The sequence below is a fragment of the Vipera ursinii genome (assembly GCF_947247035.1).
Source record: "Vipera ursinii genome assembly, chromosome: 2".
NCBI classification, from domain to species: Eukaryota; Metazoa; Chordata; class Lepidosauria; order Squamata; family Viperidae; genus Vipera; species Vipera ursinii.
The window spans coordinates 292,851,187-292,995,365 of NC_139513.1; the positions used below are offsets into that span (position 1 = coordinate 292,851,187).

Here is a 144,179-nt window from a genome sequence, read left to right on the forward strand (position 1 = left end):
GGTAAAGCTTTATGGATCATGGGGAAGGTGGTGCTTATGCCATTGACGGCTACACAAAGATTCCAAGCTAGCGTTCTGTTCCAGCCTACGACCGGCCCTGTTTGTGTGTCAGGGACAACCCCTTTTTTCTTTTTACAGTCAATAAGCTGGAAAAAACCCAACCCAAATTTATTTATAGTTCAAACAAAAAAGCAACAGATATTTCCTTCAATAAATGAATCAAAATATCAAACAAGAGTCAACAAACAAGAGTTAAACAGAAGTATCAAGAACAGACCAGGATTCCCTTAGAATGTCTCCAAACGGTTGCCTTCAGCAACCAGCCCTGCCCACACCTTCCCCTCTTATTATCTGTCCCAAGGTGTGGCTTCTCACTGCCTTCTCCTCCTCTCACTGAGTTGCCTCATTGATTTTCTCTGCTCTGCTCTGCTGGATTGCCTTCTGCTTCTAGTGTCTCTGAACAGATTCAGCTGTGACTCTTCTGAGTCCGACACCTCCTCCTCACACAGCTGAACCTCATGAGGAGCATGACTGGAGGGGCCAGGCTGAGAGTCCTGCAGTGCATCAGAGCCTCCCTCCGACACCAAAGGCTCTCCAAACCCCTCCTCCTCCTCCTCAGATTCATCGGTCTCAGCTGTTGGGAGCACAGGCTGACACTGAATCACAACAACTAGGCCCTTGCTTGACGCCTCCATCCAGCCTAGCTGGCAATTCCGTAATATGGTAAAAGCCTAAGTATCTATTGGCAGGCCACTTCAGTTATGTGTCCCATAGCAATTAAATCTATGGCCCTGCGTTCTTTCTCTTTCTCTTTAGTAGGAGACGCTTTCATATGGGAGTCTTAAGAACCCCCTTCCAACTCCAAAAACAAGCTAGCAGTAAACAACAGTCTAATCAAGGAATCAGCAAGAAAAATCCCACCGACGTTGACAGGGGAAGCCATTAGCATATAAGAAGAGGGCAAATCCCACTCCCTCCCAGACCTGATGATGTTACCTAGTTGGGTCGTGAAATGTCAGCAGAAAAACAACCAAGCACAGGTCTTGATTAAATATTCCACACTATCCATAAATGTTCCACGGATAACCAACCTGGGTTTGATGACTGGGATCAGTGGCTGGGTTTGTAATGACCCCCTTCCCCAGAGTTTATTCTAACCATGATTTATATAAATTCACCAATTCCCTGGATTCACCTAACACAAGCCATAAATCATGTCTATCCTCCTCCTTCCGTTATGTATTCAGGATGGGCAGCGATTAATATTTATATGTTACTTATATGTAATGGGTGTAGATCTACACATATGTTGCATACACTATGTTTAAATGTGTGTTATGCATTTGTACACTTTGAAAGCAAGCAACAATATTTCATTTTTAATGTGTGCCATTGTGCCCACAGTAAGAAATGACAATAAAAGTTTTCTATCTATCTATCTAGCTAGCTAGCTAGCTATAATCTGGCTATCATCTAGCTAGCTAGCTATCATCTATCTATCATCTATCTATCTACGGTATCTGAAGTGAGGAAGGCAAATGTAAGTGGTCAGACCAAATATCTTTCCAAGACAGTGAAATTCTTGATCTGTGAGGAATATTAAGGCCAATAAGTCTAGAGAGTCTAAAATGTCCTAACTGCAACACTATTAGACTTTGCAAAGTTTAATCAGTCTAATCTAAAAGTCTGATTAGAAGACATTTTTACTTCAAAAACTTCTATAACTTTTGAACAGGCGATTTTGAGAAATGAACTTAATTTGTACGAATTTTTAGGGCACAGGAGATTCTTAGCAGCAATTTCCTGGCATTGCCAAATATATAATACATAATTCTGGGAGTTCAAGTCCACAAATGTTAAAATTGCCAAGGTTGGATATCCCTGCTGTACCAAAAAAAAAGTTACATGTTTTTCCAATTTGGGGGTAAATAGATGAGTAGGTGGAGAAAACATAACCTTAGAACCTCATAAGGAAGGAAAGTGCCACAGTTAGTAGAGAATAATTCAGTCATTTTGCAGGAAGTTGTTTTGTAGGCCATTAAATTAGCAACTGCAATTTCTATGGCTCGAATGCTATATTTTCCCCATGCCCTGGAGGTACAGTCAAAGAGGCCGGGATACCATTGTGTTCCTATAATTATTAAAAGAAAAAGCTAATTGCTTTTCTCAGGAAGGGAAAAACAACACAATTAGCGGGATGTGCTCTGTAACACAACTGTTGTTGGCTTTCCATGATTCTTCCATTTCTGTGGTAGATTCCAAGTCACTTCCAATCCTCTGCTGCCACCGTGTGGCGACGTGATGTAAAACAGCTAATAGTAAGCCAACATGAATCCAACATTACTGTTCGTCTCCGCCCCACTTTTAGGAGAATTCATTCCATTCGGGTTCACAAAACGACAAACAGATTGCAGGGTGCCTTAATGTGATGGTCTGATTCGCACAACTAACGACCTTAATCTAGCATGCTGTACATCTCCAGCAAAGAGGCCAGAGTTGAATAGGGCAGGGAAGACAATACGCCTTCAAGCCTGGTTTGTGCTTTTCGCTGTAAAATCATAGAATACGGAACGGCAGAGTTGGAAGGGACCTCGCAGGTCTTCTAGTCCATCCCCCTGTTTCAGCAGGGGATCCTATACCATCTCAGACAAGTGACTGTCCCGTCTCTTCTTAAAAACCTCCAGTGATGGAGCACCCACGATTTCTGGTGTCAAACTGTTCCACTGGTTAATTGTCTTCACTATCAGGAAGTTTCTCCTTAATTCCAGGTATAGAATAGAATAGAATAGAATAGAATAGAATAGAATAGAATAGAATAGAATAGAATAGAATAGAATAGAATAGAATAGAATAGAATGGAATGGAATGGAATGGAATGGAATGGAATGGAATGGAATGGAATGGAATAGAATAGAATAGAATAGAATAGAATAGAATAGAATAGAATAGAATAGAATAGAATAGAATAGAATAGAATAGAAGCTGGAAGGGACCTTAGAGGTCTTCTAGTCCAGCCCCCAGCTTGAGCAGGAGAACCTACAGCATCAGAGACAGGTGATTGTCCAGTCTCTTCTTAAAAACCTCCAGGGATGGAGCGCCCACGATTTCTGGTGACAAGCTGTTCTACTGGTTGATTGTCCTCACTGTTAGGAAGTTTCTCCTTAATTCCAGGTTTAGAATAGAATAGAATAGAATAGAATAGAATAGAATAGAATGGAATGGAATGGAATGGAATGGAATGGAATGGAATGGAATGGAATGGAATGGAATAGAATAGAATAGAATAGAATAGAATAGAATAGAATAGAATAGAATAGAATAGAATAGAATAGAATAGAATAGAATAGAATAGAATAGAATAGAATAGAATCTGGAAGGGACCTTGGAGGTCTTCTAGTCCAGCCCCCTGCTCAAGCAGGAGAACCTATACCATCTCAGACAAGTGGCTGTCCAGTCATGGAGCCCCCATGATTTCTGGTGTCAAGCTGTTTCACTGGTTAATTGTCCTCACTGTCAGGCAGTTTCTCCTTAATTCCAGGTTGACCCCCCTCTTCTCTGTGGTAGCCCCTCAAATATTGGAACACTGCAATCATGTCACCCCTGATCCTTCTCTTCATTAGACACACCATTCATCGTAGGGTTTCACCGCCAACCCCCTAAGCGTCTTGGTTGCACCTTTTCTGGGGTCTCAACATCTTTCTTGAGTCGCAGTGACCAAAACTGGATGCAGCGTTTCAAGAGTGGACTCAGCAGCACCCTACAAAGTGGTGCTTTCACTTCACAAGATGTTGAAATTATCCTCTAGTATGCAACCTAGGAATGTATTGGGTTTTTTGGCAGTTGCAGCACACGGCTGGCTCGTGCTGAAGTGGTGGTCCATTACATTAGGACTCCAAGCATATTTTTCAAAAGGAAATTCTCCAAAGCGCCTGAAGGCAGAACAAGAAGCAACGGATGGAAACTGACCAAGGAGAGAAGCAACCTGGAACTAAGGAGGAATTTCGTGACAGTTAAAACAATTGACCAGTGGAACTACCTGCCTCCAGAAGCTGTGAATGCTCCAACACTGGAAGTTTTTAAGAAGAGACTGGACAGCCATTTGTCTGAAATGGTATAGGGTTTCCTGCCTGACCAAGGGGTTGGACTAGATGACCTCCAAGGTCCCTTCCAACTCTGTTATTCTGTTATCCTTCCTTCCTTCCTTCCTTCCTTCCTTCCTTCCTTCCTTCCTTCCTTCCTTCCTTCCTTCCTTCCTCCCTCCCTCCCTCCCTCCCTCCTCCAACACTGGAAGTTTTTAAGAAGAGACTGGACAGCCATTTGTCTGAAATGGTATAGGGTTTTTGCCCGAGCAGGGGATTGGACTAAATGACCTCCCAGGTCCCTTCCAACTCTATTATTACTATTATTATTATTATCATCATCATCATCATCACTATTAATATTACTATTAATATTACTATTATTATTATGCATTTCATTCTGAAGTTTCAAAGCCCAGCCCCACCACCACCACAGTCACACGGCTGCACTCACATTTTAGGACTGTTTTCAGCCTCCCACAATCAGCTGACAGCATTTTACATTTTTGCCCAAAAAACCCAGCATTTACTTCTGGGGTTCAGACAAGCTGGCTCACAGCAAACATGAGTTTGGATAAAAGAGGACATTTGTGGAGTTGAAATGAGCTACATCAGTGAGGGCTGGCACGGATGATGTTACCTAGTTGGGTCATGAAACGTCTGCAACAAAACAACCAAGCTTCGGAGAGCACCGAGGACCCCTCAAACATTCCTCTGTTTAATGACTGTTACCTTCAGTTAACCACCGCCGATAGATAGATAGATAGATAGATAGATAGATAGATAGATAGATAGATAAATCTGGTCGGACGTTGGGTGATAAGTTACTGTTTTTGAGCCAGGTCTCACCCAATCTGTACTGGTGCCTTTGATTTTTCCTGCCTAAATGTAAAACTTTGCTTTTCTCCACATTAAAACTCATTTTGTTGGATAGGGCCCATTGTTCAAGTCTATCAAGATCTTTTTGGATCCTGAGTTTGTCTTCTGGGGTGTTGGCTACTCCTGCTAGTTTGATGTCATCTGCAAATTTGATGAATTCCCCTTCAGTTGCCTCGACTAAGTCATTGATGAAGATGTTGAAGAGTTTACTGGGCCTAAGACGGAGCCTTGTGGTACCCCACTGCTTACTTCTCTCCGTGTGGATGTGGTGCCGTTGAGGGCTACTCGTTGAGTACGGTTTGCCAGCCAGCTACAGATCCATCTGGTGGTGATGTTGTCTAGTCCGCCTCTTTCTAGCTTACCAAGGAGTAAGTAGCTTACCTTGCTACCATGTTGCCATTCTCTCCTTGGGCCCACCCTTGAGCTGTATTGTGAGCAGGTGGGGGGTGGGTCTTCATCTTCGAATTAAATGGGCTTTGACTGGGCCAGGAAAGTCAATTTGGATGGGATGGGATTGGACAAAGAGCTGGGCCTGGGTTGACTCTGCTCTCCTGCAAAAGACAGCGGAGAAGAGAATTTCTCCTCCGTTTTGTCTATTTTTCTCCCCCCACAAGCAAAACTTCTCCAGGGCACATCTTGAGGTTCTCCTTGCTGTCCAATGACCTGAATTTCAGGATAAAGACAAGGAGCAGAGCACCAAGGTTCCCCAAGCAACAACTCTGTCCTTTCCCAAACTCTACTCTATCATGTCCCCGGACAGACAATGCAAAACAAGATTCTTGCGGCATCGTTGCCTAGAAGGCTCCACGCCCAAATCTTCCTCGGCGTAGATACGTAGATAAACCTTTATTGCCATTTTTTCTTTTTTTACTGTGGGCGCAACGGCCCACGTTAAAAAATGAAATTTTGTGGCTTGCTCTCTAAAGCCCTGTGATCTCGTCTCCTTTCTGCCACACCGCCCCCCCCTCCAAGTGACGTTTGTTTTGGTAACCTGTTCCAGCAGCCTCCCTCTTTCAGCCCGGCCTTTCTCCAAAAAGTCTTATCACTCAGCCTTTTATCTTGGGTCTTCTACGATGCAATTTCAAAACAAAAGAATTCTGCCTCTCCTTCCTTGCGCTGGCTCCATCCAAGTCACGCTTGACGCTTAGCGCCAAGGGCCTTGGACAGCCCAGACACAACTCTGCCTTTGTGGACCAGTTGCTACCCGGAGGAGGTTTTCAAGCCTACACTTGGAGACCCTCTTATCTTCAGGTCTTCCGAGGCTAGCCATGATTACCTTGCATGGCCATCTTATCAGCGGTGTAAATCCGTGGGACGGTCCTTGAGAGTATCTGCCTTTTGCATCGCACTAGTAGTAGTTATTATTATTGTTGTTGTTGTTGAAGAAATATGCTTTGGGGAGTTTGGCACAGAAAGGCTAGAATAGTTTACATTTTCAGAATAGAGAATAATAAGAACGTTGGAAGGGACCTCGGAGGTCTTCGAGTCCAAGCAGAAAAGCCGAAGCTATTCTGGGCAAATGGCTGTCCAGTCTCTTCTTAAAGACTTCCAGTGTTGGAGGGACGATGATAATGATGATGATGATGATGAAGATGATGATGAAGAAGAAGAAGAAGAAGAAGAAGAAGAAGAAGAAGAAGAGGGACCTGGGAGGTCATCTAGTCCAACCCCCTGCTCAGACAAGAAACCTTATACCGTTCAGACAAATGGCTGTCCAGTCTCTTCTTAAAGACTTCCAGTGTTGCAGGGATGATAATAATAATAAAGAAATTGGAAGGGAGCTTGGAGGTCATCTAGTCCAACCCCCTGCTCAGGCAGGAAACCCTACACCATTTCAGACAAATGCTTATCCAATCTCTTCTTGAAGACCTCCAGTGTTGGAGCATTCACAGCTTCTGGAGGCAAGGAGTTCCAGTGTTTAATTGTCCTCACTGTCAGGAAGTTTCTCCTTAGTTCCAGGTTGCTTCTCTCCTTGATGAGTTTCCATCCGTTGCTTCTTGTTCTGCCTTCAGGCGCTTTGGAGAATAGCTTGACTCCCTCTTCTTTGGGGCAGCCCCTGAGAGATTGGAAGAGTTGCTATCATGTCCCCCCTCGTCTTTCTCTTCATTAAACAGGACATCCCCAATTCCAGCAACCGTTCCTTGTATGTTTTATCCTCCAGTCCCCTGATCCTCTTTGTTGCTCTTCTCTGCACTCTTTCCAGAGTCTCAACATCTTTTCTGTATTGTCAGGACCAGAATTGGAGGCAGTATATCAAGTGTGGGCTCACTAGTGTGATATAAGACAGTACTACCACTTTTAGTGATCTTGGCTACCCAAGAGCTAAGGTTGCCCACCCCTGACCTATATTAATGATGACTCCTTCTTAGAAACCTGAGTTGATCTATATTAGGACAGCCAGCCAACCAGGGCTGCATGCTTTTTAAGTCATTTGAGCAATGTAAACACACTACAAAATCTAAGGAATTTCGGCCTTAGCTTAGAAAAAATGGCCTTTAGGAAAAGTGCTTTTAGGAAAATCAAATAAGATGCATGAAATACAACAGGAACGCAAGGCTTCTTTTGCACCATATTTTTCACCCCCCAAATGTGGAAAATTGCATTAGAGGTAAATCTTGACTTACAGCCATTGATTGAGCGACCCTTGAAATTTTTGGCAATGCTGAAAAAAGTGACTTATGACTGTTTTTTCACACTTAGGACCATTGCAAGAACATCCTGGTCAAATGATCCAAATTTGGATGCTTGGCAACTGGCATATACTTGTGACGGTCACAGTGTCCCAGGGTCATGGGGTCCTCTTTTGTGACTTTCTGACAAACAAAGTCAAAATGGGGAAGACAGATTCACTTAACAAATGTCTTACTAACTTAATATGAAAAAGATGTTGAGACTCTAGAAAGAGTGCTGAGAAGAGCAACAAGGATGATCAGGGGACTGGAGGCTAAAACGTAAAAGGAACGGCTGCTGGAACTGGGGATGTGCAGTTTAATGAAGAGAAGGGTGAGGGGTGACATGATAGCAACTCTTCCAGTATCTCAGGGACTGCCCCAAAGAAGAGGGAGTCAAGCTATTCTCCAAAGCGCCTGAAGGCAGGACAAGAAGCAACGGATGGAAACTCATCAAGGAGAGAAGCAACCTGGAACTAAGGAGAAACTTCCTGACAGTGAGAACAATTAACCAGTGGAACCACCTGCCTCCAGAAGCTGTGAATGCTCCAACACTGGAGGTTTTTAAGAAGAGACTGGACAGCCATTTGTCTGAAATGGTATAGGGTTTCCTGCCTGAGCAGGGGGTTGGACTAGATGACCTCCAAGGTCCCTTCCAACTCTGTTATTCTGTTAACTGCAGTGATTCACTTGACAACGGCGGCAAGGACGGCGGGCAAAACTCACTTAACAACTTTCTCGCTTACAACAGAAACGCTGGGCTCCATTGCGGTTGTAACGTCGAGGGCTACCTGCGGCCTGATTGAATTTGCACCCCTTTCCCCCCCCCCCCATGGTCTGTTTGAGGTCTCTGGGTGTTCCACAGAAGGATCCTTCCAGTGGTGATTTAAAGGGGTGGGGGGGAGGAAAAAAAAAACAGCACACGCTCACACACGCAGCAGGAGGTACACAAAGTGTTTGTCAAGGAGCAAAAGAATTGCCTCCACTCTGAAGGACTCCGAGCTCTCTTTCCAACTATCTGCTTTTGCAATTCCAACGTGCGTGTTTATGAAAATGTGGATTTCATTTGCTTCCCCCCATCCCCGCCTGCCGCCCCCGCCCCCCCCCCTAAGGCTGCTTGGCTCTGGGTTTAAACGATTCCCAATTTAAATTTCCATGATTAGAGACTCGAGCCCTTTTTATTTTTATTTTTTTTTAATGTTCCAAATTCAATTTTAAAAAAGGCACTGGGAAAAGTTTCCCAGGGCACGAAGGAAAACCAGCAGCAGCAGCTTCGGCTTGAAAGAGACCCATTGAATGTATGGAAGCTGTCGGTTCAGTCCAGAAATCGTATCGTTTTCCAATCTGGATTTTTAAAAAAAAAAATAATAATAATAATAAAAATAAGCGTGCGTCAGTGTGTGTGCAGACTTTTGAATTAATGCTGTCTCTTGACAACTTCCTGGATTAAGCTTTGCCATTTTCTTTAAAAGATTTCAGAAGTAGCTGGCCTTTTTTTTTTTCTTCCTAGCGCTGAGAGAGCAGGAAGAAGTCACCCAGATGTCTGTCTGTCTGTCTTTCTTTCTTTCTTTCTTTCTTTCTTTCTTTCTTTCTTTCTTTTTCTCTTTCTTTCTCACTCTTTCCCTTCCTTCCTTCACTTCCTTCCTTCCTTCCTTTCTTTCTTTCTTTCCCTTGCTTCCTTCCTTCACTTTCTTCCTTCCTTTCTTTTTCTCTTTCTTTCTCACTCTTTCCCTTCCTTTCTTCACTTCATTCCTTCCTTCCTTTCTCTCTTTCTTTCTCTGTCTTTCCCTTCCTTCCTTCCCTTCCTTCCTTTCTTTCATTCTTCCTTCCTTCCTTCCTTCCTTTCTTTCTTTCTTTCTTTCTTTCTTTCTTTCTTTCTTTCTTTCTTTCTTTCTTTCTTTCCCTTCCTTCCTTCCTTCCTTCCTTCCTTCACTTTCTTCCTTTCTTTTTCTCTTTCTTTCTCACTCTTTCCCTTCCTTCCTTCCTTCCCTTCCTTTCTTCCTTTCTTTCTTTCTTTCTTCCTTCCTTCTTTCTTTCTTCCTTCCTTTCTTTCTTTCTTCCTTTCTTTCTCTCTCTCTCTTTTCCTTCCTTCCTTCCTTCACTTTCTTTCTTTCTTTCTTCCTTCCTTTCTTTTTCTCTTTCTTTCTCTCTCTTTCCCTTCTTTCTTTCTTTTTCTTTTTCTCTCTTTCTTTCTCTTTCTCTATCTTTCTCTCTTTCCTCCCTCCTTCTTCCTTCCTTCCTTCCTTCCTTCCTTCCTTCCTTCCTTCCTTCCTTCCTTCCTTCCTTCCTTCCTTCCTTCCTTCTCTTCCTGCCTTTGATATTTTCATAAACAACTCAAGGTTGCTAACATACCTAATACTCTTTCCTATTTTCCCCACAACAACAGTCCTGCGAGGTGGGTTGGCCTGCAAAAGAGTGATTAACCTGAAGTCACCCAGCTGACTTTCACACCTAAAAAAGTGGAACTAGAATTCTTGGCAACTGGCAGCTGTTTAAAATGGTCGCAGCCTCCGTGGATTGTCATTTCCCACCTTCCTAGGGACCCCCTGGCAAGGAGTCCATGGGGGATGCCCGATTCACTCAAGGACCACATGATTCACTTAACAGCAGCAGGGGTTCACGTAGCAACCATAACAAAAAAATGGGGCACGCCTCACTGACCAACAGACTTGCTTAGCAACAGAAATAGGACTTCCCCACATGCTTGTTTGTCCCTGGGTTTCCAGAGGCCATTCAAGACACCGGGTGTCACGCACAAAACTCTGCCTGGTCCAAGGCCCAATTCTCTGTGGGCTTCCCTTCATCTCTGCTCAACCCACCAGATCTGGCAGGTAAGGCATGCGAAAGAGAGACGCAACCTGGAATTAAGGAGAAACTTCTTGACAGTTAACCAGTGGAACCACCTGCCTCCAGAGGTGGTGAATGCTCCAACACTGGAAGTTTTTAAGAAGAGACTGGACAGCCATTTGTCTGAAATGGTATAGGCTTTCCTGCCTGAGCAGGGGGCTGGACTAGATGACCTATAAGGTCCCTTCCAACTCTATTATTATTACTATTGATCATCGCACAGTCAGCCAGATGTTCAGCCTGGATTTGGCATTTTTGTCTACCTATCGAGGCCTTACCAAGGACCTGGGATAGGCAGATGTGGATGTTTGATGGTATTAAGCTTGTAAGCCGCCCTGAGTCTTCGGAGAAGGGTGGGATATAAATGGAATTAAAATAAAAATAAATATTACAGATCTCGTCGCAGGATGGAAACAGTTCCTAGTAAGGCAGCCTTTTGCAATTGACTGAGGGCGAATTTGTCAATGCCGATGATGGTGTCCAAGTGGTGCTCCAGTTGTTTTGGGATTGCACCCGAGGCGCCTATGACTATTGGTACTACCCTTGCTTGCCTTTGCCCCAGTCTTTCTATTTCTATTTGTAGGTCTTTGTATTTTGTTATCTCCTCCAGTTCTTTCTCCTCTATTCTGCTGTCTCCAGGCAGTGCCATGCCCATTATTATTATTATTATTATTATTATTATTATTATTATTATTATTATTATTATTATTATTATTGTTGTTGTTGTTATTGTTATTAATAATAATAATAATAATAATAATAATAATAATAATAATAATAATAATATAAAACCTTTATTCATAAAACATGAAACTCAAATTGACTGTCACTAATGGTTGACATGGGTTGCTGCCAGCATCCTAGGTATCAACCAGGTATTATTATTATTATTATTATTATTATTATTATTATTATTATTATTATTATTATTATTATTATTATTATACAATCCTTCAGATAACCTGGTCCCACACCATGTAGGGCTTTAAAGGTGTCCACCAGCATCTCGAATTGTACCCGGTCATTAAAGATTCATCTTGTTGGGTCCAAGAACTCGGCCATCCACCCAGCCCACACAGCATCTTCAGAGCTATGGATGGCTCCTATCTTCCTAGCTTTGCATTAGAGTTGGCTGCTTCTCCAAGCGTTGGGGTTGAATGGTTAGCCAAGCTCTGCCGGTTAAAGCCGGTTAAGACTTTTTGTCTTCTAATTGGGTTTGCGCTTGTGCCTTCAGGCCTAATGTTTGTGGTTCAATGGGTTGTTTCCAATCCTTCTAGGCCACCCAGAGTCATTTTTCCTGAGCTGGGTGTTGGCCAACTAAACTGCAGAAAGTAGTTTAGTAAATATTTTATTTGTTTGAGGTTTCTCTGCATCAGGTGCCATCAAACTGCATCCAGGTTTGGTCACCACGATGTAAAAAAGATGTGGAGACTCTAGAAAGAGTGCAGAGAAGAGCAACGAAGATGATCAGGGGAATTGGAGGCTAAAACATATAGGGAACGGTTGCTGGAATTGGGTATGTGTAGTTTAATGAAGAGAAGGGCGAGGGGGGACATGATAGCAGCCTTCCAATATCTCAGGGGCGGCCCCAAAGAAGAGGCAGTCAAGCTATTCTCCAAAGCGCCTGAAGGCAGGACAAGAAGCAACGGATGGAAACTCATCAAGGAGAGAGGCAACCTGGAAATAAGGAGAAACTTCCTGACAGTGAGAACAATTAACCAGTGGAACAACCTGACTCCGGAAGATGTGAATGCTCCAACACTGGAGGTTTTTAAGAAGAGACCGGACAGTCACATGTCTGAGATGGTATAGGTTCTCCTGCTTGAGCGGGGGGCTGGACTAGAAGACCTCCAGGGTCCCTTCCAGCTCTATTCTATTCTAGAATTTATCTAGGGTTTGTTTTTTTGGGGTTTTTTTCTATTTCGAAACCGCTTCTGGACATTTTGCTTGAAATTGGGGGAAAAAACAAAATTGGTGATTAGAATGATTTTGTTGCTGTAGACATGGCTTGAAATGTTTAGACATGCTTAAATGTGTCGTTGCATCACAGCCACCATTCCTACAGTCAATATTACCTGCAAATAGTAGAAATGATTACTGTTGAAATCCCACTAGATGGTTCTTGAAATCCTTCTGTGTGGGTATGTGCTATATGTGTGGGTGTGTGTACATATATGTGTGTCCATTTCTTGTCTGAAATGGTACAGTTTCCTGCTTGAACAGGGGCTGGACTAGAAGACCTCCAAGGTCCCTTCCAGCTTATTCTATTCTATTCTATTCTATTCTATTCTATTCTATTCTATTCTATTCTATTCTATTCTATTCTATTCCTATTCCAATTCCAATTCCATTCCATTCCATATTTTCTTTATTCTATTCTATTCTATTCTATTCTATTCTATTCTATTCTATTCCTATTCCAATTCCATTCCATTCCATATTTTCTTTATTCTATTCTATTCTATTCTATTCTATTCTATTCTATTCTATTCTATTCTATTCTATTCTATTCTATTCTATTCCTATTCCTATTCCAATTCCATTCCATTCCATATTTTCTTTATTCTATTCTATTCTATTCTATTCTATTCTATTCTATTCTATTCTATTCTATTCCTATTCCAATTCCAATTCCATTCCATATTTTCTTTATTCTATTCTATTCTATTCTATTCTATTCTATTCTATTCTATTCTATTCTATTCTATTCTATTCTATTCTATTCCAATTCCAATTCCATTCCATTCCATATTTTCTTTATTCTATTCTATTCTATTCTATTCTATTCTATTCTATTCTATTCTATTCTATTCTATTCTATTCTATTCTATTCTATTCTATTCTATTCTATTCTATTCTATTCTATTCCTATTCCAATTCCAATTCCATTCCATTCCATATTTTCTTTATTCTATTCTATTCTATTCTATTCTAATTCTAATTAGCCCCCTGCTCAAGCAGGAGACCCAATAGTATTCTGGGCAATGTGATAGAGCTTTGAGAATTTCCCATCAACCCGTTTGAGAGCCCTGAGGATGTAGGGCTAAAATGGTCCTTCCCCCCTTGGGTTGTGTACCAAATACAGAAAAGTTCCTTCCTGATTTCACATTTGCCGGAGGAGGCCTTGCGCTGAACCCAAGTTCCACAGATAAAGTCTGTTCGGGATTAAACCTGCTCAGGCCAAAGCCAACTTTTTATAGATCCAAGGAGGCTTGCAGATCCACATTTCCTAATAAGCTGCAGTGGGCTAAAAACATGCACAAAAGACATCAGCGTTAGGGGGGCAGAGGAATTTGTATAGGATGCATCAGTTCAAGCTTAACTGGCAATGGAAAACCTGGGTTAAAAATAAATCAGCTTGAAAGCCAACACACACACACATACACAAACACACACAGAGAAATCCCAAAACAGACCCTAGCCTGGAGATAATTAAAACCTCCCAACGCCAGTGCACTCAAACGGAAAAGTCCTATTTTCAGCATGCGATGCACGGATTGAAAAATGGAGAAAGTATTTGCTGAGCCCAATTAAAGCTAAATAAAATTATTCTTTGATTTTCCTCTTCCCTCCCACCCCCCTTTCTGTACTTCTGTTACAATAAGCTCCACTCATCTGGATGCAGAGTATAATTGCCATCACTAGATGCTCTCGGATGGTTCTGGACAATTGTCCTAATAGATCAGGAAGTTACGGAAAGCTATCTGAGTTTTATGTTGTAAACACAGAACAAGGGGTGGGTGGCGGGGTGGGTGGGAAGGCAATGGGAAATCGTATGCAAAAAATTTTTTTAAAAGTGGGTGGGGGATTTCCATTGCAGTCACAGAGCAATTATTTGCAGGCTTTTTAGACCAACTATGAGCAGGGAGACATGGAATAGAAGCTGGAAGGGTCCTTGGAGGTCTTCTAGTCCAGCCCCCTGCTTGAGCAGGAGAACCTATACCATTTCAGACAAGTGACTGTCCAATCTCTTCTTTAAAATCTCCAGTGATGCAGCGCCCACGATTTCTGGTGGCAGGCTGTTCCATTGGTTAATTGTCCTCCCTGTTAGGAAGTTTCTCCTTAATTCCAGGTTGCTTCTCTCCTTGATCCGTTTGATCAGATGCTTCTCTCTTTGATCATTATAGAAACGAGAAGAATCAGGATTTCTTCTTGAAGAAACACAGGCAAGATTTTTGGTCTGGTGTTCTGTTTTCCTTTACTGTCTCCGATGTTTAATTGGGGCATTACTAGGAGAGAGAGAAAAAAAAAACTTTTGAAGCAGATACTTGAATGGCCACCCATTGCAAAAACTCAAAAAAGAGCCATATGAACATCCAGCTATCATCTACAAAGAAACGAAGGTTTCATAGGAGTTAAGAAGAGGCTAGAGACAGTCACTTGTCTGAGACGGTATAGGTTCTCCTGCTTAAGCAGGGGGCTGGACTAGAAGACCTCCAAGGCCCCTTCCAGCCTCTATTCTATTCTAGTCAAAAACAGAGACCAAAACCCAATGGGCTTTCAAGGAATGTACTATACTTGAAGCAAATTCCCAGGAGCTCATGAAAACGTAAATTTCCAGGCAATTGTTCAGTTGGCTTCAGGTGGAGAGATGCAAGGATTGGGTATTTTTGTGTACGCATGTCAGATTGGGTGTACTGTGAGTTACGTATAGTCCCATCCTGGGCATGATAAACTGGCTGGATGACGTTGGGCCAAACACTGCCAGGAGACGGCTAATAATAATAATAATAATAATAATAATAATAATAATAATAATAATAATAATAATAATAATAATAATAATTATTATTATTATTATTTTTGGAAGGGACTTTGGAGGAAACCCTATAGCATTTCAGACAAATGGCTGTCCAGTCTCTTCTTAAAAATTTCCAGTGTTGGAGCATTCACCGCTTCTGGAGGCAGGTTGTTCCACTGGTTAATTGTTCTGTCAGGAAATTTCTCCTTAGTTCTAGGTTGCTTCTCTCCTTAATTTGTTTCCATCCGTTGCTTCTTCTCCTGCCTTCGGGCGCTTTGGAGAATAGCTTGACTGCCTCTTCTTTGGGGCAGCCCCTGAGATACTGGAAGGCTGCTATCATATCACCCCTCACCCTTCTCTTCATTAAACTACACATACCCAATTCCAGCAACCGTTCCCTATATGTTTTGGCCTCCAGTCCCCTAATCATCTTTGTTGCTCTTTTCTGGACTCTTTCTAGAGTCTCGACATCTTTTTTACATCGTGGTTTGTTATGTGATTCGCGGGCCGTTCAGCGCGCAGGCCGCTACTGTGCTCCTCCACCCACCTTCTCCTTAACTCACGGTATTGTAGCTTTTCCCAGCAGCCTCTGGCAGTTTTAAAAGTTCTAGTCCCGCCTTAGGCACGAAAGTGGCTAGGTGACTTTGGGCCAATCACCGCCAGGAGACGGCAAGTTCGAGTCCCGCCATAGGCACAAAAGTGGCTAGGTGACTTTGGGCTGATCACCGCCAGGAGACGGCGAGTTCAGAGTTCTGCCTTAGGCACGAAAGTGGCTAGGTGACTTTGGGCCGATCACCGCCAGGAGACGGCGAGTTCGAGTCCCACCATAGGCACAAAAGTGGCTAGGTGACTTTGGGCCAATCACCACCAGGAGACAGCGAGTTCTAGTCCCCCTTTAGGCATGGAAAACCGGCTAGATCACTTTGGGCCAGTCCCTCTTTTTAAGCCCAATCCAAGACTGCAGCTGTGGGCGGGGGGGAAATAGAAGGAAAGGGGTCTTAGGGACATTCGCACGTTTGCCCGATTTTTAAAAGTAACAACGGTAGCTTTAAAAAAAAATCCAATAAAAATTTGCCTGTGCCAAGACAGTTAAGGCAGACCACGGCATTCCCCTCCGCCATTTTGTCTGACGGTAAATAATCCTGTGATGTACCATTGACTGGAAGGATTGGCTGAAGTCCCCAAGGACGTTTACCTGGCTCAAGGTGGATTCCACGTTGGTTCTCACTCACACGCATGAACATTCAAAGTCACAACAACAACCCACCTTGCTCACACATATGGAGGCCAAGAGCCCTCCCCTGCTCCAGCTCTTCTGAGGTCCCTTCCCCAGCGCTCCCAGAGGACCACCATCCCTCCATCCTGGGCCACCAGAATCCAGACCAAGGGTTTTCAAACGTGGCCGCTTTAAGACTTGTGGACTTCAACTCCCAGAATTCCTCAGCCAGCCCTGAGGGGCTGGCTGAGGAATTCTGGGAGTTGAAGTCCACAAGTCTTAAAGCGGCCATGTTTGAAGGCCCCCGATCCAGAACTTCAGAGAAACCTTCTGGGCTCACACACAAGAAAAACCTTGATCGTTGCCTGCCTTGGCTCAAGTTAAAGATGTGGCATCACATCCAGATGAGCTACTACAGCGTCCTCCTCTGATCTGGCACCCAGACCTTCGCCCCGGAGAACCGTTGGGGCTTGCGTTCGACAAAATATTTTTAAGACACCACCCCCCCTCTTGTAGGCCCAGCTGGCCGGCAGAGCGTTCCCGCCAAAAGCACCACACGAGGAAAAAAAAGGGTGGGGAGGGGGAGAATTAAAACTTTTATTAGTGTATTCACATATTAGGCAAATGCAACACAGATGAAAGCTTCCCTCTCGCTTTTGATTCATTCACTGATTTATTTATTTTTATTACAAGTTCTACCAATACATATGAGGCGCTACTGGTAAAACTACACAAATTTGGCAACTCTTGGCCCGTTCTTCTGAATCGCCCGGCCCCGCTTGGTTTCCACCCTCCCTCCCATCGGCGTTATTATTTATTTAATTTTTTTTAAAAAAATTAATTAATTTTTAATTTTTTATTATTATTTTTTTTGGTATTGCTCTCATGCCCCTATTTTTGTGACGGCATTTAAAAAATAGAAAATAATAATAATAACATTAATAATAATAAAAAGAATCCCTCGCTGCCTTCGGTTCGGGCAGCCGATTTACAAAGCTTAACACTGGCCAAAACGTTAGTTGTCAAAAGCTAGGGATTGCCACTAGGTGTACTTACGAAGTACAAGACTAGCGCAGCAAAGTAACCTTTTTGTAGGTGGGTGGGTGGAAGGAGGGAAGAAACGAGACGAATAAGGCAATCCTGCCACTGCCACGACGACCAGGACCGACAGATAGATCACAAGGCGGTTAGTTCGAAGATGTATATAACTCAAAAGCCGGAAGAGGCCTTTCTGTACAGTATTCCCAACCCAGACGCTATCGGTAGAATATAATTCAAAATATTTTTTACTTTAATAAAAAAAAAAGAAATAGCCAAGGGTCCGGATGTAGGAGTGTCTTTTAAGATTCACCCTAACGTGAGCTGCTGCGGAGGGCCATCCTTTGGTCAAGCCGTAAGCAGCCCCACGGAAGCCACGGCTTCTTCGGCCAGATTGTCTCCTGGATGCTCGTGGCCCGGTTCCACCAGCCGAAGCCTTTTGGGCTTCCCGGAGAGCCTCTTTTGCCATCTGCAAGAAACAGCCAAACTTCTTGTGGAGTAGGAACTTGGGAAGTAGGGATTCCCCCCCGCTGCGGTCCAACGGGAGACGTGGTGGTCTCACTCCTCCTCCTCCAGACGTAGCGGAAAAGGGAAGTTAACGGGAGAAGCGGTCCCCCACCCCGTCTGGCCTTCCCCTTTGTCAACTTGATTTAGAAGCCTAGCAAGCAAACGTGTCATTTAAAAAAAAAAACACAACATACTATTTTCAGGGTTGTGTGCAGGCTTTGCAGGTCTCCTCTGCAACCTCCCAGGGATCCCTCCTCCTTTGATCCTGGTAAGAGCAACGATCAATCGAGCTGTGCCTACTCTTAAAAGAGCAATCCACTGCCCCTCTTCGGTTGAGGTTTGACAGTCTACCCACCGGGGATAGTAAGAGGCGTCCGTGTCTCGGAAGGAGCAGCGGGTGAGAAAAGCTAAGCGATTCCCGCCGCTTAGGGAGAAAAATCTGATCGGCTCATCGGTTACGAGAACCAAGCCGGCTTACGGCCAACACTACTCCATGAGCGCGCAAGCGACGCACCGCGAGTCGGAAGGAGCCCAGCGGAGATGGCCAGCCGCAGGTGCCCTTGCTGATCGGACAGGACGTGTCCCAATGAGCGGAACCGGATCATTGGTAAATTCCAGGAGCGAGGAAGGAACTCCGCTTATTTGGTACGCGTTCAGTCCCAGCAAAACTTCGGGCGAGTAAAACCCCCAACGTTTCATCTCTCTACAGTCCGCAGTTCCAAGATGACTGGGAACTGGCAGCTTTTGTGTCGCAAAGACTGCTCGTGGGGCAGTGAAAAGCCTGCACACACACACACACACACACACACACACACACACACACACACACCCGATATGTATACAAAAATATATATAAAAAAAAAATATGGCGAACCAAGTATTTAGGCTCTTTTAGGAGATGCCTGCTTAAGCTGGATCTCTGTAACTGCTGCCTTGCTTTGGAGAGGCTTCCTGACCTATTGCTAACTGTACTGTCCGTGTCACCGGTAAACCTGTAGGATACTCGATTTATATGTACCCAATTTTTTTAAAAAACAACACCATTGAAGTCTTTTAAATGTCCCCTCCCTCCTTCGGGAGAAGATGTTTCTATACACTAACATTTCACCTAGTATCAGAGTATAGGAAACGAAATCCACAAGGTGCTTGAAAATTCATGACATTCTCAAGTGCTCTCTCTCTCTCTCTCTCTTTTTCTTTCTCTCTCTCTCTCTCAGAACCTTTTTGGGATAGGAAAACAGTTCATGGAGACCACGCGCGAGTTGACTGCCGGGACGTCCGTCTTCTGAGCCCGCCGAGATTACGACATGCTGGAGCAACGCACGGAGGGGGACCCCATCTGAGTCAATACTTTATCCAGCCACTGGAGAGGCCCGTTCAGGTGCAGCTCGATCCAACAGGGGGTGCTGGTGACCGTCTGGCGCCTGGAAGGGCAAAAAGGGGACGGATGGGGGGGGAGAAAGAGAGGGGGCAAAGAAGGAAGGAAGGAAGGAGTTAAAAAAAAAGCCTTTGTGGCATTGTGAAAACAGCACACCGGCCAGAACAATGTGCCTTTCTTAATACAGGCAAGCAAGCAAGCAAGCAAATAAACAAACAAACAAACAAACAAACAACAAACAACAATAACAGAGTTGGAAGGGACCATGGAGGTCATCTAGTCCAACCCTCTGCCCAGGCAGGAAACCCTACACCATTTCAGACAAAAATGGCTGTCCAGTCTCTTCTTAAAAACTTCCAGTGTTGGAGCATTCACAACTTGTAGAGTAGAGTAGAGTAGAGTAGAGTAGAGTAGAGTAGAGTAGAGTAGAGTAGAGTAGAGTAGAGAAGAGAAGAGAAGAGAAGAGAAGAGAAGAGAAGAGAAGAGAAGAGAAGAGAAGAGAAGAGAAGAAAAAATGGAATGGAATGGAACAGAACAGAATAGAGTCCCTGAGTCTTCTGAGAAGGGCGGGATATAAATGGAATTAAAATAAAATAAATAAATAAATAGGTTGGAAGGGACCTTGGAGGTCATCTAGTCTAACCCCCTGCTCAGGCAGGAAACCTTCTACCACTTCAGACAAATGGCTGTCCAGTCTCTTCTTAAAAACTTCCAGTGTTGGAGCATTTACAACTTCTAGAGTAGAGTAGAGTAGAGTAGAGTAGAGTAGAGTAGAGTAGAGTAGAGTAGAGGAGAGGAGAGGAGAGTAGAGGAGAGGAGAGGAGAGGAGAGGAGGAGAGGAGAGGAGAGGAGAGGAGAGGAGAGGAGAGGAGAGGAGAGGAGAGGAGAGGAGAGGAGAGGAGAGGTGAGGAGAGGAGAGGAGAAAAAATGGAATGGAACAGAATAGAGAATAGAGAATAGAGAATAGAGAATAGAGAATAGAGAATAGAGAATAGAATAGAATAGAATAGAATAGAATAGAATAGAATAGAATAGAATAGAATAGAATAGAATAGAATAGAATAGAATAGAATAGAATAGAATAGAATAGAATAGAATAGAATAGAATAGAATAGAATAGGTTGGAAGGGACCTTGGAGGTCATCTAGTCCAACCCCCTGCTCAGGAAGGAAACCTTCTACCACTTCAGACAAATGGCTGTCCAGTCTCTTCTTAAAAACTTCCAGTGTTGGAGCATTTACAACTTGTAGAGTAGAGTACAGTAGAGTAGAGTAGAGGAGGAGAGGAGAGGAGAGGAGAGGAGAGGAGAGGAGAGGAGAGGAGAGGAGAGGAGAGGAGAGGAGAGGAGAGGAGAGGAGGAGAGGAGAGGAGAGGAGAGGAGAGGAGAGGAGAAAAAATGGAATGGAATGGAACAGAACAGAGAACAGAATAGAACAGAATAGAATAGAATAGAATAGAATAGAATAGAATAGAATAGAATAGAATAGAATAGAATAGAATAGAATAGAATAGAGAATAGAATAGAGAATAGAATAGAATAGAATAGAATAGAATAGAATAGAATAGAATAGAATAGAATAGAATAGAATAGAATAGAATAGAATAGAATAGAATAGGTTGGAAGGGACCTTGGAGGTCATCTAGTCCAACCCCCTGCTCAGGCAGGAAACCTTCTACCATTTCAGACAAATGGCTGTCCAGTCTCTTCTTAAAAAACTTCCAGTGTTGGCACATTCACCTTGACTGACAACTGATCGTTCGGAGTTACAACCGTTTGTCACACTTGCTGCATCTGCTGCAAGTCACCCTAATCGAACTTGGATACTCGGCAACTGGCTCGTCTTTGTGATGGTTGCAGTGTTCTCAGGTGTTTGTGTGCGCGTGTGATGTGATCCCCCCCCCCTTCCCACAAGCAAACTAAAATGGGAGAGCCAGATGCACTTCACAGCCGTCTTACTAGCTTAGCAAATGCAACGAACGATTCGCCGAAGAACTGAGGCTCTTCAGAAGGATCGTAAAACGGGGCAAAAAACTCAATTGACAATTCCTCTCAAGCAGGATTTCAAATCAGAGCCCGTTCTGTTGCTAATTTGCTTAGCAACAGAAATCTTGGGATTCCCTTGTGGCTGTAAGTCCAGGGTTACCTTACACAGTCACTTGTCTGAGATGGCCTGGGTTCTCCTGCTCGAGCGGGGGGCTGGACTAGAAGACCTCCGAGGTCCCTTCCCGCTCTATTCTTTTCTAATAGTCTAATTATGGGCCAGCCCTTGAAGAATAACCCCACCCCACCCCCAGCCACCCCCATATCAGCAGTGTTGGTACCCTGTTTCCACCTCTTGCAACCCCTAACCGTCAGAGGGCGCCTGAGAAGGCAACAGTGCTAAAGCTGTCTGCGTGACCGATTTCCAAAAGTTAGACTATCTGGTTATTATTTGGGTGGGAAACTACCAGGAACACGAAGCTGATGAGTAGAGCAGAAGTTAAAAACACATCTTGGAAGAGGAAATAGCCAGCTCTTTCCCTATATCTGGCAAGGAAGCCATAGGGAGGTATAAAAAATACAAAGAACGGTTGCTGGAATTGGCTGTGTCCAGTTTAACGAAGAGAAGGGCGAGGGGGGACAGGATAGCAACTCTTCCAGTATCTCAGGGGCTGCCCCAAAGAAGAGGCAGTCAAGCTGTTCCCCAAAGTGCCTGAAGGCAGGACAAGAAGCAATGGGTGGAAACTCATCGAGGAGAGAAGCAACCTGGAACTAAGGAGAAATTTCCTGACAAGTCAGAACAATTAACCAGTGGAACAGCCTGCCTCCAGAAGCTGTGAATGCTCCAACACTGGAGGTTTTTAAGAAGAGACTGGACAGCCATTTGTCTGAAATGGTATAGGGTTTCCTGCCTAAGCAGGGGGTTGGACTAGATGACCTCCAAGGTCCCTTCCAACTTTATTATTTTTTATTATTATTATTATTATTATTATTATTATTATTATTATTATTATTATTATTATTATTATTATTATTCACCAGGAGTCAAGCATGAGACTCAAGGACGCTTCCACTTTCTCCTTAAAGATCAATTTTATAAGGGGGAATAATTACTTTGTGATTGTGTAATTTATAACATCGAATGGTTCCCCCACACACACACACCTCTTAATGACCCACAATGACTTAGGGAATTACGAATCCGATCCTCCCTGAGAAGGCCAAAGGGTCCCTTGTGGGCAAACTTAATTCTTCTCATGCCATCTAAGTGGGCTTTTTCTGGCTCATTAACTTCTCAGCTTCCTTCTTTCTCACAGCCACGAAACCCTCTCCCTACTTCACCTACCTCCACGCACACACAACCCTGCGACTCCCTCACCTGCGGTTTTTCACTGGCCTATCAGCCCGGCCTTGAAAGTTGCTGTCCTACTGCGTAAGTCGGAACTGGTAAGCAATTTTATTATCTAGGTTCAAAAAAGCAACCCTTCTCTTTCTTTGCCAAAACAAATGTCAAGTCCCAGTTGTTTGGGGCAGTTTATCTTTAAAAGTTTGTGAAATCGTTCGCATTAAATTTTAAGGGTCCATTTTTTTTTCTTTCTTCGGAATAACATAATAATAATCAAGTTGGAAGGGATCTTGGAGGTCATCTAGTCCAACCCCCTGCTCAGGCAGGAAACCCTATACCATTTCAGACAAGTGGATGTCCAGTCTCTTCTTAAAAACTTCCAGCGTTGGAGGCATTCACCACTTCTGGAGGCAGGTGGTTCCACTGGTTAATTGTTCTAACTGTCAGAAAGTTTCTCCTTAGTTCCAGGTTGCTTCTCTCCTTGATTGATTTCCATCCATTGCTTCTTTTACTGCCTTCAGGTGCTTTGGAGAATAGCTTGACTGCCTCTTCTTTGGGGCAGCCCCTGAGAGATTGCATGGCTGCTGTCATGTCCCCCCTCATCCTTCTCTTTATTAAACTGGACACACCCAATTCCAGCAATTGTTCTTGGTTATGTTTTACCCTCCACTCCCCTGATCCTCTTTGTTGCTCTTCTCTGTACTCTTTCTAGAGTCTCAACACCTTTTTTACATCCTGGTGACCAAAACTGGATGCTGTATTCCAGGTGTGGCCTTACCAAGGCCTTGTAAAGTGGTATTAGCCCTTCACCTGATCTTGACTTTATCCCTCTCTTGATGTATTATGAGAGACCGGAAAAGCCTTGATGTGTACTTTAAGTGCTTAATAAAATGGGCTAGGATGGAGTTTGGGAAGTTATCAAGTACTTCATAAGAATGGTGGGGTGGTGATTTTTTTAAAATGAATTTTTATTATAGGATGGATTTGTAAAAATGTCTACTGTATCTGTCTCCCTTTATTCTTTGTTAGCAAGCCAAAAAATTTACACAAATATGAGCTGCCACTGCTGTGGCTACTGCCTGTAGATGGCCTTGGGTTAGGCTGAAACAGGAAATAAGATTTCTCCCGTGTCTGGGACCTAAGCAAGTGCATTCTAAATACTTAACAAATATATCTCCCTTGCTTCTCAGCTAACAAAGAGAGAGAGAGCCTGTGGCCAACTGCTTAAGATGCAGTCGGCCCAGGTTCGAATCTCAGAAGGGTATGGCTGAGTGATGAGAACAAATAAGTTTGAAATGATCATATCGGTCTCCCTTTATTTTTTGTTAGCAAGCCAAAAAATTCACACACACACACACACACACACAGACGAAGAATGCTGAGACTGGATTCTGTTTAGGGAGGTGGGGAGCGTTGGGGAATTCAACCCTGCCCCAAGGGAATTTTTCGAGGAGGCTCTGCACCCACCTGTATTCAGCTCCCCATCCTTTAACGAAGCTCATCCTGATGGTGCACATCCGGGTGAGCTGATACACGGCTTCGAAGCCCTGATTCACAGATTGAGCCAGGAGAGCAGCAAATTCCTGGTTATTAAAGATCTTCAGGTTGCAACCTATATAAAGGGGAGAAGACAGCTGTGGGTTACCGATGGCCAAGTTACCAGCATCCTCTCCGGGTGTGTATTATATAACCCAGTGGTCTCCAAACTTGGGCCACTTTAAGACTTGTGGACTTCAGTTCCCAGAATTGGCTGGCTGAGGAATTCTGGGAGCTGAAGTCCACAAGTCTTAAAGTGGCCCAAGTTTGGAGACCACTGATATAACCCTAACCCTTTAAAGATTCTGCCGCATTCAAAAAAAAACCAAACACAAAACCTAACAGCTTTTTGGAGACGCTGGAATTCATCTCCCGATATTCCCAGCCGGAGTTTCTGCTGGTTAGAAAATAAGGATTTGAATGTCGAGGTTCCGACAGACACGACCGAGTCGGTCAGGACGCCGAGGCCTGAGACTTGCCTCGAAGAACAGCCGGGTTCGTTGCAGAGTCGACGCTGACGTTCAGAGGATCAAAAGAAGGCATCGGCCGGAAGACACCCTGCCTTGCAACGCCGGAAATGGATTCTAACATATGAAATATATATATATGTATATATATATATTTTTACTTACCTGGCGGGATTTTGCACACGGTTGCCGGATGCCAGCCGTATCTCTGGTTGCAGTTGGGACTCTGCACGAAGATGGCGCTATCACTCAAGCACTCGGCAAAAACCTCTCCACCGATATAATACAGACGCACTCCCCTTCCTGGGGGTGGGGGTGAGGTGGGGGGGGAACGATAAGGGACAGAGAAAAGAGAAAGGCTGAAGGTTAACATCTGAAGAGCTTAGGTCCCGGACTGCTATTCTTTTATAGCTAGCATGCCACAAAGAACTCAACTTTGCTTCTTCTTGTATTGCTTGTTTAAATGCTTTTATGTAAGTGAAAGAAGACAGAAAAAGAGAAAGACAGAGGGAAAGAGAGAAAGAAAGAAAGAGGAAGGAAGGAAGGAAGGAAGGAAGGAAGGAAGGAAGGAAGAAAAAAGAAAGAAAGAAAGAAAGAAAGAAAGAAAGAAAGAAAGAAAGAAAGAAAGAAAGAAAGAAAGAAAGAAAGAAAGAAAGAAAGAAAGAGTGTTGTGATTCAGGGTCAGCCTGTGGGTTCGGCAGTTGGGTCGGATGACTCAGAGGAGGAGGAGGAGGGGGGTGTTGAAGAGCTTGATGAGAGTCCTCAGCCAGGCCCCTCCCATCTGGTTACTATGCAGACCCAGCTGTGTGAGCCTGACAGCGTGGATGAAGATGACCCACAGCTGGCCCTGTTCAAGGACGCCTGACGCAGGAGGCAGTCAATTAGGAGTAAACAGAGGAAGGCAATGGGGATTCTCGGAAGGAGGCAGAGAGAAGCCACGCCCTGAACTCTATATAAGGGGAATGTGTGGGAGGGCTGGTTTGCTGAAGGCAACCACTTGGACAGTTCCTGTTTCTTAAAGCTCCCGTTTCTTGGTTTGTCTTGTTCCATTTGTTTTTGTAGCAATAAATTTGGCAGGCGTAATTCCAGCCTCTTGCCTTCTTGTAAAAGGGGTTGTCCCTGCCTTTTCTGCAGGGCTGGTACAGAACAGAGAGAGAGGGAGGGAGGGAGGGAGGGAGGAAGGAAGGGGGAGGGAGAGAGGGAGGGAGGGAGAGAAGAAGAAAAGGAGAGGGAGGGAAGGAAGGAAGGGGGAAGGAGGGAGGAAGAACGGAAGGGAGAGGGAGGGAGGGAGGGAGGAAGGAAGGAAATAGGGAGGGACGGAGGAAGGAAGGAAGGAAGGAAGGGAGGGAGGAAGGGAGGGAGGGAACTGAACTGTGAAGGGCAGAAGACCGTGGAGGACAAAAAAAGGCCGCTCAGCTCTACTACCTATGTGCCGTCTTGTCATCTCCACCGTGGCGTTCCGGTTGACGTTGGAGAGCAACCCTAGGCAGAATCGCTCCGAGTTGGAGGGGTCCGTGAAGCCATCTACGGTCAGCGAAGGCTGCGACGCGTGGAACGTTTCGCCCACTCTCTGATTGAGTTCATAATATGCTATCGAGCACCAAAAGGCCGGCTCCGAATAGGTAACTGGCTGCAAGTCTGGCACGGGGGAAAGAAATCATTCTTAAAAAGAATTCTCAATAGCCACGATTGCGCAACAGTCTGGCAGTCCTGGTTTCTTTGCAACGAAACCGCCATCAAAGCTCTGTCGCTTATTCTCAAAATTAACCGGTTCCCCTTTCAACGGGCAAAATGAAAAATATCACACATTTTATCTGAGAAAGCGTGCTTACTCTAACTCAGGGGTCTTCCAACTTGGCCCTTTGATGACTCGTGGACTTCAACTCCCAGAATTCCTCAGTTTCATTTTCCCCAGCCTGCCTGGGAATTGAAGTGCACAAAGGTCTTAAAAGTGGGCCAGGCTGGAGACCCCTGCTCTAAATTTTATTTTTATCTTATTTTTGATTTTAATTCCATTTATATCCCGCCCTTCTCCGAAGACTCAGGGTGGCTTACAAGCTTAGCAGGGTTGTTTTTTTTTGTTGTTGTTTTTGTTTTAAAATATGAAACGTGTACCAGGCAGAAGTGCCAACTCATGCAATTTCTGCATTTCTTAAAAAAAAAGTTTTATTAATTTTCTAGTTTTACATTTAAATATTTAAAAAGCAACGTGGCGGCTGAGTTAATCGGAAATTCGATAATGTGCAAATATCTTTAGTACGAGTCTCAAAACTGTTACGTTAAATACTTCCTCTCTTTTGCCCTTAGCGTTTAGTGTCTCGTGTTTAAACTAGGACAATTCTTATTACATCAATCAAATAAAAAATAACTTTCTCACAATTTCTGCTCTTCTTGCTACAGGGTGCCCTTCCTCCTTATCTCTTAATGCAAAGGCGTTGATCTAATGCAGCTCCTTACCTAGGCTGTGATTGACAGGTGACAGTGTGCTAGGAGACAGCTCTGCCGGCGATCCTGGAAAAACAATCGAGAACGTGGTTTCATTTTTTTTCCCCTCCTGCACACATGCACACACACACAAACTCAAACACCGTAACGCTTCGCACAAATCATTTAGAAAGAAATCCAGAGGCCGTATTTTTTTCCCCATAAGCTGGACACAGTAATCAAGAGAGAATCTGGAATCACTTTTGTTCCTTCCACTTGGTGAAAAGTTGGAAAGATTGGAAAATGTTGGGGGAGACCTTTGATTGCCATGACAGAATCTTAGTTCTAGTAAGTAGCTTAAAATTTATCTTCCTCCTATGAGCAATAATGTAACAGAAATCAAGGTTAGGAGATGAGGATAGGTGACAGATATTAACCTACTGAAAAGGGCGTTTAACCAACCCTTTGCCATTTTATTTATCTCATAACCCAAGAAACATTAAATGTTCAGGTGGTCCTAGGCCACAGGTAGGCAACCTGGGCTCTTTTATGACTGGTGGACTTCAACTCCCAGAATTCCTGAGCCAGCCATGCTGAGGGAAAAGGCAGAGGTTTCCAAGCTGAGCCAGGCTGGCTGAGGAATTCTGGGAGTTGAAGTCCACCAGCCATGAAGGGGCCATAATTCCCCCACGCTGTCTCAGGAATTCTGGGAGTTGAAGTCCATGAGTCATAAAAAGAGCCAAGGTGGCCTACCCCTGGCCTAGTGCAGAGGTGTTCAAACATGGCCCTTTTCTGACTCTGTGGACTTCAACTCCCAGAATTCCTGAGCCAGCATGGGGGAACTATGGCCCCTTCATGACTCGTGGACTTCAACTCCCAGAATTCCTGAGCCAGCATGGGGGAACTATGGCTCCTTCATGACTGGTGGACTTCAACTCCCAGAATTCCTGAGCCAGCATGACTCAGCTTGGAAACCTCTCCCTTCCCCTCAGCGTGGCTGACTCAGGAATTCTGGGAGTTGAAGTCCACCAGTCATAAAAGAGCCCAGGTTGCCTACCCCTGGCCTAGGGCCACAATTGAGCCCAATATTTCCACAGTTAAGTGAATTGTGCCTCATTTTACAACCTTTCTGGCCACGGCTGTTGGGTCAATCCCTGCAGTCATTAAGTTAGTAACACGGTTGTTAAGTGAGTCTGGATTCCCCCACTGACTCTGCTCGCCAGAAAGTTGCAAAAGGGCATCAGTCACACGACCCTGGGATGCTGCGACCGTCATAAATATGAATCGGTTGTCAAACGACTGAATTTTTAAACACAGGACCAAGGGGACGATGCAATGGTCATAAGTATGACAAATGGTTGTTAAGTCACTTTTTTTTCAGTGATGCTGTAACTTAGAATGAGGAGAGGAGAGGAGAGGAGAGGAGAGGAGAGGAGAGGAGAGGAGAGGAGAGGAGAGGAGAGGAGAGGAGAGAAGAGAAGAGAAGAGAAGAGAAGAGAAGAGAAGAGAAGAGAAGAGAAGAGAAGAGAAGAGAAGAGAAGAGAAGAGAAGAGAAGAGAAGAGAAGAGAAGAGAAGAGAAGAGAAGAGAAGATGGAAGGGATCTTGGAGGTCTTCTAGTCCAGCCCGCTGCTCAAGCAGGAGAACTTATACCATCTCAGACAAATGGCTGTCCAGTCTCTTCTTAAAAACCTCCAGTGATGGAGCACCCACGATTTCTGGTGGCAAGGTGTTCCACCGGTTAATTGTCCTCACTGCCAGGAAGTTTTTTCTTAATTCCAGGTTGCTGCTGTCCTTGGTCAGTTTCCAACCCTTGTTTCTCGTCCTTCCCTCTGGTACTTTGGTGAATAGTTTGACCCACTCCTCTTCTTTGTGGCAGCCCCTCAGATACCGGAACCCTGCTATCATGTCTCCCCTATTTCTTCTCTGACCGGTGCCACTGGTCAGAGAATGTAGATTGGTGGCCCCCAGGGGGAGGTCTTTCTCTGTGGGCACCCCGGAGCTATGGAACCAGTTACCGGTTGAGCTCCGGACGGCGCCCGATCTTCGCTCCTTTCGCCGCGATCTGAAAACATACCTGTTCGAACAAGCCGGCCTGGCCTGAGGGGGGATTGGTAGGGTTTTTACTATCATTTTATTGGGGTTTTTATTATGTATCAACTGTTTTTATGGTCATGTATTTAATTACCTTTTAACTTTTGTAACTCTGTGTTTTATTCTTGCCCTGTACACCGCCCTGAGTCCCTCGGGAGAAGGGCGGTATAGAAATATTAATAAATTAAATTAAATTAAAATTCTTTTCTCTAGACTAGCCAAACCCAAGTCCCGCAGCCGTCCTTTGTATGTTTCATCCTCCAGGCCTTGGATCATCTTAGTTACTCTTCTCTGAATTTTTTCCCCCAGACTCTCAATATCTTTTTTGTGATACGGTGACCAAAATTGGCTGCAGTATTCCAAGTGTGGCCTCAGTAGGCTTCTTAAACCAAGGACTACCCGAAATCCATCAGAATAACTGCCGTTTGATCGCAAGATTTGGACATTTAGGAAATTAAAAAGCGGAATTTAAATCACGATGGTTTTATCGGTGCATTTCCTCTCCCTCTAATCCACTGTGATACTTTATGCCAATTCTGCTATTAAGCTGCAACGGAGGGTTGAACGGGCTTTTCCCCTATCTTCAGCATCGCGTCTTTTCTACAGGTTGCAGATCGCCAGAGTCCACTGGAGGTGGGTGGCCAATAAGTTTCAACCAACTAATAAACCATGTTGCCTTTAAAGCTTAACCTTGATGCAACCCAAGAACATTTTTTTTTGTCACAGAGATATATGCAAACCTAACCCCCCCCCAAAAAAAAATGGGCACAAGACTTTTGAGCACCCCATGAAAACGAAGGCATTTTTACCTGTATCCATGCTTTGGTTCAACTGCTGGTCACTTGTCTCCCCATCTTCACTGATGTAGCCAGGAGGAGGTGTTTCTTCCAAGAGGGAAAAAAAAATGCAACGGAGAAACCTTTTAAAATAAAACCTTCACCCAATACCAAGGAGGCTGGATGTTTTATCAATAAACAAAGAACAGACAAAATATTTAGGAATCAAACTGCAGCCCGCGAGCTTATCTAGACCCACCTCTGGGTAGACGTTGCGCTGCCACAATTTGACAGCCAAAAAAAAAAGAAAAAAAAAGAAACCCAGTTAATATCAGGTTCGGGGGGGGGGGGGTAGGAAAAAATCACAGTCACTTGCATTTCCCTTCTTTTCTCCTTACCCCAATTCTATAAGCCACAGGTTGCAATCCTTATACAGCGTAGACCTGTTCAGACATTAGAGTTGCTACCCTACGTTTGAAGACTGGGGAGTCATTTTTTGATTTTGAGGAGGTTGGCCTTTTCCAAAATGGGAATAGGAAACGGGAAGCTCTGCACATCCTGGTCCCCAGTTTTCCACAGACAGGCATATAAGGTCTTCCCAGTTGCAACGTATGGCAGTGGAAGATGGACCGTAAGAAAGGCTGAGCGCCAAAGAATGGAGGCCTTTGAACTCTGGTGCTGGAGAAGACTCCTGCGAGTCCCTTGGACTGCAAGGCGATCAAACCGGTCAGTCCTAGAGGAGATCAACCCTGCCTGCGCTTTAGAAGGCCAGATCCTGAAGCGGAAACTCAAATACTTTGGCCACCTAAGGAAAAGGAAGGACTCACTGGAGAAGAGCCTAATGCTGGGAAAGGTTGAGGGCAATAGAAGAAGGGGACGATGGAGAATGAGGTGGCTGGATGGAGTCACTGAAGCAGGAGGCGTGAGCTTAAATGGACTCCAGAAGATGGTAGAGGACAGGAAGGCCTGGAGGAACATTGTCCATAGGGTCGCAATGGGTCGGACACGACTTCGCAACTAACAAAGCATATAAGTACACAGATCTTTTGTACTCTCCCCTCATTAAATCAGGAAAGTCCTGACCAGGGTAGAGTTTGTAATCCTTTGGAGGTCTCTACCCATAATTCAAGCCAACACAAGAAAAAGCCCAGTGTGGACCACTCAATTTTTCCAAGGAAAGGCCCTAAGGGGGAAGAGGAACTGGCTTTCCCATCTTCAATTGCTGTACTGTAAGCAAGCTTGTCAATGCAGATATATCTAAATAAAAAAATATTCATGCTACTGATTCACTCCAAAGGAAAGTTAGATAACAGCTAGTTCAGACATGACTGTTCTTTAGAAGGCCAGATCCTGAAGCTAAAACTCAAATACTTTGGCCACCGAAGGAGAAGGAAGGACTCACTGGAGAAGAGCCTCATGCTGGGAAAGGTGGAGGGCAAGAGAAGAAGGGGACGACAGAGAATGAGGTGGCTGGATGGAGTCACTGAAGTAGTAGGTGTGAGCATAGATGGACTCCAGAAGATGGTAGAGGACAGGAAGGCCTGGAGGAACGTTGTCCGTGGGGTCACGATGGGTCGGACACGACTTCGCAACTAACAACAACAAAGTTCAGACATCTTCAAACTCGGCCCTTTTATGACTTGTGGACTTCAACTCCCAGAATTCCTCAGCCAGGATGCTTTAAGACAGGGATCTTCAAACCTGGCCCTTTTATGACTCCTGGACTTGAACTCCCAGAATTCCTCAGCCAGGAGTCATAAAAGGGCTGGAGTTTGAAGACCCCTGAGCTAGGGAAATGTAATAAAATAATCCTGACGGTTTGCAGTTCTTCGGGGGGAAAGTTTGAGAAAAGGGTCCTTAAAATGAAACTTCGACACAGTGGCGCAAGCAAGACACGAAGAATTTAAGTTGGGTATTCCAAAACAGGGAGGTCTCTTTAAGAAAGAAAAAGAAAAATCTCAAACGGACGGTTGAAAAAAAAAAATTCGGCAAGAGTTCCTGAACGTTAGGCCCGCATAACTGAAAAGGGAATTTACTCTGGAGTTAGGTTTAAACATTAGGACATTTTATTAATTAAAATCTACCAGAAAAAGCCAGATGGTTGATGATACCCCCTAAGCTCAAGGCATCAACAGATGGTTCAGATGGTTCCGCTGGCAATTCTCCATTAGAGGCAGTTCTCAACTTACAACTGGGATTGGGACCAGACCTTTTGTTGCTAAGTGAATTGTGCTCGATTTTGTGACATTTGGGGGCCATGGTTCCCTCCCCTCCCAGTGACTTTGCCTGTTGCGGGGGGGGGGGGGGGGGGAGACAGCAGAGATGGTGACGGAATGACCCCAGGATGGCGCAGTTGCTGTAGAAAATGTGCCGGAGGTTAAGAGTTCGAATGTTGCTCTCGTAACCGCAGGGGTGCCGCCGGCGGGGGGGAGGTCATAAATGCAAGGACTGGTTGCCAGTCATTTTTTTTCAAGGCTGTTGTGACATTAAACGACAACAGTAAATTGTTGTAAATGGAGGACTATCTATAACAGGCATCTTCAAACTTGGCCCTTTTATGACTTGTGGACTTCAACGCCCAGAATTCCTCAGCCAGCAAAGCTGGCTGAGGAATTCTGGGTGTTGAAGTCCACAAGTCATAAAAGGGCCAAGATTGAAGACTCCTGATCTATCATGTCAAAATCCATTATGGCTAGGCAGACTGGCTGCCAGTGCTGTTAAAGATCTTGATGATAAAAGTATACTGGCAAAGTTTCTGCTGAGAGCACGCCAACAAGAGCCTTGGTGGAGCAGTGGGCTAATGCCTCCTTAAGTAACACCAGTTGCCTGCAATCAGTGCAGGTTCAAGTCCCACCAGGCTCAAGGTTGACTCAGCCTTCCATCCTTCCCAGGTAGGTAAAATGAGGACCCAGATTGTTGGGGGCAATAAGCTGACTTTGTAATAATGCCGCTTGGGGTGTGTATGAAAGCCCTAATAAGCAGGCATATACATAGAATGAAGGCTACTGCTAAGCTTGTAAGCCGCCCTGAGTCTTCGGAGAAGGGCGGGATATAAATGGAATAAAAATAAAAATAAATAAATAAATAAACAATTATAAAGAAATATCCCCATGCTAGCAAGCCATGCCAGGCTTCCCGTACCATTAATTTTTTATTTTGGCATGTCCCAAAGTTGCTTTTCCCAGGAGGCAACTGGACTTTCTCGATTTTCTTGGAAGACCTTTCGGCTTCTCCTCCAAGAAGCTTCTTCAGCTCTAACTGGATGGGTGGGGCATGGAAGCCAGAACTGAAGAAGCTTCTTGGAGGAGAAGCCGAAAGGTCTTCCAATTAAAACAAGGAAGTCCAGGTGCCTCCTTGGGACAACCAGGAGCCGGATAACTGGGAATCTCCACAGATGCTTTGGCACGCTACACACAGTCGGCTTCGGTTTAGTCCCAACTTGCATTTGCATGAATACCTGGTATGTAATTGCTCTGGGGTTCAATTCCTGCGGGAAAATTAGTGTTTTCAGGAATGGAATGAGTATAGTCATCCAGGGGTGGCAGTTCAGTCAGAATCTCGGCGTGTCGTGGTACCAAAACAGGAGGCAAAACTAGGAAGAAAGAAAACATCCCAAAACGTCAAGCCCAATTTACCGCGCTTAAGTACACGACGATACAAATACTCCTCTATAAAACACATAAAATCAAGACTCTTATCGTCAAATGGCATGGTTTTAATTCAAAGCGCCGATCGTTCAATTCTTTGCCTATTCAGAATCAAAAGCCAAATTTTGGCAATGGGCCCAGGTAAGCATGGAGAAAATCACAGCAATCAGCATAAAAATGCTAATTTAAGAAACTTGGGGGGGGTGGGAGAGAGAAGGAGAGAATATATGTCACATCCAAACATCCACGGTGAATATGATTACTGCTGTCTGTAAACTTAGCCGTGGAGTCTCCAAGCATAATGCCTCCTTAAGTAACACCAGCTGCCTGCCATTAGTGCAGGTTCGAGTCCCACCAGGCTCAAGGTTGACTCAGCCTTCCATCCTTCCCAGGTAGGTAAAATGAGGACCCAGATTGTTGGGGGCAATTAAGCTGACTTTGTAATAATGCCGCTTGCGGGGTGTGTGAAAGTCCTAATAAGCAGGCATATACATAGAATGAAGGCTACTGCTAAGCTTGTAAGCCGCCCTGAGTCTTCGGAGGAGGGCGGGATATAAATGGAATTAAAATAATAATAAAATAATATTTACTAAAAAAAAAAGGTTATCGTCCTTATTTCCATGTGTTCTTCTCCCAAGCAGAAATTTGTCTTATTTTTTTTTCCCCCAGAATCACCTCATGAGTTAAGGGTGGAAATCCAAGGACTGTAAAGCAGTGACTGAACCGAGAGCATGAAGTTATCTTTAAGACTAAGCTCCAAATGGGATCTCTTGCATTCTTGTTGAACCATTTAACAGTAGGGATAGGAGAGGGAATCAATCCAGAGGCAGAATTCGTTAAAGTCACCTCAAAGCCTTCCTCAGCTCACAGATCCCGACGGTGCTTTTCCAAAAGGCAACTGGACTTGGTCTGTCCTTGAAGAGGTTTCACCTCTCCTCCAAGAAGCTTCCTTCAGTTCTGAGAGCTGAAGTTCTTCAGCTCCTCCAAGAAGCTTCTTCAGTTCAAGCTTCTTGAATGAGAAGCAAAAGGAAAATCAATCGATCGGAAGAGAGCTGGAAGGGACCTTGGAGGTCTTCTAGTCCAGCCCCCAGCTGAAGCAGGATACCCTATACCAGGGGTAGGCAACCTCGGCTCTTTTACGACTCATGGACTTCAACTCCCAGAATTCCTGAGTCAGCATAGCTGAGATTGCCTACCCCTGCCCCAGTGACTGTCTAGCCCACGGGTCGGCAACCTGCGGCTCCCAGCCGCCCGGTGCGCGCGCACCTCTTCGAACGGGCAGTGGTGCGCACGCACCTCTGCAAATGGAGAGTGGAACCGCCCGTTCCGAGAGGTGCACGCGCACCTTTCCGAAGGGCGGAGGTGCGCGCGCACCTCTCCCAAGCCGCCGCCGTCCGGAGACCTGCCGACGGACGGCGGCGGCTTGGGAGAGGTGCGCACGCACTCTCCAAACCGCCGCCATCCCGTTTGCACAGCTGCCGTGTTCGTCCATGTTTGACGAACGTGGCAGGTCTCCGGACGGCGGCGGCTTGGAAGAGGTGCACACGCACTCTCCAAACCGCCGCCATCCCGTTTGCACAGCTGCCGCGTTCGTCCATGTTTGATGAATGCGGCAGGTCTCTGGACGGCGGCGACTTCAGAGAGTTGCACGCGCACTCTCCAAACCGCCGCCATCCCGTTTGCACAGCTGCCGCGTTCGTCAATGTTTGACGAACGCGGCAGGTCTCCGGACGGGACGGCGCGCACCTCTCCAAAGGGGAGACCCGTCGCCACGCAGGTGCCTCCCATTTTGCGCATGCGCAAAATGTTTTTTGCGCATGTGCGTGAGTGGACGCGCGCGCACTTTTTGCGGCTCCCACTTTTTTGTTTGTGTGATGGAACCGGTTCTGAGTGGCTCTTTTCCTTTTTCCGGTTGCCGACCCCTGGTCTAGCCTCTTCTTCAAGATCTCCAGTGATGGAGCGCCCACGATTTCTAGTGGCAAGCTGTTCCACTGGTTAATTGTCCTCGCTGTCAGGAAGTTTCTCCTTAGTTCCAGGTTGCTTCTCTAACCTTGATTAGTTTCCATCCATTGTTTCTCATCTTGCCTTCTGGCGCTTTGGAAAATAAATTGAAATAAGTTCAAAGTCCAGCTGATTTTTGGAAAAAGCACCTTTTTGGACAACCATGGTCCTGGATGACTGACAATCTCCATAGACTCTCAGCTCAAGAAACAACGGTTGGAAACTGATCAAAGAGAGAAGCAACCTGGAATTAAGGAGAAACTTCCTGACAGTGAGGACAATCATCCAGTGGAACAGAAGTTGCCTCCAGAAATCGTGGGCGCTCCGTCACTGGAGGCTTTTAAGAAGAGGCTAGACAGTCACTTGTCTGAGATGGTAGAGGTTCTCCTGCTTGAGCAGGGGGCTGGACTAGAAGACCTCCAAGGTCCCTTCCAGCTCTATTCTATTCTATTCTATTCTATTCTATTCTATTCTATTCTCCTATAGTAGATCTGAGAATAAATTAGCGCGACAACAGTTCTATCCTTCTCAGTTCCTTGCACCAATGACAAGATAACTATTAAGCAGTAACCTGCCCTGGCAAACGCTTTTTTTAACCCAGCTGAACAAGCTAACCTCCTTTTGGAAATTACAGGGGATGGGGAGAAACAAACCATTAAGCACTCTTAAGTGGCTGCTCCGGACTGTGGTGGAATCCTTTCCCTGGAGCCGCCAAAGAAAGCTGAACAAACGTTATTCGTTCACATGTCTCTATATGAGGGGTCTTCCAACTTGGCCCTTTTATGACTGGTGGACTTCGACTCCCAGAATCCCTCAGCCAGGCACGCGTGCCTGGCTGAGGGATTCTGGGAGTCGAAGTCCACCAGTCATAAAAGGGCCAAGTTGGAAGACCCCCTGCTCTATATTAAAAAAAAATTCTTCGAGCCCCTTGAGTCTCCACAACACAGCAGGAAGGAGAGATAATTGAGGAGTGCTGTCGTGTCAATTGCGTTTGCAACCCTTTGTGGCTCCAGGTTTGGCCAGGCCGTGCCAAGCACATGCGTTCGACACCGCGATAATTTACGTGCCACGGCGAGAAACAGAAAACCTCGGCGCGGCTCCCGCTCCAACGCCTTGCGCTTGGCGGCGGAGGTTTAGCAAGCCTGCAATAAGCCAACAATCTGCACGTCAGCCGCGCTTGCCGTCTTCGTACCTGGAGTCTCCACTCTCTGGTAATGGTAAGGATTGACACACACTTCATCCTTTTTAAGATTAAAAGCATATTCACAGTTCTCAATGGCCTTAAGTTCGTGGTGGCTGTGAAGGTCAGGCCAGCGCCACAAGCGGCAGTAAATGACGTGCGGCAATCCTTTGCGGTGGGACACTTGCAGGCGGCCATCCAGAGACCTAGGGAGGGGGGGGAACGGGGGGGGGGGGAAAGAAACATTCCAGAATGTTCTGAGTTGTTGACTTGCAGCACATTTAAGGCGACCTATTCAAGAACTACGAGGCTTTTAAGAGCACCCTTCCATCCTATCCGTAAAAAAATAAATGCAACAGACACTGATATCCTTCAATCTGATGTTCTTTGTAATAAAAGAGTGCCAACACGGCTTAATTCCTTGGCCTTTGAATCAAAGAATCGGGGTGTGACATAATGGCTGAACAAGAAGTAAGCCTGATCGTCGGCAACGCTTAAAAACTAGGCTAAAAGCAAAAAAAAAAATTGTCGCCGTTAAGGAAGATCGGTTGTTTGCAAGACTGCACGCAAAATTGCAGCAGTCGGATACCAGAGGAATTCACGTTGCATAGAAAAGAACAGGGTTTCTCAACCTTCACCACTTTAAAAGACCTGCAGGCTTGCAACTCCCAGAATTCCCCAGCCAGGCATTCTGGGAGTGGAAGTCCACAGGACTTCAAAAGTGGTGAAGGTGGAGAACATGCGGCTCCCACCGGACGCCGCAGCGCGCTTGTCTGAATCGGCGCGCGGTGCTGCACCCCTTTGCTACTACCAGTTTGAAAAGTTTTGCTAGTTTTAAGAGAAGGCTGCCTAGGGCTGCACAAAATGCGGATGAGTTTATGACTTCATGGGATGGGAAACACAAAAATCTCAGCACACAATGCAAATAGGGTGACATGGGGGGGGGCGGTGGGGGGGAGGAAAGGAACCGTCAAAAGCCAGACAAGCTCTTATCTTGTCTCGAGTGCAAATGCCTAATTCTGTTTTTATTTCTTATTTTAAAAAAAAACCCGAAACATTAAAATACAAATATATATATATAGTGTGCAAGCATTTTTAAAGACACACTTGGGTAACCTTAGTAAATGACGTTAAAAGGACCCGGGTGTTGTTCAATGAAGGAAACAAGATCGTGAAGTCACCCGCACACACACACGCTCCTCCCGGGGGGTGGGGGGGTTCCCCACAGCACTAGGACGGAGCAAGCTTGTTTTTGTGGGTTGTGACGTCAAACTGAGAACACAACAGTTGGGTGTGTTTCAATGCTCTGCTGCTAGGAAGCAGGGCAGCTGGACCAGACCCGCTGAAAAGCCAAAAACCCGCCCGCCGGAGGTCTAGAATTGAGACGCAGGGCAGAATATTCACCTGGTTTGTTCAGAGAAGCTGTATAGGCCTGTTGTATCCCACTGATCTATCGTATTTGCTGTACTCAGTCCCCACATTTCAGAGCAAGTGCTGTGCATAAATCGGAAAAAAAAGAACAAAAAAAAAAAAGAAAAAAAAATTGACGTGAATATGGAGGCATGGTTATTCAAAATTACCGTGATGTAAAAGACATGGGAGAAAATGCACAGAAAAGCTTCCTTTCACATAGAAAATACTGGCCTTTTTTTTCTTTCTTTTTTTTTAAATATACACCACTCTCAAAATCAGGTATTTTCTATAGGAAGGAGGCCGTATCAAATGGAACATGTGATTTAAGGGTAAAAATGATGCTTTCGAAAACGGTGAGCACGTCTGCTGGATTTATGCAATTCGCATTATCTGTAATGTACCTTAAAACAGGCAAAACCTCCTCAACCTGGCAGTTACACGACAGTGCCTTTGCAAAAAAAATAAATAAATAAAAAGTAGGAAAATGTTTTTTGCAAAAAAAAAATTTTTTTTTTAAAAAAGTCAGTCAGTAACAGTATTAAAAGAGTTCGACCAATTGTTTTTTTATTGAAAAGTTTTAAAATACATTTTTAAAAACATAAACTCACTCCCTCCCCCTCCCCCCCACTTCCCAGAGCTGAATACAGGGTATAAACTTTAACCAACTTAAGCTAAAATATGCTAACCAACTAAAAAAAGACACTTTAGATTCTATTGCACTTTTAACTCCTCTTAACATAACTAAATAACTAAATAATAATAACTAATTAATAATACATCATATAATTTTTTGAATAACTATCGACTGGTCTCCAACCTTCGCTTTTTAGCGAAGGTTGTTGAGAGTGTGGTGGCGCATCAGCTCCCTCTGGTCCTGGATGAAGCGGATTATCTGGACCCTTACCAATCGGGTTTCAGGCCCGGGCACAGCACGGAGACGGCATTGGTCGTGCTGGTGAATGATCTCTGGAGGGCTCGGGACAGGGGTTGTTCCTCTGTCCTGGTCCTATTAGATCTCTCAGCGACTTTTGATACCGTCGACCATGGTATCCTACTGCGGCGTCTCAGGGGGTTGGGAGTGGGAGGCACGGTGTTACAGTGGTTCTCCTCCTGGTTCTCCTCCTATCTCCAGGGACGCTCGCAGTCAGTGTTGACGGGAGGGCAGAGGTCCGCCCCGAGGTCTCTCGTTTGTGGAGTCCCTCAGGGGTCGGTCCTCTCTCCCCTCCTGTTCAATATCTATATGAAGACACTGGGCGAGATCATTCGTGGTTTCGGGGTGGGGTATCATCAGTACGCCGATGATACCCAGCTTTTTCTTTCCACCCCGAACCAACTCAGTGATGCCCTCAACGTGATGTCCCGTTGCCTGCAGGCGGTCCGGGTTTGGATGGGGAGAAACAGGCTCCGACTCAATCCCACCAAGACTGAGTGGCTGTGTGTACAGGCATCTCGAGTGAACCATTCTATTCCATCTTTAATGATGGGGGGTGAGGTGTTACCCCCCGTCGATAGGGCTCGCAACTTGGGTGTCTTCAGTCTTGAAGATCATATAGGAGCCATGACCAGGGGGGCGTTTGCCCAGGTTCGCCTGGTGCGCCAGTTGCAGCCCTATCTGGACCGAGATGCCCTACGCACAGTCACCCATGCGCTCATGACTCCCGGATAGACTACTGCAATGCTCTCTACATGGGGCTAACCTTGAGGACCACTCGGAGGCTTCAGCTGGTGCAGAATGCAGCTGCACGAGTTGTGATGGGAGTCTCCCGATACTCCCGTGTAACGCCTCTTCTCCGCGAGCTGCACTGGCTTTCGGTTGCCCTCCGGGTGAGATTCGCTGCTGGCATCAAGTTCCGTTCATCCTGTGCGCTCCCACAGGGTGCCGCCGGCAAAAGACTGTCGGCGGGCAACACCCGGGGGAGGGCCTTCTCTGTGGGCACGCCTGCCCTTTGGAACCAGTTACCCGTAGAGCTCAGGACTGCCCCTGATTTTCGTTCGTTCCGCCGGAACCTGAAGACCTGGTTCTTTGAGCTTTCCGGCCAGGACTGAGAATTTTTAATTTTTAACTTATTGTAATTGGGTTTTAATCAGTTATAGGGATTTTAGATTTTTAATCAAGGAAAATTTAATCTATTTTAATTGTTAACTTTTTGTGTTGTTATGTTGTTTTAATTGCCTTGTGAACCGCCCTGGGTCCTACGGGAGAAGGGCGGTATGTAAGTTTAATTAATAATAATAATAATAATAATAATAATAATAATAATAATAATAATAATAATAATAATACTTATTCATATACTAAATGAAACTTTCTAGTCCCATATTTATTCTGAATATGATCGATCCATCTTCTCCATTCCAAAATATATCTCTGTTGCGAGTGTTCTTTCAAATATGCTGAAATCTTTGCCATTTCGACCAATTGTTAAAAGCAGAATTCAGGAGTCACCAAAACCAATGTGTTAATAGCTGGAAATGTGCAAGTTTTCCATTCTTTGCCTTTAATGCCATATGAAAGGATACATCCGAAGTTTGCTGTTAATAAGTATGCAAATACAAGGTGAACTCGAACAGAATTAAATTAAATTATCAAATTAAATTAAGAGGGGGAAAAACCCTGATGTTAAAGGCTTTCCCTTTCCTTTTTATTTATTTGTTTTTTATTTATCTATATCCCGGCTTTCATTATTTTTACAAATAATTCAAGGTGGGGAACATGCCCAACACATCTTCCTCCTCCTGTTCCCCACAACAACAACCCTGTGAGGTGGGTTGGGCTGAGATAGTGTGACTGGCCCAAAGTCACCCAGCTGGCTTTCGTGCCTAAGGCAGGACTAGAACTCACCGTCTCCTGCTTTCCTGGAGGAGGTATACGTATAGGTTCTCCTGCTCCAGCAGGGGACTGGACTAGATGACCTCCAAGGTCCCTTCCAAATCTTCTCTTCTCTATTTTCTTTATTCTATTCTACTCCATATTTTTTTCTTTTTTCTGTCCTATTCTATTCTATTCCATATTTTCTTTATTCTATTCTATATTTACTTTTTTCTATTCTATTTTATTCTACATCATATTTTCTATATTCTATTCTATTCCATATTTTCTTTATTCTATGCTATATTTTCTTTATCTTATTCTATTCTATTCCATATTTTCTTTTTTCTATCCTATTCTATTCTATATTTTCTTTATTCTATTCTATTCTATTCTATATTTTATTCTATCATATTTTCTTTACTCTATTCTATTCTATATTTACTTTTTTCTATTCTATTCTATTCTATTCTATTCTATATTTTATTCTATACCATATTTTCTATATTCTATTCTATTCTATTCTATTCCTAGTCTATTCCATATTTTATTTTTTCTACTCTACTCTACTCTATCCTATCCTGGTGCCTTAACCAAACTGGCTTTCCTCCATCTCTCAAAGAGAACTGTCATTTCACAGGAATCTCAGCACTAACTATTTGAAAAGCAGTTATCACCACAAACCTTATTTACACCAACGATCCCAAATCTACCAATCATTATTTCGTCTGCTTTTGTATTTTTCCAAAAGCGGTTTGTGCGCTTTGCTTTTCATGAACCAGAAGGAGAAACGCTACCTAAGACCTAATCAATCGGGTACAATAAGCAGCCAGAGTTCAATACACTGTTCTAATGTCTCCCCAAGGGGGGGGGGGAATTAATTTATTTTTATTTTTTATTTTAATTCCATTTATATCCCGCCCTTCTCCAAAGACTCAGGGTGGCTTCACTCAAAACTTCCAGTACTTACCAAAAAGGCAATCCAATTAAAGTTGAAACTGTGTCCGCCTTGCAAGGCTGGTGATAATATTCTGGACAGTGAAGTATTCGAAGTCGATACAGGTAGACCGTTTACATGTTTAGTGGGATTATCACGGACCTTGAGAAGAACTGCCCAAGATAGCAGGGCTTCTGAAAAAGTGCCACTACGTTTTCCCCCGATTTTCAGCAACCACAAAATAACAGGACTATGTATCTAAAGCATTTTTGAAAACCCCTTTTTCTGCTCCAGTCAGCAAAACAAGGCCACAACTGCTTATTTGTTGGTCTCGGGATATGAAATGTATACAATTATGTGAATCTCCGAAACAATACGCGACCATGCCTTAAAACCCGGGATACCTGACTGTACTTAAAAATCATTTGTTATCTAGATGCAAATTCTTTCTTTCCTATTCCTAGCCAGCACCAATTCTGAAATGTTAAATAGATGCAGAAAATTCTGGAAGCAAGAAGCTCAGCTAACACACTGTTCATGTTCACAAAACTTTTATTTCCACTGGCAAAGCCTTTTTTCCAAAGGTTCCCCCCCCCCGAGACAAGAGCGTCGCCATATATTATGAATTAAGGCTACCATTATCTCTTTTTTTTTTGTTGGTAGCGCTTTCATATGTTTTGCTGTTATCTCTGCAAAATTGAGGATTAGTGCAGTCAAAAAAAATTAATCACAACCTAAGGATCAGTACATCTTTCCTCAGATGAATCTCATCTCTTTGATGATACGTCTGATCAAATGCCAATCGGAATGTGCATTAAAGTTAAATTAGGAACCAAGATCGGGGGATGGGGAAAAGAAATCTATGCATGCGAAAACAGAATCCAGCAGTTATAATACATAATCATCATGGGTGTACTAACTGGCATAAATTTCTAGAGTCTCAATGTCTTTTCTGCATCCTGTTTGGGTCACCACGATGTAAAAAAGATGTAGAGACTCTGGAAAGAGCGCAGAGAAGAGCAACAAAGATGATCAGGGGACTGGAGGCCAAAACATATCAGGAACAGCTGCTGGAATTGGGGATGTCCAGTTTAATGAAGAGAAGGACCAGGGGTGACATGATAGCGGCCTTCCAGTATCTCAGGGTCTGCCCCAAAGAAGAGGGAGTCAAGCTGTTCTCCAAAGCACCCGAAGGCAAGAGAAGAAGCAACGGATGGAAACTAATTGAGGAGAGAAGCAACCTGGAACTAAGGAGAAATTTAATGACCGAAGTTTCAGCGGTACTGAAAGAAGCGACTTATGACTGATTTTCAAGCTTATGGCCTTTTCAGCCCCCCCCCCCCCCCGTTCTCCTTTTTCAGAGACTCCTCTGAAAGAGAGAAGCAACCTGGAACTAAGGAGAAATTTCCTGACAGCTAGAACAATTAACCAGTGGAACTACCTGCCTCCAGAAGCTGTGAATGCTCCAACACTAGACATTTTTAAGAAGAGACTGGACAGCCGTTTGTCTGAGACGGTGTAGGTTCTCCTGGTTGAGTGGAGGGTTGGACTAGATGACCTCCAGGGTCCCTTCCAACTCTATTATTATTATTATTATTATTATTATTATTATTATTATTATTATTATTATTATTAAACGGTAAGGCAACAACACACTGACCTTCTCAAGAAATTTGCAGTTCCTGAGATGGTAACTAGAAGAGAACTAAACTGTATCTTGGAAGGTGTTAAGGGATCTCTCAATTGCTCGTAGCCCAGATCTACTAGAATCTACTGCCTGTCCTTCAGAGGGACCATTTGCAAAGCGGATGGTACAGATGCAGCCTAAAATCGCTGCCACTCCTGAACCCACTGCTCAAAACATTCGTTTCCTCTCCCAAAGGCCCAGCGCAGCCACGTCACTCTAACCTCTAATCCTAGCCTTCCCACCGTAGATTCAAACAAGCCTTTTCCAAGATGCTCTTTCTGAACGGTTTGCCCAAGCCTATAAGCAACAGCCAAGCGGCTCCTAAAACAAAAGGAATCCACAGCCCTTTATTCCTGCATTTTATTAATAATCTTCGTGACACTAATAATATAGCCTGGACTCCAGAATAAAAAGCTACTACTGAAAAACAGTTGCACAAGCCTGCAAACAATTTGCTCCTTTGGAAGAAGCCTGCATACTTAAAGGATTGGTTCATATTTGGCACTAGCTGTCTTCTCCATGCTGGAAAAAAGTTTTGAAAATTAGTACCTCTAGCGTTGACCAACACTTCCTATCAAACTAGTGATTAGTTTACAGCAGGGTTGTTTCAACCTTGGCCACGTTAAACTTGCCCAGAATTCCCCAACTAGCCATAGGGGCTGGAGAATTCTGGGAGTTGAAGTCCACAAGTCTTAAAAGTTATCAAAGTTGGACACTCCTGGTTTACAGAAACTACATCTGTTATCTCCTTGCAAGTGTTGACAAAAAAAAATCAATGTATCAGAAATCAAGATACATTTTTGCTATCCTGATTTTTGTTAACCTCCTGAGGGTATAACTCAAAATTTACAAAGTCACTGTAAATGACATCATTTTAGCCCCCAAACCCCTATTTTCCAACTGTCTCTGGTGAAATGTTTGTGAGAATAGTGCTTGATAAAGATTAATGTGATGTATTTATTATATATGTGGGGAGGCAGACCTGGGTAAGATATACATGGGATCTGACATATCCATTCTTCATGCATGAAATTCTCTCCGATTCAAAATTGTCTCCATAACTTAAGAGATGGGAAAGAATGACAGCAATGGGGGGGGAAAAAAGCTGAGCTGAATTAATCTGTATTATGCATTTTCAGAAAATATTTCTGTTTGGTGGGGAGTGGGGGGAGAAGCAACCAAGGTAAACTATTTGTCTGACAGTTAAATGGAACTGTCTTTTAAGGATTTAACTCATCTGTAAAGTTCTGCGTCATTTTAGTGTGTAAAACTTACAAACGAGTTCAATACAAGCCAGTCTATCTGATATTTTGATTAATATTTGCCTGGCTCAATTTATTTTAGCTAGGGTCCTTACGTGCGATACTCCCATGAAAACTGCTTTATAAATTCCCACCAATAAAACAGACTCCAAGAGATGGAAATAAATTTAAGAAAAAAAAACCTGGAGGGGACACAATTTATGAAGCGCAGAAAAGAGGTTAAAAAGTATTGAATAAAACCCAGGCTATTAACCTAGGTTTCACGCCCAAAATATCAGAAGAATCGTGAATGAAAATGTAGCTCTCAACAACACCAATTTCGGTCCCTGAATGAATAGAGTTATACTTTTGGGGTGGGTGGGTGGGAATGACTCCCCTCCTGCAAAACGAACAATAAGCGATCTCGTCGGAAGGTTGAATGAACGCAAGAAAATGCTAAGCAAGTCTTCAGAGTGCTGGACATTACACAAATATGGGGAAGACGCCAACCTGAAATAAATGAAGCCATCAGAACCGGAGACGTTTCTCAGCTAGGGTTCTCAAATGTCACTGAGAAACCTTAGGAAAACTCAAAATATTACTGGAGGCAATATAAAGTGGCAGAAAGGACATCTACTGGATGTCATCTTTAGGGGCTATACAGTCTAGTCACAAAAAAGATGTTGAGAGTTTGGAAAAAATTCAGAGAAGAGCAGCTAAGAGGATCCAAGGCCTGGAGACCAAAACGTACGAAGAACGGCTGCGGGAGTTGGGTTTGGCCAGTCTAAAAGAAAAGAAGAAATAGGGGAGACATGATAGCAGGATTCCGGCGTTTGAGGGGCTGCCACAAGGAAGAAAAGGGGGTCACGTTATTCTCCAGAGCACCAGAGGGAAGGAAGAGAAACAACAGATGGAAACTGATCAGAGAGAGAAGCAACCTGGAATCAATGAGAAACTTCCTGACAGGGAGGACAATCAACCAGTGGAACAGCTTGCCTCCAGAAATCGTGGGAGCTCCGTCACTGGAGGTTTTTAAGAAAAGACTGGACAGCCACCTGTATGAAATGGTGTACGTTCTCCTGCTTGAGCAGGAGGCTGAAGACCTCCAGGGTCCCTTTCAGCTCTATTCTATTCTATTCTTTCATTCCATTCCATTGCATATTTTCTATTCCTATTCTATTCTATTCTATTCTATTCTATTCTATTCTATTCTATTCTAATATTATATTCTACTCTACTCTACTCTACTCTACTCTACTCTATTTTCTCCCCTATTCTATTCTATTCTATTCTATTCTATTCTATTAATTATATTATACTCTACTCTACTCTACTCTACTCTACTCTATTTTCTCCCCTATTCTATTCTATTCTATTCTATTCTATTCTATTCTATTCTATTCTATTCTGGTCCGGTCCAGTCCAGTCCAGTCCAATAAGGATACAAACCAATTTGCTTATTTGTAACTGTTTGTAACTTTCCAGTAACACCTGAAATTTAGAATTTTCAATCCTTGGCTTTGTGTAGGATCCACTGTAAAAGCCAAATTAAATGCTATGGAAAAGGCTCGTCAAAGCCAAATTGTTGCATTGCGTGTGGATAGGGTGCGTGTGTATATGTGTGTGGTGATGTGTGCAACCTCAACTGGAAGATGGCAACCCCGACCTTGAATGCAGGTGAAGTCACCCCGCCCTATTGCCATGAAAAATGAATTTGCCAGACTCTTGTTTTTACGCTGGAATCCTACATTGGTAGAGAGCTTACGAGAGATGTACGCTGATTTCATACGAGACAGGGAGTGAGATCCCACGAAGGAGCCGTTGAAGAGGTCCTCCCAAAATGTCAGAAAAAGTAGAAAAAGTAGTCCTCGGCTTACAAGTTTCTTTAGTAACCATTCTAAGTTGTAACAGCAGTGAAAAAAGTGACCTATGACAGTTTTTCACACATCCCCCCCCGCCACGTTTATGGGATCAAAATCCAGCCACTTGGCAACCGACTCGTATGTGTGACGGTCACAGTGACCTGGGGGGGAGGGGTGTCACGTGATCCCCTTCTGTGACCTTCTGACAAGCAAAGCCAATGGGGAAGCCAGATTCATTTAAGAACTGTGTTGTTTCTAACTTAACAAACGCGGTGATTCGCTTAACAACTTTATTTTATTTATTATTTATTAATTTAATTTGTATACCGCCCTTCTCCCGAAGGACTCAAGGCGGTGAACAGGGCAATACATAATAAAAACAAGATACAAAAATTAAAAATTATTGAAAAGTAATTAAACAGCAATGCCCGTAACGGCTTGTTCAAAAAGTTGGGTTTTAAGACTTGAGCAAGAAAAGCGTAAAAGGGGCCAAAAACCACTTGACAACTGTCTCACTTAGCAACAGACGTTTTGGGCCCAATTGTGGTTGTTCGGTGGACGACTACCTGTATGTGACTAGCAAACAACCAGCTGCGTGTTACTAGGAAGCAACCTGAACAAGCTAGAATCTGCAAGCAAGGTTGGAGAGATTCTGCATGCGAGAAGCAGTCACCAACACAATGGAAGGATAATGCTGAACTCCTAAATGGAAAGGCTTTATCCTATCCTTGATCCATGCACTGGCACATGGGCCTCCCGCTGAAAGGACAGGGACGATGGCTCATTTGAACTCCGGAATGTTTGGAAACGCTGTGATGAACACTAACAGATCCCATATGTCTCTCTCTAAAAAGGTTCATGAACAGGCATAGAGCATGACAGAGCAACGTGCTCATTGTTTCCGTCTAGCAAAGACACGATAGCTAACATTTCTGTCCACTTCAGACATTTTAGGCGCATGGACAGACAGACAGACATGATAGATGATACACAGATAGGTAATATAGATGGACAGATATACTATATATATATATATATATATATATAGTACATACAACTCAAAGGAATACGGCCGGCGTCAAGAAACAGACCGGTGACGCACTCCATGAGCAGAGTGCAGACACCAACAGTATAAATGCGATCTCCCCACCCCAGCGTTTCCATTCTGACGACGTTGGCAGTTAGCCAAGGAAAGCTTGATCTTTTAACAATAAAAACTTTTAGTTTTTCTTATCCCATCCCAGTGTTCGCTTAGTTTGTTAATTTTAATATGCCTGGGATGCACATTTTTAATCTTATCAAGGTGTATATATATATAAAGGTAAAGGTTCCCCCGCACATGCGTGCTAGTCGTTTCCGACTCTAGGGGCCGGTGCTCATCTCCGTTTCAAAGCCGAAGAGCCAGCGCTTGTCCGAGGACGTCTCCGTGGTCATGTGGCCGGCATGACTGGATGCCAAAGGCGCACGGAACGCTGTTACCTTCCCACCGGAGTGGTCCCTATTTTTCTACTTGCATTTTTACATGCTTTCGAACTGCTAGGTTGGCAGTGGGCGCTCCATCACTGGGGGGTTTTAAGAAGAGACTGGACATTTATTTTATTTATTTTATTTATTTTATTTGATTTGTATACCGCCCTTCTCCCGAAGGACTCAGGGCGGTGAACAGGGACATAAATACCAAAATACCCAAAATACAGAAATTAAAAACAAATTAAACCCTAGTGCCCAAATGCATAAAATAAATTACATTAAAACAATAATTAAAAACAAAATCCATCAGACCAGGCCGGCTTGTTCAAACAAATAGGTTTTTAGGTCGCGTCGGAAGGAGCGAAGGTCGGGAGCCATCCGGAGCTCAACCGGTAAACGGTTCCACAGCTCTGGCGCAACCACAGAGAAGGCCCTCCCCCTGGGGGTCACCAGCCGGCATTCTCTGACCGGTGGCACCCTGAGGAGGCCCTCTCTGTGGGAGTGCACTGGGCGGAGGGAAGTAGACGCCGGCCGCAGGTGCTCCCTAAGGTACTCCGGACCCATGCCATGTAGGGCTTTGTAGGTCATCACCAGCACCTTGAATCTCACCCGGAAGGAAACCGGAAGCCAATGCAGCTCGCGGAGCAGAGGTGTAATATGGGAGTATCAGGAGACCCCCAACACAACTCGCGTGGCTGCATTCTGAACCAGTTGGAGCCTCCGAGTGGTCCTCAAGGGCAGCCCCATGTAGAGAGCGTTGCAGTAGTCTAACCGAGAGGTCACAAGCGCATGAGTGACTGTACGCAAAGCATCCCGGTCTAGATAGGGCCGTAACTGGCGCACCAGGCGCAACTGGGCGAAGGCCCCCCTAGTCACAGTTAATATATGATCTTCTAAAGAAAGCTGTGAATCTAGGAGAACTCCCAAGTTGCGAGCCCTATCTACGGGGGGTAATAACTCACCCCCCATAGTGAGAAATGGAATGATCTGAGTTTCCTGAGATGCTGGCACGTACAGCCACTCCGTCTTGTCAGGGTTGAGCCGAAGCCTGTTCCTCCCCATCCAGACCCGGACAGCCTCCAGGCAACGGGAAATCACGTCGAGGGCATCACTGGGGTGGTTTGGGGTCGAAATGAAAAGCTGGGTATCATCAGCATACTGATGATACCCAACTCCAAAGCCACGAATGATCTCACCCAGAGGCTTCATATAGATGTTGAACAGGAGAGGCGAGAGGACCGACCCCTGAGGGACTCCACAAAAGAGAGACCTCGAGGTCGACCTCTGCCCCCCTGCCAACACCGACTGCGAACGTCCCAGGAGGTAGGAGGAGAACCACTGAAGGACCGTGCCTCCCACTCCTAACCCTCTGAGACGTCGCAGCAGGATACCATGGTCGATGGTATCAAAAGCCGTTGAGAGGTCTAATAGGACTAGAACAGAGGAACAACCCCTGTCCCGAGCCCTCCAGAGATCATTCACCAGGGCGACCAATGCCGTCTCCGTGCTGTGCCCGGGCCTGAAACCCAATTGGTACGGGTCCAGATAGTCAGTTTCCTCCAGGACCGAAGGGAGCTGATGCGCCACCACACTCTCAACAACCTTAGCAAGAAAGCGAAGATTGGAGACTGGACGAAAGTTGTTTAATACAGCTGGGTCCAAGGTAGGTTTCTTGAGGAGAGGTCTCACCACCGCTTCCTTCAAGACGGAGGGGAAACAACCTTCACTCAAGGAAGCAGATATCACCGCCTGGAGCCAGCCTCGTGTTCCCTCCCGAGCCGAATAAACCAGCCAGGAAGGGCACGGATCCAATAAACAAGTGGTGGAGCTCAGCTTCCTCATAATCCTGTCCACTTCCTTTGGAGTTACAGGGTCAAACTCCTCCCAGATAACATCGACAAGACCACCCATGTCCTGATCATCAGACTCTGCCCAATCGGAGTCCAAACCGGTCTGAATCCAAGCGATTTTGTCCGACAGATGTTGGCTAAACTCCTCGGCACGACCCTGTAAGGGCTCCCCCCTCACCTCCTGATCAAGGAGGGAGCGAGTCACCCTAAACAGGGCGGCCGGGCGATTATCTGCAGACGCAATGAGGGTAGCAAAGTAATTAGACCTCGCCATCCTCATTGCCGCGAGATAAGACCTAGTAAAGGATCTTAGTCGCGATCGGTCGGATTCAGACCGGGTGGATCTCCAACAGCTCTCTAGGCCCCGTCTCCGATGCTTCATCTCCTGGAGCTCCGCAGAAAACCATGGAGCACACTGGGATCTGCATCGGGTCAGGGGCGGCAAGGGAACAACTCGGTCAAGTGCCTCCGTGGCAGCCTTTTCCCAGGCTTCCACTAAGGCATCAACCGAGCTGTGAGCAAAGGAGGCAGGTGGGGACCCCAGCGCTGCCTGGAACTTCTCAGGGTCCATTAAGCGCCTGGGGCGGAACCATCTTGATGGTTCAACAACCCCACAACGGGGGGTGGCAAAACAGAAGACCAGCCTCAGGAGATGATGATTGGTCCATGACAGGGGCATAACAATTGGAGAACCCCCACCAAGATCATCTAACCACCGTCCAGATAGAAAAACCAAATCAAGCGTGTGGCCCCCCCACATGAGTCGGGCCCTGAATTACTTGCGTCAGGTCCATGGCCGTCATGGAAGCCATGAACTCCCGAGCCAACTCAGATGATCCTCCCAGGGATGGTAGATTGAAATCACCCAAAACCATAAATTTGGGGAACTCAACCACCAGCCCCGAGAGGATATCGAGAAGCTCAGGCAGGGCTGCTGCTGTGCGACTAGGCGGAAGGTACACCAGCAGCAAGCCCAACTGCGCCCTAGGGCCACATCTCAGGACATTCACTTGTCTGAGATGGTATAAGTTCTCCTGCTTGAGCAGGGGGCTGGACTAGAAGACCTCCAAGGTCCCTTGCAGCTCTATTCTATTCTATTCTATTCTATTCTATTCTATTCTACTCTACTCTAGAGTAAGAGAACACTTTCTGAGGGTGAAAGAGACAGCAAACAGAAACAAAACGAGCAGGGCCTTGTGCTTATTCTGGCAGTGTAGATCAGCCATGCTGGGAGTTGAAGTCCACAAGTCATAAAAGGGCCAAGTTTGAAGACCCCTGGGTTAAAATAATGCTTTGTGGGTAATGTTTAAATTTCAGTTATATATTGGGCTGAATTATTAAAGACAGGACGTTTAATATCAATATTAAAAAGGGGTGAGTGGTGATTTGTGATTGTTCTAGACGTCATCCTTTTATGAATGAACATAGTATTTTTTATTTGTTGCATCATATCTAAGAGCAGTATATAAGGCCTCTTTTAGGCATGATTAGGGTTTGAGGGTCTAACTCAGGGGCCTTCAAACTTGGCCCTTTTATGACTTTTGGACAACTCCCAGAATTCCTCAGCCAGCATGCCTGGCTGAGGAATGCTGGGAGTTGAAGTCCACAAGTCGTAAAAGGGCCAACTTTGAAGACCCCCGATCTAGATGAAATTCCCTCCCAGCACCAGTTTTCTCAACAGCAGAGTTTTCAACACCTCTCATCCTTCCCTCCTGGAAGAAGTAGGACATCCAGCCTTCACTTCTATTGAAACAGCAAGCAGTGAGAAAAATGAACACCAAACCTGGGATTTTTGTCTGAAGAAAGGACGGAACACACTTGGGAGTAACTAATCTATACTAGACGGTCCAGGATTGGGGGGAAAGCTGGCTTCCTTATGGACCAACCTATCCCCTCCATCTAGAAGTCACCAACCTCTAAGTCGGGGGTCCCCAACCTATGGGCCATGGCCTACTGGCCACAAGGCCGCGGGACAAGCTGGCCAGTGGGCGCATGTGTGTGCGTGCACTCACCTCTACTCGCCCTAGCGCCCGCAGACCTGTTTGCACATGTGAGGGGGGGTAGCAGAGGTGGCTAGCGCCTGCACGCCTGTGCAAACAGGGCTGCTAGCGTGCAGGCGGGTTGTCCGGCCCGTTTGCGCATGCACGCAGGGACTCGCGGTGGGGGCTAGCGCCTGCGCACCTGCCGCTAGGGCTGTGCAGGTTGCGTGGCCCGTTTGCACAGGGGTCCGGGGCTAGCAGCGGCAGCTGGCGCCTGCACGCCTACACAAACGGAGCCATGTGGGTGCACGCACAGCCCCGTGTCAGCCTGCGTTCCTTTCCCTCCGGGCCGGCTGTGTGAAAAGATCGGTGACCTCTGCTCTAAGTAAAACAGGAGGGGAAAGCTCTTCTGGATGCTGTTGAGTTGGACTGGATTAAAGGAGTCCAGAGTACCTTCAAGCCTGCAGGATTCTGCTCCCCTTCACAGGCCCGTCTCCGGAGACTGCGCTGCCTCCTTTCGCTTGCACGAAGGACAACTAAAAAGGTACAAAGGTTCCCCACAGGAAGAGAGCAGGAAAGAGTCGTAGAGAGAGAAGCAGCGGGAAAGGAAATTCAAGAGTACTTGCTTGGGAGTTGTTGAGATCAAATGTCTTAAAACAGGGAAGGAAGTCTTTCACGGCTGCGTTGGCTCAGCAAACAGTCAAGAAACTCGAGTTTTGTCTTGTTTTTTCTTTCCCGAATGTGTGATCAAGAACGAGAGATTTCTAGAGGGGAGAATAGTGACAGTTCACATGAATGGACGTTCCAGAGATTTTTCAACTCCGGATTCTAGAATGTTGCGATAAAGAAGTCGGGGAGGATGTTGGACCTGGCCATTAAAAGACTACCTACCAGTTGCACTAAAAAAAACACAAGGGGAACACTGTCTCCCCAGGTCACATCCTCAGCTGGTGAAGCCAAGACATAAAAGCCGTCCCTTGACATTTGGCCATCGTCCTTGAGCGATGTAGGCACACATTCATTTCCTTTTCATTCCAGTACTGTTCTCCCATCTTCATTAAGGATTTTTTTTTTTTGGGGGGGGGGATGGTTTCTTAGGCTAGATTGGTTTGTCTTTTTTTTTTCTCTCTTCCCTTTGTTCTTTTCGTATTTTTATTTTCAGGAAATTCCATTCATTCTAAGGCAAGCAATCGTTAGATGGAGCACGTAAAAAGGATGGCCTTGAGGAAGAGAGGGCAGGACCGTTAGGAAAGGCACAAAAAAGAAGAAACGGATTTAAGTCTGGGACAAGTAGAACGGGTGCGCAAACATCTGAGATAAGACACCCCCCCAATTCATGTGGTTATAAAAAAAAGGAAGGGGAATCACTTAGAACAATTAAAGCCAATCGAAATAAAAATAGTCTTTAGTCTTCTATGGAGTTCATTTCTAATGGGATAGGGATAGGGATAGGGATAGGGATAGGGATGGGATGGGATGGGATGGGATGGAATGGAATGGAATGGAATGGAATGGAATGGAATAGAATAGAATAGAATAGAATAGAATAGAATAGAATAGAATAGAATAGAATAGAATAGAATAGAATAGAATAGAATAGAATAGAATAGAATAGAATAGAATAGAATAGAATTTGGAATATAGAATAGATTTTGGAATATAGAATAGATATTGGAGAATAGAATAGAATAGAACAGAACAGAACAAGGAATAGGAATAGAATAGAAAATAGAATAGAATAGAGAATAGAGAATAGATTAGAATAGAACAGAATAGAACAAGGAATAGGAATAGGAATAGGAATAGGAATAGGAATAGGAACAGGAATAGAAAACAATAGAATAGAATAGATTTCTGGAGGCAACTTCTGTTCCACTGGTTGATTCTCCTCCCTGTCAGGAATTTTCTCCTTAATTCCAGGTTGCTTCTCTCTTTGGTCAGTTTCTAGCCACGGTTTCTCCTTCCTTTTGGTGCTCTGGTGAACAACCTGACCCCTCCTCTTCTTTGTGGCAGCCCCTCAAATACTGCAATACTGACATCAGCTCAATAAGCTATCAACAACCTGACTTTCTTATATACCCCTTGAGGTCTTGGCTTACTCACAAGAAACAGTCATTTAATGACTCAAGCAGGAAATCAGTTCTCAGGACACCGTTCTTGCAATCAGCAGCTACGCAGAAGATGATCCTTTGACCCCTCACCATTGAATGCACAACTCTTCACAACACACAGCTTCCTTGACTGTTCTCCTTTCTCTCGGGTATCTTTTCCTCCTGCTGAATTCCACTGGAAAATTCCCATTTGCTCTTTCTAACCTTATGCAGTTCTGATAATCAGATATTGTTATTATCTGTGCCGTTTCCTCCATAAATTGCACTTACAAAGAAATCTGTGGCTAAAAAAAAAGGACACAGTACTAGTATCTAAAAACTGTCTGGACCTGGGCACTAAGTTCTCCACAGACAAGATAAAATCTCCCGTGCTGTGAACACCCTTGAAAGTTTTAACTTTGCAGGCTTTTTTTTCATACCTTTTTATTCAGCTTCACATCGTAAAAAATGAAAACAACCTTGAACTCTTTTAAACCACGAGTCCTTTGGTGGGTCCGGAAGCTAGGATTATAGAATTTTAAAATAAAATTTAAGAATAATCGTGTCTTGAATGTGAAAACATTCAAATTTGAGGCTGGGTGTGTGTGTGGCTTTCCTTACCCTACGGTTTCAGGGGTAGGCAACCTCGGCTCTTTTATGACTCCTGGACTTCAACTCCCAGAATTCCTGAGTCGGCTGACTCAGGAATTCTCGGAGTTGAAGTCCATGAGTCACAAAAGAGCCGAGGAGGTTGCCTACCCCTGGTTTAGGTAAACTACAGTTTTTCCCTGCTTGACATTACGGAGAACGGTTTAATAAGCGAACATTCTCTTCGATTTTAATTTCCGTCCAAGACCAGTTTAAAAAAAAGAAAGAAAGCGAACACATCGGACAATGTCAAAGGAAACAAACGAACAAGAAAGAAAGAAAGAAAGAAAGAAAGAAAGAAAGAAAGAAAGAAAGAAAGAAAGAAAGAAAGAAAGAAAGAAAGAAAGAAGAAGGAAGGAAGGAAGGAAGGAAGGAAGGAAGGAAGGAAGGAAGGAAGGAAGGAAGGAAGGAAGGAGGAAGGAAGGAAGGAAGGAAGAAAGAAAGAAAGAAAGAAAGAAAGAAAGAAAGAAAGAAAGAAAGAAAGAAAGAAAGATGAAGGCAGTGGGAAGGGGATACTTAAGGCAGCCTGTCTGGAAAAAGGAGGGACGGGATTAAGAATGAATAACGAATACCGCAGATTGAATATGTCAGTCAGTGAGCGGAATGAGACGGCTGGATGAGATCCAGAGAACTGAGAACCAAATTGCAAAGCAAATACACGATGGGAGAGTAAATGGGCCAAGGGGGTGGTGTGGACGAGATCTTCAAAAGGAGACTTGAGAAGTTTAAAAAAGAAAAGGGCAACGTGTGAAGAGGTGTGTGAAAACAAGGATGGCGAATAATAACATTAGATTTCTTTCTTTCCTTCTACCTTTAGCTTATTTTGCTTGCCATTTTTCACTCTTTTCTTCCAAAGTTTGGTTTGTAACACTGCTAGGCAAAAGGGAACAGCCTTGGTGGAGCAGTGGGCTGATGCCTCCTTAAGTAACACCAGCTGCCTGCAATTAGTGCAGGTTCGCGTCCCACCAGGCTCAAGGTTGACTCAGCCTTCCTTCCTTCCGAGGGAGGTAAAATGAGGACCCAGATTGTTGGGGGCAGTTAAGCTGACTTTGTAATAATGCTGCTTGGGGTGTGTGTGAAAGCCCTAATAAGCAGGCATATACATAGAATGAAGGCTACTGCTAAGCTTGTAAGCCGCCCTGAGTCTTCGGAGAAGGGCGGGATATAAATGGAATTAAAATAAAAAATAAAAATAAAATAAAATAGTAGGTACATATGCAACCAATGAAAAACAAAGTAGGCACAAATGACAAATGACAAGATGTTTTCAAAGGGGCAGTCCACTCTTTAAAAAAACACCTTGCGTACCTCATTTATCATTTTATGGCCATTTGGCCACAATAATCTCCTTTCAAGGAACAGCAATAATAAACTGAAATCACAGGAAATCTTGTTAGCTGTAAAAAAAATTTTTTTGCTGAAAATTAGTTTCCTGGATGATGTCCAAGGGAATTCCTCACTGAGTCCACTTTCATTTCCTTAATAATCAGCTTTTTTAAAAAAAAAAAAACCTATCAGTCACCAAGGTTAGTTATTAATAGTGACATAACTACCTCATATAATAGTAGCACGCCAAATATTTACTTTGGCATTTAGTCAATGAAATTCATACTCCTCTGAAATAATTCAAATCATATGTAAAGTATTATTGTACTTAAACTGGATTCAACATTTAAGTAGCAGCCTGAAATATAAAGGTCAGAGTTACTGGGGCTAGCAGATTTAATGCATCAGAAGGTTAAAATAATTGCTTTCCCGAAAAGCTGCTGCTGAACTAAAACTGCTGCTTGCCTAATCCAACCATCCAAAGTTTGAATTCTAACAAATGCAAAGTCCTTGCAGACCAGGTGTGTGCCAGACACCCTTCTTCCAAAGTCAGCAGCATTCAACCTCTTTAGTTATTTCTCCGAGACTTCCAATTGTTCCTCCACATTTTGTTCCAAGGCTACAGAGAAGTCAATGCTGCACTTTTAACTCTACGTTAGTAATGTGGGCTACGACACCTCAATCTACTTTTTTCAAGATTTTCTTTTCTTTTTTTTTGTAAGTGCCATCCAATTATGCCAATCATTGACTCAGTGAACCAAACCGTCGACTAACAGGTTTAACTGGAAGCCTTGTGAAAATGTTATTTTTAATGCAAGTGTTTTATTCGCTTTTTGCACCCTGGAAGAGAGAGAAACTGGGGCTCAACTCCCTATGCGCTTTCTGCAGAACAGGACAAAGCCATGTCCCCATTCTTACTCTCAACTGCCTATCCTGGTGTTGGCATTTAAATTATTCAAGGTGTCATTCATAGTGGTACATAATAATAATAATAATAATAATAATAATAATAATAATAATAATAATAATAATAATAATAATAATAATAATAATAAAGTTGGAAGGGACCTTGGAGGTCATCTAATCCAACCCCCTGCTCAGGCAGGAAACCCTATACCACTGCAGACAAATGGCTCTCCGGTCTCTTCTTAAAAACTTCCAGTGTTGGAGCATTCACAGCTTCTGTAGGCAAGGAGTTCCACTGGTTAATTGTCCTCACTGTCAGGAAGTTTCTCCTTAGTTCCAGGTTGCTTCTCCACTTGATGAGTTTCCATCCGTTGCTTCTTGTCCTGCCTTCAGGCGCTTTGGAGAATAGCTTGACTCCCTCTTCTTTGGGGCAGCCCCTGAGAGATCGGAACTCTGCTATCATGTCACCCCTCACCCTTCTCTTCGTTAAACTAGACATACCCAACTCCAGCAACCGTTCCTGATATGTTTTAGCCTCCGGTCCCCCGATCATCTTTGTTGCTCTTCTCTGCACTCTTTTTTAGAGTCTCAACATCTTTTTTACATCGTGGTGACCACAACTGGATGTCCTATGCACAGACTATCATGTGCACAGAGCAACTGGTTCCAAGTGTTCCATATGTGGACTGAACATGGAATGTTCTGGGGTAGCAATGACTGAGGTGGGGATGGTAAGCGGGAAAAACATCCCAAAATCTTAGTAACCCTTAGTTTTAAAGCACAACCTATCTACCTAACCAACTCACCTACCTACCTGCTTGCTTGTTCGGGTGCAAGAAGTCAGGAACCAGGATAGAGTTCAGAAGTACGACAACTTTATTTCGTGCTAGCTATACCCAAGAATCTGAACTAACGGTCAAGGAGAATTGGCGCCAGATAAGTCAACAGACTTCAAGGGGAGGCTGGACTTAGAGGTCTCTTACATGAGCGCAGATTTTATTTTCCTGGGCTCCAAGATCACTGCAGATGGGGACTGTAGCCAAGAAATTAAAAGACGCTTGCTCCTGGGGAGGAAAGTCATGGCAAACCTAGACAGCACACTAAAAAGCAGAGACATCACCCTGTCAACAAAAGTGTGTATAGTCAAGGCTATGGTCTTCCCAGTTGCAATGTATGGCAGTGAAAGTTGGACCATAAGAAAGGCTGAGCGCCAAAGAATGGAGGCCTTTGAACTCTGATGCCGGAGAAGACTCCTGCAAGTCCCTTGGACTGCAAGGTGATCAAACCGGTCAGTCCTAGAGGAGATCAACCCTGACTGCTCTTTAGAAGGCCAGATCCTGAAGCTAAAACTCAAATACTTTGGCCACCTAATGAGAAGGAAGGACTCACTGGAGAAGAGCCTCATGCTGGGAAAGGTTGAGGGCGAGAGAAGAAGGGGACGACAGAGAATGAGCTGGCTGGATGGAGTCACTGAAGCAGGAGGCGTGAGCTTAAAGGGACTCCAGAAGATGGTAGAGGACAGGAAGGCCTGGAGGAACGTTGTCCATAGGGTCGCGATGGGTCGGACACGACTTCGCAACTAACAACAACACATGAGCACAGCAATTCCAAACTCATGGTGCATTTGACCCTGCCCTCTGGCTCAGCCTGGCCAGCTCCTACATTACTCTTCCCAGAGGCCTCTTTTCCCAGTGTCTCATTAACCACTTCCATTTGGCGTGAAAGCCGGCTGGATGACTTGGGGCCAGTCCCTCTGTGACAGCCAACCCAACTCATGGGATTGTTATTGTGGGAAATTAGCAGGCCGAAGTATTAAGACAGGTCCACCCCCTTGAATGACATGTACAGCGGTGCCTTGATATGCAACCGCTTGGAAACTCATCCAATTTGGTACTCAAGGCTTTTTGATGCAAACATTTTGTCCCAGTACTCATCGTTTGTTTGGTGCACAAGCTAGAACTTGTGTGTGTCGGCTTGCCTTGTGACTCTCTACATCAGGGGGTCTTTCAAGCTTGGCCCTTTTATGACTTGTGGACTTCAACTCCCAGAATTCCTCAGCCAGGAGGAATTCTGGGAGTTGAAGTCCACAAGTCATAAAAGGGCCAAGTTTGAAAGACCCCTGCTCTACATTATTTGTTATGGGGGAAAACTGTTTGGTACTCAGCATTTTCTTTTTCTTTTTTTTTTCTTTTTTCTTTTGTACTCACTGTACCCCCTGGAACCAATTAATGATGAGTACTGAGGGACCACTGTATATAAAAAAGGCATGATTAAAAACAGAACAACAAAAGACTGTCTTGTTCACGCACAGAAGCCTTTTTTAGACTCATCTGGACCCGAGATTCCTAGCTGGAAGTTACCCCGTTGTGCATGCCTGGCCCACTCAGCTCCCATTTCTTCCTCACTTCTCCCAAGCCTGAAAGCCCTTAATGGGATGAGCATTAGTAGAGGAACAAGCGAGTGGTTGTCTTAATACACAGATGACCATTCAAAGACTACTTTGAGAAGAGACACAAAGAGATTGTGACTGATCTCCCCTGTATTCGAACAGTACACGGGCTACATTCCCATGAAATATTCTTGATTTGACTCTAGCTTCTAGACTTATTACACCTACTAACGTGTTGATTGGATCCTGGGAGGCTGCCTGCCACTAGAGATAACTGGTGTGCATTGGTATATTTTCAGAACGGTCCAATCAGGCACCGAAGGGAACATCATTTCACACCTGGCTGTGTGTTGATTTGACTGACTGCAACTGAAGTGTTGGAGACAATCTGTTCTATCCTTGTTCAGAGTCCTTGTTCAGATCTGGGACGCTCCTTGCGTATAATCCACGCCTCTTGACAACCGATAATGACCTCAGCTTTCTTGATGATGCCAACCTCCTCAGATACTTTGTCATGCAGAATGTGCTCCCGAATCTGTTTAGGTTTATACTGCTGGTCAGAAATAATATTGGAAGTGAATTCTCTCTTAAAAGTTGGGAGACTTGCCTGCCACTGCTGACTACTTGGTGTTAGTGTTGTAGTCTGGCTTAAGAGGAGAGATCCCTGAATGACTTTGAACTAGTAACTCTTCCCTTCTCTCACTGGATTGTTTATCCATTTATCTATTTAAATTGTTTTAACCATTTTACAGTTTTAGAATTGTAAGCTGCCCAAAGTCACTTGGCTGAGATGGATAGTCAAAGAAAATGAATGAATGAATGAATGAATGAATGAAAGAAAGAAAGAAATTATTGTGGGGGAAAGTATAGGAGGGAGCATTACATATCCCATCCTGAGCAGATAAGTAAATCAATAATAGGGAAAACGTGGCCTCAATCAAGTTGAGCAACACCCAATGTTCTGAGCAGAGACATCACCCTGCCAACAAAAGTGCGTGTAGTCAAGGCTATGGTCTTCCCAGTTGCAACGTATGGCTGTGAAAGTTGGACCATAAGAAAGGCTGAGCACCAAAGAATTGAGGCCTTTGAACTGTGGTGCTGGAGAAGACTCCTGCGAGTCCCTTGGACTGCAAGGTGATCCAACCGGTCAGTCCTAGAGGAGATCAACCCTGACTGCTCTTTAGAAGGCCAGATCCTGAAGCTAAAACTCAAATACTTTGGCCACCTAATGAGAAGGAAGGACTCACTGGAGAAGAGCCTAATGCTGGGAAAGGTTGAGGGCAAGAGAAGAAGGGGACGACAGAGAATGAGGTGGCTGGATGGAGTCACTGAAGCAGGAGGCGTGAGCTTAAATGGACTCCAGCAGATGTTAGAGGACAGGAAGGCCTGGAGGAACGTTGTCCATGGGGTCGTGATGGGTCGGACACAACTTCGCAGCTAACAACAATAACAATGTTCTGAGAAGATGTAAAGTAAAACCGGTATCCCGGGCAAGTTATGACCTGGAAGTGGGATGAGTAGTCCCTTCAAGCATGGATGGACCTGTACTTCTTTTAACCTGAAGTAAGCTATGAGTACTACGAGGTACTTAAGCTTCTGGGGTGGGGGTGGGGGTGTCCCCAACAATCCAAAAAGGATCTGAACGTTTCCATTACAAAAAAAGGGTATCCACATGCATAAGAATGTATGGCATTTTTGTTGTAGAGTAGGACTTAAAAACAGCCATCATAAATCCGTTTTGTCAGAATCCCTTCAATCTGAGGGATCCTGAATCCAAGGATCAAAGGGAAAATCTGGGGTGAAAGCTAGAGTGAATAGTCAGATCTAAATTACAAGGGGGTGTTATAGAGACTTCCATGCGTAACAGGTAATAGTTGGGTGATGCAGGAAGAGCGTAATGCTCACTGCAGTGCCCCCCCCTTCAGAACCAAGAAGGAAAAAAAGATAAAATGCTGGATCTGTGGATTTAGTATTGATGAGTTATAGCATATTTGCGGCGGTGGCAGGCATGCCGGTGGAAGCCCCAACGTAGGTGATACCACCCCACAAAGTAGTTTGTGGCAAAGAGGCTGAATTCTTTTCCACTCAGGTGCTGTCACCCATCCTTTTAAGAAATCTCTTTGCACAATTACAAGTTGTGCCTCCAGCAGGTTTGTGGGCAAGCAATTTCCACTGTAGGCGAGATCAGCGGGTCACGCTGTGTCACGCTGTGACATGATTAGGGCCGATTACAAACCGAAGGAGCTCCGTGAACCTGGTATCAAATATTTGGTTCTTAATAAAACCTACTAAACTTTCTGGCAGTATATATATAGGTTTCTCCCAACAGAAGAAGGTGAAGTGAGCACCTGCAAGCCAGGCGTCATTTACTGCCACGGTTGGTGCATCTGTGATAAAGGACCCTAGAGGCCACACAGCAGGCTTTCTGCATGAAAGGCTACCGCCAGCGACCTCAAAAACAGCACAGACTATAAAATAAAACCCGTTGCTTCGGTCAGGCAAAAGTTCTCAGTGAGGTTACCGTTGTAATACTCAAACTTAAGAGAACGGCGTGCGGTTCAACCAGGCCCTTCTCCCTTACGACTTACATGGTGTGCTCTCCAGAGTCAGATGGAGCTGGGGGGGGGGGCCCTACAGCAAATTGAAATAAACACATAGACACGTATATTTACATATCCATGTATGTGTTTTATTTCAATTTACCGCAGCTGCTCAGTTCCAGCTGCGGAGCGCGCCAATAAAGTCCCTACAAACAGATAAAACTTTTAAAACCACACTGATAGCCTAGAGCAGGGGTGTCAAACTCAATTTCATGGAGGGCGGCATCAGCATTGCGGTTGCCCTCAGGGGGCCGGGTGGGTATGGCCAGGGTGGGCGTGGCCTACTGGGTGGGCGTGGCTAGAGTGCGTATGGCCTGCTGGGTGGGCGTGGCCAGCTCTACATCTTTCGCATCAAGGGTGCCTATGGGGGCCTGGGCAGGAGTGGGACAGATCTGAGGGTCTCTGGCAGGAGGAGGGTCTCTGGGCCAGGGCCAAGGCAGTGGGGGCCGTTCCCTCACTGTTTCCAGGATGGCTTCGCGGGCCACATGAAACCACTTTGCGGGCCGGATCCGGCCCCCGGGCCTTGTGTTTGACTTGTCTGGCCTAGAGTACGGGAACAATCTCAACATGGTAGAAACCAAGTAAACGAGAAAGGCGAAACACCAGTCCCCCAAAATGTGCTTCACAGCACATTAACCCCAGGCCAGGGGCCAAAAGCAGTTTTAAGAGCTCGCTGGAACCCTAAAAAAGAAGGCACCGTCCTTGTGACTGGGAGGAGGAGGAGGAGGAAGAGGAGGCTGTGACGAAGGCGGCCAGCTTTCTCAGTGCTGCAAGGAGACCAGCTTTAAAAGAGGCGACCTGGAATGCAGGAAGAGAGCGGGCGTGCACGAAGGACCGAAGGCAAGTATTCCCTTACAATAGCTAGGCCCTGTGTCAATCAGGGATTTATAAAGTAATGACTGGCAGCTTGGATTGTACTCAGAAGCCAACTGGTGACCAATAATTCATCCAAGCTGAGTTCTTTCTTGTTCTAGAGACATTTATACTCAAAATCCTGCCGTGCGGAGGAGACTCTGCTATCCGCAACTACGACACACTCTGGGAACTATTAGAGACTTCACCGTCTTTCTCTCTCAGACACCTGATATCTGGGCCGAGTCGCCTCTTACTCCTCGGGGGTCGCGTTCCCTGCCTCGTGGGGGATCCAGCTCGTTTTATTTATTTATTTATTTGGATTTGTTTACCGCCCTTTCCCGAAGGACTCAGGGTGGTTTACAGGGAATTAAAACAAGAAATACAAAAATTAAAAACAATTAAAAAGATTGTAATAGTCCCTGAGAGAATAAAAACCCCAATTAAAATTAAAATTAAAATTAAAGTTAAAATTCTCATCCTCGTTAAGACTCTTATCACGCTTACCCGCTATCGGTAGTGTAACACTTGAGCAAGGACACACCTTTAACCTGGGCTGGGCCACTGCATTTTGAGTCAGCAACAGTTTCTGGGTGGAGTCTACATGTGCGGGGGGGGGCACCTTTGAAGATCACTACAACCCAGTCACTAAGTGACCAAGGCAGGAGTAAATTGTTCCAAGGACTTTCTGAAAGAGCACAGCTGCCTTCCCCGCTGAGCCTATGCAAAGGCCCTCCTATTCCGTTCCGCTCCGGTCCAAACGGCCTCCAGACAGAGTCAGTGCATCAGTTGTTGTTGTTGAATACCTACGCCTTTAAATATGTCGGCTGTCTCTAGCCTTGTCTGATAAAGTCTCTTTCAAAGGAGCTGGACCTGAATACTCTCCAGGGATATCTGCAGGATAACGCACGTTTGCCACATTCCCTTTCCTATTTAAGCTTTCCATCATACTCCTACGTTCCTAAGACTATCGTTTATGCTTTATAAAATAATTATTCATATCAGATCTTTTGGTTTTCGTTTGGGTGTTTCATCACTGTATATACTATTTTTATTTTATTTTTTTAAGAAGGCCGGGACCCATGGAATCGGATCCCAGCGCATAATGTTCCAAAAGAAAAAGTCCCATTTTTTAAAAAAAATAAATAAATAAAAATAAATGAATCCATATTCTTCTTCTGGCAATGCTTCCCAATTCATCACACGTACAGTTTCCCAACTTGTCATTTTAAACCCACTAGGAAAAAAAAACAACAACATCCAGACGTTCTCGATACTCAAGTAAGAAGAAAAGTACGACATCCCGGAACCAATATTGACAAATTCTTATAGTCAACCTGCGGCTTACGAGACAGAAGTTATCGTTCCAAATGGATGACAATTAAATATGGCTAACTGACTGAAGAGCCAACGTACCCTAGGACAGTGATGGCAAACCTTTCAGAGACCGAGTGCCCAAACCGCAACCCAAAAACCCACTTATGTATCGTCGGGTGCCGGGTGGGCGTGGCCCACTGGGTGGGCGTGGCCACGGTGGTAACGGCAGACTGGGTGGGACTAAAATGTTCAATCGATTCCAACTTTGCGAGATCTTTTTTTCCCCGCGAGAAGTTGAAATTGATTGATCGAACCTTTTTTTTTTTTGCATACGACAGCGGAGGCCTAAATCGAAAAGGTTTTATAAAACCCAGCGGAAGGCCCAGGACTGGGGCGTGCCCGCAGAGAGGGCTCTGCGTGCCACGTGCCATAGGTTTGCCACCACAGCCCTAGGAAATAGGTACTGCCATAACCAAAATGTTTGATCGATAAGGAACAGGGGAACAAGACTGAACCCTAGCTGTAGGCTTAATTAAATAAATCACAGCCCATTTTCGCTTTGGAAAGTTCTTACCTTGGAATTGTGACACATTTTGTATTGCAGTTCTGCGTAGTGATGGCTTTTTCAAGCTCGTCCAGTTGTCCCGTCTTCTTGAGCTTCTTAACCAAACTCTTCACAGCTTTTTCACACCATTTTTCTTCCTGTCCATTCTGCTCGCCTCCCCCAGCTCCTCCGGAACCGCTGGCGGACTTCTTCCACCCTAGCAGCCTCTTCACAACCGGCGGGGTAAAAGGCAATATAGATGACATGGCCCAGCTAGAGGACACCTAACACAATTCAGTTGCCTTTCACGACCTGGGGGAGGGCAGGGGTGGGGGTGGGGGAGAAAGAAATCCATTAGAAGATTTTAAATAACAGAATTCCCTGTTCTTCCATTTTGGCCAGACAAAATGGAGACTTCCCACACTAATACTGTTATTTGATATGGTCTTATTTCTAACTATGATATATAATAATAATAACAACAACAACACGCCAGATATTGCAGTTGTAGAGAACCGAAGCATACAGTTGATTGATATCGCTGTACTAGGAGATGCCAGAGTCGAAGAAAAAGAACTGGAAAAAAATTGCAAAATACCGCGACCTGGCCATCGAAACTGCGCAATTATGAATAAAACGCGTAACAGTGATACCCATTATCATCGGGGCAGTGGGAACTATGTCCAAAAACTTTGCAAAGTACATCAAGAAATTGCAGCTTCCTGCAATAACTCCAGCAAAGCTACAAAAAACTGCGCTACTCGGAACATCTTACATTTTAAGGAGATACCTGGTTGATACCTAGGATGCTGGCAGCAACCCGTGTCAACCATTAGTGCCAGTCAATTTGAGTGTTGACTGAGTTTCATGTTTTATGAATAAAAGTTTTATAATAATAATAATGATGATGATAATGATCATGATGTTGGAAGGGACCTTGGAGGTCTTCTAGTCCAACCCCCTGCTCAAGTAGGAAACCCTATACCATTTCAGAAAAATCTAATTTGTTTCCTTACTAGGAACTGCTTCCATCCTGCGACAAGATCTATAATACCATCAAACATCCACATCTGCCTATCCGGGGTCCTTGGTAAGGATTTGGAAGGTAGACAAAAATGCCAAATCCAGTCTGAACATCTGGCTGGCTGTGCGATGATCAACAACAATAATAATAATAAAGATGGAAGGGACCTTGGAGGTCATCTAGTCAGAACCCCTGCTCAGGCAGGAAACCCTACACCATTTCAGGAAAATCTAATTTGCTTCCATGTAATAAATAAGTCAGCGTTTCCCAACCTTAGGAAGTTGAAGATGCGTGGACTTCAACTCCCAGAATTCCCCAGCCAGCTATGCTGGCTGGGGAATTCTGGGAGTTGAAGTCCACGCATCTTCAAGTTCCTAAGGTTGGGAAACGCTGAAATAAGTTAGAGTCTGACTGAAAGCTTCTGGACCAAAGTCACACAGCTGGCTTCCAAAGATGAGGGTCTATTAAAATCTAGGACTCCACATTCGTTGACCGCTACAGACCGGGCTTCTGCAAATTTACTGCCCTGAAGATGTGCATATTTCAACTCCTAGAATTTTCTAGCATTAGCTATATTGGCTAAAAAAAAAAATCAAAGAGCTGGTCTACCTCTTTAAGAGTTATCCAGGGTGAGTAGCTAAAAGTTAAGACAAGCTAAACAAGCTATTATTGGGTTATAAGATGCCTCCTTTGCTTGATATCAGAAATCTATCTTTATCAATTCTCAAGAAAGCAAATCCTGTTCCCTTCTAGTACTGATGATTGTTACCCAAGTTGGGTGATGAAACGTCTACAAGACAAAAAAACAAGCTCAGAGAGCGCCAAGCACCCCACACTTCAATCCTGAGCTACAAATATTCTCCTGTTTACAGTTATTTACAGGTGATCAGTGCATTTTCTATCCTAAAATATTAGAATTTCAACTTATCATTTGCCATACTTGATGCTAGGCATATGGTATTACAAGAAAAAGAATGTACACAATTGCTTAAAGCATAGCATTTTGATATATGGTACATATAACTGTCAATCCTAATAATATGAATTGAAATCTATACAAAAGGGAAACATTGTGTCCTGTTTTGATTAGTAGGGGGGAAAGATCAATCAACATTTCTTGAATCCCACCTTTAATATCCAGAAATATTATTTTTTGATCTTTCAGTATAATTATTTTGCTATTCATAAAACCTTTCTCAAACTGTTTCTCAAAAACAGTCAAATTCCACAATTTTGGATTATAATTCAACACAGCTACCATACATTTTTAAAATAGAATTCTTCCATAAAGTTAAATATTCATATGGCTGATCCCTCAAAATCCAACCTATAAAGGCAAGTATATTTTATGTTTGAAGTTCTTCTCCTGCAATTCCAGCAGTCAGAACTACTGGATGCCCAAATCTCTGCACATGTGCAATGTATACACAGAAGCCTCTTTGGATGAAATGAATCCCTAGGACGGGCTTCCAGGGAAGTCTGAAATTATTAAATATTTAACCTCACATTTTTACTGTAATAGGGGGAAAAATTGTACACATACGTTCCTGCATATGCAGAAACCATGATTTTTAGACCATCTAATTATTTATGATCGTGTCAAGATGTCTCAGAATTTCACAGTCAGAAAAATGTTTGCAATAAACCATTTGCACTATCATCGCTACATCCCATCACACATCAAGTAAAATAATCACAACCAGAAGCGATGGCTGGGAATAATTACTGAAAGGGAGGAATGGAGAAAAGGAATAGAAAAATGTATAAACCGACGCGTCTTATTACATACACAGAAAAATGCAATCCTCTTAAGATCCACAATACTGCACAGAGCAAGCCAGAATCTTTCTGCATAGGATAAGCAAAACTGTGTCCCTATTTATGGTTTGGGGATCCGGATTTTACTTAGCAAAGGAATCCTTCCATTCTCCAAAGTTCAGTTCCGCCAAAAGCCCCTACAACCAGCCAGGGTCACAATGAGTCATGCGCGGGGAAGGGAAGCAGCAGCAAACCATTTCTGAAAATAATGTTGAGAAAACTACGGGGATTGACCCAGGCATTTGTCAGGACTGACTTGAAGGCAGACTCTCCTGTTTCAAAAAGCCATATATGCATGTGTCTACGTGAATTGCTTTGCACAAGTGTCTGATATATGTTGGAAAATTATTCACCAGTTCAAATGCAGTTTCAAAGAATGGCAAGGAAAACCGTGGCATGAATACCTACAACAATGGATAGGATGGGATAGGATGGGATAGGATACGGAATGAATAGAATATGAATAGAATATGAATAGAATAGAACAGAACACAACAGAATATAGATAGGATAGGATAGGATAGGATAGGATAGGATAGGATAGGATAGGATAGGATAGGATAGGATAGGATAGGATAGGATAGGATATGAATAGAACAGAACAGAACAGAATAGAATTATGGGATAGAATAGAATTATGGGATAGAATAGAATAGAATAGAATAGAATAGAATAGAATAGAATAGAATAGAATAGAATATATGGAATGGAATGGAATGGAATGGAATGGAATAGAATAGAATAGAATAAGAATAGAATAGAATAGAATAGAATAGAATAGAATAGAATAGAATAGAATAGAATAGAATAGAATAGAATAGAATAGAATAGAATAGAATAGAATAGAATAGAATAGAATAGAATAGAATAGAATAGAATAGAATAGAATAGGAGCCGGAAGGGACCTTGGAGGTCTTCTAGTCCAGCCCCTTGCTCAAGCAGGAGAACCATTAGCGTCTCAGACAGGTGAATGTCTAGTCTCTTCTTGAAAATCTCCAGTGATGGAGCGATTTCTGAAGGCAAAGCTGTTCCACTGGTTAATTATCCTCACTGTCAGAAAGTTTCTCCTTAACTTGAATGTGTACATAAAGCTTTATTTCAATGCAATATACTGCTTACAATCAAAATTTAATTTATGAAGTTCCATGTAACATAAGCATAATTCTGGGAAGGGGGGGAATAATAATAATAATAGTAGTAGTAGTTGGAAGGGACCTTGGAGGTCATCTAGTCCAAACCCCTGATCAGGCAGGAAACCCTACACCATTTCAGATAAACAGTAATCTATTCTACATAATTGTAGATAGGATGTAATCTACCCAGTTAATCTAGTATTAACTCCTGGGGGGACTCCTCCTCCCTGCTTACGTCCATCTACCCATCCCGCTTGGTCCAGAAGGAGAGACTTGCTATGGATCCTGTTTGCTAAGGAGTTCCACCTGATGGGACCCAGATGATGACCCCTTCTGTTATGGAACCCATCCTAGTGGACACTGTCACCCTCTGCCCCAAAGTGAGATTAGCAGAGACCCCACTGATTTCCTACAAACCTCTTAAAACTCAAGTTTTGTCAGGAGGCTTGGGCAATCCCACTGAAGTGGCAGGAAAGATCTTGCTTTAGTTATATTTTTGTTGTTTTAATGTTTTAAGGTTGTTTTTTATTGTTCTTATTACATGCCCCTTCCCCAGAGTCACATCCGTGCGATAGGCAGCCATGTAAATTTGATAAATTAAAGAACCTACAATACTACAGTACAATAAATGAGCTACCGCGTGTTTGCATTCCTTATGTAAAATCATGGGACGGCTCATTTTACAATCTCCTTGCTTAGCAACAGGGATTCTGGTCCCAATTGTGCTCGTTAGGTTGAGGACTCCATTTAGTCAAATCAATGGCTTGGCTGTCCCCTTCTTAGGCTGCAAAACACATTATGCTGCAGTCACAATTATTTTAGGTTTTAAATAGCTTCCGGGCACCACGAAGAGCTGAGACCGTCTTGATTTATTTTTTTAGTCTCTTTTTCACCCGTCCCCTCGTATTTTAGAAGCTTCCTCTTCAGAAGTCAAAAGTAACCAGCTGTTGGAACTGGCCGATCATTTCCCACTTTACTCTTTATTTTTTCAGAATTGCACCATAAGCCTTTTGGCAACAACTCCTCATGTTGTGCAATACATCACCCGTTGAAATTTACTGTAAAGGAAAAGAATAAAGCAAATACTATGGAAATATTTCAGGGCTGGCCTTAGAGCATTGGTTAGTTCTTCAGATCTAAGGAAGGCATTGTCCTCAATATGACCAACCATATCTCTGTGTGTGTGTGTGTGTGTGTGTGTGTGTGTGTGTGTAAAAAATGTGATCAAAATTCGAACATTTGGCAACCGGTTCATATTTATGACGGTCACAGAATCCCAGGGATCACGTGATCCACTTTTGCAACTTTCTAAGAAGCAAAGTCAATAGGAAAGCCAGATTCCCTTAAAAAATGTGTTACTAACGTTAACAATTGCAATGATTCACTTAGCAGCTCTGGCAAGACAGGTCATAAAATGGGGCAAAACTCGTCTAGCAGCCATCTCACTTTAACAACGGAAAATTTGGGCTGTTACGGTTTGAAGGCCAAGGACTATATATATGTGTTTCTAATGTTTCGATATTCAAAGTAAGTAAGTTTAGTTATTACTTTGTAACTTCACAAAAGGGGTAGTTAAATACTGTTAAGAGAGCAACATAAAACTTTCAGAAAGCAGTTAGCAAGTTAAGCTCTTGATGCTTCCAATTGCAAATTTGCGTGGACGGCCCATTAATACAAAGTAGTCTGAAAACTGCCTCTGAAAACTCTGAAAACTGTATACACAGTTGTCAAAACTACAGAGAACAGGCAACGTTTTGTCTACTATAAACCAAGTCCATTGTTGCTGTCCAGATCAAGGATCATTTATGACTATGCAAGTCTAGACTCTTAATTTTTCAGAAATCAGTTAGGATTGGCAAATGGATGTAGATTTTGAGATAGTAATACAGTATACTGACAATGCAACATATAAGGCTCTGCACTTAGGCAAGAAAAAACAAATGCTCAGTAGTTGTAACTGTGAGAGGGATCTCGGAGTCCTAGTGGACGATCCCTTAAATATGAGCCAGCTGTGTGATGCAGCTGCCAAAAAAGCCAACACAGTGCTAGGCTGCATTAACAGAGGGATAGAATCAAGATCACGTGAAGTATTAATACCACTTTACAATGCCTCGGTAAGGCCACACCTGGAATACGGCATCCAGTTTTGGTCACCACGATGTAAAAAAGATGTCGAGACTCTACTGCCGGCCCACCCCACTGCCGGCAATGGGGAAAAAGTCACGATACGTCGCACAACGTCACATTATCTATCTATCTATCTATCTATCTATCTATCTATCTATCTATCTATCTATCATCCATTATCTATCTATCTATCCATCCATCCATCTTATCTATCTATACAACTGCCCATTCCAACAGAAGCGACACTGGGAAAAGCACAAAAAGGTTAAAAAAGTGTAATAACAAATACAATGAAAAAAACAAAGACGTACCCTAGGCCAGGGGGTAGGCAACCTTGGCTCTTTTATGACTGGTGGACTTCAACTCCCAGAATTCCTGAGCCAGCATGGGGGAACTATGGCCTCTTCATGACTGGTGGACTTCAACTCCCAGAATTCCTGAGCCAGCCACGCTGAGGGGAACAGGAGAGGTTTTCAAGCTGAGCCATGCTGGCTCAGGCATTCTGGGAGTTGAAGTCCACCAGTCATGAAGGGGCCGTAGTTCCCCCATACTGGCTCAGGAATTCTGGGAGTTGAAGTCCACGAGTCATGAAGGGGCCATAGTTCCCCCATGCTGGCTCAGGCATTCTGGGAGTTGAAGTCCACCAGTCATGAAGGGGCCGTAGTTCCCCCATACTGGCTCAGGAATTCTGGGAGTTGAAGTCCACGAGTCATGAAGGGGCCATAGTTCCCCCATGCTGGCTGAGGAATTCTGGGAGTTGAAGTCCACCAGTCATAAAAGTGCCAAGGTGGCCTACCCCTGGCCTAGGCAATAAGAGGGATAGAAATGGCCACCTCAATAAGTCTCCAGCACCTGGATAGGCCTAGATCTGATAACAAAACCAGGTCTCCAGGGCCTTTTGGTAACATTCAAAGGGATGGGGCTGACCTAATTTCCGGCAGGAGGAGGTGTCCCGTAAGGCGGACTCCAGGCCGAAGGCGGCCTGTCTCCTGCTACCCATCAAATGCAGGCGCCTCGCCAAGGGAACCGGCCACGCACACTCCCGCCTGCTAGGGTGGAGGGTCCGGGCTGATGGAACAGGGGGGAAGCGTCCCTCAGCCTGGCCCCAGGCAATGAAGGGCCGGGAAGGTTAAAATCAACACCTCGGGGTGGAGGAGCTAGAAGCCGACCGACAACCCGCGGAGCAAAGCCGCAACGTGCGCTGTGCTAGGAGTGCATTAAATCGGCCCACCCCGCGGCTTTCTGTTCCAGCTGAAGCCCCCCTGATACTCTTCCTTCCAGCAGTCCAATCGCGGCTTTGCTAGGCCTTCAGTGGCCGTTCAGAAACTCGGGTATTTTAGAAAAACTCTTTTTTCTGTCTTAAATAAGCTCTTGACTTGGGTTTGGCCCGTCTAAAGAAAAGAAGAAGAAACAGGGGCGACATGGTATCAGCGTTCTGGTATTTGAGGGGCTGCCACAAAGAAGAGGAGGGGGTCAAACTATTCTCCAAAGCACCAGAGGGCAGGACGAGAAACAACGTTTGGAAAGTGACCAGAGAAGCAACCTGGAATTGAGGAGAAACTTCCTGACAGGGAGGACAATCAACCAGTGGAACAGAAGTTGCCTCCAGAAATCGTGGGTGCTCCATCATTGGAGGCTTAATAAACCTTAATAAACCTTTTGAGAAGAGACTGGACAATCACCTGTCTGAGATGGCGTAGTTTCTCCTGCTCCTATTCCATTCCATTCCATATTTTTATTCTATTCTATTCTATATTCCAATATCTATTCTACTGTATTCTATTCTGTATTTTCTATTCCATTCCATTCCATATTCTATTCTATTCTATTTTCTATTCTTCTATATTCCAATATCTATTCTAGTTCTATTCTATTCTAATTATTTTCCAATATGTATTCTACTCCATATTTTCTATTCTATTCCATTCCATTCCATTCTATTCTATTTTCTATTCTATTCTTCTATATTCCAATATCTATTCTAGTTCTATTCTATTCTATTTTCTATTCTATTCTTCTATATTCCAATATCTATTCTATTCTAATTCTAATTCCATTCCAGAGTGAAGCATTGTGGGACGGTGGTTCAGATGCTGACGGGCCCTGAAAACATACCAAGGATTTATTCACCGCCAAGGAAGTTCACGGATCAACTCAAGTTAACGTTCTTTCTCAGCCCAACCTCCTCACAGGTGTTACTAAGAGGAGGAGGAGGATGGTAGGAGAGGCACTGCAGATGCCACCTTGAGGTGCTGAACAAAAGGCGAGCTATACATTTAACCCCCCAAAAAAGCGCCCTAATCCTTTTAAAATTACTTTTAAATTAGTACTCTCGTCAACCGGGACAAATGGCTTCGGTAATTAGATGACGAATGAAGTCATATTTTCTTTAAAGATTAAGGTTAAGATCTCCTTTGAACCAAGCTTAAGTCTTAGGTAATTTTCCTTCATCCCATTGCTATACTCCAGGAGGTTTATTCAATTTAGCACACCTGCCCCTACAGCCCTGATGTTCCTTGAAAACCTCCCAGTTTGCTTAGCACCCGAGCTCTAAAGTCAACCAGGAGTTGCCAAGGATTGAGGCAGGGCCATCTCTTTAGGTGTCCTAAATCAAAGTTAATCCAGTTTATTGGCAGGGGGTCTTTGACGTACGACGGCAAGTGGGACCAGGATTGCTGTCATTAAGCCAGTGTGGCCGTAAAGAGAGAGAGAGACACCACGTGGCTGCACCAACTTATGACAGCAATCACAGCACTCCCCACTGTGGTCACTAACCGAGAATTGTGGTTTAATTGTGGTTTAAGTGAGTCTTTCTTCTTCCTCCGCGTACCCACCCCAAGCCAAGCCACTCCGTGGCGGGTCCCTCCCAGTCCCAAGCTGTAAAAGACTAGCATGGTAAGGGGCTGCTTCCAACTCCCCCACCCGTCTCCCACTTTGCTCTGCCCTTTGGCCGCCCTGCAGCCTGCCCCAGTCACACCCCAGGAAGGGCCAAGCGTTCATTTCCCTAGATGTCCTCTCTCCCACTCCCACCGGGCACCACAGGGTAGCCAGCAAACACACCAACAAGGGTTCTTCACACCCTAGGACAGGGGTCCCCAACACCCAGGTCCATGGACCGGTACCGGGCCGCGGCATGCCAGCAACCGGTCCGCACAAACAAGCAAAGCCCCATCCGCGGGATGCAGGCAGCACACAAAACCACACACTCCCTCCGGTCCGTGGGTAAACCTCCCTCCACGGAACGGATCCCTGGTGCCCAAAAGTTTGGGGGGGGGCGCTCTGATCTAGGCCACCCCAGCAAGCGCCAGCAGGCGTCTTTGTTTGTTGTGGTTGTTGCTCCACAGCCTACTTCAGCAAGCACCCACTTGTCTTCTCCCTGTATCCCTTCGATGTGCAAGGTATGGTTTGTCACGCGACCGTTTCCCCTTTCAGCAGAAAGCGAAAGAGGAATTAAGAGCCTCATTTCCAGCTGAAATAAATGTCTCATAAAGGGCTGTTCGCTTCTGCCGCAAGTGACCTACCAGCCTTACCTGGGAAATAGGCAAGTTCTCTCCGGAGAAAGCAGAAGGCATTTTTTTTTTCCTCACTTCCGGTCAGTCCCCAAAGAGAAATTGCGCGGTCGGAGAACTTGCCCATCCTGGCTCTTAAACAGAATACAGGTGGTCCTCGGCTTAGAACAGTCCCTTTAGCGACCGTTTGAAGTCACAAGGGCACTGAAGACAAGTGACTTTTATGGCCATTTTCCACACCTACGACGGATGTACATTCGGAGGCTTGACAACAGACTCACACCTATAATGCCTGCAGCGTCCCCCGCAGGTAGGGGGGTCCCCTCTTGCCACATCCTGACAAGCAAAGCCATTGGGGAAAGCAGGTTAAACTTCATCCCCGTCATCACCGTCTTGTTTAAATTTAAGAAGCACAGCGATTCGCTTAACACACGGGGCGAGAAAAGTCATAAAAAAGGGGGGGGACTCACGGAACAGTCTCGCTTAGCAATGTGAAATTTGCGGCTCAATTGTGGTCATTGAGGACAACCTGTAGTCACAATTCTTAAACAGAATCCTTTTCAAAGCAACCATGAATGCTTGCCGGCGCTCGGTGGGCTGGGCAGGGCAGAAAAGCCAGCTGGGTGAACATTTCCTGGAAACCCCCCGGTCTATGGACCGGTACTGGGCCCGCGGCCTAACAGCAACCAGTCCGCACAAACAAGCAAAGCCCCCTCCCTGGTGCCCCAAAGGTTGGGGATCTCTGGATTAGGATATATTGTTATAGTTTCTAAACCAACTTTGCAAGCATGTAGGGCAGGGGTCCCGAACAGAATTCTATTCTATTCTATTCTATTCTATTCTATTCTATTCTATTCTATTCTATTCTTTGATCTAATTTATGTTGTACGGAAGCTGCAACCGCTATACAGCACTGCTTAACAAGCAGATTCCTGTACAGCTGTTGCGAGTGCCTTCTAAGTAAACACACAGTTAAGGGTCCCCAAGCTAGATGCAAAATGAGGATTGCGTGTGTTAGTGAAACTACTGGAACCAAACAGATTGATACCTTTAAAATACTACACTGATGTTCAGATAGGCCCTAGATCAGGGGTCCCCAACCCCCGGTCTGTGGACAGGTACTGGGCCAGGCATGCCAGCAACCAGTCTGCACAAACAAGCAAAGCCCCATCCGCGGGATGCAGGCAACACACAAAACCACGCACCCTCCAGTCCACGGAAAAACCTCTCTCCACGGAACGGATCCCTGGTGCCCTAAAGGTCGGGGGCCGCTGATCTAGGGCCTCTCTGAACATCAGTGTAGTAATTTAAGGGAATCAATCTGTCTGGTTCCAGCAGTTTCACTAACGCCCGCAACCCACCTTTTGCATCTAGCTTGGGGACCCTTAATTGTGAGTGTGTTTACTTAGAAGGCACTCTGTACAGGAATGTGCTTGTCAACCAGGGCTGTGTAGCGGTTGCAGCTTCCGTACAACATGAATTAGATCACACTTGGTGCCTGCTTGGCTAGCTTGTGACTCGCTGCGTTGTGTAAACCAGGGCTCCCCAACCCCCCAGTCCGTGGACAGGTACCAGGCCACGGCATGCCAGCAACCAGTCCGCACAAACAAGCCAAGCCCCATCCGTGGGATGCAGGCACCACACAAAAACACATACCCTCCGGTCCATGGAAAAATCTCTCTCCACGGAACTGGTCCCTGGTGCGCAAAAGGTCGGGGGCCTCAGTGGTAAGCAGCCCCAGATACGTGCAGTTCTGGGGTAGCTTGTCGCCCCACGAGGCAAGGCAGTCTGGGCCCAAAAGGGCATAGATGGGGGCAGATGGGTGAGTGTTGCCCTGTGGTTGTAAGAGCAGGCAGGCTGTCCATCACTGGACTTTCGACTGCATGACCATGAGGGCACTGCAGCGGTCCTAATTTCGGGCATGAGTTGAACGTCCCTTTTTCCAGCATTGTAGTAAATTCAAAGAGTAGCTGAACAAACGGGCCGTCAGCCGAGGACTATCTGAAAGCCTACACAAAAAGCTAAATGGCTTGGGTCCGGGATATCTGAGGGAACACCTGCTGCCGGCATCAAGCTCCCTTCGTCCAGTGCGCTCCCACAGGGAGGGTCTTCTCAGGGTGCCGCCGGTTAAAGATTGCCGGTGGGTAACACCCAGAGGGAGGGCCTTCTCTGTGGGGGCGCCTGCCCTCTGGAACCAGCTGCCTGCGGAGCTTAGGACTGCCCCTGACCTCCGTTCATTCCGCCGGGACCTGAAGACCTGGCTCTTCCAGCTCTCCGGCCCAGGCTGAGAATTTTTTTTTATTAAAGAGTTTTACAAAAACAAGATTTTACAATATATCCTCAAATCCCCCCCACCCCAAACCCACCCACTTCCCCCCCCCCACTTCCCAGAGCTAAATACAGGATTATAGTTATAATAATCATATTCTAAATAAAAATTATGCATAATATACAATTAACCAAATTCATAATGTGCTTTAACTCCCCTTTAACATAGCTACATACAAAGTACCAATAACAATATCTGAGAATTTTTTAACTTTAACTGGGGTTTTTATTTTTTCTCAGGGAATGATGTAATCTTTTTTTAATTGTTTTTAGCTTTTGTATTGATTTTCTTTTAAATATCCTGTAAACCGCCCTGACTCCTTCGGGAAAGGGCGGTATATAAATCTAAATAATAATAATAAATAAAGAAGAAAAAGAGAGAGAAAGAGCAGCCTGATTTTTACCTTTACACCGTCTTTGTAACTGACTCACTTTTACTTCTGGACTATAAATGGAGGAGACCCTCGGGAAGAGCTGCAAAACAAAGTGAGGGAAAGCGGCTCATCGGAGCAGCAAAAAGGAATTGGCCCGGAAATATTACCAAAAAAATAACAGAAGAGAGTTGGAAGGGGCCTTGGAGATCCTCTAGTCCAACCTCCTGCTCAAGCAGAAGGCCCTAGACCCGGGGTGGAGAACCTATGGCACGCGTGCCACACATGGCACACAGAGCCCCAATCCTAGGCCTTCAGCTGGGTTTTATAAAAACTCTTCGCTTTAGGCCTCCGCTGCCATGTGCAAAAAGAAAAAAAAGGGGGGGGGAGGTTTTCAATCAATAATTTTAATTTCTCGCGGGGGGGGAAAGATGTCGCAAAGTTGGAATTGGTTGAACTTTTTAGTCCCACCCAGTCCGCCGTTACCACCGCAGCCACGCCCACCCAATAGGGCAGACATGTCAAACACAAGGCCCGGGGGCCCGGATCCGGCCCGCGAAGTGGTTTCATGCGGCCCACGAAGCCATCCTGGAAACAGTGAGGGAACGGCCCCCACTGCCTTGGCCCTGGCCCAGAGACCCTCCTTCTGCCAGAGACCCTCAGATCTGTCCCACTCCTGCCCAGGCCCCCATAGGCACCCTTGATGCGAACGATGTAGAGCTGGCCACGCCCACCCAGTAGGCCATACGCACTCTAGCCACGCCCACCCAGTAGGCCACGCCCACCCTGGCCACACCCACCCGGCCCCTTGAGGGCAACGGCAATGCTGATGCGGCCCTCAGTGAAATTGAGTTTGACACCCCTGCAATAGGGCCACGCCCACCCAGCACCCGAAGATACCTAAGTGGGTTTTGGGTTGCGGTTTGGGCACTCGGTCTCTAAAAGGTTCGCCACCACTGCCCTAGACCACGTCAGACCAATGGCTGTCCAGCCTTTTCTTGCAAACCTCCAGAGTTGGAGTACTCACAGTTTCCAAAGGCAAGCCATTCCACGGGCTAATATTCACACTGTTAGCAAACTGCTCCTCTTTGATCGGTTCCCATCCATCCTTCAAGTCTTTTGGAGAACAGGCCGACTCCCTCTTCTTGATGACAGCCCCTTACATCCTGGGGTGTTAAGATATTGAATAATGTTTGAAGAAATGGAACGCAAGTCCCTGGATGTCACATCTCTACAAAGCGAGACGGATGCTTTTGAAGAGAGAATACACACACACACACAAAAAAAGGCTTGTAAAGATGAAAGAGGAGATGAAAGAAGTAACGTCGCCGCCGCCGCCGCCACCAAATTGAAGGATCCGGAGAGAATCGAAACTTTAGAAGTGAAACAAATAAGCCGCAAAGTGGAAATGTTAAGAAAGCAAAACAGAATAAACAAGAGAAATGGGGGGGGGGGGGGGAGAAACGTAAAAGACAATTTGGTGACACGGGATTTCAGAGAATAAAATAACCATCTCTGCCCTGAGATGATTGTATTTTTAACCCCACATTTAGTAGGTTTTATAACAGAGAAGAGCAACAAAGATGATCAGGGGACTGGAGGGTAAAACGTATGAACAATGGTTGCTGGAATTGGGGGTGTCTAGTTTAATGAAGAGAAGGACCGGGGGAGGGTGAGACAGGATAGCAGCCTTCCGGTATCTCAGGAGCTGCCCCAAAGAAGAGGGAGTCAAGCTGTTCTCCAAAGCACCTGAAGGCAGGACAAGAAGCAACGGATGGGAACTCATCAAGGAGAGAAGCAACCTAGAACTAAGGAGGAATTTCCTGACAGTGAGAACAGTTAATCAGTGGAACCACCTGCCTCCAGAAGCTGTGAATGCTCCAACACTGGAAGCCTTTAAAAAGAGACTAGACAGCCATTTGCTTGAAATGGTATAGGGTTTCCTGCCTGAGCAGGGGGTTGGACTAGATGACCTCCAAGGCCCATTCCAACTTTATTATTATTATTATTATTTTCCCCACAACAACCCTGTGAGGAGGGATGGACTGAGAGAGATGGATTGGTCCCAGGTCACCCAACTGGCTTTCATTAAAATTTAGTCCCTAGGACAGCACCTTAACCACCACACCAAACTGGCTCTCAGCTTTTTCTCTCAGGATCCCGGAGAAGACACTAGTGCAGGGGTAGGCAACCTCGGCTCTTTTATGACTCATGGACTCCAACTCCCAGAATTCCTGAGTCAGCTGACTCAGGAATTCTGGGAGTTGGAGTCCATGAGTCATAAAAGAGCCGAGGTTGCCTACCCCTGCACTAGACTAGAGGAAAGATTGTTCCATCTTTAACTCATCATTTCCCTCTTTTCTTTAATCTCTGGAAAACACTTTAATAAAAATTATATAGATGAAAAAGAAATGGTCATGGGCGATTCAATCAACCTCATTAAGACAATGCAAGTTCTCGATGTGACATGGACATCAAATTTCCACACGCCTGAAATGGCCACCTTGGAATAGATGGTCCACAAGACCAAAAAAAACGGGACACTTCATCCTATGTAGTGCCCGTAATTTTATCCTAAAGTTACCGATTAAGGAATTGTGATAAGTTAATATTTAAACCTTCTGTATCTTTCTTTGCTTGCTGGAGAAGGCCGTCACACTGCCCGCACGAAACGCACGCTTCCAAGCAGATTAAGAAGCAGATTAATCGAGACGGTTATGTCTACATGATGCTACAAATTATTAAGAGCCACCACTGAATCTCAAACAATACAAACCTCAGATCAGTATTATCTTTTAGATGCCCTAAGAAGAATTAAATACTGGATAGAAGAGCTTTTTCAAAAAAAAAAAAAGGGAGGTTACGTCCAAACAAGAATAAAGAACATAAATTCTCGGGGGACGGGGAGAAAGAATGTATGCTGGACATGTTCACCACCCCAAATAACGAGTTTAGCAAAAAAATGTTTAAAAATATGTCAAGATAAATGTTGGAAATGCAAACGTAAGTCAGGTACTTATTATCGTGTATGGTGCACATGTGTCGAAGCAAAGAGGCACTGGGCAAAAATACACGCTTGGCTAGGAAAGATGTTGGGAAAGCACGCAGATTTTACACCTGAACTTTTTTTACCAGGTACAATGCCAGAAAAGATTGATAAACGAAGTATATATTTGATTTTGCATGTGACAACAGCGGCAAGAATCATATTCGCACAATATTGGCACAATGAAGGCATGCCACCAGAGGAAGAAATAATAATAATAATAATAATAATAATAATAATAATAATAATAATAATAATAATAATAATAACAACAACAACAACAACAACAACAACAACAATAATAATAATAATAATAATAATAATAATAATAATAATAATAAAAAATACTAGAACGTGTGGAAATGGACAGACCTACTATGAGGTTGAAAGAAAAAAGAAGAAACAGGACATTTTCAAACTTGAGACTCATTTTATCAATGGCTGGAGAAAAGATGTAAAGGATTAGGAATTAAATTTGTATTGGTGAATGATAAGCTCCAGACAACACGTTTGTTGAATAAATACTACTGAACTGCATGAAAAAATGAATAAAAACTTTACCCCAAAAATAAACAAACAATATTCTGTCCATTGTACAGAAACCGCCCCAGAGTGCTTGACTTGTCTCGGGAACGGATACGTAAGAATCTACGGAGTTAAGTGAGATCAATTCAGGATCTATTGCAGCTACGCAAGGATTCCAGGCTAATTCCCAGCCTGCCTGCCTACCTACCTAGTTGGGCATTTCCCAACAGGCAGTCAATCAGGTACGCCTCCTACCAAGAACATACAGCAAGGGAAATGAAGATGAATCAATGTGTTTTCGTCACATTCAGAGCGGGAAACCAACCAGCATTAAAAAGTGTGCTAATAAAGATGGGAAAATAGCAGAGAAACTTTAAACGATTCGTCTTCCTCGCTTCCTGACGACGTAGGACAGATACCGGCATACAAAACCCTTTCTCAAGAAGACTTTCAGAGGAACTTAGGCAAAAGGAGGCAATGTTAGGTGAAGTTCTAAGGTAGGGGTAGGCCACCTCGGCTCTTTTATGACTCATGGACTTCAACTCCCAGAATTCCTGAGTCAGCTCTGCTGGGAGTTGAAGTCCATGAGTCATAAAATGAGGACCCAGATTGTTGGGGGCAATTAAGCTGACTTTGTAATAATGCCGCTTGGGGTGTGTGTGTGAAAGCCCTAATAAGCAGGCATATACATAGAATGAAGGCTACTGCTAAGCTTGTAAGCCGCCCTGAGTCTTCAGAGAAGGGCGGGATATAAATGGAATTAAAATAAATAAAATAAATAAAATAAAAAGAGCCGAGGTGGCCTACCCCTGTTAAGGCAAACTAAGAATAAATCAAACCCAGTTCAGGATGATACCCATCGAAGAGTTCTTGATGAACTTTCGTATGAAATAGTTGAGCTTTGGGGAAAAAAATCGCATAACTTCCCTTTAACAGCAGCACAGGCAGTCCTCGACTTAGCGAATCGGGCTTCCCCACTGACTTTGCTTGTGAGAAGGTTGCAAAAAGGAGCCGCGTGACTTTGGGACACGGCAAAGGCCGTTAAGGATGACCCTTTTGAATTTTGATCACCCGATCGCGGGGATGCTGCCAAGGCCGTACCTGTGAAAAATGGTCACAGGTCACTCGTTCAGGGGCCTTGCGACTTTGAACAGGTCACTAGATGAACTGTTGTTGTTAAGTCGAGAGGACTAAGCCGTCTCTGTCTTTGAGACTGGGAAATAGGAGCTGCGGCCCTGATGTTCAAAGAGATCACTCAGTTGAAGGAAAGTCACCTCGTCGCCTAAGAAACGGCCGAAGAGAGATCAAAAAGAAAATAAGCAAAGTACCTTTATAAAAAAAAAAGGAATCAATATGACAAGATAAAATCTTAACCTCGCTAACCTTGAAGATTTACCTAAAACCATCAACGGCCATTAGGACAAAAAAATGATCCGATAAATATTACATACTTCCATTTTAAAAAAAAGAAAAGGTCTTTGAAAAATTCATTCATCCAAGGCTCCTGAACAAATTCAGTTGCCAGGGGTCATGAGGACCAGTAATTTCACGAATTGGCTATTAATTAAAAACAGAAGGCGGAGAACAGGAACAAATAAGCAATCCTAATAGATGGGCAAAGTGCTTTTCTCCAAGAAGCAGCGTCGGAGCTGATGAGTTCAAGCTCGCACGTAACAACTCTGGAGTTAGGCTTGAGTAGCGAGGAAGGAAAAACTTCAGACCAGATAAATGAACTTTGCAGGGCAAATGTATTTCAGTATACAGATGTAAAATTATGGAGGTTGGAGGAAAGCAACGTTAAAGTGTCATGATACTTAACGAAAGTATCAACCCAGCGTGCAAAAAGCTGCAAAAAGTCTTAATTCCACACTTGAAAACCCAACTGCCAATACAGTCGTGTCTTTATACAAATCCACGGCAAGCACACACTTGGAATATTGTATACAGCTCTGGCCACCGCTCCTTACGGTTATGATAGAAACTGAAAAAGATGGGGGGGAACAACCAAATAATCAGGCAGCTGGAGCAGTAACTAGAGCTATTCAGCTTCGAGCAACAGGAGAGCAAGGAAAAACATACCAACGCCTCGGTTCACACATTGCTTAGATAATATGAAGAGTTATCCTCTGTGTCTCAAAGTTAGAGCCGCAAGATCGGCTGCTGAAATTAAACGTGGGGAGAGAAGGAAATACTCATTCATACAACACGTAAGACTGTGGAGTTCACTGCCAGCCAACCGTAATTGCAGCCAATGTCCATACTTAAAAAAAAGAGAAGAGTTATCAACGCTTACTAATACCGATGGCTCTTGATTGATCTTTCTGAATTTACCAAGGCATACCTTCTATCCTGGCTGCTAAAAAGCCACAGAGAAAGGGGGTTATTTTATTGCTAGAGTTAATTCTATTTTCCTTCTGCTGAGCATCGACGTTGACAGGTCAAGGGGGAAGGGGCTGCTTTGCAAAGCAACCAAGAGCCTCCCCTTTGCAAATGGAAGCTTGTGTCTTCTGCCTACCCTGCTCGCAGATTTAATCCCATTTAATCCCATGCCAAACAGCCTATATTTTTTACAACACCCGCTAAAACTCGTAGCTTTTCCCGCCACTGAGGCAAGAAACAAAATTGTAAAACAAACCGTGAAATACATCTGCCGTATTTTCTTTAAAAAAAAAACAACTCTTTACTCCTCCCTCTCCCCAAATCAGAACATCCCAGCCTTGGCCACACACTTATTACCCCAATCATCTCAAACCAAACGATGCCTTTGTCTTCCTCATCTTCACCGCCCTTTAACCAAAATGTCGTCTATTTCTGCAGAAGCTTTTCCTAATAACCTCTTCTCAATTTTCTTTGGTTTTTTTTCTCAAACTGTGTCTCTCCTTGTCCTTACCTCCTTAATTTTTTTGGCCCTGGTGATACTCTCTCCCCCACAGACAGACACTTTTCAAATCCTGTCTTCCACCTTGTTCTTCTCCGACAGAAGTTTTAAGTCTCCCTACAATCTTGAGAGACACAGTCAGGGCATCCCTCTCTCAACTTTGCTGTGTCCAGGCTGGGCACCAGGATGTCTAGATACTTTGTAAGTTTTCCTTCTGGGCTAACGCTCCTCTCAGCCTCTTGTCAAAACTCCAGGGTCTCCTAAATCAGGAAGACCATTGACCTATAAAGAAGTAGATGTGCCAGAGTCAGCATCATTCTCAACTTCCTCAAACCAACAATACTAGTAGTGTATTACTTTTAGTAGTAGTAGTCATCTACCTAGAATGTGAAGTGAAGTGGGCCTTAGAAAAGCTGAGCAACAACAAAGCTAGTGGAGGTGACAGTATTCCAGCTAAGCTATTCAAAATCTTAAAAGACGATGCAGTAAAAGTGCTACACTCAATTTGCCAGCAAATTTGGAAAACTCAACAGTGGCCACAGGATTGGAAAAGATCAGTTTACATTCCAATTCCAAAGAAAGGCAGTGCCAAAGAATGTTGAAACTATCGCACCATTGCACTCATTTCTCATGCTAGTAAAGTTATGGTTAAAATTCTACAAGCTAGACTCCAGCAGTATGTGGATCGAGAACTACCAGAAGTACAGGCAGGATTTCGAAGAGGCAGAGGAACTAGAGATCAAATTGCCAACATACGCTGGATCATGGTGAAAGCTAGAGAGTTCCAGAAAAACATCTACTTCTGCTTCACTGACTATGCTAAAGCCTTTGATTGTGTGGATCATAACAAACTGTGGCAAGTCCTTAAAGAGATGGGCATACCAGACCATCTTATTTGTCTCTTGAGAAACCTATATGCGGGTCAAGAAGCAACAGTGAGAACTGGACACGGAACCACTGATTGGTTCAAAATTGGGAAAGGAGTCCGGCAAGGCTGTATACTGTCGCCTTGCCTATTTAACTTATATGCAGAGCACATCATGAGAAAGGCAGGGCTAGATGAATCAAAAGTTGGAATTAAGATTGCCGGAAGAAACATCAACAACCTAAGATATGCAGATGATACCACTCTAATGGCAGAAAGTGAAGAGGAACTAAAGAGCCTCTCGTTGCGAGTGAAGAAGGAGAGTGCAAAAGTTGGGTTGAAACTAAACATTAAGAAAACCAAGATCATGGCATCTGGCCCTCTCAATTCCTGGCAAATAGATGGGGAAGAAATGGAGGTAGTGACAGATTTTATTTTCCTGGGCTCCAAGATCACTGCAGATGGGGACTGTAGCCAAGAAATTAAAAGACGCTTGCTCCTGGGGAGGAAAGCCATGGCAAATCTAGACAGCACACTAAAAAGCAGAGACATCACCCTGTCAACAAAAGTGCGTATAGTCAAGGCTATGGTCTTCCCAGTTGCAATGTATGGCAGTGAAAGTTGGACCGTAAGAAAGGCTGAGCGCCAAAGAATTGAAGCCTTTGAACTATGGTGCTGGAGAAGACTCCTGCGAGTCCCTTGGACTGCAAGGTGATCAAACCGGTCAGTCCTAGAGGAGATCAACCCTGACTGCTCTTTAGAAGGCCAGATCCTGAAGCTAAAACTCAAATACTTTGGCCATCTAATGAGAAGGAAGGACTCCCTGGAGAAGAGCCTAATGCTGGGAAAGATTGAGGGCAAGAGAAGAAGGGGACGACAGAGAACGAGGTGGCTGGATGGAGTCACTGAAGCAGTAGGTGTGAGCTTAAATGGACTCCAGAAGATGGTAAAGGACAGGAAGGCCTGGAGGAACATTGTCCATAGGGTCGCGATGGGTCGGACACGACTTCGCAACTAACAACAACAACAACAAAGTCATCTACCATTTACATTACCAAAATAATGCACAACTTACAACAGGTCACTCAGGGACCAAAGTTACAACGGCACGGGAAGAATGTGACTTGTGATCAATTTTCACCTTTACGCCCGTTGCAGCATCCCCGTGGTGCTTGACAACTCACATTTATGACGGTCGCGGTGATCCCCTGCTGTGACCTTCTGACAAGCAGAGTCAACGGGGAAACCAGTTGCACTTAACAACCGTGCTACTCATTGAACAACTGCAGTGATTCAGTTAACAAAAATGTGAGAAGAAAAGTCGCAAAATGGGGCAAAGCCCCCTTAACCAATTTCTCATTTAGTAACATAAATTTTGGGCGCAACTGTCGTCATTCGAGGACTAACTGTATTTCCATCCCAATTCTCCTCAACCCACTTCTTCACACCGTGAGTTGTCTTACTAGATGGTAGAGAAATATTTGGCACAAATGGTTCTGCAGTCAGTAATCCAAATCAGTCTCCATCTATAGATGAAAAAAGCAGCATCTTAAAACCCAGATGTTGCACTTTTTAAACCGTAGCTGTTAGTGTGCTAAAATGCTGACAACTGCCTTAATTTTAATATACACAAGTAAATATGACACATTCAAATGTAGACCCAATTAGCATATTAGCCATAGGTGGCCTTGGGCAAGTCAACTAGTTTCAATTCCCTTTATGTGTTATAAGAACAAACAGCAATCTATTTTCATAGGATTTCTGCAAGATAAAGCACAAAATGTTGCTATTTTAAAGATGCATGCAGTATGCTGTAAAAAAATAAAAACTCTTCTACCTTTCAGAATACAAAACTGGCAGTGTTCTTGAATTCTTAGCTCAGGGGTCTTCCAACGTGGCCCTTTGATGACTTATCGACTTCAACTCCCAGAATTCCTCAGCCAGGCATGTGTGCCTCGCTGAGGAATTCTGGGAGTTGAAGTCCACAAGTCATGAAAGGGCAAAGTTGGAAGCCCCGTCTTAGCTGGCATAAGAAAGATTTTGCAAACCTGCACAAGAAAACGAAATCTGACTGCCTCATTTCCAGACAATAAAACCTGCAAAAAGTTAAAACTACCAAAAGAAGTTACTAATTTCCTAGCTCAAGTTTCACATACCTGCTATCAATAATACGAGCGTTAAAAATATTTTTTTTAAGAATGCCAGTGTCATCAATTTCAGTCAAACTTTCATTCCAAGAAAGGTGTCAGAATCAGCACTATTATTAAGTGTCTTCAATTATACTTACTTTAAAACAGCTCTGAGGCAAAGAGGTATTTTACAAGGCTGCCACAAAGCTAGGGCAAATAATCACAAGACATTACCTTGCGTTTTGCTGTCAAAAGAACAACAGAAACGTTGTTAAATGTTGAAAGTGTTGAAACTATCTTTCAGAATAACAGAGTGGGAAGGGACCTTGGAGGTCCTCTAGTCCAACCCCCCTGCTGAGGCATAAACCCTGGACCATTTCAGACAAATGGCTGTCCAGTCTCTTCTGGAGGCAGGGTGTTCCACCGATTAAACTTTCTGTCAAACTAATTTTAAAAGACCAACTAACTTCATAAAGTATCTGTGTAAGCAGTATCAAACGCAACAAAGCTGACTCTAAGTTTATAAGTTGGCTTTTAATGTATTATGGCACTTTACTGCTAAAAAAACCTGCCTCTATCAGTGGAGGTAGAGGACCAAATCTCCTTCCCTGTTGCAATCCGGGACTGCACTAGAAAACTCCTGCAAATTTATATTTTGACTAAATTTGGGGGTCAAGTGGAGCAGGAGAGGGAACTTACTGGTATACCATTAGACTTCACGCTGTAACTGTGCCTACAAGTAAATACAATTAGTGAATAAAGTCTGGAGGCTTTCTAGAGATTGCTTTCCCCTTATCAATAACTGCCTCATTTAGAATTCTTTCAAACAGAGGCTTTGTTGCTGGCCCTGTGAGTATAAGAGAAGGCGGTTATAGTCAAAATGCATTTTCTTCATAATGAAACTGGGCACTTGTATAAGAAAGGGAAAGGGGGGGAAAATAAATTACTCTGAAGTTGCATCCACTCAACGAGAATCAACATTTCCTGTATTACCAGCATGATTTTATCCCGTTCCCACTATTAGCTCAGAAGCCTAACGGCAGCCAACAACCCAACAACGACACCAACAATTCCCAGAAACCATCCATGTTGTTAGCTCACAGTCAGAATGTTGTATCGAATGAAAAGACCAAGTTTAAGTGCTTACCACTAAGACCTAGGGTAGGTCATAACACACCTTAATCTCTCAAAGCATCCTCCCATTTCAGGTGTTGATTAATTTATCTAAATGCAGGCAATTGTGTACTCTTTTGGTCACAACCCTGGCTTTCTGAAAGACAATATTTTCTCCATTAATTGTTTAAACAATATTGCGATCGAGGGAAAAGGTGCAAAAAAAAAAGGGAAAAAGAGAGGGCGGATTCATTTCTTGGTATGCCAGTTGCCCCAAACAATCTTCAAATGTCTCATCCAGAAGTAATTTTGCGCCGACGATATTTTGTAGCACTGTTTCAGAAAGAAGAGATGGACCTTGAAGTCTCTTATATATCTTATTACTGGTTTATCATGGGGACAGAAAAAGGAAAGGAGTAAATGGCATTAAAAAAACAAAACAACCTCGGCTCTTTTATGACTCGTGGACTTCAACTCCCAGAATTCCTGAGTCAGCTATGCTGACTCAGGAATTCTGGGAGTAGAAGTCCATGAGTCATGAAAGAGCCGTGGTTGCCTACCCTGAGTCTATCCTAAAATACATGGTTTGGGTCCTTCCTTCCTTCCTTCTTTCCTTCCCCCTTCTTTCTTTTTCCTTTCTTTCTTTCTGGAAACTATTTAACCGTGGATATTTAACCCTCTCCCTATTTAAAGACCTAAAGGGGACCTAAAGACCTTCCCATCTCACGGACACCGCTATCCGTGTGCGCTTTTGGAACCTTTTTTCTACAGACACGGCAAACCCGCACCCGGAGTATGCAAAGCCACACAACACCGACCCTATTTGCCAATACTGACCCTATTTTAGTCTACCCCCCCCACCCCCGGTATAATTCGCCTGCACGGAGGTGGCTTTAAACCCAACCGCCCTGCAAGAAAGCATTGGCCAAGATTGCAAGACAGGAGGAGGAGGAGGAGGAGGAGAGGATGCACGTTTCCATCCTTCCTCCTCTCTTGCCAATCCATGCCCGCCTGGATACAAACCCGGCCTCTCCAGGGGCTTCCGATGACCGCCCCAATGCCCCTCGAAGAAGGGAAAACTTGGGGAGGGGGTGTGGGAAGACTTTGCAGGCCAGCTCCTGGGAAGCCCACGCTGCTCTTCCTCCTCCCTGTAATCTCCGCTCCTTTCTAGCATTGATGACACTCCCTAGCTGGGTCGTGAAACGTTTGCGAGGAAACCAGCAAGCTCAGTGCGCCAAGGACCCCACAGTCCTCCTCCTCCTCCTCCACAATCCCCCCTCCCTTCCAGCACTGATGCATGTTACCTAGTTTGAGTAACGAAAAGTCTACAAGAAAACCAGCAAACTCAAGAGAGCGCCCAGGACCCCACAATCCTCCTCCTCCTCCTCCTCCCTGCAAGCCCCACTCCTTACTAGCACTGATGAGGTTACCTAGTTTGGTGATGAAACGTCTGCAAGAAAACAAGCAAGCTCAAGAGAGCAGCCAGGATCCCCTAGTCCTCCTCCTCCTCACTTCTAGCGCTGAGGATGTTACCTAGATGGGTAATGAAAGTTCTGCAAGGAGACCACCCAGCTCAGAGAGCACCAAGGACCCCACAGTTGTCCTCTTCCTCCTCTCTGCAGCCCCCCTCCCTTCTAGCACTGATGATGTTCCCTAGCTGGGTCCTGAAACATCTGCAAAGACCCCACAATCCTCCTCCCCCACCATAACCCCCTCTCCTTCTAGCATTGATGATGTTCCCTTGTTTGGGTCATGAAAGGTCTGCAAGGAGACCACCCAGCTCAGAGAGCACCCAGGACCCCACAATCTTCCTCCTCCTCCCTGCAAGCCCCACTCCTTACTAGCACCGATGAGGTTACCTGTTTGGTGATGAAACGTCTGCAAGAAAAGAAGCAAGCTCAAGAGAGCAGCCAGGACCCCCTCCCCAGTCCTTTCCTCCTCCTTCCTCCTCCTCCCACAAACCCTACTTAGCCCCCATGATGTTGCTTAGTCGGGGAAGGAAATGTTTGCAAGAAAACCACCAAGCCCAGAGAGCACCAGGGACCCCCACAGTCTTCTCTACCTGCCGTTCTCCTTGCTTTCCTCCTCCCCCTCCTCCCCCCTTCTAGCACTGATGGTGTTCCCTAGTTTGGGTCCTGAAACGTCTGCAAGGAGACACCCCCCTAGCTCAGAGAGCCCCAAGGACCCCCCCAGTCCTCCTCCTCCTCCTCCCTCCCTCCAAACTCCCTGCTAGAACTGAAGATGTTGCCTAGTCTGCAAAAAAAACCAAGGACCCCCCCCAGTCCTCCTCCTCCTCCTCCCTCCCTCCAAACTCCCTGCTAGAACTGAAGATGTTGCCTAGTCTGCAAAAAAAAACCAAGGACCCCCCCAGTCCTCCTCCCCCCTGCAAGCCCCCCCTCGGCCTGATGAGGTTACCTAGTTTGCTCACAAAACGCCTGCAAGGAGACCCCTTCCAGCCCCAGGGACACCCCCCAGCCCTCCTCCCCCTCCCCCTGCAAGCCACCCCTCCCTTCTCGGCCTGATGGAGTTACCTAGTTTGCTCACGAAAGGCCTGCAAGGAGACCCCCCAGCTCAGAGAGCCCCAGGGACCCCCCCCAGTCCTCCTCCTCCTCCTCCCTCCCTCCAAACTCCCTGCTAGAACTGAAGATGTTGCCTAGTCTGCAAAAAAACCAAGGACCCCCCCAGTCCCCCTCCCCCCTGCAAACCCCCCCCCCCTCGGCCTGATGGGGTTACCTAGTTTGCTCACAAAACGCCTGCAAGGAGACCCCCCAGCTCAGAGAGCCCCAAGGACCCCCCCCAGTCCTCCTCCTCCTCCTCCTCCCTCCCTCCCTCCAAACTCCCTGCTAGAACTGAAGATGTTGCCTAGTTCAGGGTTTCCCAACCTTGGCAATGTTTAGACGGCTGGACTTCATCTCCCAGAATTCCTGAGCCAGCCACGCTGAGGGGAAAGGGAGAGGTTTCCAAGCTGAGCCAGGCTGGCTGAGGAATTCTGGGAGTTGAAGTCCAGTTGTCTTAACATTGCCAAGGTTGGGAAACTCTGGCCTAGTTTGCAAAAAAAACCAAGGACCCCCCCCCCCAGTCCTCCTCCCCCCTGCAAGCCCCCCCCTCGGCCTGAGGGGGTTACCTAGTTTGCTGACGAAAGGCCTGCAAGGAGACCCCCCCCAGCCCTCCTCCCCCTCCCCCCTGCGAGCCCCCCCTCCCTTCTCGGCCTGAGGTGATTACCTAGTTCAGGGGTCGGCAACCTCGGCTCTTTTATGACTAGTGGACTTCAACTCCCAGAATTCCTCAGCCAGCCACGCTGAGGGGAAAGGGAGAGGTGTCCAAGCTGAGCCAGGCTGGCTGAGGAATTCTGGGAGTTGAAGTCCACTAGTCATAAAAGAGCCGAGGTTGCCGACCCCTGACCTAGTTTCTAGCACTGATGGGGTTCCCTAGTTTGGGTCCTGAAACGCCTGCAAGGAGACCCCCCCAGCTCAGAGAGCCCCAGGGACCCCCCCAGTCCTCCTCCTCCTCCTCCCTCCCTGGCCCGGCAGGCCGCGTCGGCGAGAGCGAGCGAGCGAGGGGGGGGGCAGGGGGGGAATCCCGCCCGGGCGCGCGCCCGAGGAGGCTCCTGGAAGGGGGGGGCGACGGGGGGGAGGGAGGGGAGCCGGGCGCGCTCGCGCGGTGGGCGGGGTTTCCCTCCTCCCCCTCCCTCCCTCCCCTCGCCGCCCCTCCCCCAACCCCAGCCCGGGAAGGCCTGCCCCTCCCCCACCCCCACCACAACAAAGCCAGGCCGCCTCCCTCTGGCGCGGGCCCGGCCGCGGCGCCTCAGGCCGCCCCTTCGCTCCGCGGCCGCCCCGGGGCCCTGTGCCCGGCCGCGACCCACCTCCGCGGGCCCGAGCTGCGCCTCAGCCGCCCTCGTTCTTTCTCGCTCGGCTGCCTCCCCTCCTCCTCCTCCTCCTCCTCCCCCGCCATTGGCTGCCTAGGCCCGGCCCGGCCCCGGCCCGCCCCCTTCTTCGCTCCGCCCGCCAACCCCGCGCTCCGCGCCAGGCCGTTGGCCGCCGTCGCCGTCCATCTCAGGAAGCGCCGGCGCGGATTGGAGGGAGTGGGGGAAAGAAGGCGGGGGCTAGTCACCCGACCGCCTCTCTTTCCTCCCCTCCTCCCCTCGCCTGCCGCCTTCGGGCCTGGCCTAAGCCCCACCCCTCGCTCGCGGCGATTGGTTGTCGGGAGAAGGCCGCCCACGGCTCTGACGCGAGGCGCGCTCCCTCCACTAGAGGAGGGAAGAGAGCTGACGAGAGCAGGAGGAAGCTCCGGATTGGTCACAGCGCGCATCAAATCAACCCTCCGGGCTCTGCGTCCCGCCTCTTTCCCCGCCCTCCTCTTCGAGTTTTCGAGACCCGAGTCCGGAGAGGGCTCCGCAAAAAAAAAAAAAAAATCAAGTTGCGCCGCATGTGGATCCCTCCGTCCTCTGTAGTTCCGATAACCTTCCGCGCAGCAGGAAGAGAAGAAATAGTCCCGGCTACCGCCACGTCCCAAAATCCAAATTATTTGAGAAAAACAATAAAAGCTGATTCTCTTCTCTTCCACCCACAGAAAAGCCCTTCTGGTCCCAGAATTCATTTGTTTCTCTCTCAGAAACGTTGGCTTTCTTACCTCAGCACCACGCCCAGGTGTGAGAGAAAAAGGCAGCCCAGACTTTCTCCAAATTGAATGGGGAAAGCCTGCAGCTGGACCTTTATTTTATTATTGCAATCAAATATTCTGGTGGTTGCACGAAGGGAGCTGTGCACTGTGTGTTTTGCACGTCTTACATGCGTGCATTTGATTTTGTCTGTGTGTGTGTGTGTGTGTGATGCAACCTCAGCACCAGAGATTTCCAAATGGGGAGTGTATATTAACTGGCTTTCTTTTCTTTTTCCCTGCAATGCAAAAGTAGGCATTCAAAAGGCTAACAAACCCAAATCCAGAGGGTTTTTTATTATTATTATTATTATTTTGGTTTTGCACAACCTTTTAGCCAGGTTTTGCTGATCCACGTTGACCCAAGATGGGGAACTGAGTTAGGAATTCATTAGGGATTGTGGGTTGGGTTTGTTTGTTTGTTTGTTTTTGGTGGGTAAGTGAGTTGTGCAAACCTCTAGCTTGGTTAGTTGTGGCTCGATGTCCTGGGCGAACCCAGAAAGTGGGTTGATCCAGCACTCCGGTTCCAGTACGTGTGAATGCACTGCAGCATGGCGTGAAGCTGGTTTGGACAGGGATTCTGGCCAAGGGAAAACTCATTTGTGCAACCCCAAAAACAAGATTATTGCAAAGGTCACGGACTTCCCACCCCCACCCCTATCACATTTTCAAGGAGTCAGTAATAATAATAATTATTTTCTATGTTTAGTCAATTGCAAAACCTAAAAGACCAGCTTAAGGCTAGATTGTCATGGAGAAAATCTTATCTATCTGGTCATTAGGAGTGAAAACGACTTAATGGCCCAGAATCAACAACTGATCATGTTATTATTCATAGGCCAAGGCAAGGGGGGGGAGAGTTTGCAATCCACATTTTTCATGCATTTTAATGATTGAGCTTGCCTTCAAAAACCGTGGGTGCTCGTCACTGGAGGTTTTTAAGAAGAGACCGGACAGTCACTTTTCTGAGGTGGTATAGGCTCTCCTGCTTGAGCAGGGGGCTGGACTAGAAGACCTCCAAGGTCCCTTCCAGCTCTATTCTGATTTATTGATTCATTGATCGAATTAACCAGTGGAACAGCTCGCCACCAGAAATCGTGGGCGCTCCATCACTGGAGGTTTTTAAGAAGAGACCGGACAGTCACTTGTCTGAGATGGTATAGGCTCTCCTGCTTGAGCAGGGGGCTGGACTAGAAGACCTCCAAGGTCCCTTCCAGCTCTATTCTGATTTATTGATTCATTGATCGAATTAACCAGTGGAACAGCTCGCCACCAGAAATCGTGGGCGCTCCATCACTGGAGGTTTTTAAGAAGAGACCGGACAGTCACTTGTCTGAGATGGTATAGGATCCCCTGCTGAAACAGGGGGATGGACTAGAAGACCTCCAAGGTCCCTTCCAGCTCTATTTTATTCTACCCTATTCACAGTCGTGACTTCGGTGCTGTACCAAAATCATCAGTTGCTAAGAATCTCAGTAAGAAATGCCCAAGGTCAGAAACAGCAAATGCCAACTTAGAATAAAAACATCACCCAGAACACTTTACTTATAGCCCCCCGTTTTTTCTTTCCTTTGTCTCCCACTGTTTCTTTGGGGGGGGGAAAGAAGGAGAGATTACAGGTAGTCCTCAATTTACAACAGTTCATTTAGTGACCATTCAAAGTTACAGCGGCATTGAAAAATGTGACCTATGGCCAGTTGCAATCTTTGCAGCATCACCCCCTTAACAGATGTCTCACTTAGCGGCAGAACATTCCGAGGACTACCCGTGCAATACGCAGAGAAGGATCAGAGGAACATAAAAAGCCACCTGCTTTTCCTTCCCTTTCTTTTGCTATCACCTCATTTTCATGCATTATTGATTAAGCTATTGGCTGTTTTGCAACCATTTGTAAAAACAGCTCCTAACTGCATCGTTCAGATGGGCAGGCGGGGTGCAGGGGTTGGGTGGGGAATAAAAAAATTCTCCGTCTTGATAAAAGTGTGCCAGCAGTAACATCCCGCTTCTTCCTATCTACCACCACACTCTGCAAATAAAATAATAGTAATCACAAAAAGCAAAAGGAAACCTCCGCCTTAACATCCTCCTTGGCCAATTCCCCTCCCCCCCCCTCCTTAGAGTGCAAGTTGCATTAATTTTATTTTGCAGGAACATTCTCTCCTCTTAACAATTTCCCACCGGGCACTACAGTCGCGCGGTACCTCCTTTCCTTCCTAAAAAATTATCTTTTTTTTTTCCAGAGGGAGGGAAAAACAGTTTCTTTTGCTGATCTACAAAGTGCCAAGGACACGGAGCTAAACCACCCTGCCGTTTTGTTTGGTTTAGGGATCAAGGAGGGGGAAATGCAGACATTGTTTGCAAGCCAAGGTTTAAGGGCTTAACTTTAAGTGTGGATTCGGTAAAGGTATCGGCTGAATGACCTTAGCTGATAGTCGGGAGGGAAACAGGCCATCAAGACTGAGTTACCTTTCCTTGCTGAATGCAAACTAATCACCATCATAATAACTTGGGGCCTTGTTTCAAGGGAATAAGTTCCAAGGGTTACTTCTCTCTAGGAAATAATGCCACCTTTGTCAGAGTTATCTACCCCGTAAGGGTGGTTTTCAGATAACCTGATCTGCAGCCATTAACAAATGCTAAAGACTGTCCCCACAACCAGGTTTAGACAACAGAGGTTGCCAATGCTTTCTTTGCATGCTGTGAAAATTCTGCATACCAGCCAGTGTTTCAAAGGCTGTTGCATAATAAGCCGTTAATGGTGGTTGCATCTTTCCTGGCTGGGCCTTATGGTTACTTGAATTACAATGGCTTCCTTGGGGATTTGCTGCAACCAGACAGGCCTTGGCTAGCAGACTCCCTTGGAAAAGTGAGGGCCAACCGGCCACAGGTGTGTCAGAGATGACATATCATATTTTGGGGAGCACGCCAGCCAGCCTTCACCCGTGGCTGACAACAACAACAACTTCAGAAACACATCTCCAGAAAACGAGTTGGTTTTCCTCATATTTCATTTCTGTAATTAACTGAGGTTTATATCATACATGTGCGGGGGGAACCTTTACCTTTATATCATACACAGTGCCGCTTGTGACGCTGTGTGTTTTTTTTAAAAATTAAAATACATAAAGAATTGTTCCTCTTTTGTTGGAAGAGGGGTGGGTGTGCGTGAGACAAGCCAGCAAATTCAAGTTAGGGTTTTTTTAAAAAATAAAAATAAAAATTAACCACCTGTACCCCAAAAAGTTCAGCATTACTGCCCAAGGCTAAAGACAGCCTCAAGATGTGTTTGCAGGAATACAAATTTCAGGTAATGGAAGCTAGCTCATCTTCAAAAAGAATTTCAGCAGAACGTTGCAGTGAGTATGTAAATAAAGGTTTTCTAGGTGGGTTTGGGGAAAAGGAAGCTTCGCTTGGCATTTGCAGTGCAACCAGGTTAGTCTGCGATTTTGCATAACAAGTATTTAAAATACGGAGGAATTACTTCGAAATGACCACCAGAGGAGAGGGAAATTGTGGGATTTATAGGCTGCTGTAATGTGATTGCTAGAAATTTCAATATTCCTTCCTCCTCCTATTTTCCCCCCGTAACAACAACCTTGTGAAGTAGATTGGGCTGAGAAAGAGTGATTGGCTCAAAGTCACCCAGCCAATTTTGGTGCCTAAGGTGGGACTAGAACTCATAGTCTCCTGGTGACTGGCCCAAAGTCACCCAGCTGGCCTTCATACCTAAGATGAGACTAGAACTCACTATCACCTGGTGATCAGCCCAAAGTCACCTGGCCAATTTTTGGTGCCTAAGGTAGGACTAGAACTCACCATCACCTGGCGATCGGCCCAAAGTCACCTGGCCAATTTTGGTGCCTAAGGTGGGACTAGAACTCACCGTCACCTGGCGATTGGCCCAAAGTCACCCGGCCAATTTTGGTGCCTAAGGTGGGACTAGAACTCACCGTCACCTGGTGATCAGCCCAAAGTCACCTGACCAATTTTTGGTGCCTAAGGTGGGACTAGAACTCACCGTCACCTGATCTCTAGCCAGGTGCTTTCACCACTGGACAAAACTAGCGATGTTTTATGATAGTAAGAAACATACAACTCTACATACGCAAGCAATGAACTGATAGACTCTGAAAAGTGTTAAAGTCATACAGAAAAATTAGTAAGGAAAAACTTCACATCCATCAACTGTATTTAGCTCTCTTTTTTTATGAGCCCCTGAAGGTAATTTTCTTTTCATATTCTCCTTTATTTTGCAAAACTCACTGGCTTGTGCCAAGTTTGTCTTGTCTGTTTGCCATTTTAATTCATGAAACTATATTGAAAAATATAATCGAAAAACAACCTTGCGCTTGCTTTGTTTGGATTCTGATAGCCCCTGATTTTTTAAAAAATCTATTTACCATTACCAGTGCTTTTTTGTATAAGTGTACGTTAATAAAAATGTTTTATAAATATATAGTTCTTATGGACCCCTTGAATTCTCAACTAATATGCATTATACATCAATAAACCATGCCAGGTTTTATAAATTGCACCATGCCTTGGCAGACAATTTGCTTTTTCCTTGCCTATTTAAATTCAGGATTTCTGAAGTGTGAGTTCTTCAAACATTAAGATTAAATATGATGTTTATGACTATAAGAAATTCATACCAATTTAAAACTTCAACAATTTGCTTTTGTGTGTAATGCATTGGAAGAGGAATTGAATACAGTTATATTGTCAATCTTTGAACACGTATTTTTTCCTTTTATGTATTTGATATGCAAATTCATGAGTACTAATATTTTTTTTTAAATATACATTAATACGGTGGATATTCAAATGGCAATAACTTTTTTTAAAAAAATTCTATTTATATCCCGCCCTTCTCCGAAGACTCAGGGCGGCTTACAAGCTTAGGTCGTTTGTGAACCAAGCTGTTCTTAAAAATGCAACTTATCCTTCTATCTGCAGAATAAAGATTAGAATAAGATCTTAATTCCAAATTCATGGGAAATAACAGTGGCTACTAACCTTAACAGATGCTTAGTATCTCCGAAATGCCAGCTGCAAAAAACAATACGAAGAACAATTATTGTTGTTTGGTTCATATTTGCTTGATTCCCAAATATAAATATCTGTCCATCCCAAAACACAGAATGTTATTCTAGCAAGGGCATTAACCAGGATCATTCTTAAGTTTTTATATGTTGCATTCTTTTGAACAACATAATCCTAAAATGTTAAACAAATCGAGCTTGGAGAAAACTAAGTCTGAAGCAATTCATTTATTTCTATCTCCTAAGGCTTTTGTAATGCTGCATTCCCATCACATATAACTAGTTTCCAGAATGCCACAACGATTAAAAATTAAGAATAAAAAAAATCTAAGATATAAACATCCCCACCAAAGATGGCAAGAAATTTACTGGCTTCATTAAACGTGCATTTGTCCAGATTAGAATCTGCTAAAGATTTATACTAATTTTATACATACTTTTTGCCACCTCTAGAAGGAAACTCAGGTCAGAATATGTTAATATAGTTGTGTGTGCAAATTATGTACTCCCCCTATTTAGCTGACAATGCATTTACATCAGTAAACGTTCATTAACGCTACACTGGAAAACATACTTTTTTTTCAGTCTGCGTGAGGTAAGGCTAACAATTAGTAGAGAAATTAGTGGGTGGTCACTAATTATTCAGTGGCTCTGCAAATCTTCCTTCGGTATTCGTGTTTCTCTGCTTCAAGCTAAATTGCTTCTAGTATTTACTCTCAAACCACTGCATCCTAAGATCTAATTTGAAATGCTAAATCATGGTTTGCCCCAAATCTGTTTAATGTCGGTCCGATTTGGATGCGGGTGTTGAAATTCCCAACAGGACTTACAAACCGACCCACGGTTAGCTGTTTGTAAGAGAAGGGGATCCAGTAGCTTCTAAACTGGCAGATGAAGCAAAAAGAACCAAACACCCAAAAATAAAGAAGGAGACAATTTTTTTTTTTTGCAAAAGTAAGGGAAATTAGACAACAGTGTCACCAGAGAGATTGATAACTGGGCTTGCTCCAACTTGTTCTTCAGCTGGGTGGGAACTGCGTTTTTAGAAGTCAATGGGTTGGGGTTTCGTTTTTTTGTTTTTGAAATTTATGGGTTTTTTTTTAACCCTTTCCAAAGAAATAAAATGTAATTCAGAAACAGCCAGGTGCAGAAAGAGGTTTGAAAAACACGCTTTTTAAAAAAAAATATATATATACCATTGGGTGCCGTGGGACTTACCTCCCATCAAGGTGTGACCATTCAAGACGTTTCTCCTGCGTGGACAGCCAGCCACCGGTCTGAGACGGAGAGACCAGCTACTGGTCCTATTTTAGACCAGGGGATGTAAACAATTTGGTTTGCATCACTGACCTTCTGTGTTTCTATGCCAGACGTTCATATCTTGCGGAGAGGTGGAAACCCAAATATCCTTATTCCCCAGTTGGGTGAAAACGTTTTGTCTACTGAAGTGTGCGGCTGTTTGGAGGCTATGAAGGCCTTCAAACAGCCATCAAGGAAAGCGAAGGTTGCGGTGGTAGCTCACACAATCTCTTATTTTGGGCTGTGCTGGGCAGCGCTGAGGTGCAACAAAAGGAAAAAAATCATTAATTAAATGATTTTCTCCAGGATGATTTCCGCTGATTGAGAAAAGAACCCCTGGACATTGCATTTCTCTTGTAAATCTCTCCCACCGGCAGACTATTTCCTTGTGATTTTTCAGGTGGATTAATAAGCCACACAACTGTTGTACAGTTTTCTCTAATATCACCAGCACCACCATGGGTATTTTGGCTTTTGTCCTGAAAGGACTTGTAGAATCTTAAAGATTGAAGTTAGGGTTCGCCTTATCAGGTGCAGAGGACAGGATCCAAACAAGGCAGTGTTAGTGATATAAAGAGTTGGGCTTAGCACAACAAACCTGGGACAGGTTTAATGGAGGAATCAACTTTCCCAAGAGTCTCTACCTGTCCAATTTGATCTAGCACAGGGGTCCCCAACCCCTGGTCTGTGGATCAGTACCGGGCCGCAGCAGGCCAGCAACCAGTCCGCACAAACAAGAGAAGCCCCATCCGCGGGATGCAGGCAGCACACGAAACCACGCACCCTCCGTTCCGTGGAAAAACTTTTCTCCACGGAACTGGTCCCTGGTGCCCAAAAGGTTGGGGACCTCTGAGCTAGCAGGTTGGGCATGCTGCAGATACCCACAGTCAAAGAGTGTCAGCTGGTGGGAAGTGGAAGATGGGCTATTTCCACAGTGGCCCATGCTCTACACAACATCCCCCCTTAGGAAATCAGAATGGTGCCAACCCTGTTCTGCCTCCACTATACTATAAAAAAAGATGTTGAGACTCTTAGAAAGAGTGCAGAGAAGAGCAACAAGGATGATCAGGGGAGTGGAGGCTAAAACATATGAATAACGGTTGCAAGAACTGGGTACACCTAGTCTAGTGAAGAGAAGGACTAGGGATGACATGATAAGAAAAGGCGAAATAGACAACATCACCACCAGATGGATCTGTAGCTGGCTGGCAAACCGTACTCAGTGAGTAGCCCTCAACGGCACTACATCCACATGGAGAGAGGTAAGCAGTGGGGTACCACAAGGCTCCGTCTGAGGCCCAGTAAACTCTTCAACATCTTCATCAATGACTCAGACAAGGGAATTGAAGGGGAAACTCATCAAATTCGCAGATGACACCAAACTAGCAGGAGTAGCCAACAGCCCAGAAGAGAAACTCAGGATTCAAAAAGATCTTGACAAACTCGAACAATGGGCCCTATCCAACAAAATGAGTTTTTATGTGGAAAAAAGCAAAGTTTTACACTTAGGCAGGAAAAATCAAAAGTACAGGTACAGATTGGGCGAGACCTGGCTTAAAAACAGCAACTGTGAGAGGGACTTTAGAGTCCTAGTGGACGATCACTCGACTATGAGCCAGCCGTGTGCAGCAGCAGCCAAAAAAGCTAACACAATCCTGGGTTGTATAAACAGAGGCATTAAACCAAAATCATGAGAAGTACTATTACCGCTTCTTAAGCCCTAGTAAGGCCACACCTAGAATACTGCAGCCAATTTTGGTCACCATACCACAAAAAAGATGTTGAGAGTTTGGAAAAAGTTCAGAGAAGAGCAACTAAGATGATCCAAGGCCTGGAGACTAAAACATTCAAAGAACGGCTGTGGGATTTGGGTCTGGCTAGACTAAGGAAAAGGGACGCGGTGGCTCAGTGGGTTAGGACGCTGAGCTTGTCGATCAGAAGGTCGGCAGTTTGGCGGGTCGAATCCTGAGTGCCGTGTAACAGAGTGAGCGCCTGTTACTTGTCCCAGCTTCTGCCAACCTAGCAGTTCGAAAGCACGTAAAAATGCAAGTAGAAAAATAGGGACCACTCCGGTGGGAAGGCAACAGCGTTCCGTGCGCCTTTGCCGTCTAGTCATGCCAGCCACATGACCACAGAGACGTCCTCGGACAAGCGCTGGCTCTTCGGCTTTGAAACAGAGATGAGCACCGGCCCCTAGAGTCGGAAACGACTAGCACGCATGTGCGGGGGAACCTTTACCTTTACCTTTAGACTAAGGAAAAGAAGAAATAGGGGAGACACGATAGCAGTATTCCGGTATTTGAGGGGCTGCCACAAAGAAGAGGAAGTGGATCAAACTATTCTCCAAAGCACCAGAGGGAAGGATGAGAAACAATGGTTGGAAAGTGACCAAAGAGAGAAGCAACCTAGAATTAAGGAGAAACTTCCTGACAGTGAGGACAATCAACCAGTGGAACAGCTTGCCACCAGAAATCGTGGGTGCTCCATCACTGGAGGTTTTTAAGAAGAGACTGGACAGTCACTTGTCTGAGATGGTATAGGTCAGGGGTAGGCAACCTCGGCTCTTTTATGACTCATGGACTTCAACTCCCAGAATTCCTGAGTCAGCTGACTCAGGAATTCTGGGAGTTGAAGTCCATGAGTCATAAAAGAGCCGAGGTTGCCTACCCCTGGTATAGGTTCTCCTGCTTGAGCAGGGGGCTGGACTAGAAGATCTCTAAGGTCCCTTCCAGATCTATTCTATTCATTTCTTCAGCCTTCTGGAAAGGCTGCCTCCAACAGTTGACAGTTGACTTAATAATAATTGACATTTGCAGCACCAAAGTAATTTGCCCTTGATCAGGGAACAAGAAAGCAAACAAACTCATTCTCCAACAAGAGAGGCTACAATTGTTTCGCAAGCCTGAAGGTAGGATGTCAAAGGCAGAGAGATAAGATATCTCGTCCACCCTGGGGCTACGTTTACTTAAAGGATGGCTTGCTGGAATCAAGTGTTTTGGATGGGAGAGGTGAATAATTTAAAATACTGTACTGTGTAATGGGCAGATTCCACCCAAGGTGCCCCAATAAAATATTACAGGCAATTCTTGACTTACAAGGAAGGAGGGGGGGTGTTAACCAGAGTACCAGAGGGAAGGATGAGAAACAATGGTTGGAAAGTGATCAAAGAGAGAAGCAATCTGGAATTAAGGAGAAACTTCCTGACAGTGAGGACAATCAACCAGTGGAACAGCCTGCCACCAGAAATCGTTGGTGCTCCATCACTGGAGGTTTTTAAGAAGAGACTGGACAGTCGCTTGTCTGAGATGGTATAGGGTTCTCCTACTTGAGCGGGGGGCTGGACTAGAAGGCTTCCAGGAAGGGAGGGAGGGAGGGAGGGAGGGAGGGAGGGAGGGAGGGAGGAAGGAAGGAAGGAAGGAAGGAAGGAAGGAAGGAAGGAAGGAAGGAAGGAAGGAAGGAAGGGCATTGGATGGAAACTTGTCAAAGAGAGAAGCAACCTGGAATTAAGGAGAAACTTCCTGACAGTGAGGACAATCAGCCAGTGGAACAGCTTGCCACCAGAAATCGTGGGCGTTCCGTCACTGGAGGATTTTTAAGAAGAGACTGGACAGTCACCTGTCTGAGATGGTATAGGTTCTCCTGCTTGAGCAGGGGGCTGGACTAGAAGACCTCCAAGGCCCCTTCCAGCTCTATTCTATTCAGATTCCACCCAAGGTATCCCCAATAAAATATTGCAGAGAGTTCTTGACTTACAAGCGTTCTTTTAGCAACTGGTTGACCTTGCATTTATGCAAACTGCAGCCTCCCTCCACAGTCAGGGCATCACTTAACAACCATCTGATTCATTTACCAACCACCTTGCTCAGCTATGGAAATTCTGGTTTCCATTGGGGGTCATAAGCTGAGGAATCTCTGCGTCTGCTTTCTGACCAGCGTGCTGGGTGAAGAAACCACGATTCTCGGTTTGCTCTCAGGGTCGAATAAGGAATCTGAAAGCCATTCAGACAGTCCTCAACTTAGGACAGTTCCCTTAGTGACGGCCGAAAGCTGCAGCGGCACCGAACGGAGTGACTTATATCGCCGTGTTTCCTACTTATGACTGTTGCAGCATCCCCCGTGGTCACATGATCAAAATCGGGAGGCTTGGCAACTGACTCACATTCATGACGGTTGCCAGGTCCACGCGGTCCCCTTTTGCGACCTTCCGACGAGCAAAGTCAGCGGGGAAGCCAGATTCACTTAACGACCGGGTTGCTAACAACAGTGGCAAGAAAAGTTGTCAAATGGGGCGACTCTCCCCTTACCAGCTTCCCCGCTTGGCAACATAAATTTGGGGCTCAGAAGTGGTCGTACGTTGAGGACTGCCGGAGAAACCTCGCCCTCTTCAACTTCCTCCCTGCTGTGAGGGCCCACACTCCGCCTCGATTTCTGCCATTTTGTTTCTTTTAATAGCCCAACTTTGAATTCTTGCCGGATCGTCTGTATTAAAACATCTGGGCTAGAAAAAAAGGAGACGGTCCTCTTGATGTCTGCCGCGTCTCGTGCCTGCCACCTAGTGGTGGCTGTGATTTATTTCAGCCTAAATCTTGACTTCTTAGCCCAGGGGTGTCAAACTCAATTTCATTGAGGGCCACATCAGCATTGCGGTTGCCCACAGGGGGGCGGGTGGGTGTGGCCAGGGTGGGTGTGGCCTACTGGGTGGGCGTGGCTAGAGTGCGTATGGCCTGCTAGGTGGGCGTGGCCAGCTCTACATGGTTCGCATCAAGGCTGCCTATGGGGGCCTGGGCAGGAGTGGGACAGATCTGAGGGTCTCTGGCAGGAGGAGGGTCTCTGGACCGGGGCCAAGGCAGTGGGGGCCGTTCCTTCACTGTTTCCAGGGTGGCTTCGCGGGCCGCATGAAAGAACTTCGCGGGCTGGATCCGGCCCCCGGGCCTTGTGTTTGACATGTCGGTCTTAGCCTATACGGGTAATAGAATAGAATAGGAGCTTGAAGGGACCTTGGAGGTCTTCTAGTCCAGCCCCCCGCTCGAGCAGGAGAACCTATACCATCTCAGACAAGAATGGAATAGGAGCTGGAAGGGACCTTGGAGGTCTTCTAGTCCAGCCCCCCCCCCCACTCAAGCAGGTGACCGTCTTATTCCATCTCAGACAGGTGACTGTCTGGTCTCTTCTTAAAAAGGTCCAGCGATGGAGCGCCCACGATTTCTGGTGGCAGGCTGTTCCACTGTGGTAAGTCAAGGACTGTAGAAAAGCTAAAAATGGAATCTCAAGGAAAGTATAATGAAAACGACGCTTCTGAATATGCACAAAGCCTCCGTTAAAATCTGAGCGTCCTGCGTGAATCTCTGCTCCACCTAACACCTTTAAAGCTGCAGTCCACAGCCCTTCTGTCTGGGAGTAAGTAGTATTTTTATTTTTATTTATTTTTTATTTTAATCCCATTTATATCCCGCCCTTCTCCGAAGACTCAGGGTGGCTTACAAGCTTAGCAGTAGCCTTCATTCGATGTATATGCCTGCTTATTAGGGCTTTCACACACACCCCAAGCGGCATTATTACAAAGTCAGCTTAATTGCCCCCAACAATCTGGGTCCTCGTTTTACCTACCTGGGAAGGATGGAAGGCTGAGTCAACCTTGAGCCTGGTGGGACTCGAACCTGCACTAATTGCAGGCAGCTGGTGTTACTTAAGGAGGCATTAGCCCACTGCTCCACCAAGGCTGAGTAAACTACTACCACCAAGTAGTAGTAAACATAAAAGTATCTAGGACCGTGCTTTAATAGGCTGCAGTCGTAAAAGGATAGGTGCTTCTAAGGGTAATATACAGGCAGTCCTTGACTTATAAACATTCGTTTAATGACCGAAGTTTCAGCGGTACTGAAAGAAGCGACTTATGACCGATTTTCAAGCTTATGGCCTTTTCAGCCTCCCCGTTCTCCATTTTCAGAGACTCCTCTGAAAGAGAGAAGCAACCTGGAACTAAGGAGAAACTTCCTGACAGTGGGAACAATTAGCCAGTGGAACCACCTGCCTCTAGAAGCTGTGAGGTCCCTTCCAACTCTTGTTATTCTGTTATTATTTACACACATAGTGCCTGGTTTCTTTCAGATAGCCCCTCCCAGTTTGAGGCGGTTTTATCCAATGGGTTTTGTGAATGCTCCAACACTGGAGGTTTTTAAGAAGAGACTGGACAGCCATTTGTCTGAAATGGTATAGGGTTTCCTGCCTGAGCAGGGGGTTGGACTAAATGACCTCCAAGGTCCCCTTCAGCTCTATTCTATTCTATTCTATTCTATTCTATTCTATTCTATTCTATTCTATTCTATTCTATTCTATTCTATTCTATTCTATTCTATTCTATTCTATTCTAATTAACCAGTGGAACCACCTGCCTCCAGAAGCTGTAAATGCTCCAACACTGGAAGTTTTTAAGAAGAGACTGGACAGCCATTTGCCTGAAATGGTATAGGGTTTCCTGCCTGAGCAGGGGGTGGGGTGGGCTAGATGACCTCCAAGGTCCCTTCCAACTTTATTATTGTTATTATAGAAGAGGAGACGGTTGTCCGTCTCCATCCTTCTGTGTGGCCACCAGCTTAGCTGCTCAGATCCTTTCAGGAAAGATCTACTCCGGGACAGGACCCAGGCCTCGTCTTGGGCAGAAGTTCTGAGGGTGCAGAACCTCCCAAACTGAAGGTGGCGTGCAAAGCTTCGGCGTCTCAGCAAAGAGAACTACAGTTCCTTTCGAGTTGAGCTCCTGGTGACTTCATGGCCCCTCCAGGGAGGTTGGGTGCCAATCATGCAGATGTGGTTTGCCATCTGCCTCCTCCAGGATGTGTTGTCTTCCCAGTGGGGTCTACAGCCCACCTGCTTGGGCAAAGGAGCCATCTCTGGCTGCAGAGCATCCACAGCCAATCGGTCTCTGGATGTCCTCCTAGGCGTGTAAAACAGGGTCCCCTCTGGTTGGGGTTTGGATGAAAGATGGGCTGGAGGTCCCTGAGCTGTTGACCAGACCGGGGGTGCTAATAAGGGAGAATATTTGTAGCTCAGGGCTGATATGAGGGGTCCCTGATGCTCTCTGAGTTTGCTTGTTTTCTTGCAGACGTTTCATGACCCAGCTAGGGAACATCATCAGTGCTAGAAGGAAGGAAGAAGAGGAGGAGGAGGAGGAAGAGGAGGAGGAAGAGGAGGAGGAGGAGGAGGAGGAGGAGGAGGAGGAGGAGGAGGAGGAGGAGGAGGAGAAGGAGGAGGAGGAGGAGGAGGAGGACAATGACTGTGGGGTCCTTGGTGCGCTCTGAGCTTGCTTGTTTTTTTGCAGGAGTTTCATGACCCAAAATAGGGAATGTCATCAGTGCTAGAAGGAAGGAAGGAAGGAAGGAAGGAAGGAAGGAAGGAAGGAAGGAAGGAAGGAAGGAAGGAAGGAGGAGGAGGAGGAGGAGGAAGAGGAAGAGGAGGAGGAGGACTGTGGGGTCCTTGGTGCTCTCTGAGCTTGGTTGGTTTTTTTTGCAAACATTTCATTACCCAGCGAGGTAACATCATCAGTGCTAGGAGGGAATGGGGTTTGAAGAGAGGAGGAGGAGGAGGAGGAGGAGGAGGAGGAGGAGGAGGAGGACTGTGAGGTCCTTGGTACTCTCTGAGCTGGCTTCAATGACCGTTTGAAGTTACAGCAGGACTGAAAAAGTGACGTGACCGATTTTCAAGCTTATGACCGTTGCAGCATCCCCTGTAGTCACGTGATCAAACTTGGCCACTGACTCACATTTACGACAGTCACAGTGTGTCTGAAATGGGGGGGGGGGTTTCACGTGATCCCCTTTTGCGACCTTCTGACAAGCCAAGTCAAGGGGGAAGCGGGATTCACTTAACAACCCTGCCACTAACTGAACAACTGCAGTGAATCATTTAACAACCGTGTCAAGGAAGGGCGTAAACCGGGGCAAAATTCACTTAACCAATGTTTCCCTTGGCCCCAGAAGGGTTGGGCTCAGTTGCTGGGTTGCAAGTCAGGGACTGTCTCTCTCTCTCTCTCTACGTCCTACTCTTTGTGCGAGAATGTCACATTGCAGAGTTGACGTTGGTTCGTCTCTTCCTCTGGTAGACAATCAGAAAAATGGATTAAGTCAGGAATTCATTGACAGGTCTTTGCCATTTCCTTCTGTCGGCATTTTATGTCAGTCTGTACCAATTGTCCCAGAACACCAACACCATCCCTAGTACGGAACAATGCAGCCAGTTTTGGTCACCACATCACAAAAAAGACGTTGAGAGTTTGGAAAAAGTTGAGAGAAGAGCAACTAAGATGATCCAAGGCCTGGAGACCAAAACGTATGAAGAACGGCTGAGGGACTTGGGTTTGGCTAGTCTAAAGAAAAGAAGAAGCAGGGGAGAGATGATAGCAGCGTTCCGGTATCTGAGGGGCTGCCACAAAGAAGAAGAGGGGGTCAAACTATTCTCCAAAGCACCAGAGGGAAGGACGAGAAACCATGGTTGGAAACTCATCAAGGAGAGAAGCAACCTGGAATTAAGGAGAAACTTCCTGACAGGGAGGACAATCAACCAGTGGAACAGCTGGCCACCAGAAATCGTGGGCGCTCCATCACTGGAGATTTTTAAGAAGAGGCTGGACTGTCACCTGTCTGAGATGGTGTAGGTTCTCCTGCTTGAGCATGGGGGTGGACTAGAAGACCTCCAAGGTCCCTTCCCGCTCTATTCTATTCTAATATCTGCAATTCAAAGTTCATCTGTAGAGTTCTTGGTGCTCTCTGAGCTTGGTGGTTTGTTTGGGTAATGAAGAGTTTGCAACAAAAACAAAAAAAAAGATCAGAAAGCACCAAGGTCTCCACGTGTCTTCTCGGTTTTTTGTTCCCAGCCCTTGAACTCAATTGCACAGTAGCCAGCAGTCTGCCAGGAGACCAAAACATTAACATCAGCCAGTGAAAATATCACCCCAAAGGTTATTTCAGCTCTACTGAAGAGTAACCAGAGTTCACCTGATATTTCAACCACCTAAATTGAATCTCTGAATTACCTAAATCTATTCTATTCTATTCTGTTCTATTCTGTTCTGTTCCGTTCCGTTCCGTTCCATTCCATTCTATTCTATTCTATTAATTCCATTCCATTCTATATTCTATTTCATTCTATTCTATTCTATTCCATATTCTATTCCATTCCATATTTTCTATTCTATTCTATTCTATTCTATTCTATTCTATTCTATTCTATTCTATTCTATTCTATTCTATTCTAATTCTATTCTATTCTATTCTGTATTTTATTATTCCATTCCATTCCATATTTTCTTTTCTATTCTATTCTATTCTATTCTATTCTATTCTATTCTATTCTATTCTATTCTATTCTATTCTATTCTATTCTATTCTATTCTATTCTAATTCTATTCTATTCTATTCTATTCTATTCTATCCCCCATTCCATATCCTATCCTATCCTATCCTATCCTATCCTATCCTATCCTATCCCCCATTCCATATTCTATTCTATTTCTATTCTATTCTATTCTATTCCATTCCGTTCTATTCTATTCCATTCCATATTTTCTATTCTATTCTATATTTTCTATTCTATTCTATTCTATTCTATTCTATTCTATTCTATTCTATTCTATTCTATTCTATTCTATTCTATTCTATTCTATTCTTTGATCTAATTTATGTTGTACGGAAGCTGCAACCACTATACAGCACTGCTTAACAAGCAGATTCCTGTACAGCTGTTGCGAGTGCCTTCTAAGTAAACACAGTTAAGGGTCCCCAAGCTAGATGCAAACAGATTGATACCCTTAAAATACTACACTGATGTTCAGAGAGGCCCTAGATCAGGGGTCCCCAACCCCCGGTCCGTGGACAGGTACTGGGCCAGGCATGCCAACAACCGGTCTGCACAAACAAGCAAAGGCCCATCCATGGGATGCAGGCAGCACACAAAACCACGCACTCTCCGGTCCGTGGAAAAACCTCTCTCCACGGAACCGGTCCCTGGTGCCTAAAAGGTTGGGGGCCTCTGCCCTAGATAATTTGGGGCTGAAAGATCTGAGCTGAAAAACTGATGGCCACCAGATGGCAGTAAATAGATGCAGAAAAGGAAAACTTTGCTACCATCTGGTGGTGATCCAGATTTTAGACCGGGTCCGATAGCCTAAGATATGGGTCGGCAACCCGTGGCTCCGGAGCTGCATGCAGCTCTTTGAGCCGTCTCCTGCAGCTCCCAGCCACCCGGTGCGTGCGCACATCTTTGAACGGGCAGTGGTGCGCGCGCCCCTCTCCAAATGGAGAGTGGCACCGCCCGTTTGGAGTGGTGCACACGCACCTCTCCGAATGGGCAGAGGTGCGCGCACACCTCCCCAAACCTTTGGAGAGGTGCACGCGCACCTCCGCGCGAACGGGCAGCGGCGCCGCTCTTTGGGAAAGCTGCCACGGCACGTTTGCAGGCTGCCGAAAGCGGCAGCTATGCAAACGGGCTGCGGCAGCTTTCCCAACAAGCGGCGCAGCTGCCCATTCCGAGAGGTGCGCGCGCACCTCTCCGAACGAGGAGAGGTGCGCGCGGACCTCCGCGCAAACAGGCAGCGGCGGCGCTCTTTGGGAAAGCTGTCGCGGCACTTTTGCAGGCTGCCGAAGGCAGTAGCTCTGGAAACGGGCTGTCGCGCAACCGGGAACCGGTTCCATCACACACAAAAAATGGCAACCGCGCGCATGCGCGTGCATGGACGCACGCACGCGGCTCCCACTTTTTTTTACATGTGATGGAAGCGGTTCCCAGTGGCTCTTTTCCTTTTTCAGGTTGCCGACCCCTGGCCTAAGACAGTTGCTAAACTATAAATGAATACATTTTGACAATATGAATTTGGCAAATTCGGGTCGTCCTGGACTTGCAAATGTTTAGTGACCGTTCAAAGTTGCCGCAGCACTGGAAAAAGTGACTTATGACCGTTTTTCACATTTATGACTGTTGCGGCACCTTTGTGGTCACATGATCAAAATTCGGATACTTGGCAACTGACTTATTTATGACGGCTGCAAGGTCCTGGGGTCACGGGATCCCCTTTTGTGACCTTCTGACCAGCGAATCAAGGGGGAAGCCCAGTTCACTGAACAACTGTGAATTTGTTGTAACTTAATAACTGCAGTGATTCACTTAACAAACAGTGGGAAGAAAGGTCATAAAATGGGGCAGGACTGGTTTAAGAAATGTTTCGCTTAGCAACAGAAATTTTGGGCTCCACTATGGTCGTTAACTCACGGATTATCTGTGCATTTTACTGAGTGGAGTCCTTGGAGCTCTCCGAGGTTGGTGGTTTGCCTGCAAACGTCCCATTGCCTGGTTAGGTAACATCATCAGCACTGGGGAGTGGGGGTGTCAGCACCCCAAAACCCTCCTCTGTTCCCTTGGCCAGGTATTCTGCTTTTGGGGCCTGCCGTTCTGTTGAGGGGAGGGGGAGCTGCTTGGGATAACTTTCGCTTTCTATATTCCCCTCCCCCCTCCATCTGTCAACGCTGCAAACATTGGATTTTTTTTTGCTCTGACAATATAAGACGCAGTTTTTTTACTTTAAACTGTTTTGTTCTGAAAATAATAATTAATAATTAATAATAATAATAATAATAATAATGATAATAATAATAATAAGTTGTTGGAAGGGACCTTGGAGGTCATCTAGTCCAACCACCTGCTCAGGAAGGAAACCCTATACCAGGGGTCGGCAACCGGAAAAAGGAAAAGAGCCACTCAGAACCGGTTCCATCACACAAACAAAAAAGTGGGAGCCGCAAAAAGTGCGCGCGCGTGCGTCCACTCACGTGCATGCGCAAAAAACATTTTGCGCATGCACAAAATGGGAGGCACCTGCGCGGCAACGGGTCTCCCCTTTGGAGAGGTGCGCGCCGTTCTGTCCGGAGACCTGCCGCGTTCGTCAAACATTGACGAACACGGCAGCTGTGCAAACGGGATGGTGGCGGTTTGGAGAGTGCACGCGCACCACTCCCAAGCCGCTGCTGTCCGTCGGCAGGTCTCCGTCCAGGATGGCGGCGGTTTGGAGATGTGCGCGCGCACTCTCCAAACCGCCGCCATCCCGTTTGCACAGCTGCCGTGTTCGTCAATGTTTGACGAACGCGGCAGGTCTCCGGACGGGACGGCGGCGGCTTGGAGAGGTGCATGCGCACTCTGCAAACCGCCGCCATCCCGTTTGCACAGCTGCCGTGTTCGTCAATGTTTGACGAACACGGCAGGTCTCCGGACGGGATGGCGGCGGTTTGGAGAGGTGCGCGCGCACCTCCGCCCTTCGGAAAGGTGCGTGCGCACCTCTCGGAACGGACGGTGCCACTCTCCATTTGGAGAGGTGCGCGCGCACCACTGCCCGTTCAAAGAGGTGCGCGCGCACCGGGCGGCTGGGAGCCGCAGGAGACGGCTCAAGGAGCCGCATGCGGCTCCGGAGCCGCAGGTTGCCGGCCCGTGCCCTATACCATTTCAGACAAATGGCTGTCCAGTCTCTTCTTAAAAACTTCCAGTGTTGGAGCATTCACAGCTTCTGGATGCAGGTTGTTCCACTGGTTAATTGTTCCAACTGTCAGGAAGTTTCTCCTTAGTTCCAGGTTGCTTCTCTCCTTGACTAGTTTCCATCCGTTGCTTCTTGTCCTGCTTTCAGGTGCTTTGGAGAATAGCTTGACTACCTCTTCTTTTGGGCAGCCCCTGAGAGATCGGAACTCTGCTATCATGTCACCCCTCACCCTTCTCTTCGTTAAACTAGACATTCCCAATTCCAGCAACCGTTTCTTATATATTTTTTAGCCTCCAGTCCCCTAATCATCTTTGTTGCTCTTCTCTGCATTCTTTCTAGAGTCTTAATATCATTTTTTATATTGTGGTGACCAAAACTGGATGCAGGATTCCAAGTGTGGCCTTACCAAGGCATTGTAAAGTGGTATTAACCCTTCACGTGATCTTGATTCTATCCCTCTGTTAATGCAGCCTAGCACTGTGTTGGCTTTTTTGGCAGCTGCAGCACACGGCTGGCTCATATTTAAGGGATTGTCCACTAGGACTCCGAGATCCCTCTCATAGTTACTACTATTGAGCAAGGTACCACCTATACTATACCTGTGCATTTGGGTTTTCTTCTCTAAATATAGAACCTTACTTTTTTCACCATTGAATTTCATTTTGTTAGACAGTGCCCAGTATTCGAATCTGTCCAGATCCTCCTGGGGGGGAGGAGCATGCTAACCTGGTTGTTTTAATAAGATAAGGAATGGCAAGCTACAGAAAGGAAGTGAATCTTTGCATGTTAAACTAATTGGAGAATGTGATTTATGACATGTATACAAAGGGAGGGAATTGTGGTTGATGCGATGTGTTCAGGGGAGGAGAATTCAGATTCTGGCATCCATCCGTGAGTGCCGATGCTTCGTTCTCATTATTATAGACTTTTTAGAATAAATGCCTGAATGTTCTTTGATCTGTCTCATTAATCGGAACCATGACACCATCCTCTTGAGATAGGAACGTGTCTGCCTTGATCAGGGAGAGGGTTACGGAGAAACGAAACTGGAGAAGACCATTGAGATGCCCACCAGCTGTGCCAGTTACCCACTCATCAGACCACCTGTGGATGGGCTGGATTTCAAATGGACATTATGACTGAGGTGGGAGGAGGAAGATTGCTTGCTGAGCTATACCGCTCAAGCGGGCTTTTCCCCAGATCTCGCCTTGACTTCCCCATTGTCACTGACCCCTAATAAAAGTTTCCTTTTGAGACAATGCCCGTTTCAAAAGAGTTCTGCTTCCTTGGGTGGTTAGTTGAGGTGGGACCTTACAGTGGGAGTTGGTCCCTATTTGGGTCAACAGTGGGCACAAGAAGGTGGCAAAGCCAGCTGGAGTAGCAGGGGTGGGTGGCGGTGCACCGGGGCCCAAAATGGGAGATAAGATAGGTGAAGGGGAGATAGATAGATGGGAGATAGATAGGGGAAGGGGGCAGTTGAAATACTCTGCGGTCTTGTGGAAGGACTGCCCACCACTGAAAATTGTGTGACCGTGGAGGCTCTACAATGGCCGTAACTTCAGGGACCAGTCCTAAGTCCAGTTTTTTCACCTCCAACGTATTTTTGAATGGTCGTTGAATGACTGGTTGCTAGTTGTGGACTACCTGCACGCTCTCCCTCCTCAAACCTAGGGAACAGCTCCCACAACCCTATGAAGAGTTGCTGCTGAATTGTAATTTTAATGTCACAGAGGGTGACAGTTTGTTCTCTGAGCTTGTGGGTTGGTTCCTGAATGTTTTGTTACCAGGCTAGGCAACATCTTCAGCAGAGTTTTGGGCAGGGGTCAGCAGCCTGAAACAGTGAAAGAGCCACTCGGAACCGGTTCCCTCACAAAAGGAAAAACTGGGAGCCGCAAAAAATGTGTGCGCATGCTCGTACATGCACACATGCGCAGAACAGGGTTTGACTGAAGAGTGGAGCCAAGGCAAGATATGCACCTACCCTGCATATTTGAATTGATTGGTTGAACTTTTTTAGTCCCACTTTTTTTTTGGACTGCACATGGCAGAGGACTGGGAGCCGCAGGAGACGACTGAAAGAGCCACATGCGGCTCCGGAGCCGCGGATTGCAGACCTGTGGTTTAGGGGATGTTGGTGTTCTTCTGTGGATAAGGGCTCCAGGTGTGGGTGTGTCAAGCGAGGGCCTTGTGGTGGGTCAGGTGTGAGTCAGCAGTGATAGTCGTATGGTGGGTCATCAGGTCAGGTTCATTGGGAGGCAAATAGCTGGTGGAGTGGGGGATTGCGCGGGATGGTTAAGGTCAGCGCTGCCCCTAGTTGACTGTGTGTTTGATTTGGATTCTGACGGGTTCATAGGCTGGTTGCAGGCAGATGTGTCCCTCGATGGAATTGCTTGTGGAGTGCAAGACTTGGACGAACTCACGTGTGTGGCGGGTGGTCGTGTGGCCGATGATTTTAGTGTTGCTCCAATCGAACTGGTGTCCTTTGGTGTCAGTGTGGGTAGAGATGAAGGATTTCGGAGGGTGGCGTTTGACTGCCCGCCGGTGTTTGTGGATCCTGGCTTTTAATTGACGCGGTGTTTGTCCCATGTAGAATCGGTTACAATAGTTACAGTTGGTTTTGTAGATTACAAAATCTGGTTCTGAGTCTGGTTCTGAATCATTCCTGATGGACTGTGGCGGTGTGTTTGTGGGCTACATGTTGACACTGACATTGCCTAAACTCTGCTGAAGATCTAACCTAGCCCGGTAACGTAACATTCAAAAACCAACTCACAAGCTTGGAGAACGAACCATTGCCCTCATCCTACACCCCAACTACAGATATTCACCACTGTTGCAAATAATAATAATAAAGTTGGAAGAAACATTGGAGGTCATCTAGTCCAACCCCCTGCTCAGGCAGGAAACCCTACACCATTCCAGACAAATGGCTGTCCAGTCTCTTCTTCAAAACTTTGTGTTGGAGCATTCACAACTTCTGGAGGCAGGTTGTTCCAAAGGTTAATTGTTCTGACTTTCAGGAAATTTCTCCTTAGTTCTAGGTTGCTTCTCTCCTTGACTAGTTTCCATCCGTTGCTGCTTGTCCTGCCTTCAGGGGCTTTGGAGAACAGCTTGACTCCCTCTTCTTTGGGGCAGCCCCTGAGATATTGGAAGGCTGCTATCATGTCACCCCTCGTCCTTCTCTTCATTAAATTAGACATCCCAATTCCAGCAACCATTCCTTGTATGTTTTAGCCTCCAATTCCCCTGATCCTCTTCCTTGCTCTTCTCTGCACTCTTTTTAGAGTCTCAACATCTTTTTGACATTGCGGTGACCAAAACTGGATGCCGTATTCCAAGTGTGGCCTTACCAAGGCCTTGTAAAGTGGTATTAATAGATCAGGAGTAATTAATATGTGTTTGCTATATTTTACTATATCCTCCATTTACAACAGTAATGAAGCCTGCCCATTACAGTCACAAGTCACGAAGGCTGTAAAACAGGTCATCATGTGACTGACCCAACTTTTGGCAGTCTGGAGAATTCTGGGAGTTGAAGTCCACCCACCTTCCAGTGACCAAGGTTGGAAAACCCTGCTCTAACCCCTTGCTCATAATTCCAACTTTAGGAGAACACTGCTTTGGTGAGAATTCCTTGAACCCACGTGAAATGTTGGCCAAGCTGAAGGTTTCACATCTGTCTTCCTCATCCACAGGGCTCAGAAATATGTACTGAAAATAAGAAAGGAACTGGAGCAGAACTCTGAAGGATCCTGAGACCAGGTGCCATGGGAAAACCAGGTGCTTGGTCCCAACTAGAGACAGGACAATCCAGAAGGGTCTATGACAATTTGCCAACTCAGCATAGGACAACTCGCTGCGGAACAAGAGTTACACTATAACAGGGGTAGGCAACCTTGGTTCTTTTTACGACTCGTGGACTTCAACTCCCAGAATTCCTGAGCCAGCATGGCTCAGCTTGGAAACCTCTCCTTTTCCCCTCAGCATGGCTGGCTGAGGAATTCTGGGAGTTGAAGTCCACGAGTCATAAAAGGGCCAAGTTTGAAGACCTCTGCACTAGGCCAGGGGTAGGCAACCTTGGTTCTTTTTACGACTCGTGGACTTCAACTCCCAGAATTCCTGAGCCAGCTTGCTCAGCTTGGAAACCTCTCCCTTTCCCCTCAGCATGGCTGGCTGAGGAATTCTGGGAGTTGAAGTCACGAGTCATAAAAGGGCCAGGTTTGAAGACCTCTGCACTAGGCCAGGGGTAGGCAACCTTGGTTCTTTTTACGACTCGTGGACTTCAACTCCCAGAATTCCTGAGCCAGCTTGCTCAGCTTGGAAACCTCCCCCTTTCCCCTCAGCATGGCTGGCTGAGGAATTCTGGGAGTTGAAGTCCACAAGTCATAAAAGGGCCAAGTTTGAAGACCTCTGCACTAGGCCAGGGGTAGGCAACCTTGGTTCTTTTTATGACTCATGGACTTCAACTCCCAGAATTCCTGAGCCAGCTTGCTCAGCTTGGAAACCTCCCCCTTTCCCCTCAGCATGGCTGGCTGAGGAATTCTGGGAGTCGAAGTCCACCAGTCATAAAAGGGCCAAGTTTGAAGACCTCTGCACTAGGCCAGGGGTAGGCAACCTTGGTTCTTTTTATGACTCATGGACTTCAACTCCCAGAATTCCTGAGCTAGCCTGGCTCAGCTTGGAAACCTCTCCCTTTCCCCTCAGCATGGCTGGCTGAGGAATTCTGGGAGTTGAAGTCCACAAGTCATAAAAGGGCCAAGGTTGCCTACCCCTGCCCTATAACATCAAAGAAACGGCAGAATAGAAACATTAAAGGAAGGATGCAAAAGGAGGGACAGAATGAAACGTCAATGGCGAAAATTAAAATATTCTTTTTTTAAAATTTATTTTAAATAATTGAATCGAATTGTTAAACCGCCCCATGGCGAGTTGTCCCGCAGTGAGCTGGCCATCAAATTCCAACCCGGAATGTCGAATCTTTCTCTCCCACCCTCAAACAGCGGTAACAACATGACCCCAGGGGTGTGGGTCGGTTGCCCGACAGTAAACATCCAGAAACTCGCTAGAACGTTAATAAAAGTCTGTAATGGTCTTCCCGGCAGTAAAAAAAAAAACAAAACGGAAAAATGAATCCATCCAGGAACCGGTTAACTGATAAACCGTGAAGATGATCCAAGGGCAATCAACCTTAACTTTTTTAACCACGGGGACATAAGCAAGCCCCGTTGATCGTCGAATCGTGGAGAAGATCAGGTGAGGAAGTCCAAGGGAAAAGGACCTTTGAGAAGGACCCCCTTTTGTGTAGGTCCCTCACTCCAGCAAAACGGCCCAGATCTGGTCAGTTGTGTGGGATTAAATTTGGAACCTCGATTAACACAACACTTTGTGCAGGTGTCCACTTAAGAGGGCATACGTCACGATAGAAAGCAGGAAGTTTGCGGCCCAACAACGTTTGTCTTCCCCAGGTTTGACTAAGAGGCACAGCAAGCATCCTGCAGACGGCCAACAATTTAATAAAATCCGTTAATGCTGCTCAATAAATACGCAAAGCGTATTTGCTTGCCTTCTAGAAACCCCAAATCTAGAACTTCAGCCCAAGTTAAGGATGATTGTCCCTCGATTATCTAAGGCAGGTCTGTCTTTTCTTGCGGTTGTTTCTTTCTTTCTTTACATAAAGCAATCACATAAAAATAATTATAAATAGAAAAATTTCAAAGGATTTCCCGCCCTTGCTACCACATGGCCCCCCCCATTCCATCATTCAGGAAATGTAATCAAAAAAGGGGGGGGAAGCCAAGGGATCTTTTTTTTTCTTTTTTTTTGCACCCAGTTCTTTTTTAGATTTTACAGTCTTTAGAATCTTTGGATATTTTACAAGGACTCCAGGTTGTATAAGCAGCCCGAAAAAGTGTGTGTGTGGGGTGGGGGGAGAGTCAAAATCCAAAATCAACCCCCCCCCCAAAAAAATAAGGCGTAAAAGAGTCACCTGGAAAGATAACAAACCAAGAAAGAAAAAGAAAAAAGTCTGAACTTGCTGCTGGAAATTCTGTTTTCCTTCCCTGCATTTGTTGGAGCAAAGAAGAGATGTCTTTTTGGGGGGGCATTTTGAAAAAAAGTTCCAAAGGGAGCTTGATTCTCAAGACAGTCCTTTTATAAAGGAAAAAACATGTCCTTGCTTCTTGACTGGGAACCAATGCAGTACTGGAGGTCTGTAGGTAGAAAAAAAAAGGGTGTGGGGGGGGGAGAAAAATAAATACTCTTTTAATCATATTTCCTCCCATTTGTATTTATTAGCTGTACTTCCTCTGCTGACCGTGGCCCAAGGGTTCTGAGCAGCTAACATTCATCATTATTATCATTATTATTCAAGCTGGAAGGGACCTTGGAGGTCATCTAGTCAGTGGCGTAGCGTGGGGGATGCAGGGGGGGCCGGCCGCACCGGGCGCAACATCTGGGGGGGGCGCGCTCGCACTGAGCTGCTCAGGGAGCCCCAAGGGCTGCACAGAGTCGGCTTGGCTCCGCTCTCGAGCTGCTCTTTCTTGCAAAGCGAAATGAGTCCGGCAGGTGAGATGGGCGGCCACATAAACTGAATAAAATAAATAGAAGCGGCCAACTCTGTGCCCAGGCTCAGGCCAACCGCAAGCGCCCCGCAGGCGCCCTGGCAGGTTTGGCCGAGCGAAGACGGACCCGCTGGCCGGCCGGCCTAGCTTCGTGCGCATGCGTGGCTTTATTTAGCGGGGCTCACGTGCGAGCTTGAATGCAGCGGCTCTTGCAGGTCGGAGCCCCGCCCAGCCGCCCTCGAGAGGGACCCGGAAGCATCCCGCATGCACGCGACTCTTCTTGGAAAGTCTATGCCGCTGCGGGGCGCGTCTTTTCAGCAGTGCCGTGACGTCACCGCCCGCCCGCCCCTCTATTTCCGCTTCTGGTTGCCTTGCCCCGGGTGCTGACAACCCACGCTACGCCACTGCATCTAGTCCAACCCGCAAGAAGCCCTACACCATTTCAGACAAATGGCTGTCCAGTCTCTTCTTCAAAACTTCCTGTGTTGGGAGCATTCACAGCTTCCGGAGGCAGGTTGTACCCGTCAATCAAAATAAATCCACCCTAAAAATTAAAACCTCAAGGGATAAAACATTTGAAGTCGTGCATCTGGCAGTACATCCCAACATTCGGAGTATGCCTGCCACTTGGTCTAGAATAGATGGGAAAGTGGGGACTTGCCTAGGCTTCTGAACGCAGGAGGGGAGGGACAGCCTGCATCTCCATAGGGAGGTGGGATCCCCATAACAGGTGGCCAGCAGCCGGGTCACCCAGGGAATGTGTTTCTACAACAAGTATGGGAACTAATCAAGGAGAGAAGCAACCTGGAATTAAGGAGAAACTTCCTGACAGTGAGGACAATCAGCCAGTGGAACAGCTTGCCACCAAAAGTTGTGGGCGCTCCCTCACTGGAGATTTTTAAGAAGAGGCCGGACAGTCACTTGTCTGAGATGGTATAGGGTTTCCTGCCTGAGCAGGGGGTGGGGGTGGACTAGAAGATCTCTAAGGTCCCTTCCAATTCTATTCTATTCTGTTCTAATCAAATTATTATTCTATTCTATTCTATTCTATTCTATTCTATTCTATTCTATTCTATTCTATTCTATTCTATTCTATTCTACTCTACTCTACTCTACTCTACTCTACTCTACTCTACTCTATTCTATCCCATTCCATATTCTATTCTATTCTATTCTATTCTATTCTATTCTATTCTATTCTATTCTATTCTATTCTATTCTAAACTCTTGAACAGGACCTCTGGAGCTTGTTTGGGACCGAAGGTGAATAAATTATAACATAATCTAGATCAGGATGAATAATGTGGGTCGTGTAGTTGACCAACCAGAGTGAAAAGGTGAATTTTGTCCTGGATGACACTGAATTCTTGAAGAAGCCAACTGGTAATTTATGATGCTCACCTGAGTTTACCTGAGCACGTATAACACTTTCCCTAGCCAAGGCAGCTGCCTTTTAGCAGTTCTGGCCACTGAGGCATGCTCACTCCTATCCTTCTCCTTTATTCTACTCTATTTGTGGGGCTGCTTGTGAAAATGCCCCTTCATGGATTACTGCCTTGTCGTGGCGAAGGGGCTTGCGTAATTCAATGAAGCTATGAGCTATGCCGTGCAGGGCCACCCAAGATGGACAGGTCAAAGCAGAGAGTTCTGACAAAAGGTGATCCACTGGAGAAGGAAATGGCAACCCACTCCAGTATCTTTGCCACGAAAACCCTATGGACAGTACCAAAAGGCAAAACGATATGACGCTGGAAGATGAGCCCCTCAGGTCAGAAAGCGTCCAATATGCTACTGGGGAAGAGCAGAGGGCTAGTACTAGTAGCGCCAGAAAGAATGAAGCGACTGGGCCAAAGCCGAAAGGACGCTCAGCTGTGGATGTGTCTGGTGGTGAAAGGAAAGTCCGATGCTGTAAAGATTTTTTCTCCATAGGAACCTGGAATGTAAGATCCATGAATCAAGGAAAGCTGGACGTGGTCAAACAAGAGATGACAAGATTGAACATCGACATCTTAGGAATCAGCGAACTAAAATGGACAGGAATGGGTGAATTTAATTCAGATGACCATCAGGTATACTACTGCGGGCAAGAATCCCTCAGAAGAAATGGAGTAGCCTTCATAGTCAATAAAAGAGTAGGAAAAGCAATACTAGGATACAATCCTCAAAATGACAGAAAGATCTCAGTTCGAATCCAAGGCAAACCATTCAATATCACAGTAGTCCAAGTCTATGCCCCAACCACCGGTGCTGAAGAGGATGAAATTGACCAGTTCTATGAAGCCCTACAGCACCTTATAGAACTAACAGCAAAAAATGATGTCCTTATCATCATGGGGGATTGGAACGCTAAAGTAGGAAGCCAAAAGATAACCGGAATAACAGGCAAGTTTGGCCTTGGAGTACAAAATGAAGCAGGGCACAGGCAGATAGAATTTTGTCAAGAGAATACGATGGTCATAGCAAACACTCTTTTCCAACAACCCAAGAGACGGCTCTACACATGGACATCACCAGACGGTCAACACAGAAATCAGATTGACTATATGCTCTGCAGCCAAAGATGGAGAAGCTCTCTATACAGTCAGTAAAAACAAGACCAGGAGCTGACTGTGGCTCAGACCATGAGCTTCTTGTTGCAAAGTTTAGGCTTAAATTAAAGAAAGTAGGGAAAAGCGCTAGGCCAGTCAGGTATGAATTAAATCATATCCCTGTTCAATATACAGTAGAGGTGACAAATAGATTTAAGGAATTAGATATGATAGACAGAGTGCCTGAAGAACTATGGACAGAGGTTCGCAACATTGTACAAGAGGTAGCAACCAAAACCATCCCAAAGAAAAAGAAATGCAAGAAAGCAAAATGGCTGTCTGAGGAAGCTTTGCAAATAGCTGAAGGAGGGAAGCGAAAGGCAAGGGAGAAAAAGAAAGATACGCCCAATTGAATGCAGAATTCCAGAGAATAGCTAGAAGAGATAAGAATGCCTTCTTAAATGAACAGTGCAAAGAAATAGAAGAAAACAATAGAATAGGGAGGACCAGAGATCTTTTCAAGAAAATTGGAGAGATGAAGGGAACGTTTAATGCAAAAATGGGCATGATAAAGGACCAAAATGGCAGGGACCTAACAGAGGCAGAAGAGATTAAGAAGAGGTGGCAAAATTACACAGAAGAACTATACAAGAATGAGCTTAACGTCCCTGATAATCACAATGAGGTGGTCACTGACCTCGAGCCAGACATCCTAGAATGTGAAGTGAAGTGGGCCTTAGAAAAGCTGAGCAACAACAAAGCTAGTGGAGGTGACAGTATTCCAGCTGAGCTATTCAAAATCTTAAAAGAGGATGCAGTAAAAGTGCTACACTCCATTTGCCAGCAAATTTGGAAAACTCAACAGTGGCCACAGGATTGGAAAAGGTCAGTTTACATTCCAATTCCAAAGAAAGGCAGTGCCAAAGAATGTTCAAACTATCGCACCATTGCACTCATTTCTCACGCTAGTAAAGTTATGCTTAAAATCCTACAAGCTAGACTCCAGCAGTATGTGGATCGAGAACTACCAGAAGTACATGAAGGATTTCGAAGAGGCAGAGGAACTAGAGATCAAATTGCCAACATACACTGGATCATGGAGAAAGCTAGGGAGTTCCAGAAAAACATCTACTTCTGCTTCATTGACTATGCTAAAGCCTTTGATTGTGTGGATCACAACAAACTGTGGCAAGTTCTTAAAGAGATGGGCATACCAGACCATCTTATTTGTCTCTTGAGAAATCTATATGCGGGCCAAGAAGCAACAGTGAGAACTGGACACGGAACCACTGATTGGTTCAAAATTGGGAAAGGAATCCAGCAAGGCTGTATACTGTCGCCCTGCCTATTTAACTTATAGAAGGGCAAGAGAAGAAGGGGACGACGGAGAAGGAGGTGGCTGGATGGAGTCACTGAAGCAGTAGGCGTGAGCTTAAATGGACTCCAGAGGATGGTAGAGGCCAGGAAGGCCTGGAGGAACGTAGTCCATGGGGTCGCGATGGGTCGGACACGACTTTGCAGCTAACAACAACAATTGTGAAAATGATTTCAAAGATTCCATTGGTACAATTGAATGTTTTGGGTCCAGCCAGAAAACAGATTCAGTCAGGGACCAAGTTAAGGGTGTTATTTGACTGCAGCTTTCCCTGCATGTTGGTAGGGAAATCCAATAGTAATCCTCCAAAATTGAAAGAAATTAAGGGGCAGATGCATTGGTCTAATTGGGGAGGGGAATAGAATAGAATAGAATAGAATAGAATAGAATAGAATAGAATAGAATAGAATAGAATAGAATAGAATAGAATAGAATAGAATAGAATAGAATAGAATAGAATACAATAGAATACAATAGAATACAATAGAATAGAATAGAATCTGGAAGGGACCTTGGAGGTCTTCTAGTCCAGCCCCCTGCTCGAGCAGGAAAACCTATACCATCTCAGGAAAGTGTTTAGCCTCTTCTTAAAATCCTCCAGTGATGGAGCGCCCACGATTTCTGGTTAATTGTCCTCCCTGTTAGGAGGTTTCTCCTAAATTCCAGGTTGCTTCTCTCTTTTGTCAGTTTCCAACCATTGTTTCTCGTCCTTCCCTCTGGTGCTTTGGAGAATAATGTGACCCCTCTGCCTTCTGGCAGCCCCCCAGATACTGGAATTCTGCTATTATGTCCCACCTGTTTCTTCTTTTCTTTAGACTGGCCAGACCCAAGTCCCGCAGCTGTTCTTCGTACATTTTAGCCCCCAGGCCTTGGATCATCTTAGCTGCTCTTCTTAATTGATTAATTAGAATAAGGGTGTCCAATTTTGACCATTTTAAGACCTGAGGCTGTTGTGATTCAGCGTCAGCCTGTGATACCAGCAGCTGAGTCTGATGATTCTGAAGAGGAGGAGGAGGAGGGGCTTGGAGAGCCTTTGGTATCAGAGGGAGGCTCTGATGCACTGCAGGACTCTCAGCCTGGCCCCTCCCGTCATGTTCCTCATCAGACTCAGCCGTGTGAGCATGAGGTATTGGACATAGATGATTCACAGCTGGATCTATTCAGGGATGCTAGGAGCAGGAGGCAATCCAGCAGAGTAGAACAGAGAAAGGCCATGAGGCAACTCAGTGAGAGGAGGAGAAGGCAATGAGAAGCCACGCCTTGGGACTGCTGATAAGAGGGGAAGGTGTGGGAAATGCTGGTTGCTGAAGACAACCATTTGAAGATCTTCTGCTAGAGTCCTGGTCTGCTATTCCTGTTTAACTCTTGTTTGAACTTTTGGTTTAACTCTTGTTTGAACTTTTGATTTCTTTGTAAATAAATTTGGTTGGGTTTTTCCAGCCTGTTGACTATAAAAAGGGGTTGTCCCTGATATTCAAACAGGGCCGGTTGTAGGCTGGAACAGAACAGAGGCCTTCCACTCCCAGAATTCCCAGCCAGGCCTGTTGGACAGCTCGGTAGCTGGAAGCTACCTAGAGCCGGTCTAAACTAGAAGCTAACTGGGGGCGGGGGGAGATGGATTGATTGGGAATTCTGGGAGTTGAAGTTGCCAAGTTTGTTCCCCTCTTGGGGGAACCCTGTCTAACCCTGAGTCCACAGCAAACCCCCCTCTCATCTGAAGGGGCTGCCTTTCCACCACCCTCCCTTTCCTAGCAGAATTATCCACCTGTAGAGAACAGCAACGAAGATGATCAGGGGACTGGAGGCTAAAACATACAAGGAACGGCTGCTGGAATTGGGGATGTCCAGTTTAAGGAAGAGAAGGACCAGGGGTGACATGATAGCAGCCTTCCAGTATCTCAGAGGCTGCCCCAAAGAAGAGGGAGTCAAGCTATTCTCCAGAGCACCGGAAGGCAGGACAAGAAGCAACAGATGGAAAATAACCAAGGAGAGAAGCAATCTAGAACTAAGGAGAAACTTCCTGACTGTTAGAACAATTATCCAGTGGAACGACCTGCCACCAGAAGTTGTGGAAGCTTTTAAGAAGAGACTGGACAGCCATTTGTCTGAAATGGTCCAGTTCAGGGGTAGGCAACCTTGGCTCTTTTATGACTCAAGGACTTCAACTCCCAGAATTCCTGATCCAGCATGGCTCAGCTTGGAATCCTCTTCATTTTCTCTCAGCGTGGCTGGCTCAGGAATTCTGGGAGTTGAAGTCCACGAGTCATAAAAGAGCCAAGGTTGCCTACCCCTGGTATAGGGTTTCCTGCCTGAGCAGGGGGCTGGACTAGATGACCTCCAAGCTCCCTTCCAACTTTACGATTATGATTAGGATTACCCCAAAGAGATTCACAGGAATGTCTGGGCAAGTTGTGTGCGATGCACTGAAAGCTGCGATTTCCATATTTCTCCTAGCAGAGAAAGCATCAGGAGACCAGGCATGGTACGTACCCAACCCGTCCTACGAGGAGAAGGCAACTCAGTTGCTAGTTTCAGAGAGAGGGGCCAGGGGGTTGAGAGCCGCCAGTCCATTGAAGCCCGAGACCCAAGGATCCGGGAGGGAGAAATAGGGCCGTCCCGAGAGACCCTCGCCGTGGCTCAGGGCGAAGGCGAAGAGGCCTCCGTTGTGTTCCAGGTCCAGGTGTGTCCGTCCAAACAGCTTCATCTGGGTCGCCTCCAACTGGCTCTCCAGCTCCTGCAGATTTAAGCCGTTCTTGGCCCCTTCCAGGAAGGGGCTGGGGCCCGGAAGGCACAGCCCCGGTGCCCCCAAGTGGCCCCCCATGTCCTCCAGAGCTGGGGGCACCAGGAAGCTCTTGTTGTCCGCTGGTCCGGCCGGGGCGAAGAGCAAGCTGGCCGCTCTCCAGGGTGCCGACTTGCGTCCTCTCCTGGGCCGGGAGATCCGGCAGCTCTGGCGCTTGACGTGGCGGTGCAAGTGGTCCGAGCGGGTGAAGCTCTTGTAGCAGAACTTGCACTGGTAGGGACGGATGCCGGTGTGGATCCTCATGTGGTTTTTCAGGTCATAGTTGTGGACGAACCTGGCGCTGCAGTGGATGCAGAGGTACGGCCTCTCCCCCGTGTGCTTCCGCATGTGGATCTTCAGCTTGTCTTGCCTGCCCGGGGGAGAAGCAAGGGTTAACTCGGGAGTGGATCACCGAAGGCAGAGAGGTCTAGGGAGATCCTCCCTCATCCCGGTCCTGGTTGTCCCAAAGGTGCTTTTTTTTTTCAGGAGGCAACGGGACTTTCTGGGGTTTTTTTTTTCCTCTGAAGAGGTTTCGCTTCTCATCCAAGAGGTTTCTTCAGGTTCTGACTGAATGGTGTGGGAAATGGGAGGATTTATACTCCTTGGAGAGAGCTGGTCGTTTGCATTCTCTAAGAAGCTGAGGAAGCTTCTTGGATGGGAAGCGAAAGGTCTTCAAAGAAAAACAAGAAAGTCCAGTTGCCTCTTTAAAAAAAGCATCTTTGGTACAGCTGTGTTGGTTTCTAGGAGTTGTTCTCATCTGGGGCAAAAGGTTCTCCACTAGACTGAAACCATAGAATCGTAAGACGGGGGAGGGACCTTGGAGGTCTTCTAGTCCAACCCCCCCTGCCCAAGGCAAGGCTCCTTATTCCATCCTGGCCAAATGGTTGTCCAATCTTTCTCAGTCACCCAGGTCATAGTTATCCCAAAGATGCTTCTTCACGAGGCAACTGGACTTCCTTGTTTTTCCTTTGAAGACCTTTCACTTCTCCTCCAGGAAGCTTCCTCAGCTCTGACCCGATGGTGGAGAATGGAAGGATTTATACTCCTTGCAGACAGCTGGTCGTTTGCCTTCTTTTAGAGGGTCGTTGAGGCCACTCGGAGGCTTATCTCTGTGTCCTCAGGGTCAATCTGAGTGGTGCAAAGGATGTTTCCTGTCCTGGGTCCCTTCCCTGTTGAAGACAGGCTACGTATGCACTCTGGGCTGGACACCCTTCGGATGGTGCGGGAGCCAGAACGGATTTCCAGAAAACATCGTGGACTACAAAAACCATCTGCGCTTCAGCTGGAGATGCAGGCAACACAAAACTCATCCCCATCAGCCTGCGCCCGTCTTCAACAGAGAAGGGACCCAGGGCAGGAAACATCCTGCAGCCAAGGAGGCTCCACACCCCTTTGCCCCACTCAGGTGACCCTGAGGACACAGAGATAAGCCTCCAAGTGGCCTCAACGACTCTCTAAAAAAATGCAAACGACCAGCTGTCCGCAAGGAGGATAAATCCTTCCATTCCCCCACCATCCAGTCGGAGTTGAAGAAGCTTCATGGAGGAGAAGCGAAACGTCTTCAAAGGAAAAACAAAGTCCAGTGGCGTCCTGAAAAAGCACCTTTGGGACCAAAGTTGAAAGATCCCTGAGATGGGATGAGGAAGAGGCAAACTGGCTCCTGAAGTTCTCAGAGACACCTGGAGACGATTTTCCAGGCAAAACAGAAAGACTTGCCTTGGGCTACAGCAGGGGGGTCTTCAAACTTGGCCCTTTGATGACTTGTGGACTTCAACTCCCAGAATCCCTCAGCCAGGTGCTTCTATGATTAGCCCAATTCTGCTTGTCAAGAGCAGCAGCCCCAAATTTCTGTGGCTAAGCTAAGACAGTTGTTGAGTTGAGTTTTGCCCCCTTTTAACAACCTTTCCTCCCACGGTCGTTAAGTGAAACCCCTGCGGTTGTGAAATTAGTCACACGGGTGTTTAATGAGTCTGGCTTCCTCCCCCTGACATTGCTGGTCAGAAGGTCGCCAAAGGAGATCCCGTCACACACACACACACACACACACGCACACACCGCAACCGTCATAAAGACGAGTCAGTTGCCAAGCGTCCGAATTGTGATCATATGACCCCGGGGGAGGCTGCAACAGTCGTGGAAAGTGTGAGCAAAGTATGCCGTTACAACCTTGAACGGTCACGAAATGAACCGTTGTAAATTGAGGACCGCCGGTATTGATGCCTACCTGCGATTACGGAAGTAGTCTATGGGTCTCCATGAGCCAAGGTGAAACTACCTTTCCTCTCTAGACCATGTTTCTCAACCTCTGGTCACTTTCCAATGGGTGGACTTCGAGTCCCATAATTCTGCAGCCAGCCATGGAGTTTTTCCACTTCAAGAGGAGCTCAATCCCACTTCTAAATCCTGCTTAAGCTATTTCTGAACAGGATGCAGGGACGCCTCTTCCAGTGCAAACACTCAGCTATCCTGGAAATGCTGCCTTCTAACGCAGGGGTCCCCAAGCCCCCAGGTGTGTGGACCGGTACCGGGCCAGAGCATGCCGGCAACCGGTCCGCACAAACAAGCCAAGCCCCGTCCGCGGGATGCAAGCAGCACACAAAACCAGGCACCCTCCGGTCCGTGGAAAAACCGGTGGTCCCTGGTGCCCAAAAGGTTGGGGGCCTCTGGATTAGTCTTTTGCTTGAGCAAGGGGTTGGACTAGATAGAACAAGGGTCCCCAACAGAGAAGAGCAACAAAGATGATCAGAGGACTGGAGGCTAAAACATAGGAAGAACGGTTGCTGGAATTGGGGATGTCTAGTTTAATGAAGAGAAGGACGAGGGGGGACAGGATAGCAGCCTTCCAATATCTCAGGGGCTGCCCCAAAGAAGAGGGAGTCAAGCTGTTCTCCAAAGCCCCTGAAGGCAGGACAAGAAGCAACGGAGGGAAACTCATCAAGGAGAGAAGCAACCTGGAACTAAGGAGAAATTTACTGACAGAACAAGTAACCAGTGGAATGACCTGCCTCCAGAAGTGGTGAATGCTCCAACACTGGAAGTTTTTAAGAAGACTGGACAGCCACTTGTCTGAAATGGTATAGGGTTTCCTGCCTGAGCAGGGGGTTGGACTAGATGACCTCCAAGGTCCCTTCCAACATCATCATCATCATCATCATTACCCCCGGTCTATGGACCAGTACTGGGCCACGGAATGCCAGCAACCGGTCCGCACAAACAAGCCAAGCCCCATCCGTGGGATGCAGGCAGCACACAAAACCAGGCACCCTCTGGTCCGTGGGTAAACTTCCCTCCACGGAACCGGTGGTCCCTGATGCCCCAAAAGGCTGTGGGGAGGGCTCTGCTCTAGAGGAGCCGGACTTCAACTCCCATCGTCCCACAGTCACCAAACAGGCCAAGGGCCCAAAGGAGCAGTGAGCACCGCGACCAGCAGGTGGCAGCGCAATCCCGCATTGCCAAACATTAGGAGGCTATTGACTTCCCTTGATGCCATCCCAACATCACAGACCTCATCAAAAACAGCATCCACACCCCGAGACTTTTGGACCTTGGCTTTCTATGCAAATACAACCGTGCAGATTGGCTTCCTCACTAAAGCTCAATTCTCCTCCAATCTGGAGGATCCGGGAGCTGCTTTAGGAATTTGTCAGAGTTTTAGCCAGCTTGATGATGATGATGATGATGATGATGATGATGATGATGATGATAATAATAATAATAACAATAACAACAACAACAACAACAACAACAACAACACAAACTAATTACAAAGCTAGACATGACTGAGTTGCTAAATTAATCCACTGGGGCATTAACCAGGGGAACTCCTTGACTCCAGAAGTTGGGGGTGCTCCATCACTGGAGGTTTTCAAGAAGAGATTGGACAGCCATTGGTCTGAGATGGTAGAGGGTCTTCTGCTTGGGCGGGGGGTTGGACTAGAACACCTTAAAAAGTCCCTTCCAATTCTGTTGTTCTGTATTCTGTGTTCTGAACTGGGTATGTCTAATCTAAAAAGAGAAGGACTAGGGATGATATGATAGCAAGTCTTCCAGTATCTCAGGGGCTGCCCCAAAGAAGAGGCAGTCAAGCTATTCTCCAGAGCTCCTGAAGGCAGCACAAGAAGCAACGGATGGAAACTAGTCAAGGAGAGAAGCAACCTAGAACTAAGGAGAAACTTCCTGACAGTCAGAACAATTAACCAGTGGAACAACCTGCCTCCTCTTCTATAATAATAATAATAATGCAAGGAGTCTCTGAAAAAGGAGAACGGGGTGGCTGAAAAGGCCATAAGTTTGAAAATCGGTCATACGTCGCTTCTTTCAGTGCCGCTGAAACTTTGGTCATTAAACGAATGTTTATAAGTCAAGGACTGCCTGTATATTACCCTTAGAAGCACCTATCCTTTTACTACTGCATCCTATTAAAGCACGGTCCTAGATACTTTTATGTTTACTACTACTTACTCCCAGACAGAAGGGCTGTGGACTGCAGCTTTAAAGGTGTTAGATGGAGCAGAGATTCACGTAGGACGCTCAGATTTTAATGGGGGCTTTGTGCATATTCAGAAGCATCGTTTTCATTATAATCTCTCTCTCTCTCTCATCTCTATCTATCTCTATCTATCTATCTATCTATCTATCTATCATATCTCTATCATCTCTCTATATCATCTCTCTCTCATCTCTCATCTCTCATCTATCTATATCTATCTATCATCTATCTATCACATCTATCTATATCTATTATCTATCTATATCTATCTCTCTCCTATCATCCATCCATCTATCTATCTATCTATCTATCTATCTATCTATCTATCTATCTATCTATCTATCCATCCATCCATCCCTCCCTCCATCCATCCATCCATCCATCCATCCATCCATCCATCCATCTATCTATCTATCTATCTATCTATCTATCTATCTATCTATCTATCTATCTATCTATCTATCTATCTGAAGTTACAACGGTACTGACCACTTTTCACCCTTATGACCGTTGCAGCCTCCCCAGGGTCACATGATTAACATTCGGATGCTTGACAACTGACTCATAATTATGACGGTCGCAGCATCCCGGGCTCCTGTGATCACCCTTTGAAACCTTCTGACCTGCAAAGTCAATGGGGAAATCAGATTCACTTAACAACCATGTTACTAATTTAACCACTGCAGTGATTCACTTAACAAATGTTGCAAGAAAAGTGATAAAATGGGGGCAAAACTCACTTAACAAATGTCTCATTTAGCAACAAAAATTTTGGGCTCAATGGTGGTTATACGTTGAGGACTATCTATATCTCTGTTATCCACCCACCCATTCATCCACCCATTCATCCATCCATTCATCCAATCCAATCCAATCCAATCCAATCCATCCATCCACCCATCTATCCTTCCATCCATCCATGCACCCACCCGCCCACCCATCCACCCATCTATCCATCCAATCATCCATCCATCCATCCACTCATCTATCCATCCATCCATTCACCCAACTATCCATCCAATCTATCCAATCCATCCATGCACCCACCCACCCACCCACCCATTCATCCATCCACTCATCCATCCATCCATCCATCCATCCATCCACCCACTCATCCATCCACTCATCCATCCACTCATACATCTATTCATCCATCCATCCATCCATCCACCCACCCATCCATCCACTCATCCATCCATCCATCCACTCATCCATCCATCCATCCATCCATCCATCCATCCACCCACCCACTCATCCATCCACTCATCCACTCATCCATCCATCCATCCATCTATCCATCCACCCACCCACTCATCCATCCACTCATCCATCCATCCATCAATCCATCCATTCATCCACTCATCCATCCACTCATCCATCCATTCACCCATCTATCCACCCATCCATTCATCCAATCCATCCATCTATCCATCCAATCCATCCATCTATCCATCCATTCATCCAACCATCCATTCATCCATCCATCCATTCATCCATCCATCCATCCATCCACCCATCCCTCCCTGCCTCCCAGCATGTTCACCATAATTTCGAAAGAATGCCGACCTGGTGAACCGGACCTCACAGATGCTACACATGTAGGGCTTCTCCCCCGTGTGGGTCCTCATGTGCCGCGGGAGCTTCCCAGCCCCCATGATGATTTTGTTGCAAATGGGGCACTGCTGGGAGGCTTTGGGCTTGATCTTCCTTTCTTCCGGCCAGCCGGGAAAGACCCGGCCAAAGTGGGCGGAGCTCAGGAAGTTCAGGTAGGCGCCGTAGTCGCTTTCAGCCTTGACGTGCCCCAGGGGGGCGGCTGCCGTGCTGGCGAAGACCTCCTCGAAGAGGCTGTTGGGGAAGGGGCCGGCCAGCGGTTCCTCCTTCTGCTCCTCCTTGATCTTTTGCTTCCTGATGACCAAGTCCAAGGGGCTGCCGTCCGCCTGCGGCGCCTCTACTGGGGCGAAGGGGCCAAAGTCTCCCTTCCATAGATGGGGGAAGAGCTCCGGCACGAAGGGAGACAGGACCGGCCTGCGTTCTGGAAGGCTCACTTTGGGATACAGGTTCTCCCTTAAGAGGGATTCAATGGAGAAGTCCCGGATAAGGCCAAGGGAGCCACTGGAGCTGCTGGATGGAAATCGGGTGGAGAAGACATCGGGGGTTTCCTGAAAGGGTCCTTCAGGAAGGTCTGGCTTGGAGGGACTTTGGTGGCAACTGAGATCTTGAGCATCGGATCGACTCCCATTGGTGAAGCCACCCGCTTCTTCCTCCTCCTCCTCCTCCTCCTCTCCTTCTTCCTCCTCCTCCTCTTCCTCCTCCTCCTCTTCCTCCTCCTTCTCGCCTTCCGCCACTTCCCCAGGCTGTATTATTTCGAGGCAGACGTTAATCACGCAGGGGATCTCCAGCATCTTGGCCGCGTTGAGGATGTGCTTCACGTTTGCCGCGGTGATGGTCAGAGTGGAGGTGTAGGCAAACTCCAGGATGGCCGAAAGGGCTTCGGGCTTCACGAAGTCGATCTCGTATATGTAAGGCTGGTCTGCTAAAGTGCCGGTCGTGAAGAGTTTTTTAAAATATTGGCTACAGGCAGCCAGCACAGACTTGTGGGTTCGGTATTCCTGATCCTGGACCAGGAGAATCACGTCGCACAGAAGGCCGTTGTTCCGCTGCTCGTTGAGCCCACAGAGGACTTCACTGCTGTGATTTGGGAAGGGGATCCCGATGAGGTCCTCAATGCCATTGGCCATATTCTCCTGTGGAACCCTAGAAAGAGACACACAAACGTAGACGTCAGTCGAGTTTGCTGACTTTACCAGGGTCGCCCAGTGGTTGGAAGGAGGTACTGCAGTCCGACTCTGCCAACTGCCAGCAATTCGATCCTGACCGACTCAGGATTGATTCAGCCTTCCATCTTTCCGGGCTCAATAAAGTAAGGACCCAGACTGTTGGGGGGGCTCACAGGCTGACTGCTTAGAGAGGGTTGTAAAACACTCTAAGTGCTCTTGCTAAGTGCTCATACTTTCAGCCACAAAAGCTACTACTTTGCTAGACTAAAACATACAAAGAACGGCTGCGGGACTTGGGTTTGGCTAGTCTAAAGAAAAGAAGAAATAGGGGAGACATGATAGCAGAGTTCCAGTATTTGAGGGGCTGCCACAAAGAAGAGGAGGGGGTCACGTTATTCACCAAAGCACCAGAAAACAGGACAAGAAACAACAGTTGGAAAGTGACTAAAGAGAGAAGCAACCTGGAATTAAGGAGAAACTTCCTGACAGGGAGAACAATTAACCAGTGGAACAGCCTGCCACCAGAAATGGGCGCTCCATCACTGGAGATTTTTAAGAAGAGGCTAGACATTCACCTGTCTGAGATGGTATAAGGTCTCCTGGTTGAGCAGGGGGCTGGACTAGAAGACCTCCAAGGTCCCTTCCTGCTGTATTCTATTATTGTATTATTCCATTCCATTCCATTCCATTCCATATTTTCTATTCTATTCTATTCTATTCTATTCTATTCTATTCTATTCTATTCTATTCTATTCTATTCTATTCTATTCTATTCTATTCTATTCTATTCTATTCTATTCTATTCTATTCCATATTCTAATTCTAATTCTAATTCTAATTCTAATTCTAATTCTAATTCTACACAGCCTGAAGCCCATCATCACACCCAGCTGCCCAAAGCCACGACTGTGGTTCCTTCACTCCCTCCAGCCATTGATATTAAATTGTCATATTTAAGATGAAAGAAGGGGAACATTAAGAAAAACACGTATCATCAAGGTAGCTGCAAGCAATGCAATTTAAATCAAATCAACAGGAGTTTGTTCTTTTTTAGTTTCACCTGTTCTCGGGAATGAGACCTCCGGCGTTTTTGGAACCCAAAATGCCCCCGATGCCAAAAAAAAAAAAAAACTGCGGAGGAAAATTAATATTAATTTGTTCTCTTGGCATGCAATTTCTCCAGCCCGCCCTTTCCGAAGGGAGACACAGGAATGGGATTGCAAGGCAAAGCAGCAAAAGGCAACGCTGGGAAAGTTGTGTTCCGTCATTCTTGCATCTCCAAAACGTACCCGTGGCTTTTGGTCTGATCTCCCGGGACTTTCCGATGTTTGCTACCCGCTGCAGAAGGCGCCTTGCTGTGTCCTTCAAAGCCCTCCACAATTTCATTGCACACACACACACACACACACACACACCCTTCCCTGGCGTTTTCCCCTCCCCTTCGTGGCCTCCTCCATCTGCTCCCCCGCCTTCACTTGGAGGGTACCCAGCAAACAGGAGGACCCCCTCCCACACCGTTCTCCTGAGACTTCGGTCCCCACCTTCATTTCATTAACCTTCCCACTGAAGCATCAAAACATCTCCCACATTCTGTCATTTCACACACACACACACACACACACACACACACACACACGCTTGAGGTTGCTTGGAGTTCACAACGGAGAGTTAGGAGCTGCACTGCTTCCCTTTGAAACAATTCCCGAGGCTACTTTGAAGGGTGTCCGCTGAGATTCTCACGTCGTGGTTGAGCAAAAGGTGTCTTTCAAAAAGCGAGCGATCCTTCCACCGTCAGAACTGGAAGAAGCTTCTTGGATGAGCAGCGAAATGTCTGAAACCCAGGAAGTCCGTTTGCCTTTTGAAAACCGCCTTTGGGGCTGCTTTGCATGATCAGACAGGAGCTGGGAAAAGTTGGTACTTAAAGTACCAAAAATTTAAAATATGAGCCAGCTGTGTGCGGCGGCAGCCAAAAAAGCCAATGCAATCCTAAGTTGCATTAACAGAGGGATTCAGTCAGGATTGTGTGAGTAACCACTCTATAAAGCCTTAGTAAGGCCACACCTAGAATACTGCAACCAGTTTTGGTCACCACACTATAAAAAAGATGTTCAGACTCTGGAAAGGCTGCACAGAAGAGCAACAAAGATGATCAGGGGACTGGAGTCTAAAACATACAAAGGATGTTTGCTGGAATTGGGGATGTCCAGTTTAATGAAGAGAAGGACGAGGGGTGACATGATAGCAACTCTTCCAGTATCTCAGGGGCTGCCCCAAAGAAGAGGGAGTCAAGCTATTCTCAAAAGCCCCTGAAGGCAGGAGAAGAAGCAACGGAGGGAAACTCATCCAGGAGAGAAGCAACCTGGAACTAAGGAGAAACTTCCTGACAGTTGGGAAAATTAACCAGTGGAACTCCTTGCCTCCAGAAGCGGTGAATGCTCCAACACTGGACGTTTTTAAGAAGAGACTGGACAGCCACTTGTCTGTAATGGGTATTGGGTTTCCTGCCTGAGCAGCGGGTTGGACTAGATGACCTCCGAGGTCCCTTCCAACTCTGTTATTCTAATTTTATTCCTGAAAACACCTGAAGGCCAGAGAAGGAATAATGGATGGAAACTGATCAAGGAGAGAGATTCAACCAAGAAACAAGAAGAAATTTCCTGATGGTGAGAACAACCAGTGGAACAGAAGTTGCCTTCCGAAGTTGTGGGTGCTCCATCCCTGGAGGCTCTCAAGAAGAGACTGGACAGCCCCTTGTCAGAAACGGTATAGGATTCCCTGCCTGAGTAGTGGGTTGGTCTAGATGACCTCCAAGGTCCCTTCCAACTATATTATTCTGTATTCTGTATGGAGCAAATTTTTACTCAATCTCCCCAAAGACATTCCTTGACTTACAACCATTTGTTTAGCGTTTACAATGGCGCTGAAAAAAGTGACTTACGACTGGTCCTCACCCTAACAACCATTTTGGCGTTCGGGAGGGAGAGAGAGGGAAGGAGAGAGGGAGAGAAGGAGAGACAGAGAGGAGGGAGGGAGAGAGAGAGAGAGAGAGAGATGGCCCAAAGTCACCAGCTGGCTGCCCCTCCTTTTCCCACCGGGCTGCCAACCCAGAAAAGGCCCCTGCAGTAAATGACGGTCATAAGACCACCAGGTGCTGCAAATGGTTCGCCTGGTGCGCCAGTTGCGACCCTACCTGGACCGAGATGCCCTACGCACAGTCACTCATGCGTTCGTGACCTCCCGTTTAGACTACTGCAACGCTCTCTACATGGGGCTGCCCTTGAGGACCACTCGGAGGCTTCAGCTGGTGCAGAATGCGGCCGCGCGAGTTGTGATGGGAGTGTCCCGATACTCCAATGTAACACCTCTGGTCCGCGAGCTGCATTGGCTTCCGGTTGCCCTCCAGGTGAGATTCAAGGTGCTGGTGATGACCTATAAAGCCCTAAATGGCCTGGGTCCGGGATATCTGAGGGAACACCTGCTGCCAGCATCAAGCTCCCTTCGTCCAGTGCGCTCACACAGGGAGGGCCTTCTCAGGGTGCCGGAGGTAAAAGATTGCCGGCGGGTAACACCCAGGGATAGGGCCTTCTCAGTGGGGGCGCCTGCCCTCTGGAACCAGCTGCCCACGGAGCTGAGGACTGCCCCCGACCTCCGTTCATTCCGCCGGGACCTGAAGACCTGGCTCTTCGAGCTCTCCGGCCCAGGCTGAAAATTTTAATTTTAATTTTAATTGTTTTTTTTTTTACTTTTTCAGGGACTGTTGTAATTATTTTTAATTGTTTTTAACTTTTCTATTTCTTGTTTTAAATACCCTGTAAACCGCCCTGAGTCCTTCGGGAAAGGGCGGTATATAAATCCAATTAAATAAATAAATACAGTCATAGTGTGTTACGCGTGGAACTTTGAAAGCAAGCTGTAAGCAGTGGTCGTCATTTCGAACCGTTGCTGAATGCACCAGTTGTAAGTGGAGGACCACCCATAGAAAAAATCTCCCAGATTGTAGCTTTAACCACTACTTCCTTCCTTCCTTCCTTCCTTCCTTTCTTTTCTTTCTCTTCCTTTTGCTTTTTTCTTTCTTTCTTTCTCTCTCTCTTTCTTTTTCTCTCTCTCCCTTTTTCTTTCTTTCTTTCCCTCTCTCTCTCTCTTTCTCTTTCAACAAGAAACTGCCACTCTCTTTTCCTAGCCCAAGTAACAAGAAACATAATGATGCTATTCCCTTTTTTCTTCTATTTTTACTGGTAATAGCGAGATTAAGAACAACAATAACAACAACAACAGGGAAAGTCAGTCAGGATCTATTCTCAATCCAGTAAGATCAGAACATGGAGCGGTCAGTGACCAAACCAAGAGCTGAAATCCCAAAATACTTTAAGCTGGCTTCACCTCCAGGGTGTCTTGGCCAGGGGGGTGGGTGGGTGGGATCCATGCTGGCTGGGGAATTCTGGGAGTTGAAGTCCACAGGTCTTCAAGTGGCCAGGTTGGACACCCCTGGCTCTAAGCTACACGAGAGAGGATGCACACGGAAAAGCCGTGCCTTCCCACAACACGCTTAACTAGGTTATATCTTAGTGACGTGATGCTTGGTTAACTTTTGTGCAGGAATAGGAATCTTAATTACTACTCAAAAATCCTGTCGGAAAGCAGGAAACGAGAACCTATCAGGAATCAAACACTTTGCATTCTGAGTTTATTCTACAATGTGTTCGTTCGTTTCTTTGCATGCAGTGGTGAGCACAACATCCAGGGAAACCCCCCCACCACACTTTCTTTTTAAAGGCACATTATTTTCAAAATCAATTTGGGTGGGTGGTGGAGGTGACTGAAGTCTTTCTTGGAAATTGATAAGTGAGTGGAAACTTCAGCCAGCCTCCACCCAAAAGGGAACCATTGATAAGAGCCGGTCCTAAGCCATTTCTCCCCAGAGTGGTTCATGTTCAAAAGATCGCACCCTCACCCACCCACGCCAGAAAAGCAAGGCCGTTTCCTCCCGGAAGTCTGGAGGCACACAATTATTTCAAGTAAGAATGACATCATTTTGAATTCTCCTTGGGGAAGGTAAGAGGTGGGTGACAGACCCACCACAATTAGCCCCCGGCCACCAAGAACGACTGGACCACGGGAAGGCAACCTTGGCTCTTTTTATTATTTGTGGACTTGCAACTCCCAGAATTCCTGAGCCAGCCATGCGCACCGCCGCAATGCAGGCCGCAAAAATGGGCCACCATCATGCCACGCAAAAAGGGGGCGCCGGCGCACCACGGGGCACAAAAACGGGCCGCCACCACGCTCTCAAGGTGCAAAAACAGCCACCGCCACGCTGCGGGGTGCAGAAACAAGGTGCCGTGCCACGCAAGAACAGGGCAGGGCTAGTGAGCATCACGCGGACGCTAGTCCTGCCCTGTTCGCGGTGTGCATGCTCGCGGCCCTGTGCACACACGCATTTACAACGCTTCCCCCTCTCTTTTCCTCCGGTCCGCCCAGCAACAATGGTGGGTGACGTCTGTCATTAAGAGATTGGGACTGGAGCCAATTGATTTGCCACTGGCCTGCAGCTGTCCTGACTGAAACTGCTAAGTCACTGGACCTCATTGCAATGGGTGGCTAAAGTAAGTGATGTGGTGATGTTTGCTTATCTTCCAAATTATTACTAAAACAAACCTCTGAATCTTAAAGTAAGAATTATTGCTTTCTGTTGCTGTCTCTCGTTTCTTTCACTGGGTTTTTCCGTGACAACTTCGTGTTAATAGTGTTTCTTAATCTTAATGACTTTAAAATGGCTGGATTTTGATTACCAGAATCCCTTGGTATTCTGCTAAGAAATACTGTAATAATAATAATAATAATAATAATAATAATAATAATAATAATAATAATAATAATAATAGTAATTGTTATTGTTGTTGTTGTTATTATTATTATTATTATTATTATTATTATTATTATTATTATTATTATTATTATTATTATTAGAAGGGATCTTGGAGGTCATCTAGTCCAACCCTATACCATTTCAGACAAAATGGCTGTCCAGACTCTTCTATATAATCCTGGCTTAGACTACAGTAGTCCTCAACTTATCACGATTTCTTTAGTTACTATTTGAAGTTAATATCGCACTGGAAATAGTAACGTATGATCCTTTTTCACACATACGACCGTTGCAGCGCCCCCCCCCAGGGTCACGTGATCAAAATTTGGAGGCTTACCAATCGATTGACATTTGTGACGGTTGCAGTGTCCCGGGAGGGGGGGTGTCACATGAAGACCCCCTTTTGCGATTTTCTGACAAGCAAAGGCAATGGGGGGGGGCGGATTCACTTAGCCGCTGTATTATTAACAACTACATCAATTCACTTTGCAACTAGTGGCAGGAAAGGTCGTAAAATGGAGGAAAATCCACTCAACAACTCTCTCACTTGCAAACAGAAATCTGGGGTTCAGCTGGGATTGTCAACTGAGCACTACCTGTATTAAAATTACTTAGCAGGAGCTCGGCACAATTTTAATCAGCAATTGTTAGAAGTATGAAGGCTGCATTTCAAAAAGAGGGATAGAGTCGAGATCAGGTGAAGGGCTAATACCACTTTACAAGGCCTTGGTAAGGCCACACTTGGAATCCTGCATCCAGTTTTGGTCACCACCATGTAAAAAAGATGTTGAGACTCCAGAAAGAGTCCAGAAAAGAGCAACAAAGATGATCGGGGGACTGGAGGCTCAAACAAAGAACGGTTGCTGGAATTGGGAAGTTTAAAGAAGGGAAGGACCAGGGGGGACATGATAGCAGTCTTCCAGTATCTCAGGGGCTGCCCCAAAGAAGAGGGAGTCCAGCTATTCTCCAAAGCACCTGAAAGCTGGACAAGAAGCAATGGATGGAAACTAGTCAAGGAGAAAAGCAACCTAGAACTAAGGAGAAACTTCCTGACAGTTAGAACAATTAACCAGTGGAACCACCTGCCTCCAGAAGTGGTGAATGCTCCAACACTGGAAGTTTTTAAAAAGAGACTGAACATCCATTTACCAGAAATGGTATAGGGTTCCCTGCCTGAGCAGGGGGTTGGACTAGATGACCTCCAAAGTCCCTTCCAACATCATCATCATCATCATCGTTGTTGTTGTTGTGTAGGGTTTACTGTCTGAGCAGGGGGTTGGACTAGAAGACCTCCAAGGCCCCTTCCAACTCTGTTATTCTATTCTATTCTGTTGTATTCTGTTCTATTCTATTCCTTATTCCATATTCCATTCCATTCCATTCTATTTTTTCTATTCTATTCTATTCTGTTCTATAATCTATTCTATTCTATTCTATTCTATTCTATTCTATTCTATTCTATTCTATTCTATTCTATTCTATTCTATTCTATTCTGTTCTGTTCTGTTCTGTTCTGTTCTGTTCTATATTCTATTCTATTTCTGTTCTGTTCTATTCTATTCTATTCTATTCTCTATTCCATTCCAATAGTGCCTTCTTTCTGTGAGGTCCAGCCCCCTGAAATCAAACTGGACTGACTCCCGTGTAGGTAAATGTGGGAACATCTGGCCATTCAACAGAGGGAGGGCAGGGATGTGCTTGCATGGAGAGCATTTTTTTGTTTGTGGGGGGGGCATGTAAGGGCTAAAAAAAGGTTTCAAAGGGGCAGAGGGGGGGTTTGAAGAGAACAAGGAATGTGTTTTGTCTCTTTCCCAAGCAATCAAAGCTTGCTTGCGTAGGAGGGGGATATTCTCATGCGTGTCATTTCCCTTCTCCCTGGGGTCCTTCCCACCCACCTCCCCACAAAGATCAAAAAACAGCCGAAACCTTGAGATTATCTCTCGTCTCCATGTGGGAGCAAGGCAGCCTCGGGAAGCTGGCTAAAAATTGCTCTGAGAAAATGCTGTTTTTGCAGGCTTACCTTGTTTATGAGCTCTGCCGGATACGGGCAGCCCCTGGACCTCTCCCCCCCCACCACACACACACTCATGGCTGCCTTCCCACTTCTACCATGGGGTTCACCTGGGTTCCCCTTATGAGGGAGGATGGAGCCAGACCCCCAGCCAGCTTAGGGCAAGTCTCTGCGCTCCTCCATTTTCAACACATTAAATGGGAGAACGGAAGTCAGGCCATTGGCAGGAATGTGACCTGCCCACCCCCACCCACCCCCACCCCCACCCCCGTCTCACCCTGGGCTTCCCCTTCTTCCAGATGGATCTTCTGAAGCTTTTGCATAATAAAAAAATGTACGGTCCTTGTATTGTCAGGGTATATAATAAAGTCTATGGTTTTAGAATAGAATAGAATAGAATAGAATAGAATAGAATAGAATAGAATAGAATAGAATAGAATAGAATAGAATAGAATAGAATAGAATAGAATAGAATAGAATAGGAGCTGGACGGGACCTTGGAGGTCTTCTAGTCCATCCCCCTGCTCAACCAGGAGTCACTGTACCACTTTCAAGCAAATGGCTGTCCACTCTTCTCAAAAACCTCCAATGATGGAGTGGCCACGATTTCTGGTGGCAAGCTGTTCCACTGGTTAATTGTCCACACTGTCAGGAATTTTCTCCTTAATTCCAGGTTGCTTCTCTCCTTGATTAGCGTTCCCATCTGTTGTTTCTTGTCCTTCCCTCTGGTCCACTGGAGAATAATTTGACACACACCCCTTCTTTGTGGCAGTCCCTCAAATACCGGAAGACTGCTATCATTTTGCCCGTTTCTTCCTTTCTTTAGACTAGCCAAACCCAAGTCCCGCAGTTGTCCTTCGTATGTTTTGGTCTCCAGGCCTTGGATCCTCTTAGTTGCTCTTCTCTGAACTTTTTCCAAACTCTCAACGTCTTTTTGGTGATGTGGTGACCAAAACTGGCTGCAGTATTCCAGATGTGGTCTTACTAGGGCTTTATAAAGCGGTACTAATACTTCGCGTGATCTTGATTCTATGCCTCTCTTTATACAACCCAGGATGGTGTTAGCTTTTTTGGCTGCTGCTACACACTAATGGCTTATAGTCAAGTGATCGTCCACTAGGACTCTAAAGTCCCTCTCACATTTGATGTTTTTCAGCCAAGTCTCACCTAATCTGTACTTATATCTTTGATTTTTTCCTGCCTAAATGTAAAACTTTGCTTTTCTCCACATTAAAACTCATTTTGTTGGCTAGGGCCCATTATTCAAGTTTGTCTAGTTCTTTTTGGATCCTGAGTTTGTCTTCTGGGGTGTTGGCTACTCCTGATAGTTTGATGTCATCTGCGAATTTGATGAGTTTCCCCTTCAATTCCCTCTTCTGAGTCATTCATGAAGATGTTGAAGAGTTTACTGGGCCTCAGACGGAGCCTTGTGGTACCCCACTGCTCACCTCTCTCCGTGTAGATGTAGTGCCGTTGAGGGCTACTCATTGAGTACGGTTTGCCAGCCAGCTACAGATCCATCTGGTGGTGATGTTGTCTATTCCGCCTTTTCCTAGCTTACAAAGGACTATTTCAAACTGTGGGCTATTTTTTTTTTCTGGCTTGGCATGCCTTTTAAACAAATGCAGCGGACTGAGAAATACAGGAGGTCCTTTATTTTATGACCGGCTGTTTAATGAGAGTTTAAAGTTATGGCGGTGTGCCTTACAGTCCGTCATAAAACGTCATGCCACACCCCCTCCAAGGAGGTCACGTGACCCTGACCAGCGTACCGAGCAACCTGTTCACACTTATGACTGGTTGCCATGCTCCCTGCCATCCCGTCGTCATTCGCAGTCTGCTTTCTGGGGACGCTGGCAGACAAATTTGCAAGCTGCTACCTACCTACCGCCTGCCAAAGGATTTCCTCTCCCTTCCATGTACATGCCCCCACCCCCCGCAGGGTGTGTTTGTGGAAGAAATCCTTTGTTGTGCTGCAGAAACAAAACCTGGATCTTCTGGATTGCGACGGAATCCTCGGCATGTAGGAAGGATCCTCCCTAACCTTTCTCAGGTTTCTATCAAATAGCTATGCAGGGTTGTGCCGCTGAAAGAAAAATCTTCATCGTGGTTCAGTCCAAGCCGGGAATAAACAACATGGAGACTGCTTTAGGAAGAAGGTTGCAGTTGATCGAAGAGGAGAGCCAGACAGAAAGGGGGAAAATTGACCGCATGGATCAAGGGAGGGGTGGGCTTTTTATACCTTCTGGGGCTCTTGAGGTCGTTTCCTGTTCTTGTTTGAGGCTTTGCATTTTCTGTGCCGTGTACTTTGACCTGAGTCTCAGTGTGCCCGTTTGGTATTGGTGGGTTAATCCTATTATGTCTCCTGTCCTTAGAATTTGGGTGGGGGTATGTAGATTTTAGGGCTCCTTGTCTTCCTAATTTCTTCAGTTTTTAGCTGCAGGCCTCCAACATTTCTGAATGGATGGTCACATCTGCATTTCTAAAAACTGGCTTCTGCTTAGGGGCTGGGCTGATTTCTGGGGGCTGGTTTCTGTCTTTCTTTTTTTAAAGATCTTTTTTAAAAAGATCTTCTCCATTATTCTTTTGGGGAAATACATTCTGCCTTTTTAATATTCCCCAAAATATTTCTTTCTCTGGATTCCCGTCTATATAAGCTTCCCTTCCCTTCCCTTCCCTTCCCTTCCTTTCCCTTCCCTTCCCTTCCCTTCCCTTCCCTTCCCTTCCCTTCCCTTCCATTCCATTCCATTCCATTCTATTCTATTCTATTCTATTCTATTCTATTCTATTCTATTCCATTATTCTATTCTATTCTATTCCATTCCATTCCATTCCATTCCATTCCATTCCATTCCATTCTATTCTATTCCTCCAATATCTATTCTATTCTATTCTATTCTATTCTATTCTATTCTATTCTATTCTATTCTATTCTATTCTATTCTATTCTATTCTATTCCTCCAATATCTATTCTATTCTATTCTATTCTATTCTATTCTATTCTATTCTATTCTATTCTATTCTATTCTATTCTATTCTATTCTATTCTATTCTATTCTATTCTTATTCGTATTCCTGTTTTATCCTGTTCTATTCCATTCCATTATTCTGCTCTATTCTATTCTATTCCATTATTCTATTCTATTCTATTCTATTCTATTCTATTCTATTCTATTCTATTCTATTCTATTCTATTCTATTCTTTATAATTCTATTCTATTCTATTTATAATTCTATTCTATTCTATTCTATTCTATTCTATTCTATTCTATTCTATTCTATTCTATTCTATTCTATTCTATTCTATTCTATTCTATTCTATTCTATTCTATTCTATTCTATTCTAAATTCCAGGAGTGGTAAGGACAGTATTCAGTTAAGAATAAATAGCCAAGGCAGTCTGGCAATCTATCCACTTTTCTTTCTTACTTTATTCGTAATTTAGATTTCTCAAGCCACCTAACCCCACAGTGACTTCAGGGTATAAATCTGTTCAGCTATGAAATCGGAGCTGCAAAAATCCATACTTGCTGTAGATGGCAGAAAGCAGCTAGGCCAAAACTCCCCTCCGTGCCTTTTAGGGGGCCACTGATAGATTGTCGTCCATGCAGCTCAGATCGGATAACCTTAATAAAGGCCCCCTGAATTGTCCCAGAACAAAATGGGATTGAAACAATGCTATGAATGCAAGAAACCTAGAAACCAGCCTGTATTGCCTTGCAATACAATGTCCTCCAGTTTGTTAATATTAAATTATTTCCCTCCCTTCTCACTTGAGACCAGGGGAAGGTCAACGTCGCTTGGCCATCCAAAGAGACGCCATTAAACATATTGTCACTCGTGGACTTCCCACAGCTTACTCCTGGATTGAAAAGCAAATTACGAGCATTAGAGACCAAAAACAAGTGTTTGTAAGAGAAGGGATGTCAGAACCTTGGGGCGGAGGTAAAAGAGGGATACGCCTAGAATCCCTACGTAGCCATAAATTACTAAGTCCAACCTCCTTTGAATTCTGTTGAATTCCTTATCTAATTTCCAACCCGGTGCTAACCCTGAGTTGGAAAATAGTCCTGTGCATAGAAAAACGAGCAATAACTCTGTTTAATTGGAACTTCACCAGTGAGTAGTCGACAATACTGATTAAGACCCTCTGAAAATATTCCAAAGACAAAAGTTACTGCTGATTCCCTACTATCTGGTGCTAATTAGACCTTGAAGGAAATTTGTGTTACTTGATGCCCAGATCGAGAAAGATTTCAAAAAGCTCTTTTGTAAGGAGCCAGTTGCAAGCTTCTGCTTTCTGTTGTGACTCAGGGCCAGCCTGTGGGTCCGACAGCCGGGTCCGATGTATCGGAGGACTCAGATGTGGGGGAGGAGGGAAACGAACCGGCTGATGATGATTTGGAGACTTTGCAGAGTCCTCAGCCGGGAACCTCTTCTCAGCTGTGTGAGCCCGAGAGTGCGGAGGATGATGACCCACAGCTGGCCCTGTTCAAGGACGCCCGACGCAGGAGGCAGACGAGCAGGGACAAACAAAGGAAGGCTATGGGACTCCTCGGGAGGAGGCACAGGGAGACCACGCCCTGAGCTCTCTATAAAAGAAGTGTTTGGGGAGGGGCTAGTTGCTGAAAGCAACTTTTTCGTTTGAGAAGTCAAGCTCTTGTATTTTTGTAACAGTGTAATTAAAACTTGGCAG

General features: G+C 45.6%; 2 protein-coding genes across 5 annotated transcripts; both read right to left on the minus strand.

Moving 5' to 3' along the window:
• Window positions 1-17,013: 17,013 nt before the first annotated feature.
• On the minus strand, window positions 17,014-91,528 carry SMAD2 (SMAD family member 2). Of its 4 annotated transcripts, none has more exons than XM_083354856.1 (12): window positions 91,452-91,497; window positions 83,341-83,764; window positions 64,754-65,035; window positions 38,208-38,297; window positions 36,816-37,009; window positions 33,433-33,567; window positions 30,009-30,083; window positions 27,141-27,194; window positions 26,109-26,321; window positions 24,849-24,986; window positions 24,148-24,292; window positions 17,014-19,400 (listed from the first exon to the last, which is right to left on the minus strand). In XM_083354856.1, the coding sequence occupies exons 3-12, from the start codon at window positions 64,987-64,989 to the stop codon at window positions 19,277-19,279; spliced, it is 1,404 nt and encodes a 467-aa protein (XP_083210982.1). In that variant the 5' UTR covers window positions 64,990-65,035; window positions 83,341-83,764; window positions 91,452-91,497; the 3' UTR covers window positions 17,014-19,276. The 4 variants fall into 4 exon arrangements, with proteins under 4 accessions (XP_083210982.1, XP_083210983.1, XP_083210981.1 ...); XM_083354857.1 differs by lacking the exon at window positions 83,341-83,764 and adding an exon at window positions 81,706-81,886 and having other exon boundaries at window positions 91,452-91,482; XM_083354855.1 differs by lacking the exon at window positions 83,341-83,764 and having other exon boundaries at window positions 91,452-91,528.
• A 32,550-nt stretch (window positions 91,529-124,078) lies between these two features.
• Window positions 124,079-131,578, minus strand: ZBTB7C (zinc finger and BTB domain containing 7C; the record flags this gene model as incomplete). Its single annotated transcript, XM_083351605.1, has 2 exons — window positions 130,395-131,578; window positions 124,079-124,709 (listed from the first exon to the last, which is right to left on the minus strand). The coding sequence occupies exons 1-2, from the start codon at window positions 131,564-131,566 to the stop codon at window positions 124,079-124,081; spliced, it is 1,803 nt and encodes a 600-aa protein (XP_083207731.1). The 5' UTR covers window positions 131,567-131,578.
• Between the last annotated feature and the right edge of the window lie 12,601 nt (window positions 131,579-144,179).

Bases quoted from the DNA above. Each gene is read 5' to 3' on its own strand.
- SMAD2 (XM_083354855.1), bottom strand. From the start codon at position 64,989: ATGTCATCTATATTGCCTTTTACCCCGCCGGTTGTGAAGAGGCTGCTA. The intron at 37,010-38,207 runs GTGAATATTCTG...CCCCCTCCCTAG, and splicing joins AGCTTCTCTGAACAAACCAG to GTCTCTGGATGGCCGCCTGC. The intron at 19,401-24,147 runs GTGGGTGCAGAG...TTGCCCTTCCAG, and splicing joins GGATGGGGAGCTGAATACAG to GCGCCAGACGGTCACCAGCA.